We start from the raw sequence: 144,179 nt of genomic DNA, 5'->3' as shown, positions 1-144,179 counted from the left end.
AAAGCAGGACATGTACTTTTTAGTTCTACATGTCCAAACCGTGCGACGCATCTCCGACCTAGGTGCTCACATCCATTGTCAATGGTAGCTCGACGATGGACTCAGCATTGCAGCCTCACAGCTTCTCGGAACTTCCACATCACCTTAGCTGTGTGCGCCATCCTCCACACCCAGACTTGGCATTGCAATCCCCATAAACAAGATCCCTACCAACGTCGCATAGAACCTCGCACTGCAGCCTCGCCATACCTTGGAACCAATGCATCGCTTGGACTGTACAACGCTTATTACTTCGGATCCATGCAACACTCCACAACCAAGATTTAAGGTACTTTGTTCAGCGGTCCTAATCTGGTCCCTGTAGCCAGTCTGCGCTCCATTGTGGTCAGCCTGAACGTGTTACTTTGCGACTGTCTGGTGTGACCAGATATTCCTTGCTGCCCTTTGTGCTGTTTGGCACTATTTTGCATTACATTTTGAAATTCAGTATCTCTGGTTTCCCTTTTTTTTTGTAGTTTTGGTCTTGTTTTATTTATTTACATATCTACTAGATTTCTAAACCCGGTGTGGGATCTTTTTGTGTTGAGTTTGCACTGTTTCTACTGTTTGAAATGGTGCACAAAAACTTTACACATTGCCTTCAAGTTAACCCTAATTTCTCTATGCCAAGCTACCAGAGGGTGAGCACAGGTTAATATGGTGTTTGCTTGTGCCTTACCCCTGACTAGGACTGTGGTGGCTGCTTGACTAAAGCATCCACCCCAGCACCAGCAACCCAATTTCTAGCAGTAACAGTTGTGCTTTATAGAACAATTTCATCATCATAAAGGAGACCTATTTTCTTTGTCAAAAAGTCACTATTTCATGAATACACTTATTGCAATGTTTAATAATATGTATTGTCACTAATGATGATAAATAAACCTGCTTTAAACAACCCTAAACAAGTCTTTGAGTCTTGCTTTAACAACATGTAGTCATAGAGTCAAACACAAGAAGTGCTGCACTCCAACAGAAGAGTGCACAGTTCCAGCTCAGAGTGCTTTAAGAATAATGGTAAACTCTCCTGAAGTCATGAGTTCAATGACTCCAAGACTTACAGAGTTTTTTTTTTTAAATAATGGTGGGCGACTGCTGCACTTCCTACAGCCCTCAACAACATAAACAAAATGCTTGATGGTGCCCTTCTATGTGCACCACCAAGAACAAAAAATATAATAAAAATCCTGCACAGGGAGTCATGGGCTCTCTCTGCCTGGAGCAGTGAAAAATAAATGAGTGTCTCCCACTGCTTATTTATAAAAAAATGTGTTTGTTCTCTATTTGGTGTCCCGTTCTCACGCAGGACACCCACACTTTTTATTACATTTTGGGGCACAGGGGGTGCATAATGGGTGCTGGCAGACAAGGATATTATATTGCCATGGGTATCCAGGTGCCCACCTGTTTGGTAAATCTTCATAAACTTTCCCACAAAATGGTCATCCACCTCAGCTCCTTTCTGGAACATTTAGGGGTGGTTTGTCAAGTGGGGGCCTTAAAAAACTGAAGGGTACCAATACAACTTTTTCCTGTGCAATTTCCATTGGTAAAATGTGACACTGATACAGAAATAAATTACTGAACAGAATTGCATCACACTTGGTAGAAAACTACAAATTTTCTCATAAAGCATGCTTTTTGTGATCTGGTGTAAATCTGTTCAGATGTTTTTGAGAAATTCAGCAGGGTGTCATGCTTCTTCATAGGGTTTGCTCCTCATCGGGCCGGTACTGCAATGCCCAACGGGCGCCCTTTCAGGGGCTCTTTATCAGACCTTTTGTTCCCAAGCCATAATGTGAAGTGCAAGTGTAGGGCAGTGGTGTATAGATAGGTGTATAGGGTGTTTAGAGTGTACACGAGAAAATGTAAAAGAAGACTTAGGTTTGGAAGACTTCCTAACAGCATTTGCCCTGTCCGAATCGAATCGGGAACGTGTGTTTCCGACCAAATCAGAAAGGTTTGTGACTGACCGATTACAATGCAAGTTAGACATTAGAATTATCCTAACCCAAACCCAACAGCATTTGCAATGACCAAGCCGTACAGAGCAGACTCATACGTCTGTATGTGCCGCTTTTCCGAACAACAAATTACAATGCTGGATTCAGACAGCATTTCCAGATTCTGCTGTCTGACTCGAATGAGCAGACGGAATCAGACTTTGAGGGCCTGTAGAGGGCCCCTCTGCACCCAGAGCCTTCTCAATCGGGCCCTTGTGAGTACCCATGGGTCCCCCCTTACCAGCAATGCACAGTGTGGCAGGCACCATGGGGTGCACACCACAGGATGCCCGATTTTCCCCAGCCACCCTTTCCTTCAATGGAAGCCTATTCATTTGGTCTAAACATAGGGTCCTATTGAAGTCAATGGTAGTCCAACCGAATCGTATCTGAAGGTATACGGATCCATCGTAATCAGTCGGACGGACTCTCCCGAGTCGGTCGGAAATCATTCTCAAACCGATTCGGTCAGAATGAATTCCAAACCGCATCGTAATCGGGCCCTAAGTAGTACTCTAAAGAAGTATTAATCGGTGAGTCTATTTGTCTAGTTAAAACCAGAATTAGCAAACCACTGACATAATGTTTCAGTGGATGCCATCATGCTATGATGAAGCATGACACCCTGCTGGGTGTGTGAGGGCCCTACTTCCAAAAGGAGGAGACTCCTTCTCCCCCTTTGAATATATATATCAACCAAGCCACTAAATCTCTCTCTGTATCCTTAGAAACTGCATTCCTTATTGACACAATTTATAACTGTTAGTAAGGAGCAAGGTGGGGGTACCGTGACCTGCCTGACCCTTATGGAGCCTGGTGCCTAAATAATTGTTTCATTAATTTGGCACGTTGGCCCTGCAGGACTCTCACAGGTGATTTTGACAGCTCCCACAAAGACACCTACAGGGCCCATATTGCCCCCTCTGTATGATCCCATGAGACTCTGTCTGAAGCTAACTGCTGTGTTCTCATAGGAGTCAATTGGTACTGAAAAAAATAAAGAATGTGGGATGGGGTGATGGATGTTTGCCCACTAATGGGGTTCATGGCAGGCTTGGACATATGCCAGGCCCTGTGGCTAATATCCCCATCAGAAATGGCCTTCGGCCATTTGAGGAGGGTGTTTGGCTGCAGGCATATCATAAGAACAAATTACTTTACATTAATAAAACTGAAATTCACAGAAAAATAAAGGGTAAAGTGGAGCTATACATAAGTAAGGTAGTAAGGTAGTAAGATTTTAACTTGTCAAACTGAGAATTTCTGACACTTCATTGACATGCCCCAATAAGGGTGAAACTGGTCTGTGATGGCTTGTGTTCCCTTGTCAAGGGGCCCTAGTTTGACAGATCTAGAATGGTGGGTTCCCATGAACAGCTTGGTAAGAACTGATTAGTAATTTAGGTGTTGAAAAGGACTATCTGTAGTGTGGTGTACCCCCAGATATTTGCCTTAATGGTTTCTGCTATATGTAAAACCCTGTGCTCTTACCACTGCTAAAAGGTGGTAAAGTGCTTGAAACTATAGACATGATGAAGTTAGTACACCCCTAGTTGGCATATTTTACTTACATCTAAATTCCTAGTGTGTAGCACAAAGTGCAAACTGGGCCCCTAATTTAAATGTTGTCAGTGGGCAATACCCACTGTACTGACAATCCAAGCATGATTGTAAGCCTACCCTTTATATCATGGTTGGACAGTTTTAGAACCTTTTTAATATGCCTAAACCTTCCTTATAAAATATTATTCATTCACACGAGAATCGACGGTCACCCAGTAGCTGAATAGCTCCCTTGATGAGGAGTAGCCTTACTCACATAGCTAAGACAAAGGCCTTGGGTGTCAGGAGGTGTTCTGTTGCTCTGATAGTATGACCATATGGGCTGTGCCCAGGAACTTAATTACCTTCAAAAAGGCCTACCCTGTCACAGGTAGATGTAAATGACACCTTTGTCCCTCTAATCAGCCAGGCACTGATGCTAGTGGGGGAGAAACTACCCTCAGAAATGGTTTTGAGTGACCAAACTTAGCCTTCTCATTTACCTGGCCACCTCAATGGTAGACACAAGAGTGAGGCACAGGGAGAGAAAGGTTCTGTCATTATGATGTTAGGTAGAGAGGGTCGCTGTGGGATTGTTTGCAGTAGGGCACACAGGAACTGCTGTTAGTGTATAGGAGGACTCCTGGAGACTTTTGCCTCATTGGTTAGGGAGTGGCCAAGTGTTTCCTTTACCCAAAGACTGGTGCCAGGCATAAAAGTGGTTCCCACAGTACCCTCTTCATAACACGTTCTGGCCCTGTGGAACAACAGAAGAGGATTGGATCTATTGTCTGTGACTTGAGGAGAGCCCTGAATACTGGACCTGCTCTCTTTTTTGTACCCAGGACAAAAAACGGGGCATCCATGGGACTTAAGGTTGAAATCCTGTCAAGCTACAGGGAAACATAACTATAAGTTAGTTTTGTGCAACTGCCCACCTAACCAGTTCCGAATGGACGTCATCTGTATCCTGCTGTAAGTTGAGTCTTGACCCCAGGTGCAGTCCCCAAAGTCCTGGACCCTTGGCTGGTGTCAAAGTATAGTCCAGAAACATGGGACTTAGAAACTGTTTGGCTTCAAGGATCTCTTGAGGACCAGGACCAATCTGCTGTGTGGCTCAGACAAAGGTGTGTTCCCCTGGGCTAAAGATTGATATTGTTACCACTCAGAACTTTTCTGAATCAGTAAATTGCATTCAGCAAGACCTGATGGAGAAGGTATCTCCCCTTGTGTAGTCCTACATCCAGGCCCAACTGGACAATCTGAGGTCCAAGAGTATCTAAGCCTGAACGTCCAGCATGAAAAGTATTTAGTCTATGAGACACCTTCCCTTGGTGCACAATTCAAATATCCCCAACTCTGAGAGCATCAATGGCTTCACTGAGAGGTTGTCCAGATTGAATACAACAACGTGTAGATCTCTTTGGCCACAGCCTAGCCCATTTGAGTATTTTTAACTTCTATATAAGAAACTAAGTCAAAACGTAAACCTTCCTACCAGGTTAAAAAAATCATAACTCCAGTTTCGCTTAGTAGATTTTTGTCATCTGGGTTACATTTGCTAAAATGTATTCTTTTTGTCTAGATTTGTTTGACTTTTGCTAAGACATTATTATTGTTTTGGAACTGCATTAATACTTCACATATTGCCTCTAAGTTAAGCCTGTCTGATCTGTTATCAGGGAGATGTACTCAGGCAAATTTACTAACTTTAAGGTTTTTCATGACTAAGGTTGTAGTTATTACGTGGGGTTGAACTCACTCCCCTCATTTGATAATTTGTTACAGTGGGCCATTGTCTAGAATTGCACCATGCAACCATGCAACCCAGTGGAATTGCGAGTGTTTTATACTATTTGTGAGAATTCCTGCCATGCATTTCTGTGTTTTATGTAGGACCCTAAGTGAACAAGCATATGCCTGGTGGTGGGCTCTTTGCTCTCCAAGCCACAGGATAAAAGCTGTTCCTCATTGAGGAGTCCTAGTAAGACTAAAGTGACAATGCACATTTTGGTGGCATAGATACTCCCAAGTGATGGAGTATCTATTCCACTAAGATAATGGTCTGCCTACCAAATTTAGATGAGGACTGGCCTTAAGTTTAATCATGGCGGAGTCTACCCCAGCGTCACAGTGACTAAGCTCCTTTGACAGCCCTGTACAGTAAGGGCTGTCAGAGGCAGACCTCTAATTCCACCCATCTAAATTACATGGGTGCAATTAGAGATCATTTTTCACTGCCATACACTGCTAGGAAAACTCAGGCAGTAAGTGGCAGTAAAAACTGGTAAGTTATCACCTTAGCAAGGGGGAGGACTCCCATGATGAGGGAAGCATTTTCTTTTCTATTTTCAAAATGAAACTTCTGCTTAAGGACTTTCTTTTTAAAGTAAACAAGAACGCTGTTGGTGCAGGGCACTGTCATGTTGTCGCAGCCATACACCACAATTACTACAACATTGACAGGTACTGGCTTGGTGCTGATTCCTGCCACCTCTTTAGAAATAACACCCATCATAATGGTTGTTGGACTTTGCACTCTCTGCAGGGTCCCTCCCAATCCTTTTGCTTTCTCGCCTCCTGTTTTGTTGAGTTTGTTTTTGTTGGCCTTGGGACTGCTGACCAGTGCTAAAGTGCTTGTGCTAACTCCCAGAAATCATAGAACTTTTGATGTACATCAGCTTGGCACATGTAACTTACTTATAGTCCCTCCTAAATGAGTCTACCGTATAGAAAGGACTTGTAAACTAAATGTTACTAGGGAGCCTGAGGCACTGATTGTGCCAGCCACCCATTTAACTAGCTCCTAAAACATGTCCAGGTCTGCCATTACAGCCTATGTTCAGTTTGAAACTGTCTAATTGACTTGGCAAATGGAACCCCTTTGCTAGTCCTCAAACTCTCTTTCTATTACATGTAAGTCACCCCTAAAAGCGGCCCTAAACAGCCCATAAGGTAAGGCTGAATTGTACGTGATAGGTTGGACACGTGTTTTAAGGTTTTACATGTAATGGTAGTGAAAAACTCCTAAATTTGTTGTTCAGTACTATGAGACATACCTCTCTCATACGATGACATTGGGTTACATTATTACATTTAATAAGTGACAACCTTTGTTTCGGAGCAGGTGGTTATATCATGTTTGGTGTACAGGGAATTGCCATTTAAAATTCTCTTTAATTGTAAAGTCTGATTTTAAGTCACAATTCCGGAAATGGCAGTTTTAGAAAATTGAAATGTTCTTGTCCTAACCAGTTGGTGTCTGCAACCTGTTTCCTGGGTCGCATGTCTATGTGTTGTTGGCAATTGGCCTTTGTGTATTCCTTTCAGGCATCCATATTACAGAGCGACTTAGTTTTGGAAAGATGGGCCATCCAAGGAAAGATGTGGGGGGTGGAGCTGTGAGCATCCCTACTTGCACTTCACATCATACACATTGTGCCTGTAGACAGACTGAGACCTGGGCAGGGAGGCAGGGACATCCCAGACAGTGGTGGGGGGGAGGAAACTCCAGAAGTTTCTTCTTCTTCAAAGCTAGCATCAGTTATAAAAATAGGATCATCAGACCTACTCTTGAGTTCACTTTACGACCTGCGAAAAGACTCTCAGAGGAGTGCCCTGCTATACGTGGCTTTCTGTGTACTAAATAGGACTGCCCTACTGTGGTCGGCCATACCTTTTTACTTTGCCCTGGCCTTGCGTAACTAGATGTCTGAGGTTGGCGCTCTGATCTTTTAGGTACTATTTTACAATTTAAACTGTATAAATTCATATTTACAGTTCTACTGATTGGATGTTTGTAATTTTGGTTTGAAATAATTAATTAAAATGTACTCTATTTTTCTAAGTTGGTGTGGGATTTTTCTTGCGTTGTCTTTTTCTCTTTATTACTTTGTGTGCTGCATGAATACTTTACACGTTGCCTCTAATTTAACCCTGACTGCCATTGTGTGAAGCTTCCAAAGGGTTAAGCGCAAGTGAATTTAGTGGGTCATCATAGCTAGGCTCACAACCCCTTCAACTAACAATCAATTTTCTGATAGTGGTAATTTCCAAATTTGGAGGGTGGATTAGTCTCAGCCTCGCGGATGTTAAGTCCTATACCAGTCAAACAGACATTACTCCATCCGCCAAAGTATAAATCAAGCTGTAAAACCAATTTGCTGTTGCTTATGCTCCTTTTTGGAGAAGCTACATCTGGCAGTTTTGAATGAACTCAACCCACGAAGAGGAAGGTGATTACTGCATAAGACGTGCTTCTCTCTAGTGACACGTTGGGTAAAAAAAACATTTGCTTGGAGTGCATAGTGATTAATAGTATTTTAAAGCATTGAAAGCATTTTCTCATGACCTTTTGTAAGCTACACTGAATAGAATGTTGTGGATTCTGGGAATTCTTATTAGCCAAGAAAATAAAGGAAGTATTCTTTAAACAAGTCAGGCACAAAAGAGCAGATTGACATGTAGTGTAGAATGATTGTGAGACAGCCTGTGAATTTGGATTACAATGTAGAATGGAGGAATACATTGTACACTACCAAATACAGCAGGGCGTTTGAGGAGTATTAGTATATGCAATTCATTATGGTGAAAATATGTGATAAATTCTGAAACTTTACAGTATGCAGTTTCAGTAGAACGTAGGCTTTCAACCAGATGGAATGCCATTACAAAATATAGCTGTAGTGGAAAATTACATTAGCCGATTTAAGACTAGATTTTAGAAAAGCAAACGAGTTGTGAGAAAGGCGATAGTACATAAAATGAGATGTAGGATTCTAGGGTTTCTTTAATGAATGTGGGATGAAGGCATCGAGGACATCGTAAATCAGAAGCCGCTCTGTTTTTATTCTGCTTTGTTTTACTCTCTTGCACTGAATTGTTTTTAAAAGTTGCATCTGCATATTTACTTACTCTCTGTTCCACTGCGGCCAATACCGTTCGAGTTGAGAGAGTTCATAAACACCTACTTCCTGTTGATATTCCTTCCTAGGGCGGTTAGCAGTCTAGTGGCTGGACTTAGCCCTCTACTTAAGAGGAAAGTGGTGCCGATGCACAGCAGACGCGCGCAGTGAGCGAGCCAAAGGCAAGCCCGTCTGCACCCGTCCATGCTCCAAAGATTGCAAGAGATAGGAATCCGTGGCACAGCATTAAAATGGTTCAAGGATTTTCTAACTGGTAGCACCGAGATGATTAATTTGGACCCTTATAAATCACAAACTTTACAATTAGACAAGGGGGTGCCGCAGGGCTTTTGTTTGGTGTGCCACTCTCTTTAACACTTATGCGGCTCCCCTTGCCAAAATTGGAAGAGCTTTTGGCTTTGAACCTATATCGTATACTGACGACACGCAGTTAATGTTCACACTTAGTAAAGAGTTAATCAATGCAAAAGTGAGCTTTTCTGCTGGTATGGCAGCCATTCCCACTTGGATGAGAGAAAACTGTTTTCAGCTGAATGCCAGTGAGACCAAGATGATTCTCTTTTGTACGGCCCCACAGCTCTGGGCACCAAACTGGTGTCCCTCAGATTTGGGTGCTGCACCCAATCCAAAATTAGTTGTAAAAAAATCTGAGAGTCTGTTTTGATCAAGCATTCACTATGAAAGAGCAGGGCGGCCGCACCATAGTGACTTGTTTTCACATGTTGCAGAGAGGTTTCACTCTTCTTCCATAGCATGTGTGGAAGACCTAAATGCAAGCATCGATTATCAGCCGCTAAGATTATGGTAATGCCTTATTAGCTTCCATCAGTTAAACATTGATAAGTAAACTGAAGGTGTTGCCTATCTTCCACCCAGGTCAGCTTCTTCTCCCCTTTTGTTCTCCCTTTATTGGACAAAATAGTTTTTTTGAGGGAGAAGAATTACTTTGTTGTGTAGTTAATTAAAACCATTACAATTTTAGCATAAAATACATCAAATGTGACAACATTCATATTTGCACATTGAAATTGTGCTTACTTTGCATTGTTGGTCAATATTTAATTGCCGCTGTTGTCGCTTTAGGAGAATATGTACATGTGGCTGTATAAAACCGAGGGATTGAAATACAAAATTACAAGTTTGTTCAGTCTTCTTAAAATAGGGAATTTAACATGTTACATCTAAAAACCAAGTCAACGCATTTGTGTCCGAAATGTGCAAAGTGTCTGCTGAGCTCATTCACAGTGATTGTAGGGAAGCTCTGATCGATTTTGGTCTGCCACTGGCTGGTGCAAAATTTCCCTTTCAGTTTTAGAAGCTTCCCTGCTAACAAATAATTTCATTTCTTAGCACACTTCTTAAAATATGGGATTATACATCTAAAATCAGAAGAAAAACAGACTATGTGCAAGTGAGTGCCTAATGACCGCTATCCTCCATTTCAATTATATGCACACCTGCGCTGCGCACTTTGTGGCTGCAGCGTGATTGAAGTTCATATGCAAAAGTGCAGATTTATGTAACAAACTGAAGATAAAATGGCACAGTCTTAAAATTAGGAATAGAGCCTATTTACATCTAGTACATTAGAATTGGATCTGTGTGCCAAATATGCTAGGTGACCGCTGTCATCTTTTCCAATGTTTAAGTGTTTGCACTTTGCGGTGTAGGGTAGCCACAGGACTAGAGCATATAATCAGCACAGTGGGTTTGATATTTGGAACAGTTTGCTGACTTGTTGCAAAAACTTGACTGTCCGGCATGAAAACTGTAGTGACTTGCTATTTAGTAATGCCATTACGGAGGGTTGACATGATCGAATCTGGAGGGAACGAAGAGCTGCGAGTAGAAAATGCCGTCTACAGATACTAACGGTTCAACAAAGGCGCGAGAAATGTAAAACTGACTCTTCCGGATGTCCGCAGTGTCGGCACAGACTGGTCGGCCATGTTCGTTTCCATGTTGGGACCTGGTCTTTTAAACATAAAGCTCCCAGTCTAATCAAAAGCAGTGAGTGGTGTATTGTATGTGATGTACAAGATACGGCTGCTGCGACCGGACCCCATACGCGGATAAAACTATCCATCCATGTTTCTTCTTTGCAAGGGTTGCTTTGTCCAGTAGCCAGGTTTTGTGCTTAGCAGCTTTGTTTACTATTTTTTCAAATGCACGAAAGCTGTAATTTGTGCTCCATACTTCGTGCATGTTGAGGGTGGTTAACGCTTGCTCAAGTGCTGTAGGCCAGTCTTTCTTGCTTTTTGGCTGATTCTTCAGTTCCATCCAGTTGAGACCTAACAAGGATTCTTCTTGGACTGCTCTCATCTTCCAGCACAGTTTTAGTATTGCTGCTAACCTTTCCTGGAGTTGGTTGAGTAACCCAAATTCCAGGCTAACTTGCGCCTGGTATGTGAATTGCAGAATCGGGAGAAAAAAAATCAAAAGACAGGATTGTTGTAAATTCAAAAAGTTTGCGTCCTTGGCTTTGAATAGTTCAAAGCCATAAGTAAGAGTTGGGAGAAACTTAGCAGGAATTACTTTTAGAAGCTGGGAATTAGATGGACACGTTATTTTCAATCTTAGAGTGTTTAGTGCAAAACATAATTTGGTCACCTGGGCTCGTCTTTTGGTTAGATGGTCTTTAAGTGTGAATTTGGAGTTTACCACCACTACCAGATATTTGCAAGAGCCAATCTGCTCTATACTGTTCCCTGCTGCAAACCATTTATGGTTTTTTTGTTGTTGTTGTGGGTCCTGGTATTTGCAGAGGAACAGATGACCTTTCTTTTGTTGTAGTTTAGCGATAATCCAAGCGCCTCTGTGTTTTCATACAACTTTGTGATCAAGTACTGAAGGCCAGTTGGGTCTGGCTGCAAAGAATGATGTCATCAGCCTATTGCAGGCTTCTGACTTGGTGGTCAGCTAGCTTTGGGGGGTCACTTTGGACTTCTGTCAGCCTTATGTCTAGATCTGCTGTAAAGATGTTAAATAAGCTGGAGCTAACACACACCCTTGTTTTAAACCTCTGTGTGTTGGGATCTTCGCTGTGGTTCTTTCTCCGTTTCCTAGCTTTACCCGTACCGAAGTGGCTGAGTACAAGTTGATTATGGCTCTTAGCAAATTTGGCGTAATGCCCTGTTTTTCCATCTTTTGCCATAAGAGCGCTCTAGATACAATGTTAAATGCTTATTTCAAGTCCACGAAACAAGTATACAATTTGGTGGACTCTTGCTGCGCTTTGTCGGCAAGAAGATTTAATGCCAAGAGATTATAAATTGTGCATGTGCCTGGCCTGAAGCCTGTTTGTGATGTTGAGAGGATCTTGTTGGAGGTGACCCAATCTTCGAGATCGACAAGAAGATTCGAGGCATACACTTTGGCTTCTACATTGAGCACAATTAATCAGTAGTTTGCTGGGTCTGATCTGCTGCCAGCTTTGAATATCGGTTGAAATATACTACATCTCCATGATGCTGGTATACTATTTGATTATAATGCATGATTAAACAGCGGCATGAAGAGATTGGCCCAGAAACGTTGGTCTGACTTGAATAGTGCGAATAGTGCGATTGGCAAGCCATTTGGGAGCAGGGCTCTGCGAGATTGAGTTTGTTTAGCACTTTCTCAACTTAACGTGTTGGAATTCAATTTCCTTCGGACTGATTCTCTGCACACTCACTTTTTTGATAGTTCATTGCTGCATATTTATCAGTGTGGTTCAGGTCTGCTATCCAATCAGCCTTGCATTGTGGTGTCAAAAGGAGCCATTTCCCATGCTGTTTATTTCTTCCCATAATTTCTTGTTGTTATTTGTTTTGCTTGTATGCAGTATCTTGAGCCAGATATTTGTTTGGTGTAACTTCTTTTCTGTCCATACTTCCTGTTTATATTGCCGCTTTAACCGGTTAATTTGAAGATTCACATTTTTGCCGGTTTTAGTACGTTTCTCCGATGTCTTCTTATCTCTCTGTGAAGCATCCTTTTTTTCCGTGTTAGAAAGTTGACGAATTCTGTTATTTATTTCCTGGCTCGGTTTACGTATTGCATTTTGTGTAAAGAGAATTTGGAGATGAGAATCGTTATCATGTTTTCCCAGATTTCCCATGATACCTGTTGGTTTGAGACTTGCTCGGTTGCCATCAACCTTTTTTGCAAGTCATTAATTCAGAGGCGTTTTTGTCGTTCCAGGCTAGCCTTTTTACGTTGTAGGGGCTTAGGACTTCCAGCAGGTCATTACTTGCAGCGGCTCTTGGGGGATAAATAAGAAGGTCAATAAGCTAGGGACTGTGGTCGCTCTCTATTCAAAGGGTGATTTGGTAGCTGGTAGTTATTTGGAATAACTCAGTGTCAACTATTGTGTAGACTAAAACAGAGTTAGTATGCCTTGATATTCTGGTTGGGCAGCTGGTTGGCCTTGTGGCAAACAGCCATTCAGCGTAAGCATCCCTATATTAGATAATAATGAGCCACCCAATTTGCCATGACGGTCGATTCTGCGATGGTTAGTGATTACTGAGGGAATGCTTATCCCATTAGATTTGTGTTGTTATTTTCTTGAAGTAGGCCTGGTTGTAGAAAGAACATGTTGAAATCACATAACAACAAGATGCCTTCTTGCTGCCGAAGCCGTTAATGTTCCAAGCAAACACAAAGAGATGACGGACGGAGCGCGTAAACTTTTCAGACACTCACCCCCAGTCACAGATCTGGGTTGAATCTATCATCATTCTTTAGCTTACTTTACCACCTAAGGTCAGACCCAGCTATATGCAAATCAGTCTTGACCCTATGCCTCATGGGGACAGTCCAGCTCGAATTAACAAGCCAGGTCTTCCCTGAACCAGAAACAAACATCCTGGGACTGGTTTCTGGGTAACACCCTTCATCAGCCAGGTTAGCTTGAATCCAGTGGCAAAGTAAGCAAAGTACCCACGTCTGGGCATACCCTGCCAAATTATGGCGAACAAAGCAAACACAAAGAGATGATGGACGGAGCGATTAAACTTTTCAGACACTCACCCCCAGTCACAGATCTGGTTTGAATCCATCATCATTCGATAGCTCACTTCACCACCTCAGTTCAGACCCAGCTATCTGCGAATCAGTCTTGACCCTGTGCCTCATGGGAACAGTCCAGCCCGAACTGCCAAGCCAGGTCTTCCCTGAACCGGAAAGAAGCGGTTAGATTTTTTACAGTTAAGTAGTTTTAAGGTAATTATTGTGTGTATAATGTGTGTAATAATGTTATTAAGTGTATTATGTGTCTATTTGTGTGGGTGGGAATGTTTGTTTTTATTTACAGGCTTTACGAAAAAGAAGTTTGGAATTACGGAACATTGCGATTTTATTTTTTAAGTAAGTGTGTATTAGTTAAATTAACTAATAATTAGTTAACACTTCCTTACTTTTTCGGATTTCACGGAGTGGTTATTATTTTAAACAATTTTTCGGGTTTTTTATGGTTACCGGATTGTCGACTTATAAATGGAGGATTCTTTTTTGATACAGTTGTATTTTTACATTTTTGGGGGGTTTCTTTTTAATATCTATGGATTATGTACTACCTGGATTACTTTAGAAGATGTGGCATTTTTCGATTACAACTGAGGGAAAGGTAAGTGTTTTAAAACTTTTTAATTGTGGGAGGGAAATGATTTTAATTTAATTGCAGTTGCTGGTTATTTGCTTTAATGTTTAATTCATTTGTCTATATTTATGTAAATATTAATTTATAAAATATATTAGACAAATTAATTAATTTTATGATTAAATAAAATGCACTGTTTTTATTCTAATAATGTTATTGTTCAGAATAGTATATTTACATTTTTTGTATGTTTTAGAGTAGGCTTTTGGCTATCATATTTAAGTATTCTAGTCCTCTTGTCAAAGGGTATAGCTGAACTTGCTGTTGAAGATACTGATACATTTGATTAGTTTGTCCTGAAAGCTTTGGCTTTAGTTGGGTGACAGATTGTTGCATTCTGAGTTCTTGGAAGCTTTGTTCTTTTTGTATGGAAGTAATAGTTTATGTAGGGTAGGAGTACCTCGTCCTGTAGAAGAAAGGAAGGCATTAAGCCAACCTTCAACTGCGTTATTGGTTTTAGCTTCTTGGTTAAGTGTAGTTAACATCCCACCAAGGAATTAGAGATTTGGGTTGTCTCCTATGGCCTGATCTATGTAATCTCCCCACCCAGGTATCCTCAAATTAGTCTAGGAGGGGAGATAATTTCTGTTCATTTTGTTGGTAAAAAGGGCTTTCAATTAAAAGGTTATAATGCTCAGCCACATCTGTTACTGGCACATAGGCCAGGGCAATTAGATTTTTAATTTGGTATGCAAAGGTAATATTTATTGCATATTCTACACTAAGTGAAGATTTTTGTAGATGTCTCCATAAACATTGATTAAAATGGAAGTAACATCATTGTATTGATGTGTGGGGATACAATTTAAGGATATCATAGCTTGCTCAAAGTCTATGATTGTTCTTTGAGAAAAAACATTGTTTCTTGATTTATTTTACTTGATAATTCAGTCTATGATGCATTCTGTTTATTTGATAACAAGGCATAAATAAAGGGGATGCAACTGTTATGATATTGGCCATGGATACTGTAAAGTTGGTAGAATATTTTGGGACATATTGTAAAGGTCCCATCAATCATCCATGTTTGGCATTGTTGAAGTTTAGTCATATTGTTTGCTGTAGCAAACATAATAATTCTTCTATCTTTGTTTTTATTATCGTAGAAAATAAAGGGTTTGTCACTGTGTGTTATAGCAGGCTCTGTGCGAATTATTACGTCTTCAAAAATTTTAAGAGTAGGTATTGTGGTTGTTGTTGCTTTTTTAGTTCTTGCTATGGTTCTTTTCATTGAAGCAATGGATGGTAATTGACCGGTTGCTTCTTTGGGTACTTTAGGCAACATTTCTTTAAGTATAACACTTGTAGGCGTTTGTGAGCCAGTATTTAATTCTTTTATATTATCAAGTGTTGCTCTAACTTCAATTTCCAAAAGATTAGGCGGATGGTTATGTTCTCTAGTATATAAAACAGTTGTTTCCCTGGTAGTAGCAAGACCATAACATTTATTAGAATAATATTTTGAACATTTCCAATTCACTTTAAGGCCAGTTTGCTTCTCTTGGGTGTAGACGTACCCCATGTAACACACTAGGAATTTCCATTTCTGAGATTTTATAAATTGGGCGCCTTCAGTCATAGTGATGTGGAAAATTCTATACAAAATATATATGAATATATATGAAAAAGCATAATATAAATGTTTATGTGGTAAAAAAGTTTTTTTTTTCATATACTTACAAAGTGTGATTTAGTTGTCTTTCATTGGAGATGTTATTTTTTCAATAAATGTTGTTTGGTCGTTTGTTTCTGTGAGAGGAAAATAAAACATATTTTATTTGATGTTTTACAACTGTACATGGGGTGATATTGGGGTATTGGGGGTTTAGATGCATTTTTTTGAGATTTTAGAAAGGTTTTTTAAAGTATACTTACTTTGTTAGTTAGATGTTTTTGCGAGGTAAATTCTTTTTTCTCGTTCTTTGGAGTGATATCTGTAGTGGAAACATAAATAGACAAAATATGTAAGTTAGTAATTTTAGTTAGCAATTTAAAACTTTGTTACATTTTAATTTAACTGTTTATTCGGAAATGGTAATTTACTTACTTTTTGAAAAGTGTAAAAGGCCTGAATTTGATGCAGTCTTTGCTTGTCGTGAAAATCCGGCAGAGTTTCGCCTTCCTTAATTCTTTTGGTTTAAGGTGTAAAATAAGAATAATTTTTCTTTGCTTATATAGTGTATTTTCAATTGTTTGTTTAATTTAATTGGTTTATTTCGATCTTCTGTATTTCTATTAGTTAATTTTTATTGTGTTTCTTGGTTTGGTAATTGTATTTCTTCTATGGAAAAAGCTAATTAAGAGTCATTTTTTTGGGGGGTGAGGAAGGAGAAGTTGAACTACTTATATTTTAAACAAATATATATGAGATGTATTAAAATGTTGTTATATGTTGCAATTATATATTTTAAATTGCGTTTATAAGTGTGTTTATTATGTAATTATTTACTTATGTTGTAATAATTTTGAAAGTTATGTTTTTGGTTTAATTTCATTTGATATGTATGTTTATGCATGTAACTGTATTTATGGTGTTTAAATTTATTGTTTTATTGTATTATTGAGTTGTCGATATATTCTAAAAAACAAAAATATTGATGTATATATTTTTGTAGTCAATATTTCAGACATGTTCTATATTTAATTAGAAATGTCGATATTGTAAATAGTGATATTTATGTGTGCGATATTTGTGTTGTCGATATTGTTACATTACGATATTGTGGTATCGATAGTTGTGTATTTTTTTAATTAAGTATACCACATCGATATTTTTGTGAATGATATTTTTGTGTTGATAAATTTGTAGTTCGATAATGTGTCTTTCGATATTATGTCAGTGATTCGTCCTCCGTAGCATCCCAAACTAGATGTCTGCTCGATTGAATAATACAGGCAAGCCCTGGCTGTGCCTTAATAGAGAATAGGGTGTTGTAATCGTGGAAGGGTCCAGAGATTATTTTGACATTAGGTGACACACTTGCTTCCTTGTGTGTTTCCTGTGGTGGCTCAAACGGACTGAGTAAGTATTCCTGCGTTTCCATTACGTCCTTTGGCAGGTCCCCTGCCACGTCGTCCTCTTCAATAACATATATGTGCTGGCTATCAATGGGCAGGACAGGTGACCGACTTTCGCCTGCTGGGGCCACCAGGATGGATGGGGCGATGACGTTTAACTCCTAATTTGCTGTTGTAGTTGTGCTTGCATTTATTTGGGCTTTCGCAATTACTTGGTTGCTGGTCGCTTTCCAAATATTGGAGTTGCTGAGACTGTCCTCTAGAAAGTTGCTAGTCTGCGCATGCTGCATGTTAGATGAAGATGATGACGAAGGACTTGCAATGGAATCCAGTGTTCAGTAACCTGGAGAGGTTAGAAAGTCCATGATTTGTACCTTCCTACCTGCTGGGTTTTTAATTGTCATTGGAGATGATTCTGTTGATGCTGTTAATAATACTGAATTTCTTTTCAATTGTGTCTCTTCTGTGGTTGAAACTAGGGCTCGCTTGTTGTTCTTCCTCATGCTTGGGCAGGTTTTTTCCTCTGGCTTAATTTCCAATCTAGTGTTGCCGGATCTCATAGTGGCCATGCTGTCTGCAGGCTGCACCCAGGCCTAGCTGGACCGCCCCCACAGGCTGCACAGGGATCACACTTCATGGGGGCCAAACTCACCAAATGCACCCATCGTACTCCCCGTGGAGTGCCCTCAAACTTTAGGCAACCTTTTGTCAGCTGGATTTGTGCTTTGCGCTTATGCCCTGCACTAGCTCTTTACCTGCGTGCCTGGATTGAGAGCCCGCTCGCTGCACCACTCCACACAACTCCTTACCCCCACTCCTCCACAACTTCAGCCCCTGCCTCGGGCCTCGGTTCTCTGGTCTGCCTTGGATACGAGGGGAAGAGGGAGGAATGGGGCAGGGGTCTTTGGGGGGCTTTGGAGTTGTCGAGCTATGGGGCTGTGGGTCTGGAGATACCTGGCCTGGAGGTCAGAGACGCCAGGAGCACGCCGTGAGCACTACTCACTACTCACATACCTCACGCATCATGCCGACTCAGTAGACTCACCCCTGCATGCACGAGAGGCCAGGTTCAGCCAGACAATAGTAATCTAATGGAGAGTCTCATTGCAGCTAGCAGGTGCGGGTGCCCAGTGCCTCCGGATGCTGCTGATGAGGGCGCTGATGAGATGAATAATGCAGGCGGAGTCGGTCCGTATCGGCTTGCTAGCTGCGCCGGCCTAACGCTGCCCGCTTCTGTGAGATCGGGTGGTGCCGTGGCTCTAGCCAGTGAAACTCCACCACCTGCAGTCCGCCGCCATGTTGCACTGTCACCGTCTTTCCAGGCGTAGAGGCGGTGCGGGATCCTTGCATCAAAAAGCGAAGGAGTGCCTGCCTCCCCACAGCACACGGCCATAGACTCCTGCAATCTGCTCCAGACTCCGGACTCCGCACTCGCCAAATGGGTTCAGTCACTTCTCACAAAAGAATTCTTTTTCAAATTTGCTGTCAGTCACTTAAGTCCTTAAGTGGCCAAAGCCTACACTATCTTTCTTAAAAGCTTTTTCCTTATTGGCTAAGTAGACCGTTAGGATCCAGTGGAAAAGCCTTGATTACAGTACCCTGGATAAGAAAGTCTTGCTCAGGTGGAAGGTCCTTTTCCTACTTAGCCCCTTTTTATTGGAATAAGCTCCAACTTCACTTATGTCAATGTACTGATCATTTCAAATGCAGGAGATTTCTTGAGACTGATCTGTTAGAGGCCTAAGGGTCTAGACTACCTGTTAATATTCTGAGCTGCGCCAAGATACACCTTCAGGAGTGATTTGTGTGCATTAAAAATTAAATTAACATAACATAACAACAACATCAGCAAGTATTTAATGTAGGCAATGTCCCTATTATTGTGGGCAGGTATTTAATAAGATTACATAACCTTTCCTGGATTGAATATCCACAGTTAAATATTATTCTTCAAAGTCTTATGCTCCACTAAAAGCATTTATAACAAATGCTAAATTAGTCGATCACTGGAGACTTACCTATCCCACTGATAAAAATGGTACTTTCCTCTCTAATGCCCACTCTACTGATTGGAGTATGACTACTTACTTTCTTCTAGGATTTTAAGCCATATGATTACAGACTCTGCAAATTATCTCCAAAATAAAAAAGACAAAACACAGATACATGTGATACGAAACTCAAGTTGACAGTTACTTTTATTTGCTATACAAATAGCAAAAGAATTTCAAAAATTCTACTCTTTTCTTTACAGCAAACCTCAGGATGCTCAAGATATTGCAATTAATCATTTTGGTTTACTTCACTGCAACTTACTTATATTATCCCAAGTAGATACAAATATTCTTGATTAACTTTTAGCTATAGAAAAGGTTAGTACCGCAATTAAATCCTTAAACTCCACAAAATCACCTATCCTTTATGGTAATGCCAGCATAAGTTTATAAAACTCTTGTCAATCAATTAATGCCCATCCTTTTATCTTAATTTCAACAGTTTCCTATTAGTGCTTCTGTTGAGGGATTCTTTAAAGATGCTACCCTAAGTGTGCCCCCTAAACCAGATAAAGATCATACATTACTATATATCAGTGGCCCTATACAAGCAACACCCATTTTACTAGCTGTTAAATATTTTATGGATCAGGATATATGTATATTTTTATAAGACTGCATTTTTTCCATTGAATGTTTTTGTACAGTGGCACTCAAATTATATGGAACTCATCTGGTCTCAAATATCTTGGAATTTATTTTCCAAGTACAATAAAACATACAGTTCCTCTAAAATGTAAGAGGTTAACATCTAAAATTACAGAGAAAACAGACAAATTACCTTCTTTGACCTCTCATGGTGGGGAAAATTAAAGCAATTAAAATGGTCATAGCTCAATAAATATCATATGTACTATTAATGTTACCTGCATCATTTCCTACAACCTTTTTTAGGAACCGCAATAAGACTCCTAATAAATGTTTTTGGAATAATAAATCTCCAAACTGGAGGCTGAATTTGGTATTCTTGCCTTTAAGAAGTATAATTCCTATTTTCTAACTGCAGAAATTGTTTTGTGGTTTTCAAATCTGGTACAGGATCCTCTTTAACTCTCAAATGGGTTCCAATTGAGAGAAATGTTGCTCTACCTTTTCCTCTACCAGCAATCCTCACTATGGATCCTAAGAAAATTGATTTTTGTTCTCCAATTTAAATACAAAAACTGCTTTAGCTAATTGTGATGCACTACTGAGTTCATATTGTGTCCTGGAAAAGGTATCCTAATGGCATAATTCTATGACTAAGTTGAATACATTCATTTTCTGTTAGGATAAATAGATTGATGCTGGTATATTTTATATCTCTGACATCTGTCAAAGACATATGTACACATCTTTCTTAAATTATACAGTTTAAATTTAATATTCCCTCCTCCGAAGATCACAAGTATGTTATATTATGCAGTACAATTCTTAATGGATTCAACTGTTCTACTCCTCCTCCTCAATGTTCAGTTTACAGCTTTTGTTCAATATTCATAGATTCACGGGTCAAATTCCTTCTAAAACTTATAAAAAGTTGACATCCAATAATTTTTCCACTTAGTTGAAAGCAAGTGAATTTCAGAACCATAGTTTCCATAATAATTATACACTACAACATTTGAAGACTTACTATATAATATTTCTACCTGGTTACCATCTTCTGTTTGTCAATCCAACTCCTTTATAGTAAGCAATAGGGATTTTACTTCTGTTACATTGCATACTGCAAAAAGAAGTGATAAATTAGATTGTTGGTTGTTGCAAAGTTATCCTGTGTGCCCTGTGCTGACTGATACTTGTGGACATGGACTCTGACTGTTCCTGGGCTCTGTCTAACCAGTCCTAGTGCCAGTGCTATGTTGAAAACACACACATTTATTAGGGTACGTATTTATTAGGGCACACTTACAATTGGCATGACCTAACCTATAAGTCCCTAGTAGATAACAGGGCAAGGGGATTAACAATATTTACAAGTCCCTAGTATATAATACAGCATGTCGTTTTACAGGCCAGCAGCCCTTTCTGCACTTGCATGTTTGCACAGCTGAGCACGACGTCATTTTAAAAGCAGCCACGCCGTGCAGCACTGGTTTTAAAAGTCAGTTACCTTCAAACTCAGTGTCAGGGGCTCTCAAAATGTGATACTCTACACAATTGTTACATATTAGCTACTCCCAGGGTCTCCCCTCTGTGTCCCAGGGGTGAGGGGTCATGTAATTATAAGCAGGGTCATTATAAAATATATTTTATATGCCCTGGGGATAGAGAAATTGCACATTCCACTTTCCACACCGTACTAATGTGCATTGCAGAATCAACCATGGTGCTATGAGCACTGTGGAGTGAGGATCTATACTATTTTTGCATATTCAGGACCCCCTAGGTGTCCCTGGGTGGGGGGCATGTCATTATAAGCAGGCCTTTATAAAATATGTTTTATATGCCCTGGTGATTGAGAAATTGCACACTTCTTTTTCCCCCTTGTAGATGCCTAGCCACATAGGATATCATTGCAGTAGCTAATGAATACATAAAAATTGCTAGGAAGAGAATAAATATAATTCAAAGACTTATGAGAATAGTATTGATAAATGAAACAATGTACCATTGCTGAATTTATCCTACATTGTTCAGAAAATAAGTTATAAGACTTTAGTGTCTAAGCCAATATTCAGCCTTCCTGCAGCCTTCCCTTATTGATCAACATGATTAGCCAGACTGCTTTGATGAAGTGATCAGTGGCTCACCAGGTGAGAGGCTATTTGCTGGAAAGGGCTCTGCTACAAAAGAATGCCAGAGCAGGGGGAAGGGGTCGTAAAGTATGAGGCTTTAAAGACAGGATAGGCAGGGAATGCCTGGTCTGCCTACTTCCATCCCCTCTGACCCAGCCAATTTGGATGCTTAAGGAAGGAATCTGTAGATGTTAGGCGGGGAGTGTTATGTAAATGATCCATACTGAGAGTTGGTGTAGTTAGCTCTTTATACTCTGCTGAAATTTCGTCCATGGGAGGAATATCACTTCCTGGGAGAAGATTATGCCACACTTTAGAGGAAGTGGTCATGCTCTGGGGTGTTGCCTTACACCTGCTTGGACATGAGGTTCCGTACGAGACGGGACCGCACTTTTGAGTGGTAACGAATATGGATGAGTTTGGTATCTACGAACCGCAAATGACGAGTATAGTGGGTGTACGCAGTTTCGCTATGCAGCCACGTATGGTTCGTCTCATCTTTGGGTTTGTTCATCCGAACCCTCGGGTTCCATTTTAGATACAGCATCCATTTTGTTTCTTGCCCTCACGTAGCCAGCGAACGGGCTTTTGTCCGCTTCGTGACCCTGGGACTCTCAAGCTTACACGAAGGACACGTGTTTCTTTGAGGTGACTTTTACGATGAGGGAAATGACACGACTAAGGCAGATGGCCCCGCTCGAGGCTCATCTTGCCGCGCCGGTCTATTGTTTCAGCCATGCATACATTAGACACGAGGTCTTTGACCCCTCTATCGAGTTTCCTTTATTGCCCCCAACACTCTTTTCTAACCTGTTGTGCATCCTTGTCCTTTCCTTACATCTGTTTTTCGTCCTTCCTCTTAATGTGTTTATGGTTAGGATGGAATGTGTTTATTGCAGAGGAGATATGTTTTTACAGTTGGGAACCGGCAAGACTGTTGTAATTATGTTCCGGCCTCCTGAAACATGAACGCGACCCTTTTGAAGTTTATTGTGGGAACTGAGTTGTAATCTTTGTTCGCCATACTGCGCTATGGCAAAAACCTGTATAAAAGGACCGACCCACTTCTACGAATTTGAAGCAGTCTCCGAGAACCTACACGTTGTGTACTTCTTGTGACCTCTGTATCCCTGCAGTAAATAAACGCTGATCTCTGACGTCGCTGGAAGTGTCCCGTGTCTCTGTGTTTAGTACGCCAGAACAGGTAACCCACGAAGGTTTCAGGTGTTGTACCCTGGCACCGCTGGGTCTTAAGAATAACCCAGTCCTTCAGTTGGCGCCCAACGTGGGGCGACATCAACGGTACCGGTCCAAAGCCCGACGATCGTGAGGAACTTCGTGTGAAATCTCCGAGGGAAGGTGCACCCCGCTTCATCGATCCAGTTGTCGAAATAAGTGGCCCGACGTCTTTTCCCGCGAAGATCCCCGCCTCCTGACGGCTGCGACGGACCGATGCCCTGACTGTCGACCTGTTTTGGCGCCTGGCGTAGTCCTTTGTACGGCGAGACGATCAACGGGCCTTCCTGGTGACGCATTGTTCCCTCAGTTAAGTATTTGTGGGTCGCTCCCAGTGTTGCTTTGTTGCTTGCATGGTTCCATAGCATTCGTGGTTCTTAGTTGTTGGGTTTTATTTGACGATTGCAATTGCCAAAAACCGAGGGTCTTGCATTTTTTGTGAGGACATCGTAATTCGATAGCCCTTGAAGTTTGTATACTCGGTTAGTGTGCACGATGCCTGGCCGTAGTACTTTGTTTGGGTTTCTCAAATGTTGCAGCATGGATTCCCGGCTGGAGGATTCATGTCCGATACCTCCGGTTGGAACTCCGATTTACGAGCTTTATAGTCGTCATGGCGTGGGTCCTATCATATATAATGAATATTGGGTCCGCTACACTAAAAAGGATGGCGTCCTTAGTTGGCCATCTCATGGTAGTTTCGAAACTGCCGTTTTAGATAATTTGGAAGCTAAATTGTTTAAAAAGAAAGCTAGGCCGGCCATGTTTGATTCCTTCCGGTTATGGCGGAAAGAGGCCAAGCAGAAAGAAATCAAACAGAATAAGAAAAATAAAAGAGAAGGTGTTATTGAGGTGATGCGAAATGCAGCACAGTATCAGTTAGACAAAGATGAGAAGGAGCAGGAAGTTAGTGCTCGGCTTCACCATATGGCAGTGGATAAATGTTATCCAGTTCTACCTTCTAATATCGATAAGACAGGAGAAGAAGCGATGGAAGATTCGCTCTTGTCTTATCTGATGAAATCGCCACCTCCCTATGCTCCCGATGTTATGGGTCCCGTACATCTACCTCTTCCTCAACCCGCTGTTTTGGCGGCTGCTGGTCAGCCCGCCGTTCCTCCCGCTCTCCTGAATCCCCTTGGGCCACAGATCGTACATCCTCTTGTTCCGGCTTCTCTCCCTACTGCGCCTTTCCAAGTCCCTCCTCAGCCTGTCGTTCCCGCTGCTCCTGCTGCTGCGTCTACTTCTACTGTTTCCACCCCTATTGTTGCTGCGCCCGCATCTTCTTCCTCTTCTCCTTCTGTTCGTAGTCGTCTCTTGACTGCTGTTGCTTCTCTTTATTCTCCGCTTTTTGGGCCGATACTTGGCTCCACTCTTTCAGATGTCGCTCAAAGGCGTAGTCAGCTTCCTGATGGTAGGGAACGTGAAGCGTTGGTAAGAACGGCTCGTAGATGGATTCGTAATCCTGTTAAATACACCTCGCGTGTAGTGTTTGAAACGTTCTCCCAGTTTAATGTGCCCACGCAACGATTCGTGTTTGAAGAACTGTGTAAATCGTTGAAGGAGGAGTGGGACGATGATGTGGCAGACAATGTACCGCCAGAGGTTTCTGAGCTACAGCATCGGTTTGCCTCGGGTGTAATTGTAGGCGACAAAGTTCGAGAGGCTCTAGAGCGCTTGTTATCCTTCCGATGTACAGTACAACCTCGTGCGTTGTTTAAGGACGAGACCGCAGAATGGATGGCACAACCTGGGCAATATCCTATGCGGGAAGTTCCCCCGGTATGGATGCCAGGTGATCCTGCTGCTAACCCTCCTGTCCCAGGCCATTTCCAGAGAGTGTGGATACACCTCCCTTGGAAACGATCGGAAGTTTTGCAAGTGAAGCAAACTTTGCCTGATCCTCGTAAGAATCCAGCAGGTTATTATAAGGAGCTGTCTCAATTGGTGGATGCTACTGTTATGAACCTAGCCGATATTGATATGTTGTTTGGCAATGTGGTGCCTCAGCCGATTTGGGCGAAAATTCGTCACGAGAATCACGCAGCCGAGTTAGGCGGTGACTGGGCTGCCCTTACGGCGGCAGATGCCCTGCAGGTCGGTGGGGCTAAACCTGAACAGCTTATTGTGGCTTTGCCTCAGAGGATAATTACTCTCATGAAAACGCTTATGCCAGCGATGCGCGTCAATTGGGACAAATTATCAGCGTGCAAGCAAAAGAGGGATGAGAGCGTTTCTGATTTCTTTACGAGATTCGAGGAAGCGTTTGTTGATCATAGTGGTCAGGACATGGGTTCCGAGGGTGGTCAGCGGCTGTTCGTTGATAAGTTTGTATCGAACTTGTTGCCCGACCTTTGCAACAAGTTGAAGAATTCCGAGAGTTCGTGGGCTGTTTCTACCACTGCTCAAATATTGGCTACGGCCCAATATTACGAAAATAGAGAAAAGGAGGAAAGTGAGCGTGCAGATAAGAAAACAAAGGATCTTAAAACTAAGGTCTTATTGCAGCAAGCCTATCCTCCGCGTTCAAATTTCAGTGATACACAGCAGCTAAACAGATCACAATCACAGTTCTCCAGATCGCAGACGCGAAATGCTTCTCCCGCACCTCGCTTTGTGCTGGGATATAATCAATGCGCATATTGTCGTGGGGAGGGCCATCTGAAGTTCGATTGTCCGGTCCTCCGCGATAGAACCAATGGTGTGTCGGCTCGAGGAGGACGTAGTGGTCCTCAACAGGCTTCCCGTGGTAGAGGTCGCGGAGTTACCCAGAATCAGGCCGAACGCTTTGCCACGTCTTCGGACTCGCAAAATTGTTTCGATAGGCGCGAACCATCGTCCGGTCGGTCTGCTCAGTATCATGTGGATGACTGTTATGTTGAGTGTGATGTTGATACGGATGGTATCTACTAGGACAGCCATAGACAAAGGAAGGGAGAAGTATCAGTTCCGGTTGATCAGAGAGGGCCTTATGTTGCAGTAGCCACTTTGGGCGTCGTTGAGCCTTTTCTGTTGGACACTGGTGCAGCAAAAAGTTCCATCATGCATTCGAAACTCCCTGGCGCGCCTTTGTCTGGCTTAACGAATGTTTCCGTTGGATTTTCTGGCGCCCCCGTTAGCAATCCAGTTTCTAGCCCTTTGCCCCTTACAATTGGGTCTCATGAGCTAGAAGCTCCTTTGATTTTGACTACCGGTTGTGGTGAGAATCTTTTGGGTTTGGATTTGTTGAAAAGGTTACATGCGACTTTGTACTGTTCTCCTACGGGTGTGGAGCTTACGTTGGGTAAACGCGTGATTTCCCCTATGTATTTATCGATCGACAAGCTCCCACCGGAATTGAGATCTCTTCCGGACTCCTTGTGGGCGGCAGGTCCCAATGACGTGGGCCTGTTGGATATACCACCTTATGTTGTTCAACTGAAAGTCGGTGCGCGCTTGCCACGTATACCCCAGTATCGTATTTCCCTTGATGGTGAAAGGGCACTATTAGCGATCATTTACGACTTGATCGGTAAAGATGTTATTGAGGAGACACGGGGTAATGTGTGCAATAGTCCCGTGTTGCCCATTCTGAAACGAACGGATCCCTCCAAGCCTCCTGTGTACCGTCTAATTATCGACTTGCGGGAGGTGAATAAAATTGTTGTTCCGCAGTTTCCTGTGGTGCCAGACATTACAGCTTTACTGACTCTGATTCCAGGCACTGCATCATGGTTCTCGGTGATCGATCTGAAGAATGCGTTCTTTAGTATTCCGATTGCTGAGGAGAGCAGAGACTTGTTCGGTTTCTCATTAGGTGGTCGCAGCTTTAGATTCAAACGCGCACCACAGGGCTACTGTGAAAGTCCATCAATCTACAGCCAAGCTCTTAAGAGTCAACTTGATGCGTTTGTGTTACCGGCTGGTGCAGCCTTGATTCAGTACGTTGACGATCTGTTGGTCGCTGCTGACACTGAACAGCTTTGTAGAGCTGCTACTGTGTCTCTGTTACAGCATCTCTGTGCCTTACATCATAAAGTGTCACCTTCCAAGCTGCAATATTGTTGTCAAGAAGTAACCTATCTAGGTCACTTATTGTCAAAGGCGGGAAGAAGGTTGACCCCTGAAAGAATTGCAGCAATTGCTCGAATGACTGTGCCAACAACTCAGAGAGATGTGCGTGCCTTTTTAGGTATCACGTCATACTGTAGACAGTGGATCCCGAACTTTTCACTGTTAGCGAAGCCATTGGTAGCTCTCACGTGCAAGGATGTTTCGACTCCTTTGCCATGGACGGAGGAATGTCAGAAAAGTTTTTCTGAATTACGCGATGCTCTGTGTTCGGCTCCTGTGTTAGGTACTCCTGATTACAGTAAGCCTTTCACATTGTACGTCCACGAGAGAGACGGTTGTGCGTTGAGTGTTTTAACGCAACAATTTGGTGGTAAACAGCGTCCGTGTGCATATTTTTCCTCGACCTTAGACCCGGTAGCTAGAGCATTGCCGAGTTGCTTGAGGGCGACAGCGGCAGCTGCGGCGTCTATTCGGCAGTCCGCAGGTCTTGTCATGGATAATATGCTCATAGTAATGGTTCCGCATGCAGTTGATACGCTCTTGAATCGGACAAAGACTCAACATCTGACGAGTGCAAGGTTGTCTGGGTACGAGCTGACCCTTTTGGCAAGTCATATACAGATCAAACGTTGTAATGTACTGAATCCGGCGACATTGTTGCCGATTAATATGGAATCAGATGATGTGCTGCCACATGATTGTTATTTACGGACTGAGGAAGAAGCAAAAGGTCGTGTGGACCTGAAAAACACTCCCTTGGCAGATCCCGATGGTACTTTGTATGTGGATGGTTCTTGCTTCAAATTGCCGAATGGCGATGTGACGACTGCGTATGCTGTGGTAACGTTGAGCACGGTTGTGGAAACTGCGAGATTGAACCAGAATTCCGCGCAAGCGGCAGAGTTAATTGCATTGACAAGAGCGTGTGTTTTGTCGAAGGGAAAGCGAGTGAATGTGTTTACTGACAGTCAGTACGCATTTGGTGTTGCGCATAATTTTGGAAGATTGTGGAGAGAAAGAGGATTTATGACATCGCATGGTACGAAGATCCAACACGGGCATCTCGTGAATGATCTTTTGGATGCACTTACGTTGCCTAAACAAGTGGCGATCGTGAAATGTAGTGCACACCGGAAAGTGACGGATGATGTTGGTCGTGGTAATGCGTTTGCGGATGAGATTGCTAAGGAAACGGCTAAGAATCTTGCGACTCGAATGTATGCCACGAGTCCAGTAAGGTGGCCGATGGAGACTGGTATGTGTGAAAATACCGTTGAGAGTGTGAAAGCAATTCAGAACGAAGCTACTGAAGCTGAAAAGACCAAGTGGAAAGAAAGTACAGGAAAGTTGGATATGCATGGATGTTGGGTGGACCTGACTGAATGTCAGAGGTGGATGTTACCAGATGCGTATGTATTAGCTGTTGTGACGATGGCTCATGGGTTGTCACATATTAGCGCGAAAGGAATATGTAAGTTTTTGTCCCCTGTATGGAGGAATGAGGGTATTGCTAAATGTGCCGAGAGAGTGGTTAAGAATTGTATGGTGTGTTTGATGCACAATCCCGGAAAGGGCACCCCCACTCCGCCTGGTCATTTCGCTCCTCCTGCTTGTCCCTTTGAGGTTATCCAGCTGGACTTTATCCATATGGAGAGATGCAATAACCTGAAGTATGTTCTGGTTGTGGTTTGCGCGTTCTCCAGATGGATTGAGGCCTATCCTCTTAAGGACAACACTGCCCTGTCCACAGCAAAAATCCTGCTGAAGGAGTATTTTCCTAGGTACGGAATGCCACGGATTGTGTGGTCGGATAATGGAAGCGAGTTTGTGGGAAGTGTGATGCAAAGTGTGTGTAAGGGCCTTGGAATTCGCCAGAAGTTCCACAGTGCTAATCATCCTCAGGCAGCGGGTTTGGTTGAAGGGTACAATGGTACCCTGAAGCTGAAACTCGCTAAGATCCAAGCTACGACTGGTCTGTCATGGCCTGATGCCTTGCCTCTGGCTCTCCTATCGACCAGAGCGACCGTACACTCTCGAGTAGGGCTTAGCCCATATGAGATTGTGTTCGGTCGCCCTGCGAATATTTGGGGAGTCCCGAGGCCTAGGGCTTTTGATAGTCTTGAGTATCCAATGCTAATTGATTATTTGTATGATTTGACCACTAAACTACGGTTAATCCATCAACAGGTCTTTGAAGCTCTACCGGCGCAGACAGAGGGTCCTGGACACCAGCTCCGGCCAGGAGACTGGGTGGTCACCCGCAATTTTGGTCGAAAACGTAACTTGGAGCCAAGATTCGTTGGACCCTTCCAAGTCTTGTTGACGACGAGGACAGCGGTTCGACTGGAGGGCCGGAAAAATTGGGTCCATGCCAGTCACACAAAGAAGGTACCGATCCCCTTACCAACTGACGGTTGGGTGAGGACTGGGATTTCGGCCACAGAAACTGAGACTCCTTTGCACTTTGTGCCATTTAGCGACGCTCAACTTGTGGAAGATTCGTCACTGCCAAATCCACATGTGGAGTCATCAGTAGCAGAGAACCCAAGGTCTGACTCGTTGTCCACTTCATCGAACACTGTTGCGCCAGCTGAACAATTGTTTGTAGAGCAAACTCGACCTGGAAGAAGTCGATACTTTCTTCGTTCAAGGACTAATAAAAATTAATAGTGCGGTGGTTTTTGACGTTACGAATATTATGGACAAATACATCCTTTCTTTTTGAGTTCTTATGTGCTTTTCCACTGCTAAGAGATTTGTAATAAATTTGAACGTTTCGAGGAAACCTCTCCATCCGGGTTACCGTAGGGCCGTGCGGGTACTCCTTTCTGTTTAGCAGGTTTCTGACGTTAGGTCGGTTACTTTTGTCGATCTCTGGGAACTCCTGGGGATTGATAATCGCTGCTCAGAACGAAGTGCGTCAAGAACGTCACGGACGGTTTGTAGAGGATGGCATTCTCTAAGCTGTTGGAAGAAGAAAGGGTGTCGACACAGAGATTAGAGTTATGGAGGGTTGTACGAACAAAATGTTTCTTGTTTCAGGTGTTTCTACTGTTTCTGACCTTATCTATGCTATTGGTGGGTGGAGTGTACTTTGGAGTACCGTTGTTCTTACCTTCTGTTTCACCTACCTTTTCTCCTAAACTGAGTTCCCTCACCACTGCCTCCCCACATTCCTTTCATCCTTTGCCTCAACATGAGCAGGTTAGACGTGCGGAATTCATGAATAATTCCTTTGTTCAACTTCTACACCAGCATCAGTTGGTGGTGAATACTACCAATTGTTGGGTATGTGGGTTAATGCCACACACTATGGATAGGGGTATTCCGTATTTGGTCCTTCCTTACAGCTCCCAGGGTTCAGCTCGAGCATTCCAAACTATGTTCCGTAGTGCACTAGATTCCTACCCCAGTCGAGAGCCACGGTCTGTCAATCTTGGTCCTGGGCCATATCACAAGCCTTTGGCAGATCTGGATAGAGATGTTTTTGATGCATCACTCATTCCAGATGAAGAAGTGCAGGCCTATAAGGATCTGAGTGAGACTGAGTATAGTACGTCAGTGGGTGATAGACAGCTTAAGAGCTCGTCCCCAGTATGGATTGTACCACACCTTGGTAATTTCTGCTTGAAGGGTTTGGGTCGAAATCCGAGAGCACAACTTGGGAACAGTGCTTGCACTGATACGTATGTTCTACCCATGCTCTCCTCCCCTGTTTTTCTGACTGCTAAGGGCACCTATTTTGTATGTTATGAACGCGCATATACATGGTTACCCCGCGACTTTTCGGGTACCTGTTATATTGCGAATCTTCTACCTCCGACTTTCACAGTTGCTTCAGACTACCACAGAACTAGAGTCGTGAGAGGCGTTATTAGCAAAGAGGATACTGCTGGTCAAGAAGCAGGAGACTTCTTTAAGGGTTTCTTGCCGTTTTGGGGACCTATGGTTAATAGTAGGAACCTAAGACAGTTGACCCGTGTAGTTGAGTCGACTGCTAATATTACTGCAAATGCCCTTGGTAATCTAACAGCTGAACTACAGGCGGATAGACTCATGACGTTGCAGAACCGTATGGTTTTAGACGTTGTTCTTGCAGATAGAGGGGGTGTGTGTAAAATTATCCATTCAAGTTGTTGCATTTTTATTCCTGACAATGCTCCAACTGTTTATCAAGCCATCTCGAAGTTGCACAAGATTTCCGAGTCCATACACGTGGACGAAGGTAATTGGACGCTCCTAGGATGGTTTTGGGGCCTGATGTCAACCTGGGGTTGGAAGATTCTAATGATCGTAGGGGCTGTTGTAACGTTTCTGTTCACGTGTTGTCTTTGTGTGCAGTGTGGTCCTGCTTTATGTGGCCTATGTGCTGCGACGTGTATAAGGCGGCCATCTGTTACCAAGGAGACGTTGATGAATAGAATGATGTTCCAGCAGCAGCTGAACGATCTGATGAATATTGACATAGATTCAGATCTTGACTAGTGCTTGCCTACATGAGGGCAAAAGGAGGGTCTGAGGTTCCGTACGAGACGGGACCGCACTTTTGACGGGTAACGAATATGGATGAGTTTGGTATCTACGAACCGCAAATGACGAGTATAGTGGGTGTACGCAGTTTCGCTATGCAGCCACGTATGGTTCGTCTCATCTTTGGGTTTGTTCATCCGAACCCTCGGGTTCCATTTTAGATACAGCATCCATTTTGTTTCTTGCCCTCACGTAGCCAGCGAACGGGCTTTTGTCCGCTTCGTGACCCTGGGACTCTCAAGCTTACACGAAGGACACGTGTTTCTTTGAGGTGACTTTTACGATGAGGGAAATGACACGACTAAGGCAGATGGCCCCGCTCGAGGCTCATCTTGCCGCGCCGGTCTATTGTTTCAGCCATGCATACATTAGACACGAGGTCTTTGACCCCTCTATCGAGTTTCCTTTATTGCCCCCAACACTCTTTTCTAACCTGTTGTGCATCCTTGTCCTTTCCTTACATCTGTTTTTCGTCCTTCCTCTTAATGTGTTTATGGTTAGGATGGAATGTGTTTATTGCAGAGGAGATATGTTTTTACAGTTGGGAACCGGCAAGACTGTTGTAATTATGTTCCGGCCTCCTGAAACATGAACGCGACCCTTTTGAAGTTTATTGTGGGAACTGAGTTGTAATCTTTGTTCGCCATACTGCGCTATGGCAAAAACCTGTATAAAAGGACCGACCCACTTCTATGAATTTGAAGCAGTCTCCGAGAACCTACACGTTGTGTACTTCTTGTGACCTCTGTATCCCTGCAGTAAATAAACGCTGATCTCTGACGTCGCTGGAAGTGTCCCGTGTCTCTGTGTTTAGTACGCCAGAACAGGTAACCCACGAAGGTTTCAGGTGTTGTACCCTGGCACCGCTGGGTCTTAAGAATAACCCAGTCCTTCAGACAAGATGGTTCTCCTGCTTGACCGCAGAGAACACTCAAATATGTAAGAGGTGCAGAGCCTCTCAGATCTGCTGCTTGAAACTAAGAGAAGAAAAAGGACTGCCATGCTGAAAAGTTGATTTTCACCACCAGGCCCTGCACTCTGACCGACTGCACCAGCTGCAAAATCTGGAACTACAGCCCTGTGGAGCTACCTTGCTTCATAGGGATTAAGGAGTGGGCTCGCTGAAAGCTACAGGTTAACAGGGCACACCTATATCAACTCCCCCCAAGAGTTCCCTGACGAGAGTGCATCCAGTGAACTCTTAAGGATTTTGGCCAGGTGCGGTGTGGGAATTGTGGTCCCAAACTTACAAGGGCCATCTTGGAGTTTCCAGACTATTGGATTGGTATTTTGGACACTTCGGTCTCTCAAGAGCGACTTCAGGAAGAAGTTCGAGAAGTTTGGAGAAATTTGGAACAACTCGGGGAAAAAAGCTCCATAAGGTGACTACGTTCGAGAAAGTGTTTATTCTTTAAAAAACAAATGTGTGCGAGGTGTTTTACTTATTTACTGAATTGGTGTTTTTTAAATTCTTTACATGCTTATCTCCTAAGGCTCCTAATTGCTTGCAGCCAAGCTACCAATGGTTGAGCAGCGGAATATTTATTGAGACCTATACTTGAACCTAGAATGGGTTGGTGGCCTTATTGTCAGTGGTGGGTGCCTACTTACCACTACTAATATGAATTGGAAATCTGCTAACCTTTTGTCCAAGCGTGTATGGTGGGATTGGATTTTATATGTGAGAAATGGAATTAAAAAGTTACTTTAGCACAAATAAGAAGTCTTCTTCAATCAAATCTTTAATATGGAAACCTCTAGATGAATATGTTTCTAATTACCAAATATATACAAGTCTTTATAATATTATGAATGTTTTTTACACAAGTAAACCCATACAAGATTTTATAACTTAAGTTTAGATCAGGTTTTATTTTGTTGATATCCACTGTGTTCCTTATGCTTTCATCACATCTGTATGTTATTATTCTAGCTGCCTATCCCATTTTTGCTAACATTGTTTTTCTTCGTATTTGTTCTTATATCTTATCAAATTCAATAATATATCGAGAAATTGAAATGGTCTCATTTCTGAGTGCAAATATTGCTTTGTGCTGCTGTGCATCACTTGTATCATGGGTCATTATTGAGAAGTCACTTAGAAAGATAAGTGCAACCACCCAATTGCTTTAGGTGGAAAGCCTGATCTACTGACATAGGAAAACCAGATTTTCCATCATTAAATAACACCTACTTGAGGAGGGAGTTACAAAGAGAAAATGCTTGTTTGTCTAAGTAAATGCATGTGCACTGGAAGGGCACAAATACGTGTGTGGGGGGAGGTGTTTTTAATGAACATAACTACAACCTGTTTTCTACCTCTTGCCCAATTCAGCGCAGCACCTTTCGTTGTGGTCTTGTGCAAAAAAATACAAATCTGTGCTGTTGAAATGCACTACAGATAATTAATTAATCATGAATTTATTCATATTTCAAATACCAGGGAAAGCGTTTTTCTACTCTTTCTCCACATAATTATCATTAAAAAAAAAAAACTTTCATCTTACATCTACAATTTTCAAAGACCCATCAACGAGTCTTTTGAAAGCACGGATTTTAATTTCTGATCTGAAACTCATTAAGTCAATCCACTTGGTTTTATTCACCCATGCAGCTACTCGTCCCACATTTCTGCTTTAGGCTCCTGCTGCCTCCCATCGACACTTAGGCTTCTTAGGTCTGGTCTGTAAAACTACACATCCTGCTGTTTCAGCATTCATATTTCAGAAACAAGAGACACACACATATTACATCTCCTGTTGACATGCTCTAGAGTTCCTTAGTCCGTCAAATATTTATACGTATTGTGAAGAAATATGGTGATTTTTTTCTAGCTCTTTCCTTTCACACAAGGTTTGTAAGTAATGTCACAGTGATGAAATAAAAATATTTCCCAGTGCACCTTTTGAAGATGCTCCTCGTGGCTTGGGACCATGAATCTCACAATAGTCTGCTTAACTGAAAGTTCCAGTGGGAAGCCATTGCATTAATCAGTGTATATTTATTTATATTTACATTAAATTAGGTTTATTTATATTTTTAAGTATATTAAATACTTTAATTTAATGTAGTATTTTAAGTGGTTTTGTTTTAAGTCCCTACCTCTATTATTTTCTAGCAGAGTGTGTTGCAGTATAATGGTTGTCCATATATATGGCTGGACTTGCTTTTTCTTTTTGGCATAATTTATACTTTGAGTCTGTGAATATCAAACAGTATTAAACTTAATCAAGAGTGTAAACTTAAGTAAAAGTGTAAGTTATCTTTGTGAATCAGGCCCTCAGGCTCCATGGGACTATTCAAGTGGTGTGTGCATTGTGCTTCTAGGTTTGGAATCTGGGGTTTGATAAGGGGGGATTCTAGAGACAGTTGAAGATAATCCAGTGTGAAGCTGACAGTGCATCATCAGAAGGCATCACTTGCACTCACAAACCCCTGCTATGCATCTTGCATGCTCAAGCAAAATCAAGCATCTCCTGTAAGTGTTGCCAGGACTATGTACACAAGGACCCACAATCCTCTTCCCTGAAGTAAAGCATAGAGACTTAAGGCCTCATTCCGATGTCGGGCGGGATCATTCTGGCTGACACCGTCTCGGATTCGGAACCAACCGTCTCACGGTCAGCGGTCCTGCCTGACGCATTAGGATGCAACTGAACACTGTTCGGTCGGAGTCCTATTGTTTCCTATGGGAGCCAGTGTTCAGACTGACAATCTGCCGTAACATGGGCTCCTATGCGGAAATGGGGTGTGTGCAGAAAACCCTGCACCCTGTTGCAGGCACCCTATTGTGCCTGCCACACAGTGCAAGGTTTTACAGAGGGTCCCTTAGGTACCCCTTTGGCCCCAACCGGAGACCACAGGATGAAGGGGGCCCTTCTAGGGGCCCCCAAATCACTTTCCAAAAGAACTTTTCGTGTCAGACAGGCTGACTCAGAAAAGCTGTTGGAAATCGACATCGTTATAGGTCGGTCGTAAAAGCTGTTCATAGAGGTGCAAGATGTAGTTCCGACCGACATGGATACTCCAAGAGCCAGTTGGAACTGATTTGTAATGGTGCACGGTTTTCTTTGCGACTGACAACATCGTAATTGGTCGGGTGGATTGGAAACCGACCGAGTCGTTCAGAAGGGTTCTGACGCTGTCTAGGAAATTCCGATTGTCGGGCGGAGGCTTTCTGCCTGAAATCGTGATGAGGCCTTTAGTGTGTCATAAAGCACCATAAGGCAAGGCCTGAAGGAACAGAATTGTGGCAACTGCCCAGATACACTATGCTCCTGGAGTGTCAGGTCCTGGACAAAACATCGTAGGCAAAGATACAGAGTTCAACGTCCTGTTTCGATCAATAACAGATCTGAAGCGGACAATATACATGATGTCAAGAATAAAGCAGGATTGCAAGATGAGGGGATGCTTGTTAATTAATTCCTATTTGTGGTAACTGTAGGAAATTAAACAAAAAAGGATGAATAAATAAACTGCTGATTAATTACTACAAGCCAATAACAGTAGTTTAATTATTCCTTAAATGGAACGTTTTGTTTTTTCGCACTCATCAGCCTTATGGTACTTTTTTGGGTCCAAACCAAATAACTATAGATCTGGTTGACCATTAGAGGTTTATGTTTTTCTTATAACTTCATCAATGTTACTCTCGAGGAGAGCATTTTGAGGAAGATTTTCAATGTTGTTATGCACTGCACTGCAGTAACCAACCTATTTTTTTGCTAGCACTGCTCTACATTGGTTGAGATGGCAGGACAGTGCCATATCTATTAGGACACGGCAGTGTCCTGCTTTCTTCCTAGCACACAAACACGCTGCCTAGTGCCAAGCTTTCACCTTTGCATCATAGTGCTAATGTGTCTGGCTGATGTCTACCATAGGTTTTATCCTAGAAGGGAAAAATATCAGTTAAAAACATGTTGCCTAGACAAACTTTCAGAATTTATTTTGGATGTTTACTGTACAGTGCAACATGCACACAAAGTTAGAAATATTTGGAGAAATTAAAACATTTCTGCTATTTATTACTAACCAAAAAGAGGCATTATTTTATGGCACCAAAGCATGTAAATATTAGGAGATATTGCTTTACTTTAGAAACCATTGGTATTTGCAGGGAAATGACCATGATGCTCACACTTGACACAAAGAAGCCTGAGCACTACATTGTGAGACTTTGGAGATACTACCAGTCCTTTTTGAGTTGTAAAGTAAATCGCAAATGAACCATTTGGACAGGTTTGCATAACATTTTCTGATGTGACACCAGTGCAAAATGTTAGCCAATCTGCCCCTTAATATTTACACTTTGTTTATCTCTTTGATCATGTGCAGTAATTGTTTATTGGATTGGATACCGGTGACTATCTGACCTTTTGTTTGCTTGTGATGGCTTTGCTTTAGTGGTTGTTTGTAATGCAAAAAACGTAATCCCACTGCCGCATAACAAGTGCATTATATCCAGTTGCACTTGTTATATGGTGGACGGGATGTCCGTCACGTTTATGACAAAGTAACCCATCTGCTAAACACTTAGGGGCATATGCACAAGCCCCTATCGCTATGGGAACATCACTTTTTGTGACTTTCCCGTGGCGAGAGGGGCCTTTCCTTATGTACAAGGAAGCTTTAAGCCACTTAACGTGGCTTAATGCTGCCTTGTACATAGGCACCCTTTCAAGCTATGGTTAGCGTGAAAGGGGCATGCAGTGGGTGTTGTGGTGGACGTTACACCGCAACACCCACTGTATTTGACGCTGACCCCTATGTACAAGGGTGGCGTACATAGGAGGTGTCTTAAGTTGGTGAAACGAAGAGAAATGCATTATTTCTCCTCGTTTTGGGATTTTCCATGAGTGCTGCCTTGTGCAGCACACATGGTAAGAGCAACATGCCATGGTTTGTTTATGTACAGGAAGGTGTCCCTTTCTGTACATAAACAAACCTTTTTAAAGGTGTCCCTTCCTATACTTAAACAAACCTTTTAAAAAAATGCCATTTTGTAACTTTCATGTGTGCTGCACGAAGCAGCACACATGAACGTTACAAAATGGCATTTTAAGATTGTTTATGTGGAGGAAGATACACCTTCCTACACATAACCAATGCTCCCCTGCACACAGACTCCCTTGCGTTCTGGTGCAAGGGTGCCTGCGTTAAGTTTAACAACTTAGCGCCATGGCAGGGAGAAACGCAAGGCTGCACCACATTCTTATGAATAGGGTGCAGACTTCCGTTTCAGAAGTGGCGGAGCGTGTCGTTAAGCCTAGGAGGCTAACGACACGCTCCACCACTTCTATTGTACATGTTCCCCTAAATCAGGCCCTTGATGTTGTGTTATGTAATGTTTCTTTATGGATTTTTGTTTTGGTGGGAAATGGACGTCGATTTATGAAAATGCCAAGTTAGTAAAGCGAGATGATGCGTTCCTTGATGCCAATGCTTTACAGGGTTCACCACTTGACCCACACTTAGCCCCCCAAAAAGTATCTAAATTGCTGATGATGTGCACGGGGAGAACAAGGAGACAACACAACAGAAAGTATACACGGCTCTCAGCTTATGTGCTTCCTTATTTAAGAACCGGGGTATGAAGGGCAGCTTCTGGTTTGATAACTACCCAGGGGTAGCAGCAGCTACCTCTAGTTACCCTTACCCTCGGTCGAAGCTGTGAAATGCTTAGGCCCGTAATGAGGCCCTTAGTGTGTTATAAAGCACCACAATGCCAGGCCTGAGGGAACAGCATTGTGGCAGGTGCCCAGCTACACTATAGCCCTGGAGTGGCAACTTCCCTGCACAAAACATCACAGGCAAAGGTGCGGAGTCCAACGTCCTGTTTGGATCAATAACATATATCTGAAGCGGGCAATATATATGATATAAAGAATAAAGAAGGATTTCAAGATGAGGGGATGCTTGATAATTCATTCTTATTTGTGGTTAATGTAGGAAATAAAACAAAAAAAGGATGAATAAATAAACCTCTGATTGATTATTATAAGCCTAAACAGTAGTTTATTTATTCTTTTCATCGCAGACATTTTTTTCCCAATCTGCACAGTCTGCCTCCCATCTTCAGTGCCCTCTCTAAAAACGATACGGGCGGTCGGAATCTGCGCTGACACACAGCTCAGACGTACCAGTTCATCTGAAAAAACGAAGACACTGCTGCTTTGCACAGCTTTTTTTCCCTATACGACAGTTTAAGTGGAACCGAATAGGATTTGAAATTCATTGAAAGATTAGGCAGGGTTCAGAAAATACTAAGCCTGTTTCAAATCCTTCCATATCACCGAAGGCACATTCAAAATGTTTCTTTATCCAATAAAAAAAATCCATCCATTTATTTAAGTGTGAAATCTACTGTGACTGCTTAGTATACAGCGCAGGCGGGATGCAGCGCCGCACATGTTAAGTGATTTCAATGCGAGGCTGAGGGAGATAACGCTTTTTGTGGGCTTCCAACTCGTGCTCTTTAGATACATTTTAAACCAACTCGCCTTTCCTACTGTGCATTACCGTACAGCAAGGCCGCTCGGGTCTCGGATAGTTTACATGCAAATCAAAATTCTAGAAGCAAACGTGGTCTGTAAACGCGTGAGTAAATGTATATATGTTTATGACTGTTCTCAACTACAGAACCTCAAACCATATGCTTTAAGCCTTGAATCAATGACAATCTGACAACAATCCTATAGGTTATGCAACATGAATTCATAACGTACACATTGTGCCATGAGTCTGCCTCGCGGCGCTCACAGAGCCGGGATCTTTCTGACCGGGTTTCAGGGATTCCCTCGGAGACTAAAGTCTGCTTTGTATGCGTCACCAGCTGCAGCATCAATATATCAGCGCTTCTCCTATTTATATTTGGAGTGTGCTATGGTTGATAATTCGATAAGTTATAGTCTGCTGTGCGCTTGTCAAGATGTTTAGGTGTTGTCTAAGATATTTGTGGGTCACACTGCAGGTAATATTTGCATGTGAGGGGATTCACTAAAGAGCGTAGATCGGTGGTGTTGTTTGGTTGGTCATGAAATCCAGCGCCTAGACTACCTGGAGTGAGTTAAATTGATAATATATTACAGTTTAACACTTTCTGTTGTTGAGCAGCTTAGAATGTGATGTGCTGTGTGCTATTGTGATACTGGCAATACCTTCATTTTGACTATTTGATTAGCTACCAGCATGGCTGCTAAATATCAAGGCAGCAGTGTGCAGTATTTACTGGGCTGCTAGCCCCCTTTCAGCTCCAGTATTCTTAAAGGAGTGCTAAGCTTTATTACTGAAATTTGCATATTTCATCCCATGTGTACAATTTTCCTACAATCACATTTTCACAGGCTTTTTTCTGGTGAGATATAAGTGGAGAACTCATAATTAGTTCACAATTTAAAATTCCAATCCGGGCACAGACACCCATTTGTGCCCAAATCAGGTTTACCATAGCACTTAGAATGAAGACCTACATTATGCCTCTCTAATTGGTTCAGTTTCCTGTTGAGGTCTGCTGAAGATTTCAGGTGGTGTATCTATGAGGTGTTGATTTTGAGCAATGTCTTTCTGCATAACCTATTGAGTTAGATATCTGTATGCTACTTAGTGGCAAGTGCTATTATGAGCATTGTGAGCACACATATCTAACAATATGGGAAGTCTGTACTATGTTAGTTGTTTGGGTAATGTTTGCTCTCAAAAAGGAAGCAAGCTGCTTCGTGATATGTTCAGGGCAGGAGCCAACGGGGGACCCAGAGGGCCTTATTTCAGAGAAGTGACGAATCGCTGCAAGAAAACAGCGATGCGTCACTTCTCAGTGTGCCCTCCTTGCGACATGAGGGCTGCGTCATATTTACTGTGTGACACATCATGTTGCAAGGAATGACAGATACATCTCTGTCAGAGTATCTGTCAGTGCATCTGTCAGCGCAAAACTGACACATTGCTGGAGTTGTCTGGAAGGCGTGTTGCAACTCCAGCAATCCAGAGGGGACGGCTATGATTAAAGCACTGCGTCAATCTTATGCCTGCTGAGAGGCAGACATAAGATATTGACACAATGTCATCCTAGAAGTGGTGAACTGAAAACTCATAGATTTCAATGTGCCACTTCTACGAGGCCTTTTGTGGGGAACACCCACCCTGCATACCTTATACCTGACGCAGGTATAATGTGGCGCAGGGCTTTAAAAAGTGATGCATCTGCATAGATGGGTCGCTTTGTAAATAGGGCGCAATGTGGTGCATATTTTACACTGCTGGTGCGTCACAAAAAAGAGACGCACCGGCTGCACGAAAGAGATGCAGGGGCTTATAAATAAGCCCCAGAGTGTTTAGTGCTATCAACAGCCAGTGGAACTCCCAAGATCGAAAGCTTTCTAAAGAAGAATCTGAAAGCTTGGAATGTTTTCTTCATACACTCACAAGGTCTAGATGCGACTGGCTTGAGACCTTGAGATGGAGGAGACTGGGAGTAGTGGGGCACTGAGGGATTTGAAATTTTGTGAAACTAGAGTACCCTTGGTGATGAAGCTAACTATAGCATAATCTTTATGCCTTAAAGTTTCTTCGAGAGGGAGAGAACTGTGGTAGGAAAAAACAAAGAAAAAGGGCATAAAACAGTGAGTGAACATGCATAGCAGCTGGGACCCTAATACCAAATTTAACTTGCAAGACATCTATTTCATCTTACTTTTCTACTTAGACTGCCCCACAAGCAATAACCAAACCACCAGTTGGTAGTTTTTTGTGTCCAACCACCGAGGTATCTATGTATCTGTGTCTTGGAAGTCCAACTGTGTTTTTGGTACCCCAGCCACCAGAGAACACTCTTCTATACCTTTCAAACGACCTTTGTCTGTCTGTGCTGTCTTCAGGGATGTGGTCATGTCTTTCTTCAGTTCTGCCAGACAAATCTTGTATCCTCTATTCTTTACTTATTTTTGTCCCGAATCTGACAGCACCCCTCCGCTATAATATTCCCCTCCCCAAAGCCCCTTGGGCTGTTTCATTGCAAAACAGGACTGAAAATCCTTCACTAATCGGTATGCATGCACAAAGGGGAAGAGTTCCAAAGACCTGACAGATACATTGTACGTCATTCAATTAAATACTGACGGGGTAGTACCTGATATAGTTGCCTCTATTTCAAAAACTGGATACATCTTTAAAGAAAGTGGGTTAATAATTGAGCTTGATGGGAGCCCACGACAAGGAACGAGGCCAAAAACTTGTTTAGCTAACACAGTTTCAATAATTTAAACCATGGCTCAATCCCTTGGCAGCAATGCAGACAGGTGAAACTTTGGAAAATGCGTAAAATATTTAGCAGTAACAAAACAGTTAAAATGTCAAAACACATCAGAATGAAAAACCTACAACTAATTAGAAGAATGAAGAAACAATTTAATGGGAAAAATGATTAAAAAACAGGATGAAATTCTAATATGGAGAACCAGAGATATGAATTTTTAAAGATTTGAGGTGAAAGTCACATTTCATGGTTGAAGGAACAATTTGTCATTTTAGGCCCACCATGATGGAAGGTGGGTCAGAGACACTAAGTGGGTTTATCATGGCCAAAGATTTTACCTTCTGACTTAGCCTCTGAAATGGAAGTCAAAATCCTTCAGTGTGGCAAGTTTGCCGGCTGTATCCATTGAAGTTCTCGCAAAGTCCGATATGCTCTGGACGACGTCGGCTGAAGCTGTTTTGCCGGGAAATGATCAGAGCAGGTGAAAATCACATTTTGCAGCCAACAAAGTCCTCACATTCGGTGGATACTTTTGGAATCTTCACCCAATCAAGATTTCTATTAGGCATAGACGAACAACTTTGAAAATTTTACACAAAATTCCTGAAATTACCTCATTATGCTACTTTGCCTAACTGCATGTAATTTGTGTAAACATTTACAGCTAACTCAGCATTCCTGGCAAAAATATGCGAATGCACTAGAAAAACAGATGTCGATGGTGCTTTCTTTTTTTTTTTTTTTTGCACTATTTTCAGCACTGTCCTTGGGTCACAAATTGATGAAACGATGCATTTTGCTCTGAAATATAGCACTAAGTGACAGATTTGCCTTTCATGTAATTATGTATAATCTTTCAAAATATTGCCAAAATTACTGAAAAGCAAATTAAGTGAATTTCACCCACTCCCAAATTTCTGTCTTCATACTTAATCTTTTTTATGTCACTCAAAGTCCTTCAAATGGGTAAGCCAGATTCTGTATATGAGAAAGTTGCTTTAAAATAGGACAATTTTGCAGTGAGATTTCACTGATTCTCTGAAGGTACAAAAACATTCTACACCCAACCTTTCAGTGTTTCTGGAGCTGCTACTCTTGGTCACTTCTAAGGCTCACAGGACCTCAGGGACAGCACACTCAGGGGCCATGATTGACTCCAGCAGTGACCACCAGCTGGGTCCAATCCAGTTCCAGTTGCTATTGGTCATCTTTACGTTTCTAGAAAGAGGACACCTGCAGTTGCTTATGTCCCTGTAGGCACAAAGGAGGTCCGTCAACTGACCCTTGGAGTTAACATCTTTGTCCTGTATGCAAGTGGGAGCATGTCCAGCAATTCAGATGTCCACACAGGTCTCAAAAGAAGGTCAAGTCCTCTTCTATTTTTCCATACATCCAGAGAGTGTTCAGATGTGCAGTGGGTGAGGTGCTAGCTTTGTAGGTTTCGCTAACCAATGGGTGGAGGTAACTCCAGGGCACTCTCTAACCAATGAGAAAAGTTTCCCAGGGGCAATCTTTCCCACTTTTGCAGCACATACTGTTTGTATTACTGCAAACTATACCTAAGTGCACTATTCTGAGTCAAATCCAACATGGAGTAACGTTCTGGTCCTGAAGGAGCTTAATTAGGGGTTTAATTAGGGAAATGAGCAGTACACTGAACTAGTTCTGGGACCAACTTCCCCTCCTACTCGGCTGGTGCCAAAATGGCTAACAATGGACTACAAAACAAAAGGCTTCTCTTCCACGGGTAACATTTCACACTTAACTATGAATAAGCAGGCCCCACGCCATTCCGTTTTAAGTTAATGAACTTCCCAGACCTTCACAAGGTGCTCTTCCTGAGCTGATATCTGTAACAAACCTCACATCCAGATCTTCCTGTAAAAAGTCTAGGCCATTGTTCCTTCTCTGGAAGCTATTTTCACACCTCATTAATAGGAAGCACTAGTAGAGCCATCTGCCAGCACGCTAATGCTAATTAGCACACTTGACCTTCAGACAGGTAAATTGTAACTTTTTAAAAGTCACTTTACCTAAATTATTATTGAAAATCAAACTTCACTAATGAACTGACTGTTTAATAAACATTAAAAAGTGTGTGATGAATTCCAGTAGCTTGTCCTAAAGTGGGGACAGCAGGTTTAGGATTTTAATGGGAACTCTCAAAAGACAGCTTCAGCCCTTCACAGTGAAAATAGCTTTTGGGGATAGTCACTGTCATGCCAGTTTCAATGTTTTCATGTGCCACTTTTAAATACTAGGCATCCTACATTATGGGCTACAAAGTGTAGTTAGGGGTGGCTTATTTAAAAAATAAAATAAAATAGTTTCCTGTCAACATTTTTTTTTTTAAATGCATTCCTGCAGGTTTAAAGCTGCAAGAGTCAGGCTATACAATAAGGACGTAAGCTATGTTTTCCTTGTCACTCCAATGGATGGCACAATAGGTGCTCTAGCCTACAGGTGACATTTAACTTTTTGTCATTGGTATATTTTCCTTTAGCATATGCTATGGCCTTACTGTAATGTTAAATATGTTATTTGGGAATTAACCAACTTTTCCATGTTTTATCGGTCAGAGAACATACACTTGGGCCTGGCATCAGAGCCCCAGTATGCAGAGTTCAATTAACAGCAATATCAGTCACCACAAAATTGGGTTGACCACCCACAAGAGGCAATTTCTCACATTCCTGTGTTGGTATGATGGGTGTGGTCTAGGACAGACCACACAATCAGCTAGTTTTTGCTAGGGGTGGGTGAAGTTTGCGTAGTCGATTTACGCAAAGTTTCGCGAAATGGTAAAAAGTCTCAGCGAGCTACGCAGAATTCCGCCAGCACACGGAATTGCTTTTTCCTGCCATTTACAATGCGTTTTACCTGTTCGGGGATGCTGTTTGCGTGCTCGGGGGGAAATATCTTGCGAACTTGCCCAAGCAGTCGCCAATTGGTAAAGCCATCTTGTTTCACTTGTCCCGCCCGCTCTCAATGAGTGTTTCCTTTTCGCAAACGCGTATCTCCGATGGCGCATCCAAATGACGTGTTCGAGATCGCACACTCTCGCAGGATCTCCTGGCGCACACGAACGGATAGGAAAACTCACGGTGAACGCAGGGATACCGGTAAGTCGCTCCCGCGCGTGCATACATGCATTTTGAAAGCTCGACCAAGGAAAAAATTCTACTATGCCGCAGATCGTGGAATTTCCGGCAATTCTGCGCTCTCTGCAGAACGCAGAATTGCCAAAATTCCACGAGCAGAGCGGAATTTTGCGTCTAGGTCTAGTTTTAGCCTGGCTGCATTAAAGATTGAATAGGACTTTTGCAGGAAATTGGGTTACTGGTTGTAGGGGTGAATACCTACTCAAGCAGCAACCACAATTCTCGTTGGGATGAAACTTAGAGGCAATGTACAAAGTATAGTATTCATGCAGCACTTCAAATAGTTATAATTATTTTAAACCAAAACCACAAAAATCCAATCAGTAGAACCAGAGATATGCAATTTCAAAGATTTCAGGTAAGTAAAGCACCTGAAAGCACAAAGCATAACTCACGGCTATCTGATTGTGTGAGAACGGCTGAAAGTCAGAAGTTCAGACTAACCACGAGGGAGTGCATATGGATACAGGGACCAGGTTAGTCCTGCTGGAAGAGTTACCTTCAAATGTCCTGTGCAATGGAAGGGAAAGCGAGGAGAAGGGAGAGCACTGCTGATGGTCATCGCTATAGTGCGAAGTGCAGGTTGGGCGTCTTAGATGGCCTTTGCTGTAGTATGAAGAACCTGTTGAGTGTCTCAGACAGTCACTGCTGAGATTTGCATAGGTGGTCATCAGTGACTGTCAATGTAGTAGCAAGAAGTGCAGCTCTAACATTGCTGGGCGTTGCTGCTGGTTGCTCTGATGCAAAGAGTTGGGATCTTCATGGAGCTTTGTGTTGGCAGGCTGTGTGAGCTGCAAAGTCTTGGCGTAAACAGGCCTGTTCACACTTTTGAAGAGCCCAAATCTTCAGGAGTTCTCCTTTTCTTGAGGAGAGATCTCCACCGATGCCACACCAAGGGCCCAGGAATTGGGCGGCACCTCTTGGGACCCAAGAACTCACACCAGCAGAGGACAGGAAGGATCAGGCAGGTTCAGTAGTAGGTCCAGGCAGCAGGTCAGCTGGGCAGATGCAGGGAGGCCACTGGAACTTGTGTTATCTCTGTGGCTCAGAACAGGTGGTCAGTCATCTGACCCTTGGAGTCCCTTCAGCCTGGGATGAAGAGTGCAGCTCCAGTCATCCTTCTCAGCAAGCAGGGCAGCAGGCAGCAGCGCATCTGAGTAACAGGGCAGCAGTCCTTTTGGCATCCGCACAGCAGTCCTTCTGTAGTAGCCAAAGATCCAGAAGTGTACTGAAGAGTTAGATCTGAGGGACTAATATTTAAATTTAGTTCCAGCTTCAAAGTATGAAAAGCTTCTAGAGGTTTCCATCCTCAGAGGTGACTAGGATTTCCTGACCCCAGCTTGTCTGAGGACACAAAAGACTAATGTCGAAACTCTGTGCTGATGCAAATTCTTTGTGATGTGCAAATATGGTAAGTGACAGCTCCGCTCCCTATCAAGATAGAGATGGCTCATCCTGCCACCACCTCTTTACCCTTTGTCTCACTGTCCGGGAGAAATACAAAAAGACCAAATACCAGCTACACCTAATCATGTGACCCAGGATACAGGATGCAGGCACCAAATGGTTAGGGCAACAAAAATCCAACTTTGTACTAGTTGCATTTTCCGGATTGTGACTTAAAATCCTACTTTACTATTAAGGAGTGTTTTAATTTGCCAATTTGTTTGACACCAAACTCAACTTTCCTATCTGCTCTCAGTTGAAAGTTATCACTTAATAAATGTATTATGGTAACCCAATGTAATCCTGTGGGAGAAGTAGGCCTCACAGTAGTGAAAACAAATGTAAGAGTTTTCTCCTACCGGTACATGTAAAACTTAAAGGTACATGTCTAACTTTTAGGACCTACTGTAGAGGTGAATTATATTTATTAAAAAGGAAGGTTTAGGCCGGGCAAAAGGTTTATTTTGCCAGGTCAAACTAGCAGTTTAAATGGCACACACATGGCCTGATAATGAGTAGCTTGTTATTTGTCCCGTACGTAAACCCCTGTTTACGCACAAGTCGGAATTAGAAATTAGAAGGTATTTAATGCATCCAATAATTATCGAATGACTTAAATACCACGATTTTTATTACATTTAGGCAGGTCAAACCTACTAAAATTTAGCTAGGGAAATGTGGTCGGTATTTACCATATCATGGAGATTTTGTTGTGTTAAACACCACAATATACATATTATTCCCCATATACTTATAATAGGTGTTGCAATCGATAAATAACGAACCCATGGTATCGTTATTTATCAGGAGACATAAATAACGCCTCAACTCATAATCAGGCTTAAGACCTGTTTAAAAGGACTACTTAAATGGTTGGCACAATAGAACTGTAGGTCCACTAGTAGCATTTAATTTACAGGTCCTGGGTACATGTGTACCACTTTACTAGGGACGTACAGGTATATTAAATATGTCAATTGGTTGTTCACTAATTTTACCATGCATGAAGGACTTTATCACTGGTTAGGGGTGGTGAAGTGTGCAGAGTCCTTAAAGTCAACAAAAACGAGATCACCATTCACAGGATGGTGAAGGCACAAAGTCTGGAGATGACCAGGGGTGGGTGGAGCTCGCGGAGTTGCACTACGTGGAATTCCACAGAGTTGCAGAAAAAACTCTGTTTAATTCCGTGTAGTTCCACGAGCTGACAAAGTGCACACAAACACTGTTAAAGTAAGTAAACGCACAAAAAGTTACGTCTTGTCAATCACACCAAAGTAAGTGTGTGTGTCCATGGCAGAGTTGATGGCGTAGCGTGCAGTCGTCAGATGCACACACCCCTGCACTAATGCACCAACACATGAAGACTCTGCCTGCATGTGAGGGTGTGCAGAGAGCTGGCTGTAGGGTTCCCTGGCGGCATTCCCCACACCAACAACACCCTTCCATCCCATCGATGAATAATACAAATAATAATAAGTCATTTATAAAGCACCTGGCTGCACCAACTGGTGTGTCCCCGCACTATAGAAGCAGTAACATGCGAGAGTCAGACAAGGCATTGAGGCTTATAACTGGTAAAGCCAGGTTTTTAGGCCTCTACGGAAGACATTCTCAGATTTTTCTGCGCGCAGCAAAGGTGGAAGAGTGTTCCAATTGTGGGCTGTCAAATAGCCAAATGAGCGCGCACCTATCCTTGCCCTTTTGATTTTTGGGACTTTGAGTAGATGGGCTCCTGTTGATCTCAACTAAATAAGGGGTCAGGGGATCTGCAGGTTCCCCCTGTAGACTTCGGTGACAGAAACATAAGGTTTTGAAAAGAGTTCTCTTACTAACCGGCAGCCAGTGAAGGGTGTGAAGGGCTTTTGTTGCTGAAGCTTGCGTAGGTAGATTGAGGACTAGGTGTGAATGAAGTTGGAACCTGCTTTCCGGTGATCCAACTGGCTGTGGACCCCCCGTGCAGTAACAAGTGAGGTCGCCATTTGCTCACACAGGACCCACTGCTGCAGGTCAGTGGGGTCGGGGCTCCTAGGTCCACGTTGTGTAATGCTCATGCCATTTTCTGCAAGAGCTGGATCCAGCCAGTGGAGCTTAGGTCACAGTGAGGTCTCAGAGGGAGAAGAAGTGGTGAGGCTAAGCACTTCCTGGGACAGCAGCAGTATCGATCAATGCTTCCGCCTTCCAGACAGGAAGTGCCAACCCACTGCGCAGAACACCCCCCCCTCCCCACCAGCAGCTGCACAGAGGACGGCAGATCACAGACAGGCAAATGCAACCCCTCACACGACAGAGAAATGTACCTCAGTCCAGTGCAACAGCTCCCCTTTGATTAATTCCACCACTGGTGATCGCAGCGCTTCCACTATTTCACCTTACACTTGTGTTATTTCTTTACTGCACAAATGCTTTGCGGCAATAGAAAAGTTACCGTCAAACATACATTTTGCCCGACATCTTTGCCCTGTAGGTCCAGCCTTTCTGCCATCTTGTAGGCAGGCGCTGGCCCCTCACAGGCGCTGGCACAGACTTTCATTATTACGGTGCTGAGGACCACTCCAAGCATCAGGCCTCAAATAAACATCTCAGCTGATGAACCTTAATCCTGCTCTTTCATTTGAGACCCCACTGCTACAAAGATGCACATAGATGATCCTCGTCACCCCACGTCCATGCACCCTCTTACCTTCATCCAGCTCATTCTCGCGCTGCTTCAGCCTTAAGCCTCTCACGCTGAGCAGGATGCGTAGGGCCACCAAGTGTGAGTGCTGCTCTGTGCAGTGGGTGACCAGCAGCTCCACCATGTCACAGGGCAAAGTGGCCTCCGCCAGCTTGGCGACTGATGAGTTTGCCGGTGCCAGCGGGTAGCAGAGCTTTGAAGAACTACTCGCTCCAAGCGGCGTGCGGACTTTGCATTCCTCCGACTGTGTCGGCGGAGCGGAGTTCACCACCCCCCCTTAGAGATGACCCTGCAGAAAGGGCAAAGTCCAACACCTTCCAAGCCTCTGGCAGTAAACTGTATAGCAGGTGATGCTTCTAGCCTTGACATGGTGAATGACCCACAATTCGAGGTGAAAAATGTGCCATATTCATAAAATAATCAACACTGAAACAAAACACTGTATAGCAATGCAAACTGGCTATTTCTACCTCAATTCCATAGATATTACAGTTTAGAGGTGACCGATTGTTTTGATGGGTTGTAAAAGTCCTATTTGTTTCTTTTGGATAGTTCTACTTTGCATACGTCACACACTCCTTAACAAATCACAGTACTGTCATAGTGGCCCCCAAAAGGTTTTCAACACCCAAACTTGTGTTTTTATTTCAACTGCATGCCCTGCACAGAGCACATCATGGCACCACTGGATGATCCTTGCATGTAAAACTGAAGTCGTGATGTTCAGTTTCTTAGAATGAAACAAAAGTCCTTGGACCTTCTCCGGATCTTCTTGCAGTATTTGGGTGGAGTTCACTTTTCATTATTCCACTATTATGTGTTTCAAAATTACCCCAACTGTAGCCAACTGTTTCCTTGGGACTGTGGTTGGGGGCTAGAATCATTGATGGTGATTCTAGTGAAATCTGTTCTGTCCCTTTCTCTTGTTGTGTATAAAGCATTGGCATTCCCATGGCAAACCAGGAGCATATATGAGAAGTTTGAAGTAAAATCTGTGAAGAAGAATGGCCTTCTAGCTTGTCTCCAAAAAAATGAAAAACCACAATAGAGTGAATTATTTTTCAATCGGGTGATGGGTAAGGAATTTAAAAAACATAAAACGTCCTGAATGAATTATTTAGAACGTCTTCTCACTATACCAAATCACTATACCAATTCATGAATTTAATTTTGGTTAAGAAAATCAATTAAATTAGGCATTGCTTGGAGTGAAATGAAAGGTGTACTCAATGATGTGATTATGGTTGAAAAAGTATATTTCAACAAGTGTAATTTTTTTCAATATTATTAACTTACGTATTTTTACAGTAAACAGTATTGTTGTGTCTCATTTTTTTCAATAATGTTTTGGATGGAGGATCTTAGAATTTTACCCGAGGGACTGCACAGGTGCAAACATGTATTTGCTAAGAATTGACGTCCCAGATCAAGAAATATTTAGGTAGAATAGGTGTAACTCTATATATAATAAAAAAAAGATTGAGCTTGGACAGGAATGTACCTTATCTACAAGTTATACAACACATTCCTGTTCTTTTACCCCGCTCCAGCGCACAAACAGCAGACGTGCGCCAATGCAGGCACCCTTGAATCATGTTGCAAGGGTGCCTGCATTGTGAGGATGATTGTTTTTTCGCAGGAAGGGACACCTTCCTACACAAAAACAATCATTGATGGCATTTCCTTCTTTCTGTGCATGCTGTAGAATGCAGCATGCATAGAAAGAGGAGAAAAATGAGGAGAAATACAAATATTTCTACTCATTGCACCACTCCTACGCCTCTCCTGAGGAGGCCAAGCATTCTGACTCATTCCCAGCCTTACAAAACGTTGTAAATCTGGGAATGTAAATCTGGGTATGCATCAGATTCCATGGGTTTTGCATGGGGACACCCGCAGCAACGCCATCATATTGATGCGTGAAAGGGACCCATATTTACAAGGCCATGAAAAGTCAAGCAGTGTGACTATAATTGGCTTTATAAATATGGGCAAGCCCATTGCGCTGCCATGAGTAAAAAAAAGTGATGCAACTGAAGCACAATGGGCTTGTAAATGAGGACCTTACTTTAGATTCTGAATATGTCAATCTTTAGTGCAACCACAGTCGTAATAGTTATTATGCATCTAAAGCACCTATGAATCTGTTTTAAAGTTGAGATGAAATGAAATGAAAACATTTATGAAGCTATTAATTAAAATGATTGCAATATTCCAATTAGTACAATCACAATGCAAAAAGATAAAATGAAGTGCAGAACAACATATTGAAGCGATATCATACATTTTATAATCACAAAGTAAAAAGATAAGATAACTGGAGTACAAAACAACATATCATAAAAATGTACAATCAATCCTGTTGCCCTGGTATGCAGGGGTGGCTCCCCTGTAATGGTGGAGTAGCATTGGCCACAGCCTGTGCCAGCAGACAATAAACAAAATTATGATAACGCAAAGGTATTATCATTCTATTTATGCTGTCTGAGCCCCAGAATACAAATGTATAGGGCAGTGTGGGCATGTCAAGGAGGAGTAAAGTGCACTCATAAATGCGTCTGTGTGTTTGGCCAGCCGTCCGAGGTCAGCCAAACACACATGCGCACTTATGTCTCTCCAACCTGGCTGTGTTGCACTGGCTGGAGAAACAGCACAGACTCCAATGCTCCGTCTGAGCGGCAAACGAGGCCACTCAGACTAATCCTGTTGCTGCTCTCTTGTGAGAGCAGGGCCTGGATTGGGTGCCTTGAGGGCCCATCCCCTCCCGGCCGCTGAGTGGAACAGCGATGCAGGCGTCAGAGGGAGTGAAGCAGAGTAAGTCATTTTCGTCTTATCTTTCATCCCCCCTCCCCAACCCACCGCCCTCTCCACCGTGGCCCCCCTACCACTGTAAGTAGGCGGTACCTGCCACTGGTGTTTCGAGTAGGAGGTTAAGGGGGAGGCATTTAGCGCTAGTCTTTCCTGCAATTTATTCCTTTTTAAAGAGCTTGGTTATAATTGGCCCGTGGCCTTTTGTGCAAAGTTTTTGTAAACGTGCGTAAGATCTTGACTTATGGTGCCAGCCCTCTCTCCTGACACTGGCTGCTGTGCGTGGGGCAACTAAAACTGTATTTGTCACAGGACACCGGCATTTTAAAATCACGTTGTGTCCAACAAACATTATAGAAGATTGGCAAGTGAATATTTTAAAAAATAGGTATCCGTATGTCCATTCTTCTCACAGTTTACCTCTTTGAGTCTTTGCTCTCTCCTACAGTGCTTGATCAGATTGCTTTGATGATTAGATTATTAAATCTAAGAGCAATGTCTTCAGAGTGCAAAGATGCAAGCTTGATGATGGCGAAAATCAAACTCACAATGTATAAAGGTCAGACACAAAAGTATATGAATCAAAATGTCCCTATTTTCATTGCTAACAAATCTTAAAACGAAGGGAGAAAACAAGAATTGCTGCCCCCCTTCCTAATGAATGAATATTGTATACCATCCGCTATTGCCCCTTTTGCATAGTCCCCCTTTCTTTATGTATGGCTGCCCCGTTGCATTGTGGATCAGGATTTGCTATGCATAGCTGGAGGTCTGTTATCATTCTCAGGTCTCTATTTCTATATTCACAACCATACAAAGGCGCTTGCAAATGTTGGTTCCTAAATATCAGCAAGGCTGTGACTCTTCTAAACTGATTGATGCTCCACGCACAGCGAAAGCACTTAGCCGAGTGGGAAGTTGCCACTGTGCATGCGCATTGCTGCAATGCAAACCAGCCATGAATATTTCAGACCCTGTGTCCCATGCCAGTGTGAAGGATGGCGGTATCTCTACTCTCTAGTGACGCAACTGCTTCATATTTTCGAGTTTATAAGCATTGTAATATAAATGTAGTTCATGGAGATGCATTGGGCATGTTTGTGAAATCGTTATTCACTTAGCAGATGGCATAATTTGAGAGATTACGAAATAACTACACATACATAACAGTTTTTTGATTCTAACTTTGTTGCCTCAGATAGCAGCTGAAACTGTAATTTACTTGCAGGTTGAACACCTTTCTCTAACAGGTACATTAAGTCACTGACTGACCTTTCTCGCCAATATCTGGTTTCAGTGAAAAGTACTCAGCAGAAAAGATTGCAAACCACATACCATGTATTCTTTGAAGAGAACACCATTTAATGCTGTGGTCTCTGTAGCAACCAAACCTACAGAACATGACAGAACACAGCTAAAGAAAATCAGTTTCAGTCCTGATACGAGGACATTGCATCTTAACCCGCAATAAAAATCTGTGCTGGGAAAATGATGGTAGAGGGAAGCGGTCTGCCAATCAGTTTGCTTTATTTGGTCGAGTTTGAGATATAACCTTATCTGCCCCAACAAGACCCAGCTTCAGAAAAGTCTGTAAAATTGATTTTAATGTGGTAGATTGGATTTTTTTTTATTTTTTAGAAGAAGCCAAGTTTTCCATGATAACAAAACTAGGTTTAATGTTTTCAATGCCGAAAGAAATAGAACTGTAGCCGATAATGTAAAACTCTTATTCCTTCAGATGAATATTTTATGAATACAGCGAGATCTGCCTTAAGGGCGTGTTTCATATCTTCTGATCAATAAACATGCATTATATACTCAGCATGCAATGATGTTATTTCGACCTCTGTGTATACATCCAAATGTTTGCTATATGCATTTCTATATGCTAAATATATCTATGTACATCACAGAATACTATGTAGGTATATCAGCTAACAGCATATATTTTCTGTGTATAATATATGCTCAACAGTAAACAGTGTCAACATATCATGTATGCATTTACTATAGGGTGTAGAGACTTTTGAGACTCACATAATGACCCTGTTACTTATTGATAGTAAACACAAATATATCAGCTGAAAAAAATTGCAAACATGATATTAAAAATCGACCACAGAGCTTAACCCTGAAGCTTAATTTCATCTCCCACCCTGCCCCCACCAAATCTGATGTTAACATCATTCTAAAATATTTCAGCACATTCCTGGATAACAATGTGAACTAAAACACACGTGCATTAAATACTCAACGGACTTCACCAGCAACAAACACTCCATGTCCATAAAGACAGAAAATAGAAGAAAAACAGAACCCGACAACCTCACACTGCTGAAGTCCATCGATGCAACTCGTCACATCAGCAAATTACTATACCTATACTATCAATGAAACTCTCAACAGAAGAATAAACTTTTTTGAAAGAATCAAGCACTGCATCAACCCACTGCCTACCTCTCCTGTCCCACACTCCTCTGAAAAGTACAATGCTATCAACCTACTCTTTAGTTACACAATACAGAAGACCCAATATCACATCAAAACCACCATGCCTCCTTCTTTTTTGACACCCAGCCCCGAATGATCTGCATTCCATAATGCTTACTCTGACAAACTAGCCTGAACTTCCTCAAATCTGTTTTCAATGTCTTACCCTCATCCTTCATTAAATTCTACAATGGATAAGTCCTCAGCTCTCTCACCATTAATCACCATGGTCTACATTTCCCTCATGCAAGACATCTTCCTAGAAGCACTCATGACAGCCACTATCCTTCTACTCATGATGAAGACCGCATAGTTACTAATCACCTTGCCAACCAGTGGCCCACATTTCACCCACCCATGATCCGTAAGTCGACTGAAAAAACAGTCTTCATGCAAATCCAATATCAACTGTCTCCAACATGACCACAAATCTGGCATCAGCTCATGCTTCAGCATGAATACAACTACATTAGAATATAGAGAATGCCCTACTGAACTCAGATAAAGATGACCCTGCACCCGATAACACTGGGCCACTGAGCTATCTTCCACACGGTTGATCATAGCACCTTCATTCAAATACTTAACTCTTGAATGGGATTCAGTGGGAACGTCCTTCACTGATTCTCCTAGAAACCATCCTATGAACACCAGCTCATTCATGTGTACAGCTGGGTATCTTCTGATCCCTATGACAGTCAGAGTCCCCAATCTTGTGTTCCATCCTATTCTTCCTCTACTTGGAACCCCCTTAACACTTTAATCTTCTATAAAGGTATCAAAATTCACCTTCACCAATAGCCTGAAAAGACCCATCTGTTTTTCAAAGTGTATTAAACCAAGACATCCAATGTGTCAAATGTGGTCTGCATCTCATCTAGACCTCATCCAGACCTCAATAACCACAGCTTAAAGTATAATCCACCAACAGAGAATTTCTTTACATTTGCCAAGAACAATAATTAACAACTAGTCCACACCTGGTCAATGACAAGAACTTGGGCAGATATGAAACCCATGCCAACCAAATGCTCGGATTCACCCTGAACACCAACTTTAAGGAACTTCAAGAATCTCTACGAATGAAAGTTAAGCAATTCTTTCAGAAAGCAACTTGAGTTCTGCTACTAAAGCTTCATGCTCATGTATCTAAATGATGGCAATGCCTTTCTCAACAGGTTACCAAAATTTGCTTTTCCCTCTCCCTCCCATTAAGGACACTCTGCACATCTCAGTGTAACTCATCAAAGGCCAAAAGAACTATGACCACATCACCCCAACCTTCTTGGACCTTCACTGGCTCCTGCTGCCAGCCCATTCTATCTTCAAAACTATCTGCATCACCTACAAGGTTAGCTTGCAGCAGCGTTTTCTTCATTGGAACGGGGGGAGGGGGTCGCCCCCTTGTTTGTTTTTGTTGCTCCTACTGTAAATTAGTTGTTATTCCATTTCTATTTATTAGCTGCGGTCTGCTGCATGTTGTGGGCGAAGTTTGCTTTTTTTAGATGAGATTGACTTAGAGAGGTTAAACCTGGGGAGGGAACTTGGATAATTGACAGGCAAGCTGCCGGGCCTACTTGGGAGGAAGTGTGCATGTTTTTGTTGGACGGGTGCCTTGCTCTGCCCAGCCTGTCATGAACTCTTGAACCCTTGCCTACGTTTTTAACACGGCATCACCAGAACAAGCCCTCGCTTGGCTTACTGTTCCTGACTGGTTTCCATGCCCCTTTTATTTGGATCCTTGCTTAGCCTGTTTCCTGCCGGGCACAAGACTATTGCTACCCTGTTTCCTGACTGCTGCAAGACTATTGTTACTTTGTATTCCAAGAGCTGGACGCAAATTTATTGCTACATTGTTTCCCGCCGGATGCGAGAAAACTTGTTACTTTGTTTCCCGCCCACTGTCGCAGGACTGTTGCTGCAATGTTTCAAGCGGACGGACGTTCAATACTGAATCTCTGAAACACAAGCTTTTTCCCTAGCCGTGTGTGTTTGTTTTTGGCAGACACTATTCAGTCCTTTGGTTGTCTGCTGCCCATTCTGACTGCAGTCAGTCCTCAATACCCCAGGAGCCTCAAAAAGGTCTCTTCTCTATACACACGCTCCTGATTCCTTTTTTTTTTAGTAGTTCTTATTGGAGTTTTGGTTCCCTCCCTAAGCCCCCTCGTTCTGTAGTGTCCCCTAGGCTGCTCATTCATGCTGACGAGTTGCTTATTTCGTTACAACTGTAGAAAGGCCTACTCCTATACTACGCCTCATCGAACATTTATTATGAACACTGCCACGTGTTGGTAAAGAATTATTTACCAGCCCCTTGATCTAGAGTGCTGTCAACTCTACGAAATCTCTGCAACGCCCAGGGAGATATATAATTGGTAAGTGGAACATCTGTTCATACAAGACCTGCACTATAACTGTTCTTAGTGCCCCTGCTAGACTGAATTATCAGGCCCTGATTTATGGCTAGAGCGGTTAATGTCGAAGCTGGGAAACCGGATTCGAGTCTCAGCAATGACGCTCAACATCCTGTGATTCTGGGCAAATCACTTAATCTCCCCGTGCCTAACAAAAATGAATTTGTTCTCATGTAACCAAACTGATGCTATGTAAAGCACTCTGATTCCCGATATCTTTTGGTCTAGTTCACGCTATATAATACAAAAAAAGACCTGTTTTAACCACTGGGTGAGAGTGGAGTGGTTGGTTATTATTTATCTTCCCCTAATCTCCTCCTGGGCAGTGATCTTGATTGAGAATTGTTCGTATCTCATTGAGGAACTGTTTTTGAGGATTGTGGGGACATTCTCTTCGTTCCCGTCGAAGAAAATCTGATTCAGGTTAGTATGGTTCTTGTGCATTACAGAAAGCCAAGCCCAAAAAATAATATTCCATCTGAGCGAAGATGAATACCGAGAGGACATGTTCTCCCATGAATGTCACCTTGCAGTCTTCACTACAAAGCCCTTCATTAGAGGAGCTTGCTGCAGCATTTGTAGATTTACAGACTGAAGTACGAAGGTTAAAGACCGAGAATCAACGCCTCCATGCAGAGCCGGTTCATGTTAAGACTCAAGCCTCTTCAGACGCCAGAGCAATAGGACCCATTCGTAAGAACAAGAAGAGCTACATACAGCCTGCACATTTTACGGTCCCTTCCACTACTGTTAGTTCTATGCCAAGAGGGGAAGGAAACCTTCCCCCTGTTCACTTCACAGTCCATATCCCTAGCCTAGTTCCTGTAGCCATGCCCGAAATATTTAATGGAGACAGTGCAAAATTCAGTACATTCATGAATCAATGTCAGTTACAGTTTCTATGTAAAGCTGCCTTATTTCCTGATGACGCCACTAAGGTTGCTTTTGTTATTTCATATTTAATAGGCAATGCGGCCAATTGGGCTGTGCCATTGGTGGAAAACAATGACCTGTTGTAATATGATTTTACCCTTTTTCAGGAGATGCGTAGTCTTTTTGCAAGACATACATTGATGCAGGCTAGTGACAATGTGTTATTAAATCTTAAACAGGGATCCAAGGATCTACTCACATACATTACCTGTTTCAACAGATTTGTCACTGAGACACTTTGGCCAGAGGAGAAAAGGACCTCTTTATTTTACAGAGGGCTTTTTGACGAATTGAAAGATCTCCTTTCTCAGATAGATTTCTCCGCTTTTATCGAACTAGTGGTAAATCTAGATCATAGATTGAGTGAAAAAAGAGGGGAGAAATCACGGAATAAACTATCTCGATTCCTGGAAGAAAGAAGTGACAGAAAAGAGAGTAAGGACACCAAAGATAACTGTGAACCCATGCAAATTGGGGGTGTGAGAGGTCCCTTGCCTGTCAAGGAGAAAGAGAAAAGAAGAACGCTCAATTTATGTTTATATTGTGGTAAAAGTGGGCACTATGTGCTGGAGTGTCCTGTAAAACCTTGTATTCCTCCTAAATCTGTAGTGGGTACCGACTACTGTAGGTCATCCTCGGAAAACTGACTAACTTGAAGACACATGAGACCGGTTCTTCAAGATGTTTAATTCTGCAGGTCTCTCAATATTTCGCTAACACAGAAGCTACCGTGCCTAAACACTTCACCTTGTCAGTAACCTTAGTAATCTCTTTGCAAATTAGATAGAACTTATCTATTCTGTTGGATTCTGGGGACAAAGGGAACTTTTTAGATATCAAATTGGCCAATGAGTTGAGAATCCATTTTTTACCTAAATCTGGTCCCGAACCAATGAGAGCGGTGGATGGAACAGAGTTATTCTCAGGGCTGATTACATATCACACCCCTGACATAAACATGGTATGTGGCAATGGTCGCTCAGAATTCCTACAATTTGATCTGATTGATACGCCTAGTTTCGGGGCATCCCTTGGTGTTCCCTTGCTGCAAATCCACAACCCCCTTATTGACTGGACTTCAAGAAAATGTACTTTGAAATCACTGCACTGTATGTTACACTGCTACAAAGTCTGTCTTAAGTCTGTCCTCATTTTGTCTTACGTTTGTCTTAAGTCTGTCTTAAGTCTGTCCTAAGTTTGTCTTCAGTCTGTCTTAAGTCTGTCATAAGTCAAACTTAAGATAAAATTCTAACTTTACTACTACTAAATGCCTTCTGTGAATACCAAAAGTAGTAGGACAGACTTAAGACAGACTTAAGACAAACTTAAGACAGACTTAAGACAATGTTAGGACAGATTTAAGACAGACTTAAGACAAACTTAGGACAGACTTAAGACAAAATCCTAACTTTACTACTACTAAGTGCCTTCTGTGAATACCAAAAGTAGTAAGTTTAGGATTTTGTCTTAAATTAATTCTGTGAATCGGGCCCATTGCCTAGAGGTTCAGTCACAATGAGTGGTGTTGTGGGATATGGACCCGGATGGCACAGTAAGTTACTTGTTGTGGAAGTTTGAGGTGTGCCTCCTTTAATAACATTGGGACCATTGCTGTCAAGCAGTCCTTTTTGGTTCCTTTTCTGCATTCCCTCAAGAAGTATTGGCTTGCAGATCCAGAAAGGGAAGATGGTGGAGGGGTAATGGGGATTTGGCATTCCTGAGAACATTTTTATTTTAATGAATGACGCCCCTTAATTGATGAGGCTCCAGTTATTTTTTATGAAAATATGACAGTGTTTGAACTTCTATTTGGATTCATTTTGGGACTTTCATGTCTAAGCCATGTTTACTGTGCTGTAAATTTTGCCAGTGCCTTCTGTACTGGTCCTGGACATTACGTATCAATTGGTGTGCGAGGGGGCTGGGCCACACTGGTATCTTCTTGGGTATATATACATAAAATTAGCAGCAATCTGTGGTATTTTTTTCAATGTAGTAGGGATATTGCTTTCAGGTGAATGTGCCGGAGTATGGAGAGATTGGAGCCTACTCTGGGGATCAGTGGGGGTGGTGGTGCATTAGCTGCATGGTGCAAGTGAGAATGCAGCTCAGAGATGCGGGCCCAGTCCCAGTCTAACTTGGAGTCTGACTGTGTGATAATAGTAGCACACTGAGGACCGGGTTGGTGCCCTGGCCCTCACGTCATAATGGTAGAGTTAAAGTAGATAGTTATCGTTCACACCTAGCGTTTCGAAGTTGATGACTATAAAGACTCTTGCGTGCTACACTGGTATGTATAAGAATGAACAAAGGTCTTTATTGCTTGAGTAACAAAAATCATTGCAATGAAAACATCTTAACAATCGGGCAATATATAAAAACATTAACACATGGAGTAACAGGCCTATATTAAAATTGATTGTGAGCAGCTTTTTAAAACAGTGACACAAATATTCTTGACAAAATTATAAATACATTCATATTTATGCAATAAAACCAGTTAACTTTATCAATCATCATACAAATAAATTATAGACTCTATCAGAGATGGGCTAGATCATTATATATTAAAGCGCAGACGTGCAGTAAACAGTAGTTCCATTGTGCAAACAGGTTATGAAAGTGCATCAAAAATTAATATAACAGAGTAACTTCATTATTTACAATTCTAATTATTACCCTAGCAGCATAAATACTAAATTTTACAAGAGGCTGTACAGTGCAAATAAGCAGAAAATAAATACATTTAAGATGTCTCTTGAAGCCAAGGGATTTAATTAGGATACATCTTGAACAGTCAATACCAAACATATTTCGGCAGCATCTAAAAATTTTATCAATTGGCATAGCAGCGGAATCGACTCACCCGATGAACAAATAATTAGGGTCTGGTGAGCTGATCTGACCCAAATCTTCAAAAATAGGGGTTTTAAGAGAATACGCCAAATTTTAATCAATTTGGGACACAAGCATACTATATGCAATAAAGATTCACGTGGCCATCCACAGAGTCTAAAATTAGTATCAGGCCACTGCTGAATCCAGGACGGCGTGCCCTCATTTGTTGGGTCTATTCCCAATCGTATGTTTAAAAATATGGATTTTTTTTGTCCTCATACGCCATTAGATGTTCCCAGAGCCATAGTAGTTTAAACTCCGCAGCCCCCCTTCTGATTGATTGGCACCAGCAAGAGGGCTCTGATCTGCATGGTTGCGCTTTACACAGAACCTCCGTTCAATTCTTCTTTCTGACCAGCCCCTTGAACTGACTCGAGTGGTACAGTGAGTCTGTGGAAAGGCATAATCATTGGACAGATGGATCTCAAGTATTACAGGCTGTCAAGCCACCTCATACATGGCAACCAGAAATCTTTTTTCCTCTTCCGGGTATCTCTATCTAATTTCATAATATACTTAATTGAGTTTACCCAGTCTGGAAAGATCGGGGGACTGCTCTTGATCCAGCTTTTACAAATTTCTCTCCTAACGAGGAGGATTGAGTAAAGAGATAGCTTACTTATATCTAGGGATAATAACTCATAATTTGGGAAAATACCATAAAATACCAAAATTGTGCTCACCTGGATTTTGAAACCAAACATAGCTTCCATACCTTCAAAAACAGCTCCCCAGAACTGTTGTAGAACTGGGCAGTTTAAAAACATATGAGCATCATCTGCTTTTTCCTGCTGACACTTCTGGCAGCAGGGGATAGATCCCCTCGCAAATTTAGAAAGTCTGAGAGGAGACCAATATACCCTATGGAGAGAGAAGAGATGGTTTCTCTTTAAATGTGCAGTATGTACTGTGGAGTATAGTAAATCATAAGATATTTGCCAGATTTCTTCTGTACTGGAACCAAGCAAGCACTCTCCCCACATCTGTGATGGTAGAATGAAATCGCCATCAGCAAGGTCGGTAAAAATCCAATACCGGTTGGCCGTCTCCTTCTTGTTCCGCTTCCTCATGTTCAGAGCTGTCTCAAATTTGTTTGAGGCACCCACTTCTATTCCAATTACCTGAGTCCAACTTTTTATTTGTAGATATTTAAATTTTGATAGGCCAGTTTCTGTCAAATTGCTAATTTCTTCCCATGGTAGTAGGGAGCCCTCAGGGCTAAATTGGGCCCAGCACTGTATCCCGGCGAATTTTAACAGAGGTGCCACCAGATTTTTAGTCCACTCTGGAGAGCCTGGGGAGTCCAAATAGGCGCCATAGCACTGTAGCAATTTATTTTTACAAGTTTTCTGAATTTAAACTAGTTTGTGGCCATATCTTTTAGAGACTTCAAATGTACCTTCTTAAAAAATGTGGCTCTCCAAATTTATATATGACATTTTTCTCTCCTTTAATCTCCCGGAGCATCTCTTTAAACATTTTCCCTATAACTGAGTCGTCTGGTGAGCTCATAAGCATTTTCCCTGATCTCATTAAAAACATCCATGCATAGTAATTTAGATCAGGCGCACATAAACCTCCCTTATTTTTCCTTCTTTGTAATTTTCCCTGGAGATTCTTATACCTTTGGAGGCCCATACAAAAGTATTTATTTTTGCCTTGGTTTTCCTTAACTCATCCTCCTTGAAACGTAATGGAATATTTTGGAATAGAAAAATGAGTTTCGGTAAGAGTATCATTTTCACTATGTTGACTCTTCCTATTAATGTCAATGGCAAATAAACCCACCCTTTTAGAGAGATAGACACTTCCTTGTCAATTCTATGTAGGTTTGTGTCAGTTATATCTTCAATGTTTTGAGTAATTCTAATGCCCAAATACCTTATCTCCTTTTTTATTATGGGGAGGCTATCATTCAAGTTCCAAACCATGCCTTCAGTTTTTGACTCATTTTTCTCATATCCTGAGATTAAGCCAAATTGTTGTGCTAGGGTATATATTATTGGGACCGACTTGACTAGATCAGCCGTGTATATCATCATGTCATCGGCATATAAAGATAGCTTTTTTCCCAGTTTTATATTTAAAAGGAGATATATCATCATGTTTTCTAATCCTTTCCGCGAGAGGCTCAATATAAAGGTTAAAAAGCAGTGGTGACATCCCTGCCTTGCCCCACTTTTTATAGCCACGAAATCCGACAGGCTTCCATTTACCAAAATTCTGGCTGTTGGCATGTGATAAATTGATTAAACTGCCCTACAAACCTTTTCACCCAAGTTGCACCTTTTAAGTACTTGGGCTAAGTAGGTCCAGTTGACCCGATCAAACGCCTTTGTGGCATCAACTGTGACAATGGTCATTGGTAATTTATATAATGTAGCTATATCAATAGCTCCGATCAGATTACATGTCAATTCTTGAATGCCCCTACCTCTAACAAAACCTTTTTGATCTTCATGTACTAGACCTCCTATAACCCCATTTAATCTATCTGCTAAAATCTTAGCAAAGAACGTATAATCTAGATTTAGCAGAGAGATTAGTCTATATGAATCGCACTGCTTAGGTGACTTTTACGGTTTTTAAATCAATACAACAGTGGCTTCGTTCCAAGAGGGGGGCATATTCCCACCTTTTTCAAATATGTGAGAAAATAACGTATCCATCACAGTGGCAAGCACCTCCACCAGAGATCTCTACAACTCAGCCGGTAGGCCATCTGGTCCCGGTGCCTTGCCCTTTTTCCCTGACTGAATTGCCCTTTTCATTTCATTTAAGCTTATCGAGCTATTGAGATTGTTAGAAGCTGCTTCGTCAATTTTTTGGGGAGGAAATTCATCAAGCCAAGCCTCTTTTTTTCTTCTAGGATAAGATCTTCTCTATAAACCTTTTCAAAATGGTTTTGAAAAGCTGTTTTAATGTCTGTGGGGCTTTCAAGTAGCTTTCTGGTGGTATCACAGAGTATTTGTCTTATACTACATTTTAATAATTCCTGTTTGGTTTTCCAGGCTTGAAGCTTCCCACTGTTTTCCCCATATTCAAAATGGGCCAGCTTACTAGCCTCCCACCTTTCCTCAATCTTGTATCCAGCAGCGCCATTAGATCTATTTTGCAGGATAAAGAATTCTCCTCCAGCGTTATGTTTTCCTGAATAGTAAGCTCTTGCTCCAATTTCTTAATTTTGGTCTCAATGTGTTTTTTATTTTTGCAGAGAAATGAGCAGTAAGGTATGGCTGGATGAGTAAAGACTGGTCTGAATTAATTACATACCATGCATGATTTTTTGCAGTTAAAACATTTTTATCCTTCCTAAGGGCTTCAGCTATAATGTGTTTTTTTTAAGATTAATTGATAATTGGGCATTTTCAATTCATGAGGCCCAATTTGCAGGCCAATATCCTATAAGTAAGTTGAAATATGGGATCACCAAATAGTAGCATAAGCAGATTTTGTTATTTCTAGCCAGCAGTTGTTCGCTAGGGTAGCAGGGGGAAGAAAACATAGAGTACACACATTTCGAAAAAAGCTTCTTGTGACACCAAACACTGTCTTTGTTTAAACTTCTGTTTTGCTGGACCAAATTTTATAATTTTAGTTTTTTTAACATTCAGTTCAAGGCCATTTGTTTGTATATAATCATCAAAAGCATTTATGAGTCTTTGTTGGCCAATAGGGGTTTGGCTCAGAAGTAAAGTATAATCAGCATATTGAAGATAACTAATTTGCCCCTCACCCAATCTTGGGGAATGGGACTTAACAAAGTCCAGATGCTGCAAGAGATCTGAGAATAATAAGTTAAATGCATGAAGCAAGAACACAACCTTGCTTTAAGGCATTACGTGTTCTAATTTTCTTTGATAAAGAGCTACCATCACCCAGCCTGACCTGAACCCAGGTATCCATATACAAAAGAACTGTTTACATGTGGAATATCCCAGCCAATCATTTTTTTCCATAGTAAATTTCATGGCACTGAATCCAAAGCTGCCTTTAAGTTTATAAAGGCAATATATAAATGTTGTTTTTAAAAAACAGCCTGCTCTGCAAGTAAAGTAAGTGCCAATAGGTTGGTAGTCGTAGAATGGCCCTTCCAAAAACCAGTTTGATTGAGCGTAATTATACCATGCTGCATTGCCATTTTTCCAATTCTCTCAACAAACATGAGGAAAAGACTTTAGCATCAACATCAGTTAACAAAATGAACTGATAGGTTGCAGGGTTATCAACCGGACCGCTTTTATAAATAAGCTGCAGTATACTAACTTGCGATGATGCCGGCGCAGTTTCCAATGTCAATACCTAATTACACAATTTGGTTAAAATGTCAGCCCACATGTCTATATTGGCATGAAACAAGGCATTAGGCAACATGTTAGGGCCGGGAGCACCATTTGTACGAAGGCCACATAAAAGAATAGTTATTTCATTACAACTTATACATTCTAGGTTAATCCTCAAATCAAAACTATACTAAATTTCATAATACATCATTCATGCCCAGGCACATACCACTCTCCATATCAGTGTTTGGTGTACTATTTCTTCCATGACTGAAACACTTCTGGTTGTTTTACTGCTTGATCCACTGTGCCATATGGATTAGTAATAAAATATACCCATTCAGGTTCCGATATGGTTACACAAAATGCCCTGCTGCCTCCCCTTTCGAGTTCGTTGATTACTGCCCAAATCCTTTTTGCATTGTTTTGTTTGGAAGCAAATAATAAGCTGTTCTAAAGACCCGTTTTAAAGTTAAATTTAGCCTTTTAAACTTCTTGTTTATAAACTTTTCTTAGTGCCTTCATATTATCCATAGAGACAGAATGCGATTGTTGGAATCTATGGGAATAAGCACCGCGTACAGCTCTATTAAGTGATTACTTTAGCTTGTTCAGTGATCTTAATAGACTATTTGATTTTGTATGATGTTGAACTGAAAATGTTCCCACCAGGGATGATGTTATATAGTTCCATTTATTAATCATGTTGACAGCCCCCAACTCGCACTGATCACCATCCTTTATTAGTGTTTTAGCAGCTCATATTATTCCTTCTTGTTTATCCATAGCCAAACTAACCTCTTCAGGTTGTATGATGAGTGGGCCATGTTGGGAAGCTGGTTAAATCTAGGTTTGCACTTCACTGAAGAATTTAATATATCTATCTGAGGATTGTGATCACTTTCAAGCCGAGGGGTTACTGTATATTCAGACAATTTTGATCTTAAGTTATCTGAAATAAACATATAGTCAATGATTGACCTGTGTTTGAATATTTATACGATGGAATGAGCCTAGATTTTTCTTTTAGCAAATTAAATCCAAGCTGGTGCATTATGTCACAACACTGTTTTGCAATCCTGTCACTATTTCCATCTACGGGATGTAAGGAAATCAAATGTAGATTAAAATTACCAAAGACTATAAAACTGGCTTCTGACTGCCGGATTATTAATGTACTTAGCATATCCTGCAAGGCATACAAATGCGCAGCCTTAGTTTTCCTGGCACTTAGAAATACATTAAGTATAATTTGACTAAAATCTTTGTTCTGTAAAACAAGGCCTTGTAATCAAGGTCAACCACTTCTACTACTGAGTTTAGGTCAGCCGCAATGTAGCAAGAGAGCAGAAACTTTGCATGGCCTGATTTATTAGTGTGCGCTGCCGGAAGATTATACTCATTAAACCCAAGCAGCTGTGTCGCTTGTTCTCTCAATGTTTCTTGGAATAGTAAAATTGTGAAAGACAAAAAATAAAATTGCATCTGGGTCAGACAGTAAGTAGGTCAGCCCATGCATATTCCATGAACATAGTCTCAATCGCACATCTTTATCGTTTGAAGCTATAAACATTCAATTCTCTTCTACTCAAGGCACATTTGCAAGGGTAGCTGGAAACCAAGACCATTCCTTCACTTGCATATTATTTTTCGGTAGCCATTCGCAGAAACACCCTCCTGTTTGAGTATTTGTAATCAGCAGGCCTTGTATTGCAAGATGGTTTATCTGTTGGACCTGTTGCACCACTAAGTTCTGGATGTAGCTTATTACATTCCACCTTTTTTCTTTCTTTTTCCACGGTAGGGGGCAATATCTCCAAGATTGGGGTGTATTTTAAAGGAATCCAATTCTCAACCCTAATACCACATTCCATAAGTTGCGCACTTGAATCTAAGATTTTAGTCACAATTTCATTACTGATCCAAGTTGTTATAGTGGACTCATGAAGTGAGCTAGGTTGTATTTGTTTGAACTGCACAGACAAAAGATCAGTGGTGTTAATAAATGATAAATCTGGAATGGTTGAGATTAAATTCAGGATTAAACTCCTATCAAGACTGTCATGAGTTCCCCGAGATTTACATAGGGGATGCAGTACTAATTTCCCCCTGTTATGGACATTTTTATCCTGTATAGCGCGTAGAGATCTTATTGGGCCTGGTTTACTATTTTAGCTAGACAGTTATTTTTGTATTCTTTAATGGGTGTTAGACTCTGGATGACACAGGACTTTATCCTATGGCTGGACTGAACTTGTGCTGTGTTTGGAGTACTTGGTTTTAGGATGGGAGCATAATCCCTTTATATACTTGCAATTTAATCACAGGTTGAGGATGACAAATTATTTATCTACCTGTGTATCCCAGGTTCTTCTTACTCTCACTCAAAATCTTGGGCTTACAGTTTACCTAAACACATCTCTATTATTAATTCCAACTGTATCAGGAATCGTCATACCGGTGGCAGCGAGAACTTCTTTTTTACTACCATTTACAGATGGCTGAACCTCACTCCTCAATTCGGGGTTCTACTGGAACGACTGACTTCTTGGCCTTATTACACGCCTTCTGCAACCTTTTCCTAGCCCTTTTAGGTAGTGGGGAAACATCACTAAAGCTATCTTCTGAGGTTGAACATATGGAATTAATGATTTCCCAACTGTTTTTTTTTAACCTCATCAACATATGACCCTACTATTGTCGGGAGGTCGGATGCTTTATCTAAAATGTGTGAACATGTGCATCTGATAAATTGATTGTTGACCTCAGTCTGAGCCTTAACCACCTAATTTGTCAGATTTTGCATAAATGCCAGCTACTTAGACTGTGTTATAAATGTTCCCGGTCTTAGGCCACCGAGATATAAAAGAGCTTAGATTAGCTTGAAGTTCACCCAAGCAGAAAACAGAGAGCTTATTACACTCGGATATATCCCAAAGAGTATCTTCCGCTTCGATGCACAGTTCATTCGGGGCAGCAACATAGTTTGGGTAGACAGCATGTTTACCTGACTGGCTTTAGGAACATAATGGACTTGAGCTTTAGCTACTACTACATGAGTGTTTCCCCCCATATTTATTGCCGCAGGTGCATTTGAGGTCAAAGCAGTAAAAGCAGCAAATGGTTCCCACTTTCTCTCATTACGTCACCGTGGGATAGGGCTTCATCAGAAATGGTCTGGACTATTGATGACACATGTTTTTAAGTACAGGCGTAGACAAAGGCGTATTGGATTCGCATTGGGCTTCACATTGGGATTTGTCTGTCTGTTTAAAATATTCCATTAAGCTGGGCTGAGAGAAATGGGTCCCACCACCCCCCCCCCCAGCGGAAGTTTGATTGTGTATTTGAGCCAAGACATTTAAAGCACACCCCATACTTGATGATGGCCTACTTATGGCCAACTGTTCCTCAAGATCCATATCATTAGCCTGCGATGAATCCTTTTGGAAACTGGTTGAATTTTGCTTGCAGCTTTATGCCTTTTTTGAAGTTGGTCTTGGAAACAAAGTTACATTGGTGCCCTTGTGCGACCGTACCTCACGATATGGGGTAACTTACTCCAAGAATGGCAACTGGGAGGCAAATATCACAGCAACAAGCTCTTATTGTGTAACGACAGAGATTGAAGCACAGGTCAGCTCAAGACCTCATTGATAACGCAGGCAACAAGGGACAGTCCCCCTCCTTTTACATGTTCCCTCGTTCCCCACCTAGCACACACTGCCAGAAAAGGAATGTAAATATGCCATAGGAAAACCCCCGTACACAGTGACCTAGCTGCTTCCAAAGGCAGGGGGCAAAGGGCAGAGGCTGGCCTTACAATTCACTTTCTTTTCAATCGCCTGCCCTTGCTCTTTTCACCCCTCATACTGTCCTGTGTCTCCATTAAACAGGGGCAGGGGGGAAAGAGGCAAGGGAATAACCAATGACTGGAGAACAGTTGCTACAGTTGCTACTCGCTGTATGTAATTTAAATTAATTAATAATTTCCCTTGGTTTACCATCTATGTCCTTTGATCCTGAGCCCCTTTTGGAGGGTGCTGTGCAGAGTGCTGAGCGTAAGGTGCTCCATGAATAAGTCACCTGCAAGTGGGCCACACTGTGCAGTCTGCAAGCTGCACCCAGTCCTGTCCAGGCCGCCTCCGCAGGCTACACGAGGCCTGCTATTTTTGGGAGCCAAGTACGGCCCCCGCACTTGCAGCACCGGCAACAATGGCACTCACAGCAAAAGCAAAAGGATTACCAAAGTTCCAGCTTCTCCACCTCCCCCAGCTTGTTTTCTGTTCTATTTGCGCCTGGCAGCCTGCAGGGTCGTGGTCGAGAATACATGAAGTTGCGGCGAAGTTGTGGAAATATAGCTGGCCTCTGACCAGGAAGACCACTGAGGTCAATGTGGGTCTCCTACTGGGCTTTCCTTTACTCCGCTTTGGTTTTCTTTGGGCCCCTTTGCTTGCTTTTTCTTTTTTTTCCCAAGACAATATGGTTCCCGCAGGCTCCTGCAAGCTGGCTGGTTGGCTGCCTGATTGACTAGTTGGTCAGTCCGCTGCTGCAGGTTGTTTGCAGGTTGCTGGTTGTTTTGACGACTGGGGAACCGGACATGACCGCAAGCTGCACCCGAACCTAGTCTGGCTGCCTCTGCGGGCTACATGTAACTCACGCTCTGCGACTGCCAACTATGAGTGGTCGCACTCGTCCGCGCCCCTGCACCGCTAAAGAAATTGGTGTTGGGATATTGAGTGGGCCGTGGTAACGCGGTTTCCCAGTTTGGTCCGTTGCCCTGGGTTTAGGCTGCAAAAGAAATTAAATATGATATGAGGAGACGGAGAAACGGAGAAATGTGCTGACCCAGCTCGCTCGGCTCTTCCACAAGCTCCTCCCCTCACGATGCACGTTACACGTTATTTCTCCAGTGACAAACAAATGTTTGTCACTGTGCTATTAACTCCAGTGGTATGTATGTGTCTGTCAGAGCTAAGAACTAATTGTTTCCTAGACCCAGTGAGCACAGCTTAAAGAATATATCACAAATAATACACAACCTACTAATAGTTTTACAAGTCATGTATTTGTTTTAACACTTATTTGAGTTCTTCAAGCAATCTTTGCTAATGCAGAGATCACTCCAAAGTGCCTTAAACACAATTTACATTAACAAACATAAATGTTTAAATAACACATTTTGGCTTGATATAATGCTCTTGAAAAGGAGAATAATTGCCCAATGCATTTCGGGACAGACTCCCTTCCTCAGGGACTGAATTGACTGTGAAAACAAAAGAAATGCAACAAGTTGGATTTGAACCCAGCAGCAACCATATCATGGATATTGCTACATGTTATTAAGAACTGTGTACCAAGGTGTAATTTGGTGTGTGTAGTTAAAGAAAGGATTATTTTATGCGACCATATATCAAGAGTGTGCTAGGGTTGAAATGTCTGAAAAAGTGGATAGACCCAAAACACCTCTTACCTCAACGTTTTAAACTGTAACTACAACTATGACCTCCAAGGTGTTCAATCAAAAACAGTAGTGCCCTGAAATTCCTTAAAAATATATCTGAAACATTGAGTGAATTACCAAGTTCTCATCCCTCACACCACAATGCCATCCCTAAGTGAGTGCAAGAGCCTGTAGACGCATTAGTGGCATTACCACCCACAGTACTGGACCTTACATAACGTATAAGACAGGAAATAGGAACAGCACTGGGAAAGAACTCCTAAAATAATGTATCCTTTATGGGCTTCCTAAAGCCAATGCGTTTGGTAACACATCCTAGAGTATCCGGAATCGTGTTACATACTTGTACTGTACCATAGAGAAGATATCTCCCCAGCCTCCTTTTGCGTGCTTCTTTGAGGAAGTACTAGGTTTTATTAGATGGTCTCTGGATCGTATACCTACTCCTGCTTTTGTCTCCTGAGACCCTGGGCGCTATAGAGATGTTTCACTTTTTGGTGGACTGATGGGGAGGGCCTCATCGTGGAGAGGCCAGACAGGAGAACACGCTTTTCTTCAGCAGGGGCAGAAGGGATCAGATGATATCAGGTGAAAGGGCGGCATGTCTCATCAGTGGAAGAGGGAACTGGCCTACACTTGCAGAGGGCAGCAGGGTCGCACTGGTCTATAGCGCAATTTGGCCATGCCAAAAGGGCTGGTCTGATAGGTGAGTGTGTGGGCTGTTTGTAGGCCTGTGTTATGGTCTAGTGGACTGGTCTGTTGATTTGTTTGATATTACCACAAAACCTGACTGGACTAAGCATAAAAACGCTGTCTGCCATACCCTACCAAACACCTACACATGTTGTCTTTACAATTTAAAAAATGTCCCTGGTTTGCAAATGTTAGCCACTTTTTCAGCTGGATGTTTTAGTGGTGTACCCAGGATGTCAAGGGCCCTAATGAAAGAAAAAAAATTATCCTCTGCCCCCACCCCCATGGTTAGTATTAGAATACAGAAATAATTTATGTGCAGAGGCCCCTCATGCATCTGGACCTCAAGTGTCACTGGACCTATTGCACTAAGATGAGTTATCTGCTGGTACTCCGAACGTGGGGGTCTATTAGCAAGAAGTTGCGATATCTATCGCAAAACGTGCTTACCGCGTTCATATGTATCGCTGCCTATCGCTGGATATTTTAGCGGCGAAAACATGCTATTATCAACGTTTTTCTCCATGGTGCTAAAATATCCAGCGATAGCGGCGAAATGCGTGAATATTGCTGGAAATCCAGCGATATTCACGCATTAACGCCAATGGGGACTTAACCTGAAGATCCATTGGATAAACAGGTAAGTCATGTTTTCAGCAGGCGTTAGATTATAGCGATAATCGCGCTTAGCGTGATTTTTTTTATCGCTACGCCTGCCTTGCTAATAGGCGATAGCTGTGTTAGCGACTGCTTTCAGTCGCTAACAGTTTGGGTATGCCCACTTTGCATGTCGTTAGCGATAAATATCGCTGACATGCAAAGCGGACCCCAACCCGGTCGCTATCGCCTAAAAGCTGTCGCTAACTACTGCTGTTAGCGACAGCTTGCTAATAGGGCGATAGAGATATCGCCGCTTTAGCGGCGATATTGCCCTTGCTAAAATGCCCCGTAGTTTGTGAGAATCCTGGGATATTTGCAGAACATTTTTTCTTGATTTTTTTGCAATGCAGCTGAATTCAAGTCTAATAGTCTGTTTATCAACACTTGTTACTGGATTATTAACCCTAAGTGTAGCATATCGACTGTGGGGGTTTACATAGCTGTCATAATTACTTCAGGTTAAATGGATTTTAGGAAAACAATATGCTGATCAAACATTTAATGTAATATAAACTAGGAAATAACATTATGCCCCTAATTTATGCCCCCAAACCTTCCTCATGACAGTCAGGCTCGCTCGCTTGCCACAGGGCATTCATCCCGAACGTTTAAGCCCTACCACTTTCAAAAGTCACCAGTCCCCACTGCTAGCATGACGTGCACCCGCCCCCCCCCCCATATGGATGACACGTTCACCACTTCTGGTGTCTCTCGGCATTCCAAGAGCCAGCACACCATAATGATTTTACTGCATTAGGCTCAAATTGGCCATGCTCCACTTATGGAAATAACAGATGATGGAACTCTTTAAAAACACTATATTAAAATAAACTAAAAGTCCAATCCAATTCTCAGAAGCCAGCTTCTCCTCTAGTCCTTCATGGGCTGCATGGACTGTATCTTTTGTTTGATTCTGTACACCATTTTGCTGCCTTTTCCTAGGTTGTATTCTAGAAACCCCACATACATACATATATGCATACATACATACATACATATTTTACACTCAATAAAAGAAGGTAACAAAATACACGATACATTATTATCATTTATAAAACATTGAAACTTTCTGACTACGTGCTATAGGTATGAAGGAACGGGATGATGTCAGTGAGACTGGACTGGGGCTGTGCAATGTCACAGAGTATTTTCATGTGTGTGCTATCCAGACGCTTTAAAAAGAAGTACAGTAATTAAGGATGAAATATGAGAACTGCACTATCATGTCAGGCTCTGAAAAGAATATATCTATAAGAAAAAAGTAAGATAGAAATCCTGTCAGGTCCAACAAACAAGTTCAATATATAAACCTGGGCTCACCCTTGGGTCGTTATGAGACAGAGGAGACAGTCTTCACTGAGGAAAATTATTTAGTAGTACCAAAAACAATGAATAAGTGAAAATAAAACAAATACAATCCCACAACCAATTTCTAAAGACAGAGAAACATTTAATAAGACAAATGACTCCAACATGACTGAAATCCAATGGACCCAGAGACGTCCTCTCGTAGTCAGGTCGCTGTTGGATGAAGTCGCACTGAAGCAGTTGATTTTAGTAGTAAGAGCTCAGAGTGGGAAAATTGCAATTTGAACCAGTTGAAGGCTTTTCATTGCTCCGATACCTTTTACACTTTCTCCCAGTAACATTTTCTACCCTCAGACTTGGAGCCCAATTCAGATCTCAAAGGCAAAAAAGAACCCGAACAAACCCTTGGTCCACCCACATCATTCAGGAAGGGGCATACCTTATCTTTTCTATCTATGGAGCCCCACTTTAAGAGTTTGTTTCTGAAAACCGAAACCTTTGTAAAAACCTTCAGCGGTTGTCCGTAAAAGTGCACTGCCATGTGACAGTGGTTACTTTCGATGTACAGAGATGACTGATGGGCTGGCAGTCACCTCTAAATTTGACAGATGGCACTTCATCGGAATACCGTTTTGGAATGTCCTCCGCCACACTGGCGGGTGCAGTACAGTCTGTCAACCTTGTAGTCACGCCTTCACTCTCTGTTTTGGAGTGCAAAATCCTTCATTGGGGCAAATCTAAAAGATTTGTCTCGAAGTTGAATACCTTTCCTGTATGATCCTGCTGATGACAGGAGGTCATGAAAGTCCATAAATATTCAATGCTCAACTTTTCAGATTTTTTTAGAGCAGTTTCTTTTGGCTCCCTCAACCTCAAGGGACTGCACTCAGGGACAAGGATTTACTGCAGCACAGGCCACCGATAGGGTCCAGTCCATGACCAGTTGTTAATGGTCAGCTGGAAACTCTAGAAAAAAAGTCTACTTGCAGCTTGTTGTAAGTCTGCAACCACACAAGTGGTCAGCCAAATGACACTTGATGTCTCCTTCTCAGTCCTGGGTCCTCAATGGGACAGCAGGTCCAGTCCACTTCTGTTAAGTTACAGGCCAATATGTGTTCTGATGAGCTGAGTGTGATGTGCCACATTTATAGCATTCACTAGCCAATGGGTTGGGATGACTCCTGGACAATGAGAAAAAAGTCCCAAGGGCAACCTTTCCCACTTTTGCAGCATATCCTATTAACCTTATCGCAAACTATTCCACAATGCACTATTCTGAGTGAATCCAACATAGAAGCACTCTATTGTCCATGGAGGTGACTGGCATCCCTGCCAGGTGTGTCTAGGAGAATTATCTGTCCCATCCTCCTCATCCACACCAATCCAGTTCTGGCTCCAGTTCACCTGCCTACTGGGCTGGTGCCAACCTAGCTACAGCTGGTCCTTTAAACTTAGCTATAAATAGACAAGCTAAACAATGGTCCCTTTCAAGTTAATGATGTTCCTATCGTACCATTCTAAAAGCAATTTTTCCTAAATATCAAATTCCTTAATGTGCCCAATAGATAGCACAATATGTACTGCAGTCCAGAGGTCACATTTAGCTTTCCATACCATTGCTGCATTTTCCAGGATCATATAATGAGTCATTGCTAGAAATTTAGATATTCTAATTGTAGATCAGCCAATTGTACCATATCTTAAAAGTTAGAGAGCATGAACACTATGGCCAGGAAAGCAGTGTCTCATGAACAATACCAGTCAGAAAAAATAATGGGGCTGGGCATGCAAAAAAGAGGCACTTTCTCAAAGGTTCAAGGTATTATCTTAAGTATATGAAAGCTGGACACAATATAAAAAGGAAGAAATGTTAAACTAAATGACATGAAACGGTGACAATCAGATTAGGAGAGATAAAGGTATAGGTTTTTAATATTTTAAGAAAACACAAAGTCCCAACACAAGTCAATGTGGGAAAAATCAGTGATCTGAAGCAATCAAAGGTGATTTGTTTTTTGGTAGCCTTAGATGTTTGCCCATGTCCTCCAGAGGGTGAAACACTGACTTCGTTGTTCTCACTTTAGGGGCTGCACAATCTATTCCTGGACTCTCATAAAACTTGCAGGCTTTTGTGGAAGGCTCCTTGGTGTCTTTCTAAGCAGGATATTTTGATTAAATCAAGTTTCAAAGTTACTCCCCAATCTAGGTACTGTTTAGTATAATGCTGTGAGGTTTTGAACCATGGTTAGGGTGAGGACCCAAGTAGAAGTGTCCTTGCTGAGCTCTTGGCTTCAAGAAGCATCCCCCAATTATTAAAGATTAATTTTGAAGTTTGGAATGATGCAGAACAACTGGTAAGCTCTAAGAAACATCTGGTACAAATGTGGTAGGCAGCCAGAATAAAGAAGACGTTTGCCACTAATACAGTGAGAAGCAAAGTAGCAGACGCCTCACATGTGCACAGCAAGATGGTGCTTGAACAGTTCCAGCAGAGTTGTTACCATGAAGGGTTACTCTATTGTTTAAAGTACAGAACAAGAGTGGAGTTGAGGGGGTTCTCCTTAGCATGATGCCACACTTGTTGGTGTAAATGGAGCCACTAAACCATAGTAGTTCCAAATAAAGGCCAATTAAAGCTAGAGGAGGCCAGCTTGGCATCCATTCTAGGCTGAGGTGGATCTTGGGTACGGACTGAGAGACTGAGGTGTGGGTCAAGGAGGACCTAGACAGATAGGCAAATACCTCTGGGGCCTAAGTGGCAGCAGTGATCTCGAGTGCCTTTAATTGCAGTGCATGAAAGTTTGCATGACATGGTGAAGTATGACAGTGCCCTCTTGCTCTGTGATTGTATAAGAGCCATGCTTTTTCGTAATGGTGACAGTGAAACCTAAATCACAGAAGACTGCCAATACCAGGGAAATGCACCATGAGTAGAAGCAAACAGGGAAGATACCTAATGCTGAAGACAGTGAGGGGAGAAGTGAGGACAACTGACTAAGTCAAGGAAGACAAAATGGAAAATCCTACTACAAAATAAAATATTTGTGAACTCATTTTAGAGTTCAAAATAGAAATGGGCTCCCTGAGACAGACCAAGATCACTCACTTCAGAACGATGAGAAAATATTTGAACAATAGGAGGTTGCTACTGCATAAGAAGCCCAAGGCATGATGAATTGTACATCAGAATTGGAGCAGTTCAGAAAAGACTGTATATGTTGCTAGACATCTCAATGATGATGAAAATAGATATTGCCACAGCAATCTATGATTAGCAGGATTCCTAAAATGTTAGCAGATAATGACCTGGAGGAGTATGTACAGTGACTCCTTCGTTCTTAACTGAGCAACTCAGTGGAAACATCCATTGAGCTTGATAGGGAAACACAATCAGGGATATTCACATATGTAACTTTTACTTGTAAGTAAAATGTGTAAGTTTACCCATAAACATTTGAGCAATATTACTGCTTTCCATTCCTCTCCATTCCCATGTATAAATGTATTCCAAAGTGTAGATGTGAGAAGTTGGCCTGGTATATGCTGTCCACTAGTTCTAGTGGGCACCCTGTACCAGTCCAAACAACCCCTTATTGATGATAGGTTAAAGACAACCTTTATTAAAAGCTATCCTAGCGGTAGCTATGGAGAGCAGCCTTCAGGCTAAGTCTTGAAGGAATGTAAACAGCCTGTTCTACCAGTCTATAATCTCTTGAATGGCTAAATGAATGACAACCACACCAGGTATATATATATATGTTATGTATTTATTTCTAAACACACCCTCCTAGCCTCTTTATGTGACTAGAGGTCAAACACATAAGTTACTCTTCAAATATAACAGTAATAAGCACAAATTCACGTCAGACCCCAGGGTCAAGCCAAACCATATACTAAAATAGTGGTATAAGAACCATGACTTAACTAGACACAAGGCTTAGAGCCTGTAGAATCGCTGGGACTCCAAGGAACCACCCAAGGTAGTGACACAGGGGACCCACGGGAAGACAGGGCACACCTGGAGCAACCAGGGAAGCCTAGGGAAAATCAAAGTTGCCTTCACAGGGACCCACCAGTCAACGGACCAGGGAGCGCGAAGGAGCCTCAAGAGGAATCACAAAATGGCGGCCCATGGGTCACTCGGGGTGACTAGGCCAACAATCTTCAGTGGATTCTCTGATCGAGGTAGGGGCTACAAGTAACTCCAAGCACGACTTCAAGAGATGTCAAGAAGTCAATGCACTTGCAAAAGTGCACGGTGACTAGTAGTTCCGGTTCCACGCTACTCACAAGGACTGTGGGTCTCCTCTTTGCTGGGGACTCGGGTCAGCCTCTGAGATGTCTGGAAATCCTCTTCTTTGGCTGCAAATACTTTGGAGTCCGGCGGGAGCTTCGTAGATGCAGACTAGCAAAATGCTTCATTGGTGCCTGCCAAGCAGGGGAGTCACTCCTTGACCCCAAGGGAGATTTCTTCAGTCCTCTAGTCTTTTGTAGAGCGTCGAAGTTCCAGGATTCAGCTTCAGAGTTTTGTCCAGGGATATCTAAAGTTCTGGTTACAGAGGTTCCTTACGTATACCTAAGGAAGAGGTTGGACTAACTATGGGGACCCACCTATGGGAGGATTTGGAAAGAGGGGTGGCTACACCCATTTCCTTTGTCCAGCTTTGCACCAGAGGAGGGGCTGGAAAACCCTGAACCGGTTTGAGCTGGCCTATGCACAGGGACACCAAATGTTCCACCAGTGCAGGACTTCAAAGCACTCTGAGAGTGCTCCCACCCAGTCCCAATACACATAAGCCTGTCTGGGAGGTGGTTACACCTCCCTGTGACAGGAAACCTATTGTCCAGGCTTCCCCTGCTAGAGTTTCGGTCAGCAGCAGGAGGCAAGACCCGTGTCTGTGGCTGCAGGATCCACTTTGTGATGCCAGGGTTTACCAGTACTGTCATGTCTCTCCCTCTGGAAGGGTGGATCATACTCTCACATCAGGAATTGATGTGGGGGTATGATTCAAAGGTGTTTGACACCAAACACGACAAAGTTTCCGTGCAGCCAGTCCAAAGTTAGCATTAACAATTTAGATATAATGCACTTAAGAGTATATGGTCAGGCTGCACCACTGACAACCCCGGAGAAGAGATTCTGAAGGCTGCAGAGGGGTTCAGCTCATGCCTGGGCACCCTCTCACATATAACCAAGCACCCTGCCTTCAGGATTGATAAGGCCTGCCATGGGGTGAGTGATTGGTTACTATGTGCAGTGATAGATGAGGTATAGTGAACCTATACCTCAGTAAGGGGTGCATGAACCACCTTACCCGGGCTGCAGTAGCAGACCGGGGTGTCATTTTGAAGGGCTTTCCAGGGGTGGCACAATACATGCTTCAGCCCTTGGTAGGCCTCTGGGGTACCTATGCACTCGGTATATAGTATACCATATACTAGGTACTCACAAGGGTACCCCAGAATCCAATCTGGAGTGTACCTAAAGTACATGAAATCAATTTATAAGCGAAAGAAGATAGGCTGGGGGCCTGAATAGCAGGTCCACAGCCAAACTAAGTCAAAAACCATCAAAACACCACAGAAAAAGTGGGGGCAACCATGTAGTCAGATTCCACCTTCCTAAAGTAGACTTACATGTTTTCACTCCCCGAAGCAGCGGGTGGAGCCACATTTTCAAGGATAAGTTACAACCACCAAAACAGCTGAACTAAGTCCACCCACCAAAGGCAATCCGCTGATACTGCAAACTCCCCTCCTTAGAATATAATGGAATTAGGGACTTACATTTTATATATATTAAAAAAATGAATTTAATGTTTAAAAAAACTAAACATCATTAAAAACCTACAAGGGTTCCTATTGCAAATGGCACCCAAAGCTAGCAAAGAACTCCGGAATGTGTAATAGCAACATCAAGAAAAGATACAAGGCTGTGGAAGATCTTGCACAGGTGGTTCTCCTATGCTCTCTGTTACATACAATGTCCACGGTCTAGAATAGCATGAAAATATATGAACTGATTGAAACCCACGCTGTAGACTATCCATTTGGTACCAAATTGTGGGCCCAGAAAGATTTTGGGCCGGAGTTAGTATCAACCACCCTCTGGGGTATTCGATTGGTAGAGTTGATCATGCGTCTCACAGGGGTGGGTGATTGGTTATCATATCAAGGAATTCCTTTAAATGTACCTTGCAGCCAATTAGCTCTGATTCATATGACACATGCGAGATTGCGTAATTTAGACTCAAAGTGAATAACAAGTCCTGCTCTCAGGACTTCTTGTGTATCATTCCCCTTGTTCCTGTACTCAGTATATTCTGTTGTGGGATCATTGCTTTGAACCGTTCATTTCAAGCCTCAATTTTACCATACTCAAAGACTTTAACTTCCACTTAGAATATATTAGGGATGTAAAGATGCCATCACATTTTCAGAACTGATGAATAACTTTAGGTTTCCAAAATTGGTCAAATCGTCCACCAACAAGGCTGGCCATACTGTTGATGGAAGTGTTTCTAAATATTCGGTCTTGGAAATGGTTGATATTCTTCCAATCAGCTGGTCAGACCACCACGCAGTTACTTTTTTATTCAAACCGCAGATGGGAGAAGTGAGGACACAGTTTAAGCCTGAATCCTATAGAAGTTGTCTCAGAGCTGGAAGTAGCCCAGTGAAAAAGAACAGCTAATAGGACCCTAGGCCAGAGAATTTTGATTCATGAGTAATGGCCACTATTTAACAAGTCACCCCACTCAATTATACGATGGAACAAGAACCAAGCATCTACGCCTTGGTTTTCTGATGAGTTAAAAGATCTCTGATGACAATGTAGAAGGCAAGAATGTAGGTGGAGAGCTGTTCCAATTTTAGAGCAGAAAATGAAACACAGAGAGTTAATTCTGACATACAAACATGCCATTTTGAGTGCCAAATCATCCTTTCACACTAGCAAAATATGCTTTGTTCATAAGAACACTAATTAGCTTTTTAAGGTTGTGAAAGAGCTCGACAGTCCCCCGGTTCAGCAATCCCTAAAAAACTTGCAGAGCTTCTGCATCAATGTTGCAACCTATTTAAGAAAGAAAATCCTGAAAATATTCTCTGATTTTAACGTAAATGAGGATAGGTCTCCTCTCATGTGGGAGGCAGAGGCTCCCATGGCCCAGACCCTGTCGCAATTTTGTCCGCCTTTTCCCCCATATCTTGGATCAAATTCAAAATTTGCTCATGCATTTAAATTCAGAATCTCCGAAGGACCCTGTCCCCCCAGAGTCCTACAACTTCTTTCTGATTTAATAACTACTTTCATATAACTACTGTCATATGCAGATGACACCAGATTATCGATTCCAAAGACCCGTTATCGGTGACAGAAAAATGTGAATGCTGCATGATGGATATTGGTATCTGGATGAAGGATAACTGCATGAAATTGGATGCAGAAAAGGCACATATCCTGGTCTTTGGGGCTCAGCCCTCAGTGTGGTCCAAGCTGTGAAGGTCAGAGACATGTGGCCTCCTATATATTCCAGTTGTCGCCGCTAAAATCGTAGAAGTCATTTTTGACAACACACTTCCCTTTGATACTCAGGTCAATAAGACCATAAGTACATGTTTCTGCATCATCAATATCTTGAAAAAGATATTTCCTCTCACTTCAGTAGAACTTAAAACTGCGGTAGTTACTGCACTGATTACATTTTGCCTTTAATACTGCAACACACTATATCTACGTAAATTATCTTTCAACAAACTCCTGTTTAAATGTATTCCAAAGTGTAGACTTACATGTTTTCACTCCCCGAAGCAGCGGGTAGAGCCAAATATTCAAAGATAAGTTACAACCACCAAAACAGAGCTGTAGTAAGTCCTAACCACACAATGCCACCCGCTGATACTGCAAATTCCCCCCCAAAGAATATAATGGAATTAGGGACTTACATTTTTTATATATTAAAAAAATGAATTTAATGTTTAAATAAACTAAACATCATTAAAAACCTACAAGGGGTTCCTTTGCAAATGGGACCCAAAGCTAGCAAGGAACTCCGGAATGTCTAATTGCAACATCAAGAAAAGATACAAGGCTGTGGAAGATCTTGCACAGGTGGATCTCCTATGCTCTCTGTTACATACAATGTCCACGGTCTAGAATAGCATGGAAATATATGAATTGATTGAAACCCACGCTATAGACTACCCATTTGTTACCAAATTGTGGGCCCAGAAAGATTTTGGGCCTGAGTTAGTATCAACCACCCTCTGGGGTATTCGATTGGTAGAGTTGAGCATGCATCTCACAGGGGTGGGGGATTGGTTATCATCTCAAGGAATTCCTTTAAATGTACCCTGCAACCAATTAGCTCTGATTCATATGATACATGTCAGATTACGCAATTTAGACTCAAAGTGAATAACAAGTCCTGCTCTCAGGACTTCTTGTGTATCATTTCCCTGGTTCCTGTACTCAGTATATTCTGTTGTGGGATCAATGCTTTGAATCCTTCATTTCAAGCCTCAATTTTACCATACTCAAAGACTTTAACTTTCACTTAGAATATATAAGCGATTTAAAGATACCATCACATTTTCAGAACTGATGAATAACTTTAGGTTTTCACAATTGGTCAAATCTTCCACCAACAACGTTGGCCATACTGTTGATGGAATGTTTTCTAAATATTCGATCTTGGAAATGGGTGATATTCTTTCAATCAGCTGGTCAGACCACCAAGCAGTTACTTTTTTATTCAAACCACAGATGGGAGATGTGATTACACAGTTTAAACCTGTATCCTATAGAAGTTGGCTCAGAGCTGGAAGTTGCCCAGTGAAAAAGAACAGCTTATAGGACCCTAGGCCAGGGAATTTTAATTCATGAGTAATGGCTACTATTTAACAAGTCACCCCACTCAATTATAAGATGGCACAAGAACCAAGCATCTACGCCTTGGTTCTCTGATGAGTTAAAAGATCTCAGATGACAATGTCGAAGGCAAGAATGTAGGTGGAGAGCTGTTCCAATGTTAGAGGAGAAAACGAAACACAGAGATTTAATCGTGACATACAAATTTGCCATTTTGAGTGTCAAATCATCCTTTTACACTAGCAAAATATGCTTTGCTCGTAATAACACTAATTCGCTTTTTAAGGTTGTGAAAGAGCTTGACAGTCCCCCGGTTCCACAATCCCTAAAAAACTTGCAGAGCTTCTGCAACAATGTTGCAGCCTATTTAAGAAAGAAAATCCTGAAAATATTCTCTGATTTTAATGTAAATGAGAATAGGTCTCCTCTCACGTGGGAGGCAGAGGCTCCCATGGCCCAGACCCTGTCGCAACTTTGTCCACCTTTTACCCCATATCTTGCATCAAAATAAAAAATTGCTCATCATTTGACTTCAGAATCTCCGAAGGACCCTGTCCCCCAGATTACTACAACTTCTTTCTGATTTAATAACTACTTGCATATAACTACTGTCATATGCAGATGACCCCAGATTATCGATTCCAAAGACCCGTTATCGGTGACAGAAAAATTTGAATGCTGAGATGATGGATATTGGTATCTGGATGAAGGATAACTGTATGAAATTGGATGCAGAAAAGGCACATATCCTGGTCTTTGGGGCTCAGCCCTTAGTGTGGTCCAAGCTGTGGATGTCAGATACATGTGGCATCCTATATATTCCAGTTGTCGCCGCTAAAATCGTAGAAGTCATTTTTGACAACACACTTACCTTTGATACTCAGGTCAATAAGACCATAAGTACATGTTTCTGCATCATCAATATCTTGAAAAAAATATTTCCTCTCATTCCAGTAGAACTTAAAACTGCGGTAGTTACTGCGCTGATTACATTTTGCCTTTAATACTGCAACACACTATATCTACGTATCAATAAATTATCTCTCAACAAACTCCTGGTCATTTAAAGTGCGGCAGCCCACTTTTTTCTGACTATACTGAAATGCCTTTCAGTGAGAGAAGACTTGCGCTCTTAGCATTGGCTGCCTGCGAAGAAGCGGGTGACCTTCAAAGCTCTATGTATGGTCCATCAAGCACTGCACCTTCAGGGGTCGCTACACCTGAGGTCAGTATTTCACTGGTACTCTCCTAAGTGACAGCTGAGGTTCTCTTCTGTGAGGAAAGTGAGCATTCCTAGACTACGGAAGGATAGATGGGGCAGCCATACCTTTTCAGTACCGGCTGCAAAATTGTGGTACACACTGCCGATCCACATTGCCAGTTTAGTCTCTTACATGGCCTTCGGCAAGCAAATGAAGACATGGCTATTCTCCCTTTTAAGTGTCTCTTAAGTCCAGCTTTCTTTCTGTTGGCAGCGCTTTGACATCTATAGACATACTACGCTTTATAAATTTAAATACAAATGCAAAATATAAATATTATTTTCTGATAAAATATTCTAATACCTTTCTAAATATGAAAATAAATGTAACTTAAAAATATATTTTAAAATAATTCTATACATAACATGTTTTTATATAAACAACTAACTAGGTGGAATTATTTTTTAATCTATAATCAGATGGCGTTTTCCCTTTAGTAAAGCATATGGAGATGTAAAAAAGCTTAAAATAACAAAATAAAATTTAGGATACATTTTAATGTAAACACAGTTTAAATATTTATTTTAAATGTACAGTACAACATAATAAAAAATGCTACAATTAACTCAATTATTATTTAAAATGCAACCATCTCAAAGATATTATATTAAATCAAAATTAGTTTTTTTGAAGTTTCAATTACAAGAATCCCACCTAAAATAAACAAATATATACTTTTATTATGCTAAAAGTGGTTTATAGAAATAATGGAAAATAATGTAATTGTAAAATGTATATCAGTGACAATTAATGTTATACTAAATTTGTAATTTTAAATATTATGAAAAAGAAATATCAAAATAAAGATACCATTTTGTTTTTGTACAATTTTCAAAATTAAACTAAATGTATATATATTTTTAACTGGTTTACATAACTTGATTTAATTTAACATTATTTCCTATGAGTTTTTATTTTAAGTCCAAATGTCCCTTTTTTTCAATGGTGGGATGTTGCAGTACCAGTGGTTGACCATGTCTGGTGCTGTAAGTACTCTAGCCCTAGGCTGGAGTACACTTACTATTGTTTTCGATCATTTTTGGCTATAGTAACTTTAGAAGTTCAGTTTGTGCATATCAATGGGTTTACTATTTTGTGAGTGGATTCATCTCCTTGTGTAAACTCCTCCCAAAACCCTCCTTCAACCTCTTCGTATGCCTACCTTCACTTCTGCCATTTAGTAATAAGCATGCCTCTTTTCTACAGCCACTTCCTTGTCCCTCTCATATATACTACTTAGGAACTGATTCTGAGTCTCTCTGAATGAAGGTACAGTTTATATCACATCGTGAGAAATTGGGTGTTTGATTGTAGTGGGTGAAGACCCTTCTCAAGGGACAACCACAAATCCTGTCAGAACAAAAAAAAGTAACTACAATAAATTCTGCCCCGCAGTGACTCAATATAGGACTGGAGTATTTGACACTATCACCCAGATAACTGACTCTCATTCCCAAAGATCCCCTTTGGAGGCCCTTCTGGGCTACATTAAGGATGACTCATCTGGGTTCTGGTGTCTGACCGCAATGCTGCTATGTCTGGCTAGCACAGAGTGACTATGCACTGGGGCCAACAACTTGAGGCGTACTGGAGCTTGCCCCAGAGCAACTACAGCATAAGAATATGTGGCTTCCATAGCTATTTCCTAGCATTGCAGGCAGCGCCAGTAGTTGGCAGAGATGTCTTCAGCCACTGAGGATTATTATGTATATGCAATACTTGTGCTGTCTTCTGATGCTACTGGTGAACTGTAACCTCACAGACTCTAGATTCTGTATTCTCACCTATTTTAAATTACCTGTTAAGCTGACTATCCTTTCATATGATAATGCTGTGGCGCTATTGACTCCATGTGCTTGAACTGTGTAACTATTCCGTTCCCCTGTTGTGCTGTTCTCTACTGCATTGTTAAAATGTGCTAATAAACTTTGATTAAAAAACGTGGGCTTAACCCTCCAGTAGTTTGGCACAAAAGCAGTCAGGCTTATCTTAGAGGCAATGTGTAAATTATTTTTGCAGTAAACAAACAGCAACAAAGTGAAAACACAACACATCAAAAATTCAACACCAATTTAGAACAATAGAGTAAATGTAATAACTAAAATTAGACCAAAACAACAAAAATCCAAACAGTAGAACCAGATTGATGCAATTTCAAAGATTTAGGTACGTTTAGTGGCTAAAAGCACAAATTGGCATTAGCCATTATCTAGTCATGCTAGACCGGGGGAAATTCACAAGTTCAGGACCACCACAATGGAGCACAGGCCGGATACAGGGATCAGTTTAGTCCTGATGAAAAGTTGCCTTCTCAAAGTCCAGTGCAAAGAGTCCAGTTCATGGTGTAGGAGCCTACTCGAAGCAGAGATGCGAAGAGCAGGCCTGGAATCGCAAACAGTCGTCACTGTAACATGACGATCCTGTTGGGTATCACAGACGGTCATTGCTGGAGCTTTGCATTGGCAGTCACCTCTGGCTGTCGGAGTCCTCAATTAAAGTGTAGATCTCGTGTTGCTGGTGGTCCTTGTAGCACAAAGAGTTGTCCACCGGAGCGTTGCATTAGGATTGTTGATCTAGGCCCATCAGGAAAAAAGTCAAAAACTTCAGGATTTCTCCTTTCCTTCACAGAACATGCTCAACTGATATTATACAAGGGTTCATGTCCTGAGGATGTACCTCTTGGGGATCAGGAACTCACTCCAGCAGAAGCCAGCAGGCTTCAGGCAGGTCCAGCTGCAGGGAAGTCTCTGGAGCTTGTTGTGATCATGTAGCTCAGCACACAAGGTCAGCCACCTCACTGTTGGAATCCCTCTGCCTGGGATGAAGGGAGTAGGTCCAATCTTCCATATCAGAGACAAGCACAGGCCTGAAGCAGTAGAGCAATTCTCTGGCAGCAGGACAGTCCTTCTGTAATTTAATAGGTCTAGGAGTTTACTGAAGAGTTGGTCTGAGGGTCCTACCTTTATATCTGGTGCTAGCTTTGAAGTAGAAGAAACTTCTGGAGTTTTCCCTCCCCCAGATGGCTCTGAAATATCATTCCTCCGTGCCCTGGTCCTGGGATGTCCGGGGTGACAAAAGGCTGGTGTGACGTTCTTTATGCATGTGGAAAGGCAGCTCCTGTAAAATATAAGTGGGACAGGGAAAGGCTCTGCCATTCCCATCCTGGAAGAATTGCCCCTCCTGCTAGTCCCTCTTTGTGTTACTGTCTGGGAAGAATACACAAAAGCTGAATGCCAATTACACCTCGTCATGTGACCCAGGATACAGGCTGAAGGCACCAAATGGTTAGGTCAAGAACATTTCAACTTTCTATTGTCATTTTCAGAATTGCGACTTCAAATCCAACTTTACCATTAAAGAGGATTTTAAATCACAATTCTCCAGGATTGAAACATGATATCTCTACCTGATCCCAAACAAAAGAGAAAAAAATATTTGAACACATTTTTCTCAATTTTTGCAAAATTGCCAATTTGCTGAGGCAAGGAGGTCAATGCAACACTATGCCCCCTCTCCAGTCAATTTGCCCGTTTGCTTCTTCATGAGATGCAGCCCTGTGTTCCCAAAGTGACAAAGCATGTAGTGAGTCCTTATACCATAAACACATGCATTGCCACAACATAGTGAATATGCACCCTTGTGTCTAAATGGTGAATGTTCCACAATGCCCACATTTAGCATACTGGAGGGCTAATGTGATGTTCAACTATGAGCAGAAGAGATAGCCTACATAAGTACAGTGTAAGGATTCTGCATATCAGGAATGTGTTCTATAAAAACTATCTACGTGTCTCGTCTGTGTGCCTTGCTCACAGAATAATACAGTCCATATCAAGGTGCATGTCAAGTGAAGCATGACACTGAGCAAGAATAACAATGTAGAACAAATACATATCAAACTGCTACATGTCATTTTACCCAATACATCAAAATGCACTCACCCACATCAAAGTCTCCATATGTGCCATACAGATAACAGTAGTCTACAGTAATCACAGTCCTGGTGCTGAGATGGCCATTACACATTGACGTGCATGGAACCCAGTCCTTGGGGAAAGTCAACAGTGGCAGTGAACAAATACGCAGTCATGTCTGTAAACATCGTTACACAAACAAAGGCATACAATCACCATGAGCAGAACAGCATCTATAATCCATATGTCTATCAGAGGGGAACATTCCCAAACACACATCCCCATGCCATTCTCACTTGATGTGACAGTGGGGTTGTGATAGGGTCTTACTACCACCAAGTTGCCAGTGTAAATCCACAGACATGTAATCTAGGACCACTTACACACTTCACGTGGCACGAAAGGTGAGGGTAATGCGTGTGGTTTTGGCTGTCCACCCTGCAACACCCATAGAAATACACGTTGCCCTATACCCACATTGGTGAACCCAATACGAGGCCAGTAAGCAATGTATGCAAGGAAAACCATAGCCCTTAACATGCAACAATGAAGCTAATCTTCAATTGCCAATGCTTTTGCTGTTGACATGTGTACTGTATTATACAGCACAAATAGAAACAGCAATTTGTCAATCATTGCTAATGTGCCTGAAGGAGTCCCTCCTTCAACATAAACATACTAACCCTGAACACTGACACACTTGCACTACCCTGTTAAGGTGCCTGTTTGTGTGCCACACTGAGAAGTCAAGTGCCAGTGCATGATGAAACGCATGCCTGCAACATAAACTTGTAAACATGGTGCAGGCCTCTGTCACTGAAGTGGATGAGTGCGGAGTCAACCCTGTACGGAGAAGGTCTCACTATGTCACTTCATCGTATCCATACACCCCCTGATGTAAGAAAAATGTCTGCGGTCCAAAAATATACAAGTGTCCCAACCTTGACCAAGAGCCATATTTCCTCCAACTTGCAAGATCTCACTATTGTCACTGGGTGAAAGGAAGAAGGGGCAGTAAAACAGAAGCAGTACCATACCTGTGTATTAACATGTATCCACGAGAATGTCATTTGACAATGTGATTTGGAAACATTAAAATAGATCTACATTGTGTGGATAATGGAAAATCAAGCATATCTACCTGCCCATATCATGTAACACATCACATCAACCCTGATCTTGTCGTACTTTAATCTCTGGAACCGCGTAGGGGACAGGGCCCTACCCCTGTCTATCCTGGTATTAGCAAACCGCAAATGGTTAATGCGGTATGTACGAGTGCTTTATATATCGTTCTAGCTATGAATGCACTGTGTACACGTTATTCTGCTTCACTACGCGGGTTCCATTTTGGAAGCAGTGGCCATCTTGTCATTGCCCTCACATAGGCTATAATGGAGCAAATACGGGCCTCACAGTACATGGGCTTCTCCTCTGACTTCTCTGTGACCTGGGCAGCTGGCTCTGCTGCCCCGGGTCAAACTGGTCTCACGAGCTCCCCTTCCTCCGTCCACCTGTGATTAGCATCAGGGCTTGACCCGTCATAAAACCCTTTCATTCTACACGAGCCTCCGGCTAATCTCTTTCACACCTGACTGTTCCTGCTTTATGACTTGTTTCCCAAAACAGGAGATGCTCATGTTTATTGGGGGGTCTATTGATATCCGATGTGGGATCTGAACCTTGCTGTGTAAATCATTGTGGGCTGGCCGAACTGGAATGTGGGATGGTCATCATGACTCTGCTTTTTCGTTTGTAATGTATACTTGTATATTGCCGTATCATAAAACCTAGGAATGTATGCCTGAGGCAGGGAAAACTGTATTTAAGATGAAGTCCGTTTCTATGATTTTCAGCAGTCTCCTGAGAACATACACGCTGTTGTACTTCTAGGATACCTGTAATTGGTCTGCAGCCAATAAACGATTCTTTGACTTCACCCAGAAGACTCTGTGTTTCTGTAGGTCTGGAACAGGGTGAACCCAGAAGTCATAGGGTGTGTGCCCCTGCACCGCTGGGTCTAAAATACCCAGTACTTCAGTTTGGCGCCCAACTCGGGACGATTTCAGCGGTACCAGTCCAAGCCAGAGGTTCGTGAGGAGCTTCGTGTGGAAATTCCGGAGGAAGGCCGCCACTTCATCGACCCCTGCATGTCGACGTGGTCCGAAAGTCTTTTCTGCGAGGTTCTCCGCGTCCCGACGGCTACGAAGGACTGCTGCCCTGATTAATCGACCTGTTTTGGACCCTTGACGAGTTTGAGAGAGCGAAACAATCGAGAGAGTCTTCTGGTGACGCCATCGATCAGCAATATTCAGTTAAGTATAAGTGGAGCGTCTCCCATTTGTTTTGGTATCCCTCGGGATCGTTTGATTTGGTAATTTGGGATTTGGAGTTTGCAAACGCCAAAGCCAGAGGACTCGTGTATTCACGAGACTATCGTAGTCGATAATCCTTTGACGTTTGGATCTAGACTAGTGAGCAAAGATGCCTGGTTCTGGAATATTTGGTAGATTATTTTGTTTGGGTTGTGGAAAAGATTTCCAGCTGGAAGAATCATGCCCGGTTCCTCCGGTTGGAACTCCAACTTATGAGCTCTATGTAAAACATGGCGTAGGCCCCATTGCATATAACGAAGTATGGATCCACTACACCAGGAAAGACGGTGTTTTGAAATGGCCCCAAAATGGTAGTTTCGATACCGATATTTTAGATAATGTGGAAATTAAATTGTTTAAGAAGAAAGCCCGGCCAGCGATGTTTGACTCTTTCCGCTTATGGCGAAAGGAAGCCAAACAGAAGGAAATTAAGCTAGCGAAAAAGAATAAAAGAGAGAAAGGTATGACAGTAATGCAAGCAGCTGTACAATTTAAAGACAATGAGGAGGAGCAGATGAATGAGCAATTGCACAGGCAGCGTAAGTTAGGGATTGACAAATGTTACCCAGCCTTACCACATTCTAAGCAGAATGAGTTAGAAGAAAAGGAGAAAGATCCCCTGATGTCGCATTTGTTGAGTTCGCCACCCCCGTATGCTCAAAATGCCACGGCACCTCCCCAGCTTGTGAATATGCCACCTCCAGTTAATATACTGCAAGCCTTGCCGCTACCCCCAGCTGCTGCGCAGCCGGCTCTTATCCATATAGCGCAGCCCTCTCAAGGGCCACCAGTTGTGTTTCCAACTACCCCAGCGCTTCCTGCGACTTTGCCTAATTCAGCAGCTGCCTCCTCTGACACTCTTCCTTGCACCACTCCAGTACCTGTTTCTGCATCCTCTTTTCTCCCCTCTGTTTTTCCCCCTGTTTCCGCCTCAACTTCTCCTTCAGCGCGACAGCGTTTAGCTAATGTGGTTACTACGTTAATGTCGCCTCTCTTTGAGTCATCTAGTGCGACTCCTGGTTTACAGCGTAAGCAATTGCGCAGTCAACTGCCTAACCCTGATGAGAAAAAGGTAATAGACAGCATGGCGCGCAGATGGATTGTTTTCCCTTCATTGTATGATGTGGAATCAGTTGTCAACGTTTTCCATCAATGGGATGCCCCAAAACAGAGATATGTGTTTGAGAAAATGTGCGAAATTCTCTGTGAAGAATTGGAGGATAGTGGTAAAAATCCGAGCCCGCAGGAGTTGTGTAGAGTGAGGTTTGATTTTGGAACTGGTATAATTGTGGATCGCGAAGTAGATAAAGCAGTTGCGATTGTATTGTCCTTCAGGAATGATGATTGTCAACAGTCGTTGTTTGAACCTGATGTAACTGTGGGAAAAAGGGTAAAGGCACGCCAATATCCGATGCGAGAGGTTCCCCCAGTTTGGAGACCCGCTGATGCAAATGCTAATCCACCTGTCGTAGCACATTTCCAGCGTATTTGGGTGCATGTTCCATGGAAGCGTTCTGAGGTGTTAGCGCTTAAGCAGACATTGCCTGATCCCCGTAAAAACCCTACCGGTTATTATTAGGAGTTGTCACAAACTGCAGAATCCTGTGTAATGAACCTGGCTGACATAGATATGCTGTTTGGGAATGTGGTTCCACAGCCTTTGTGGGGATCCATTCGTAATGTAGACCATGCTGCAGAACTAGGGGACACATGGGCTAACATTATTGCTGCTGATGCTAGACAAACGGGTGGCGCGAAACCTGAGCCTTTAGTAGCTGAACTGCCTGGTAGAATCATCACATATATGAAGACAATAATGCCTGCGATGCGCGTAAATTGGGACAAGTTATCTGCATGTAAGCAGAAGAAAGATGAGACAGTGTCAGACTTCTTTACTAGGTTTGAAGAAACGTTTGTTGACCACAGTGGGCAAGATATGAGTACTGAGGGTGGCCAACGGTTATTTGTGGACAAGTTTGTGCAGAATCTACTTCCTGACCTGTGTAAAAAGTTAAAAGACTCAGAAAGTTCTTGGGCTGTTTCCTCTTCAGCGCAAATACTGGCTACTGCACAGTATTATGAAAATAGAGATAAAGACGAGAAAGATAGAACAGAGAAGAAAACGAAGGAATTAAAGACAAAGGTCCTTTTACAGCAGGCTTATCCGCCACGTGGAGGTCAGAATAATTATAGGCAACCCCAAGGTGTCTATCACCAACCCCAACAGTTTCAGAACAATCAGCAAATGAATGGGTATTATCAACCACGTGTCCCTGTAGGTCCCAACCAATGTTCATACTGCAAAGAGGAAGGTCATTATAAATATAGTTGCCCTAAATTAATGCAGCGGAACGGTAATGCGTATGGCGCAAGAGGTAGGGGTGGTCAGCAAGCTCCTAGAGGCAGAGGGCGTGGAAGTGTTCCCCAGAACGCGCGTCCTCTTCCACCTCAAAGCGCCATTAATAGCTTTGATCAGCAAGCTAAAGCGACTAGTAATACAGCTCAGTATTACAGTAATGATTATTATGCAGAGGACGGCGAGGCAGAAAATAATGATTACTAGGACAGCCGTAGACAGAGAGAGGGAGTTGTTTCAGTGCCAGTGGATCAGAGTGGACCGTATGTTGAGGTGACTACAGCAAATGTAACGGAGCCTTTTCTGCTAGACACTGGTGCTGCAAAGAGTTCAATCATGCATTCAAAACTCCCTGGCGCACCTTTGTCTGGCGATATAAATGTTTCAGTAGGTTTTTCTGGCGCCCCAGTTAAGAACCCGATTTCTAGTCCCATGTCACTTTCTATTGGGCCTTGCGAGCTGAAAGCACCCCTGATTCTGACAACAGGTTGTGGTGAGAATTTGCTGGGATTAGATTTGTTGAAAAGATTGCACGCTACACTGTATTGTTCTCCTTCAGGAGTACAACTTACATTAGGCAAGAAAGTGATTTCCCCGATGTACTTGTCTAAAAATACAATGCCACCTGAATTGTCATCCCTTCCGGATGCCCTTTGGGCTACTGGTCCCAATGATGTGGGCCTCTTGGAGATACCGCCATACGTGGTGACTTTAAAGGCTAATGTCAGACTGCCGCGTATTCCCCAGTACAAAATCTCTAATGAAGGCCAGAAAGCATTGTTAGACATTGTCAGCGACTTGATTAATAAGGGTGTGATTGAAGAAACAAGAGGCAACGTTTGCAATAGTCCGATTTTACCTGTCTTAAAACGAACGGACCCTTCACATCCACCTGTTTACAGATTTGTGATTGATCTTAGAGAGGTTAATAAGATTGTTGTGCCACAGTTTCCAGTTGTCCCTGATATAACTGCCTTGTTAACGATGATTCCAGCCTCTGCCGCATGGTTTTCAGTGATCGATTTAAAGAATGCTTTCTTTAGCATCCCAATTACAAAGGAGAGCAGAGACATTTTTGGCTTTAGTCTGGGAGGCCGAAGCTTCCGCTTCAAACGCGCTCCCCAGGGCTACTGTGAGAGTCCATCCATATACAGTCAAGCTTTGAAAGCGCAGCTTGATGCACTTGTTTTACCTAGTGGCGCTATTCTGATTCAATACGTGGATGATTTACTAATTGCCGCGGATACTGAAAAGATCTGCAAAGAAGCCACATTGTCATTGTTGCGCCATTTATCCGCTTTCCATCACAAAGTGTCTCTCTCTAAGCTGCAATATTGTCGACAAGAAGTGACCTACTTAGGTCATCTCTTATCGAAGGAGGGAAGGAAACTGACCCCAGAAAGAATTCAAGCCATTGCACAGTTGAGAGTGCCAAGAACGCAGAGAGAAGTGCGTGCTTTCTTGGGCATCACTTCATACTGTAGGCATTGGATACCAAGTTTTTCTTTGTTGGCAAAACCTTTGTTAGCATTAACATGCAAAGACACACCGAATCCTATTCCATGGTCTGAAGAGTGCCAGAAAAGTTTTGTGGAATTGCGTAATGCATTGTGTTCAGCACCTGTGTTGGGCACTCCTGACTACAGCAAACCTTTTACATTGTATGTTCACGAGAAAGATGGATGTGCGTTGTCAGTGTTAACACAGCCTTTTGGCGACAGACCGCGCCCATGCGCATATTTTTCATCAACCTTGGACCCTGTAGCGAGGGCATTGCCAAGCTGTCTGAGAGCGACAGCTGCTGCAGCAATGTCTATCCGACAATCTGCTGGTCTGGTAATGGACAACACATTGATCGTTATGGTTCCACATGCTGTAGACACATTATTAAATAGGACCAAGACACAACACTTGACTAGTGCGCGATTATCAGGCTATGAGCTTACACTGTTAGCAAATCACATACACATAAAGAGATGCAATACGCTGAATCCAGCTACGTTATTGCCAATTCCAGCAGACTCAAATGAGATTGAGCAACATGACTGTCTGTTCCGAACAGAAGAAGAGACGAAAGGGAGAGTAGATTTAAAAGATACTCCCCCGACTGAGTGTGATGGTACTTTATGGGTGGATGGTTCGTGTTTTAAGCTCCCTAATGGTGACACGACTGCTGCATATGCTATCACGACTTTACACACGGTCGTGGAAACTGCACGAGTGCCACATAATTCGGCCCAAGCAGCAGAATTAATCGCCCTCATGAGAGCATGCGTGTTGTCTGAAGGAATGAGAGTAAATATATACACAGATAGCCAGTACGCCTTTGGCGTGGCTCATAATTTTGGGCGACTGTGGAAAGAGCGTGGGTTCCTGACGTCGCATGGAGCTAAAATTCAGAATGGCAAGTTGGTGAATGATCTCCTTGAGTCACTGACCCTACCGTTGCAAGTTGCGATCATGAAATGCAGTGCGCACAGGAAAGTCACAGATGATGTTGGACGTGGGAATGCGTTTGCTGATGAGACCGCGAAAGAAACAGCACAGAATGTGAAGACTAGAATGTATGTTGCAGGCCCCGCAAGATGGGTTGATGATGTTGGGATGTGTGAGAACACAATAGAGAGTGTGAAGTCGCTTCAAGCTGAAGCCACAGAGAAAGAGTTAAGCAAGTGGAAAGAAAGTATGGGTAAGTTGGATGAGAATGGTTGTTGGATTGATCTGACAGAACATAGACGATGGTTGTTGCCTGACGCATATGTGCTTCCAGTGGTTACTATGGCACATGGAATGGCACATATCAGTACGAAAGGAATTTGTAAGTTGTTGGCTCCAGTATGGCAGAATGCTGGGATTCCCAAATGTGCAGAGAATGTGGTCAAGAATTGCATGGTATGCTTGAAGTACAACCCTGGTAGGGGAACCCCAACTCCAGCTGGTCATTTTGCACCCCCATCATGTCCGTTCGAAGTTTTGCAGCTGGACTTTATTCACATGGAAAGATGCAACAACCTGAAATATGTACTGGTGGTTGTTTGTGCTTTCTCAACATGGATAGAGGCTTATCCTCTGAAAGATAACACTGCCCTATCCACAGCCAAAGCCCTTGTGAAAGAATTCTTCCCTAGGTTTGGAATGCCAAGAATGGTGTGGTGTGATAATGGAAGTGAGTTTGTGGGTAAAGTGATGAAGAATGTGTGTGAGGGGCTAGGCATAAGGCAGAAGTTCCACGCTGCAAATCACCCCCAATCAGCTGGATTAGTAGAACGCTACAACGGCGCTCTAAAACTTAAATTGGCCAAAATCCAGGCGAGCACCGGTCTTAAATGGCCTGACGCTCTGCCTTTAGCACTCCTGTCCACCAGAATGACCGTACACTCACGAGTGGGACTTAGTCCTTACGAAGTGGTTTTTGGCCGCCCGGCCAACGTATGGGGTGTACCGAGGCCTACGAAGTTTAGTGAGATAGAGCATCCAGTACTACTCGATTACCTGTATGATTTGACTGTTAAACTGCGTGTTTTGCACCAACAGGTACATGATACTCTTCCCCAAGCTTCTGAACCTCCTGGACACCCTATCAACCCTGGCTCGTGGGTCCTGATCCGAAATTTCCAGCGCAAGAGCAACGACGAGCCTCGCTGGATCGGCCCTCACCTTGTGCTTCTATCGACAAGATCAGCGGTGCGAGTAAAAGGGAAGAAGCACTGGATCCATGGTACCCACTGCAAAGTAGTCCCCTTGCCTCTGCCATATGACCGGTGGGTCCAGGAGGGTATTGCCGACTCTGAAGCAGACACTGTACCTCGTTTTGTACCATTCAGTGACGCACGCATAAGAGGCACAGTTTCAGACCAAGAGAGTGACAATATTCTGCAGGAAGCTGTGCCACCATCAACTCGACTGGACACCACAGAGCCTGAACTTTTGTTCCAAGACCAAACAGCACCTGGCCGTCTCCGCTATAATTTGAGACCAAGGCCCATGGACTAATAAAGATTTCCTCACTATTTCCTTTTTGACATTTTTTGCTCTCCCATCTGAAGGACTTTCTTGATTTTTGTTTTTCGAACCACCATCCGGGTTCTGCCGCAGGGTCGCGGTGCCAAGACTTTGGGGTACAGGCCGAAGACGTTAGGTCAATGGTTCTGGTTGGTCTAGGGCGTTTCCCTGGACTGACAGGCGTACCCCTTAGCAGAAGAAACTCATCCGCCGCGAGCGGCCCGATTAGAGGATGGAGTTTTTTAAGATGGAGAGACCGATTGAGGAAATGAACTTTAAAGCAAGGATGTGTAGAATTGTAAAAAGTAAATGTTTCGTATTTTTGTGCCTATTTACACTGTGTAGTATAATAATGTTCATCGTAGGATTTGTGTTTTTCTCCGCTCAAAAGCCCATTGCACCCACTGAACAGCCTATACCTCTTTCTACCGCCTCCTCTCACTCTTTTCACCCTTTGCCTGAGCACGAACAGACCAGACGATCGGAGTTTGTAAATAACTTGTTTATCCAGCTCTTGCACCAGAACCAACTAGTAATGAATACGACCAATTGCTGGGTGTGTGGGTTGATGCCACATACCATTAACAAGGGTATTCCTTATCTGGTGCTGCCATTTAGTTATAATGGATCGTCATGGGCATTCCAGACCATGTTCCTCTATGCTCTAGATGCTTACTCCCCGCGACAACCGCGTTCCATCAGACCTGGTACAAATAATAAAGCCTTAGTGAGAGGAATTGCCGATATGAGTAGGGATATTGATGCATACTCATCCATTCCCAAAGAAGAGCTGAGACCTTATGTAGGATGGAACGCGACGGGGTATAGTATTAGTCTGGGTGAAAGACAGCGAAAAATCTCATCTCCAATCTGGGTCGTACCCCACATGGGTCGGTTCTGCTTACAGGGTAATGGTCAGAATCCTAGAGCTCAACTGGGAAGAAGTGACTGTACTGAAACGTACACTTTCCCGTCACAGTTTTCCCCTGCGTTTTTGACTGCCAAGGGTACATATTTTATCTGCAATGACCGAGCATATACATGGCTGCCCCCTGATTTCTCGGGCACATGTTATATTGCAAACCTGCTACCGCCTACATTCACTGCCGCCTCCGACTATCACAAGACCAGAGTTGTGAGAGGCGTGATAAGTAAGGATGATACTGCCGGTCAAGAAGCGGGAGACTTCTTTTTGGGTTTCCTGCCGTTTTGGGGACCTATGGTCAATAGTAGGAACCTGAGACAACTGACGCGTGTGGTTGAATCCACTGTTAATGTAACGGCTGGTGCCCTTGGTAATCTGACAGCCGAGCTCCAAGCGGATCGCCTTATGACTTTGCAGAACCGCATGGTTCTAGACGTTATTCTTGCAGACCGCGGTGGGGTATGTAAGGTCATCCAATCCAGTTGTTGCATTTTCATACCAGACAACGCTCCAACAGTATATCAAGCCATCTCCAAACTCCATAGAATATCTGAATCCATACACGTGGATAAGGGAGATTGGTCACTGGTGGGGTGGTTCTGGGAACTGATATCTGCCTGGGGTTGGAAAGTTCTGATGGTCATTGGAATGATCTTAGCCATTCTTTTCCTGTTCTGGCTGTGCATACAGTGTGCTCCTGCGATATGTGGTCTCTGTGCTACCTTATGTATAAGGAAACCTGTATCGAGGGACGAGCTAAGTAATAGGATGATGCTACAGCAACATCTCCATGACTTTGTGAACATTGACCTAGACTCGGATTAAGATGAGTATAGTGATTGCCTATGTAAGGGCAAAAGGAGGGTCTGTCGTACTTTAATCTCTGGAACCGCGTAGGGGACAGGGCCCTACCCCTGTCTATCCTGGTATTAGCAAACCGCAAATGGTTAATGCGGTATGTACGAGTGCTTTATATATCGTTCTAGCTATGAATGCACTGTGTACACGTTATTCTGCTTCACTACGCGGGTTCCATTTTGGAAGCAGTGGCCATCTTGTCATTGCCCTCACATAGGCTATAATGGAGCAAATACGGGCCTCACAGTACATGGGCTTCTCCTCTGACTTCTCTGTGACCTGGGCAGCTGGCTCTGCTGCCCCGGGTCAAACTGGTCTCACGAGCTCCCCTTCCTCCGTCCACCTGTGATTAGCATCAGGGCTTGACCCGTCATAAAACCCTTTCATTCTACACGAGCCTCCGGCTAATCTCTTTCACACCTGACTGTTCCTGCTTTATGACTTGTTTCCCAAAACAGGAGATGCTCATGTTTATTGGGGGGTCTATTGATATCCGATGTGGGATCTGAACCTTGCTGTGTAAATCATTGTGGGCTGGCCGAACTGGAATGTGGGATGGTCATCATGACTCTGCTTTTTCGTTTGTAATGTATACTTGTATATTGCCGTATCATAAAACCTAGGAATGTATGCCTGAGGCAGGGAAAACTGTATTTAAGATGAAGTCCGTTTCTATGATTTTCAGCAGTCTCCTGAGAACATACACACTGTTGTACTTCTAGGATACCTGTAATTGGTCTGCAGCCAATAAACGATTCTTTGACTTCACCCAGAAGACTCTGTGTTTCTGTAGGTCTGGAACAGGGTGAACCCAGAAGTAATAGGGTGTGTGCCCCTGCACCGCTGGGTCTAAAATACCCAGTACTTCAGTTTCAACACCATGTTAGCCCTACTCATGCCACAATACCAAACATGTGGCATTGCCAACAGCAAGGGGATGGTAGCATGCAATAAACACCTCCAAAACTTAACAATCTTAAAAATGTTTCCAGTATAATGAGTAGGGGTGACTCTACCACAATCCAGTGTACAGACACATAAATCGAAACCAATCTGCATTGACAACAATGTGGTACAACCTGCACTACTGTCCCTACTGAACAGAGGACATGGCTGGTGCAGCATGTGTGTAGAAATTGGCCACTCACACCTGGCATACGTGTAAACTATAAGAAAATAATTGACAACTCTAATGTCACATCAGTGATGTGGTGCAATGATTCACTAATCTGCATGTAATAGGTATCTCCTCTAAAACATTTTGAATGGACATTGGCATGCAGTAAAATGTATGAGCATACTTGAGACACACATACAACAGAATCTAACCTTTACATTGCAGAGGGAAAACATCAACTCCTGTACAGCAGCCTGTTACACTCTTCAATAATGAAGAGTAAGACATCTCAACCATCGACCAGGACACCCTCCAAGAGCGGCTCAAGTCCATTGGCAGTCCATCTCGGGAGCAGGGACATCCAGCAGCATCGTAATAGCTCCACCCCTGCACAAAACACCCGGCAGCAAGCACCTACCACCACATCTGTCTCCCCGGATCTTGATGACCCACTTATAACATTTCAACAGTGTGCAGTAGAGGTCCAGCAGGAGATGGCTGGTCAGGTGCGGGTAGGGTTTGGCAACCTGGCGGCCAAACTAGATCTGGTCCGTGGGAGTCTCAGTCCTATTAGGGACCACCTAGAGTCCATCACAGGCACCCACAGTCTGCTCCATGTTCTCCAGAATTCCATGGCTGACATCACTGGAGTACTGACTCAGAGACAAGAACAATTGTCCAGTCAAAGTGGCTCCAGATATGTCACCAAGGAGTTGCGTAAAATGAGAATAATCATGGAGAACATGTAGCGGATGCAGGCCTCACACTTTGCGACCATGGCTGCATACCACAAAGACGTTGCTGGAGTCTTGCAAGCCTTGCAGCTAATCATCACTGTAGTGCTGCTTCAATATTTGGCACAGATGAATTCTGCTGCACCTTCAACATCCACATCTCATTCAGGGGAATTATAAGCCTGCTGCTCAACCGTGAGGGTCTCAAGGCACTAGAAGGGGGATGCAGCTCTGATCAGTTGAATAGCCAGGTCCTGAGGGTCTTCCTGAAGATGTGCAGGGTGGAGGCCTGCCTGATGTTGAACAGTAACTTGTTCCAGATTTTGGCCGTGATATGGGAGAATATTCTTCTGCCCGTTCTTGCTATGCAGATGCACAGGGATTCAGCGAGGGCGAGGTCGGCAGATCAGAGGTTCCTCATGGGTGTGTGGAAGCAGATTCTGCCATTGAGGTATTGATGTCTGGTGTTATGGAGGGAATTGTAGGTGTGGGTGAGTACTCTTTTCTCAACGGGGAGCCAATGGAGGTTGTTCAGGTGCTGGGTGATGTGTTTGTGTTGAGGGATGATGAGGACGAGCCTGGCTGCAGTTTTCTATATGGTCTGGAGTTTGCGGAGTAGAGACTTGTTGTTCACGGTGTAGAGGGTGTTTCCATAGTCCAGTCGGCTGGTTATCAGTGAGTGTTGACGGTCTCCCTTGATTCGGGGGGATCAATTTGAAGGTCTTTCGGAGGGTGTCAAAGCAGGTGGAGGCAATGGCATTAACCTGTCGGGTCATGCATAGGGAGGAGTCAAGTATGACGCTGATGTTTTGGGTGTGGTCTGTGGGGGCAGGGGGCTGCCGAGTGCAGTGGGACACCAGGATTTTCCCAGGCAGAGGAGGAGGGTCCAAAGACAAGGACCTCTTTCTTCTCCGAGTTGAGCTTCAGGGAGCTGTTGTTCACCCATGATGCAACATCTTTCATTCCTTTCTGGAAGTGGAGTCTGGTGATGGCGGTGTCCTTGGTGAGGGAGAGGATGACCTGGATGTCATCGGTGTAGGATACTATGGTGAGTCCGTGCTGTCTGACGATGGGGGCGAAGGGGCCATGTAGATGTTGAAAAGCGTAGGGCTGCGCGACGATCCATGGGGTACTCCGCAGTTGATTTCCGTGGGTTCGGGGAGGAAAGGAGGAAGTCTGATTCTTTGGGTTCTTCCGGCTAGGAAGGAGCGGAGCCATTTGAGGGCGGTTCCGTGAATGCCGGCTTCGTGGAGTCTGGCAGGGAGTGTGTGGTAGCAGATGGTGTTGAAGGCTGCAGGGAGGTCTAGTAGGATCAGGGCTGCGGTGTGTCCTTGGGCGAGGAGGGTGCAGATGTCTTCTGTGATGGCAAGTAGAGCAGTTTCTGTGCTGTGGTAGCTGCAGAATCCGGATTGGGAGGGGTCGAGGATGGAGTTTTCTTCAATGAATTTCATTATCTGTATGTTGACGGTCTTCTCTGTGACTTTGGCCATGAAAGACAGGAGAAAGATGGGTTGGTAGTTCTTGAAGTCTGTGTGGTCTTCTGAAGGCTTCTTGAGTAGGGGTCTGACTTCTGCTCATTTCCAGTTGTCAGGAAAGATGCCGGTTTCGAAGGCGGTGTTCATAGTGCATTGTAGTTCTGAAGTGATGGCGGCGGCTGTGGCTCTTTGGGAGATTTGTGGGGGGCAGAGGTCCGTGGTGGCTCCTGAGTTTATGCCTTTCATGGTTGTTGTGGTGTCTTCGGTGGTGATTGGGGTCTAGGATGAGATGGTGGGTTGGCTGGCGTTGCTGGAGGATGGAGTGGTTTCGGAGTCAGGTGTCTGGCCGTTGAAGTTGTCCTAGAGGCCCTTGATCTTCAGGTGGAAGAAGGAGCTGAGTTTGTTGCAGAGGTCCTGGGAGGGGGTGATGTCCATGGTTTCACTGGGAGGTTTGGTGAATTCCAGGATGATGCCTAATAGTTCCTTTAATTTGCTGGAGTTAGCAAGGATCTTGGTCTGGATGAAGGTCCTTTTGGTGGATCTGATGCGTTGGTGGTATTCTGTCATGGCATTTTTGTAGGTGGTGCAGTCTTCTGAGGATTTGCTATTTCTCCAGTTCATCTTGAGGCGCCTGCAGGCCCGCCTGGATTCTTGGAGGTCGACAGTGAACCAGGTGGCCTTCCTGGGGCGCTGCCTGTCCAGGTTATGTAGGGGTGCAAGCTCATCTGCTCAGTTGGAGATCAATATGTGGAGCTCTTTGGCTGCGAGGTTGGCGTCAGTGAATGTGGCCGGGACATTGCGGTTGTGGGTGGAGTTGAGCTGCTCCTTGGTGATCTTGCTCCTGTTTCTTTGTGGAGGGCGGGGTGTAGACTTGGGTGCCTTTGGTGTCTCGACGTGGAACTGCACGCAGTGGTGGTCCATCCATGGAGGTTGTGTGCTGTGGCTGAAATAGATGTTGGTACCACCGCCAAGATGGGGTCAAGGGTGTGTCCTGCTTTGTGGGTGGGGGTGGTGACAAGTTGTGTCAGTTTGAGGTTGTCCAGGTTGTCCAGGAGGGTGGCGGAAATGGTGTCGCTGAGGATGTCGAGGTGGAAGTTGAGGTCTCTGATGAGTATGTCATCCATGGAGACGATGGCGTGGGGTGCAATGAGGTTGGCAATGGAGGCGGCGAACGCAGTTTAAGGTCCAGGAGGACTGTAGGCGAGGGTGCCTCTCAGGGTCATTCTGGGGCTGGTCTGGATCTGGAAGTGAAGGTGTTCTGTGGTGGGCAGGCTGTTGCTCAAGCTAGAAGTCATGAGTTGGAGGGAGCTCTTGTGTGCGATGGCAAGGCCCCCTCCTGGGCGGTTGGGGCAGGCCTTCCTCTGGATCTTGTATCAGTCAGTCAGTCAAATTACTTTATTCGATAACTTAATATCATAAAAGACATTTGTACAATCATGAGCAAAAACAGTTAATTACATAGTTAAAAATCTTGATATATAAAAAGTTCATACTATACTTATTGTGAGCTATTTGACCCATTATAACACATACATAAAGAAAAAAAAAAAACTTTTAAAAAAGAGACTACCATAAAATTATGCTTTCCCAGTGCAGGAACATTTTAAAATGCAAAAGATATGCTATTCAGGGCCACTTAGGGCCGGCAGTGAGGTATTTGTCTTTTTCCTGATACGGATAGCAGCAACCAGGAAGCTAGCAACATGAAACATTATTCGTGGTGTATTAAGTTGCTGTAGATACACAAGGGCTGGCCTAACCTGTGTGAATCCCGCCTCCCTCAAAATTGGGAACAAAAACTTCCTTCTACAATCATTATAACGGTCACAAAACATAAAGATGTGAAGGGTATCCTGTGTTGAAAAGTTGTCACAATTACAGGGGTCAGCACGTTCCGGAGTACACCATGTTCGGAAAAAACCCAAAGAAAAATGTATCAGGTTAAGCCAAAATCAAATTAAAAGGTACCGATGATATGGGATGTTCACTATAGTCAGATATGGCTCAGGGCCTGGGCAGCTAACCAGGGCATAGTTAGCTCTTGCTACTGGTTTCATCAGTTCAGTCTCCTCTCGCTCTAATGATAACATGACCAGTAGGGCATTTCTTGTCAGTGCAATGTCCCTTTTTGTTATAGTTTCTGGTGAGGAGAAAAGGACCACGCGCCCTATTTTTTGGAAACCAGATTTTATATAAGCCAGCCATGGAATTTTGTTAGCATTATCCAATGTTAAGCAATTTTTCAATATAGTATGGTTTAGGGAGATTTCTTCATTCAACCAGATCTTTAGCCAATATATCAAAGGAGCAATTTTGATTTGATCAGAAACAAATCCAACCCCTACTTCAGTATGAGTGGAAAAGGTGGGGATGGACTGGGGAACAGAGAGGACTCCTCTCAGAAATTTGTTCTCTATTAACTGAATTTTGTCATGGTTGGTGTAACCCCATATTTGACAACCATACATTGCAACGGCCAGGCATTTGGCTTTGTATACCTTTAGAAGAGCTTCTACTGGTCTAGCCCCCAACTTTTTAGTGAACCCCATAAGTCCTGAGACGGTCCTTGCAAATGCCACACTACGACTGTTGTTTTGTGGGCGCCAAGTTCCTTTTTCGTCAAAGACGACCCCCAGATAAGGGAATGTGGGTACCCTGCAGACCACTTCCCCACTACAGATAAAAGTCTTAACTTTGGTTTTCAACTTTACCCTCCCTGCGATCAGAACCTGGGATTTTTTTGGATTTATTTTTAAGTCCAGGTTCTCCATGAAATTTCCAAAGGCATCCAACAGCTTTTGTAGGCCTACCCCAGTGCGTGCCAGGAGGACGGCATCATCCGCGTAGAGGAGGACCGGTATAACCAGTTCCCCTGTACGTGGCGTGTCCAAGGAATCCTCCCCCAATTGTGACTCAAGGGCATTTATATATAGTGTGATTAGCAGGGGCACCAGAGTACACCCCTATCTGACCCCCCTTTCTGACCTAAAGTGTCTGGTGCTTCGCCCCTCAGTATTGACTCTGATTTTAGCCAAAAGGTGCAAGTCTGCTAAAAAGTGTACGAGTGGTGCATCAATTCCCATATCTAAAAGTATATTCCAAAGCTTTGACCTATTTACGAGGTCAAAAGCAGAGGAGAGGTCCATAAACCCCATGTATAATGACCCCTCCTTGGCCACCGTATACTTACTAATTAAAAGATGCAGGTTTAGACACTGGTCAATGGTACTCCGTTTTGATCTAAAACCATATTGGGCGTTAGACAATACCCCTCTCTCATCCAACCACTCACTATGCAGGACCACTCTACCTAGTATTTGTACTGAAGAATCAATTGAAGAAATAGGTCTATAACAAGAAGGATCCTGCCTAGCACCTTTTTTGAACACTGGGATAATGATTGATGTGGCCCATGATGCTGGAAGACTATTTGGCCCGATCGTGTTGAAAACATTAGTTAAGATCTTTGACCAGATATTTGGGGCAGCTCTGAACAGATCCGCGGGGACCCCATCGGGTCCGGGAGCCTTGTTTTTTGACATTTCCCCTATAGCCCTTTCAACTTCAGAAACCTCAAATGTCAAAGGGAGCAGGACGTTATCGGGCAAATTGGGTAAAGCACATTGGCCCTTTGCAGGGAGGCTGTATATCTTTTCAAAGTGGGCTATCCAGACCTCATCCGCGATGTTACAGTCCAAAGGGGAATTATCATAGTTTGTAAACAGTGGCTGATTTACAGTTGCCCAGAATTTCCCACTGTCTTTCAGTACTTCAGTAGACAAGAGTTTTATCCAAGCTTCATCCCGCAGTTCCCATTTTCTTTCAGTTAGTGCTTGTTTGTAAGCTCGTCTACGAGTGGCTATAAGCCCCCTATCCGTGGGAATGGCCTTCAAGGCCTTCAGAAGGGCAGCATGGGACTGTGAACATCTTTTGTTAAACCATCTTTTACCGGTCTGGGATTTCTGTTTCCCTTTAATAAGTAGACTTTGATTTACTTGTACACAGACACTATTAAAAGCATTAATAATGTCAGGGCCTTGAGCCTCAGCATCTAAACAGGTATTAATCTCTACCTCTACTGTGGATAAGATCTCTGATAAAAAGGTCTCTGGGACCACTTTTGCCCATTTCAATTTTCTCCCCTGATCCGTAAGGGAGACCTCTCTCACCACCTTTTGTGATGTGGGCCTAAAGAATAATGGGTCCCCCGGAATCAGTTCGAGTATCACCGGGTTGTGGTTGTTAAAAGTAGAAACCTCTGTTAAATATCTTAAAACTTGAGATAGCATAAATGAGGTTAAAAATACATAATCAATGATTGTACCTTTGTCTTTCCCCTTAAATGTCGGGATTCTATTTTCAGCCTCCCCACAACCCGACTCATAGAGGTTCCAGTTTGCCCAAAAAAGTTCCAGTTCCTCCCCCTGTTTCGAATGTTCAAAATGAGATGGTGCAGAGAACGGTGGGCCCTCATAGGCCTTACCCCCACACAGATTGTCACAGGGATGAATATTTAGGTCCCCCATCAGAAGAATATCAAAAGAATTTGACCTCAGACTATAAGTTAAGAGAAACTGTTCTAGCAAATCTAGATTGTTGTCTGATTCCATAGAGTTATAAAAATTAATAAATAATACTTTACTTGTGTCGAACACTGAAAGTTCCACTACTAGACAGTTATGGCATCCTGCTTCGAGCTGCATGAGAGAGCCCTTTATCTCTAAGGAGAACAAACTAATCAGCCCTCCCTTCGCTCTCCCTGCAGCGCTTTGTCTAGCTGGAATATAGAAATGACAATAACCATCCAGAGAAAAGCAGTTTTGAGCATCCCATGTCTCTTGAAGGGATATTATGTCAAATGTTTTTAAAAACCCCTTCCATATTATATCACCCGTTTTAGCCCTTATACCGGCTACATTCCAGCTCATAATTCTGCAGGATGAGGCTGGGGTCCCTTCTACAGGTGCCTGATCCTGAGGGTTACTTAGTCAATCGTTCCCGTCCATTCCTGAGAGTACAGAGAAGCGATTGGCCAGTGTACACCCCAGGACATTAGAGATCTCCATGTTTGTGCTTACATCCCTGAGTGGGTTCCCACCCTCTATTGTGGGCTGAGAGCCTCTATGTGCATGTATTAGGGATACTGGTGCTCTGTCCGGTGGTCGTACCACTAGGGCAGAGGGGTACCATACCCTATTTTGACAGGGTGGATAAAAGTAGCCCAGGGCAAGGGGCCTAATGCCCGAGTTTAACAAATCAGAACCGTCCCAAAAGAGGCGTTGTGCCATGTGACAATATTTAAAATTAATCACCACACAATCCCCCTCACGCATTTTTCTTCTGGGACCAACCCATCCTACTCTTCTGACCATATTTATGTTGGTGACTATGTCCATGTCCCCGCTACAGTAGTTTTTGCACCAGGTTTTGGTTCTCTCCATTAAGTCTTGGGTACTTTCACTCCCATTATGTTTCAGTGGGGGGACCCCTGTGTACATTAAAGTGGCATGGCAGCTCAACTGGGTCTTTAGTAAAATGTTGTGAGCCTGCCAGGGTGGAACTCCGCGAATTTTCTGCTATACTACCACTAGAGAGGGGAGACCTAGTAACCCCCTCAGGAACCGGCCCGACTACCACACTGTTTACTACAGGTACATGTGCAATCTGATGTTGTTCCCTTAGAGTGGCATTATTTTTATTCACACCTTGCAATTGATTCCCTGAGTCTAGGGTCGGTGGAGATGGTGTTCTGTTTAAGAGCTCATGGTATTCTTGGACAATGGTGTCTAGGGCATTGCATCTCTTTAACAGGCCTGCTACACACGTGTTTAAAACATCAACAATGTCCTTGGCAATTCTAGTCAGTGCCGGATCGAGATGCAGGTTAATGAGCCCTTCAATTTTGTTACTAAGTCTATTAACCAGTTCATCTTCCATAGCCTCCAGTGTTTTATCAATGTGCTTAGTCTTTTTATTGCACTTCTTCGTTTGCTTATCCCCCTTACCCAGTTCGGGTGGTGGGGTCTGTATATTCTCATGAGATGATGGGGAAGGCTGACTGCCTTCGGTTGAGCCTGCTATATCCAGCAATACATTGCTTGGATCCGGGTGGGGTTCAGATTGTGTAACGAGTTGAGCGACTACAGACTCTTGTGTGACCCCCTCCTGGTAGTGGCCAGCCTCCTCGGTTTCTATCAAAGTTATTCCAAGTTCTTTTTCTGCGTTTGCGATTTCATTTGTAATCACTCCCACAGCAGATGTCAGATATGATAATATAGTATCTGCCTTCCGTGGTATCTTTGCCTTCTTGTTCCCTTGGCCCCCATTACAAAGGTGTTTCCGCTTACCCATAGTTGATTTTTAGGGGGGTGGCACGTCCCGACCCCTGTTGTCCCTGGACGGCCACAGACGGCCCGCCCTTTGCCCGGCGTCGCCCGCGCGCGTCCGCGACGCGGAGGGAGCAGCCGCTGTATAAGCGCCTCCGGGCGCGCAGTGAGCAGGAAGTGGGCGGTGCTGGCAGGTGTCGCTAAGCTGTCTGGGAGCTGTAGTTCCCCCCCACAGCGGCCGTGCAGTTCGAAAAGCTACGGTGGCGGAGGGAACACACAGCGTCGGGCCCCAGTAGCAAATGTTTTCCCAGGTGGTGGCGGTGAGTCGGCCTCGACCCTCGCAGCGTTAGCTTTGTCCCCCGCTCCTCAGTGGGAGCAGCCGCTGTATAAGCGCCTCCGGGTGCGCAGTGAGCAGGAAGTGGGCGGTGCTGGCAGGTGTCGCTAAGCTGTCTGGGAGCTGTAGTTCCCCCCCACAGCGGCCGTGCAGTTTGAAAAGCTACGGCGGCGGAGGGAACACACAGCGTCGGGCCCCAGTAGCAAATGCTCTCCCAGGTGGTGACGGTGAGTCGGCCTCAACCCTCGCAGCGTTAGCTTTGTCTCCCAATGTCTGGGAGGGAGGTGGAGTAGGTCCAGGTTTCTGTGAAGAAGGAAACATCTGGTGCAAGGGTGTCGAGGAGGTCCCAGATCTCAATGGCGTGTCTGTGCGTGGTGCACACGTTGAGGAGGATGCATCCCAGGGCTCCAGAGATGTTGGCATTTGGTGTTTGGGCGGTGGTCATGGGGGTGTGGACGGTAGTGAAGGTCTGGTGGCAGTGGCGGCAAGAGAACTGACTGTGGGTGGTGCTCGGTGTAGACAGCTGGCAGTTGTTGTTCCCTCCTGGGTTGAGTGCGAGGAGGGTTGCTGGGTCATAGTGGCGGAAGGTCAGAGCTCCAGGGTGTCTAGGACTGGTTGCGGTCGGGTCAGGGATGGGCCCAGTCTCGCGCTCCCGCTGCATTCAGCTGCCAGTAAAAAGGGAAGGGGAGGGGGGCGCAGCTGGGAGGTGGCAATCGGCAGGGAGGAGGGTCTGGGGAGGCAGTAGCAGCAGGAAGGGAGCGGGAACGGGCATAGAGACTGAGGTTGAAAACAATAACAAGACAAGCACCAAATAAAGGGCAACAGTTACACAGGCACAACAAATAAAGGGCAAAAGTAACACTGGCAACAAAAACGGGCACAAGACAGGCACAAAATAAATAAGGGCAACAGTGACAAAGGCAAAGAAAATGGGAAGACACAGCAAGGCACAACATGGTGGCTCGAACCCCTACACCGGGCACTACTAAGGGCAGCGGTACAGCAGCGGAGCTGCAGAGGGAGAGGTTAGCTCTCCGACCAGGAGCTCAGAGGTTAACCCCCCCTAAAGTGTCACAGCCTCACAGTGCTCCAGCCAACCTTTCATCATGCACACGGGATACACATGACACATCAGAGGATAAAGATGTGGATGAATCAACAATCCTGCGAAAAAAAGTCAGCGATAGCATTCATCTCTGTCAAATGGACTGTTTCTGCTGGGAACTGTGCCTACCATAAAGCCCTGGAACATAAGCGTCCACTGTCCCATGAATGACTATTATTGACCGCTATGTCGGACACTCCCTCACAGAATTCTTTTGTTAAAGTCCTTTTAATCCATCGTACATTAGGCTTAGCATATTTATAGTTGATATAAAGTACAGTGGTTCTGTCGGGTATGTTCAAGCAATTGCTTTGTTTTACGATTGGATCAAAAGAAGCTAAATGCATCAATCAACAAAAAGGAAAGATTAATCATGAAGAAGATTGTATTTAAGAGGACCACATGAAACAATAAGCAATGACAATGTACAAATCACGATGAAATCAGATTTGTTGGGTGGCAGAGTATTCTTTATATATAAATTGCATCATTTATATTGACACCCATATCATTCTTTTTAGCGAGGCAAGGCTGCCAAAGTTGTAAACATTAAAGTGAATTCGTGAATCAGTGACATAGTGACATAAGTGACACAGTTAGTGCATAATATATACAAAGTGAATACAAAAGTTTTATATACAAAATAAAAACGGGCCAGTGTTAGAGAAAGGCACAATGACACAGTTTCCACGGATAAGACAAGTTCTATATGAAACCGGGTCTTGAACTGGTCCTAGGTACTGTCGACGTTTCAACCCTATATATGCGATCTTAAATCGTCATGCGGGTCTTCATCAGGACTTAGAATTGACAATGGCAACCCGCAGGAGCAAGTAAAGTGCGTGTCAAAAGATGGTCCTTAATACTGAAATTCATGTGGTCCTAATACTACAAAAATGTGGTAATGGAGATGGCCATAACTCACCTAGCAGATCAGTCTAGGATGGCCTAATATTCACACATTGTAGAGCCGAATCACTCATCCAATGGGGTTTCTGAAATTTAAATAAATTGGATCTCAGGTGATGGCATTAGATATAGTTTAATCATCCACCCAACATTATTAATACGGAAGAGCTCCACCAACATTTCAGGGAACTACAAGACACGGATGACCCCTTATAAAATTGATTCGCAAACGTGATATGCAATTTGCTCAAGGGAAAACACACATTTTAGACTAACTTCAGCACTCATCGTAATAAAGAATGCGGGTAATGCATATAGACTCAGTTTTTAACAACGCAAATACCCTGGTTAAAACATGTCACTAATCGGGGGCTAATTGAATGACCCCTTATAAAATTGATTCGCAAACGTGATATGCAATTTGCTCAAGGGAAAACACACATTTTAGACTAACTTCAGCTCTCATCGTAGTAAAGAGAGCGGGTAATGCATATAGACTCAGTTTTTAACAACGCAATTACCCTGGTTAAAACATGTCACTAATCTCGGGCTGATTGTGGCAGAATCAGTATTAAATTCGATGTTTGGGAAGAATGACCGTGAGGGATACTACTTAAGAATTACATAAATGAGGACCTGGTCATGGCTCACCTCCAAAATCGACTTGTGGGCTACGAGGATTAGTTGGTTGAGTAGTAGCCGTCAAATCCAATTTGGAGCAGAAGTCGTTAGAAAAATCTAACAGCGTCTATAACATAAACGACAGACGCATGCTTAGTTACATACTCTTAGCAAAGCGAACATAAGAGAAACGCTTCACCATATTACTCACAGACTCACTTTCAGTAACAGCAACAAATTGCTTCAGAGCGGTTTTGAATCCCGCTATTGGGCCACCTTTCGTTAATGTGGGGAAACCGCGTTCGAAACGCAATTGACAAACCGGCTGCTATATGTAAATGACCTGGTCCCTCCCTGTATGACGTGAGACGTAGGACGCGCCGTATTGGTTGCCAAGCAACTCAGGTCGCGTCAAAAAACCCCAGGGGCAGCTGATGGAACGCCGTAACCGTACGTCAGTTCTCCACTGACGTCAGACGTCTAGTCTTCAATGAAAATCAACAAAGAGCATGCCATGATGGTTACTAGGCAACGGGGATTACGGCCGAGGGCCGTAAAAAAACAGAAAACATCCATGTAAACATCCTAATGCTGCTATTGCGCATAGTGATTTTTCCACATCAAGCAAAAATGAACAAAATTTGAACGCATGCTTTACAAAGACATTAACATGCTATAATTTGTAAACCGGTCATATGCGCAAAACAAATCTGTTTCAATAAAATTATGAAAGATCTCTCAGCAAGTGAGGCACAATGGGCATTTTCAATTACATGTGAAAAACGTTTGTTTCAATAAAATTTCAAAGCACATTGGTGACATGTCATATACAGCTCTGCATAACACATAAATGTAAGAAAACAAACAGGGTTTAGACCAGTGTTCACATCAATAGCCTAACCTAATCCAGAAGGAAAATATCAATGGCTGGCAATGTTTAAGTGATATCTGTACATTTGAGAATATATCAAGGTGACAAAAACGAGTAGATTATAATTGACCCATCTGTCTAGATGTTTCCTCAAGCTCATTCAAACCGTGTTGGACAGTATTAAGGGAATGTATCCATCTACATTCTTTTCTCTTTAGATTAAGTGTAATCGAACCCCCTCTCGGTGCTAAACTTACTTTTTCCAGCACCCACCATTTGATGTTTTCAGGCTGATGGTTCTGCGCAAGGAAATGATCCACCATAGGGGCCCCTTGTGTTCTACATCTGATACGACTCATGTGTTGGAGTATCCTGACTTTTATCTTTTGCGTGGTTTGACCCACATATAATAAGTCACAGGGACAGCTTATTGGATAGATTAGATTGGTACTGTTGCAATTTGTGAAACTCAATGATTTTTATGTTCTGTTGTGATAGGTAAAAGAGGATCCCTCCACTGTCAACAGACAGGCTTTACAGTGGCCGCATTTGTGGTGGCCCATGAGGGGAGGTAAGCCCAGTTGGTCTCTGAGTCCAAGGGGTTTTGGTGGTTCAAGATATGCCTTGACAACATTGTCTTTCACACTCCTGCCCCATTTAAAGGCAAATAATGGTTCCTCAGTAGTTGGAAGTTCACTAGCAACAAGGTTCCAGTATTTTTTTATGATCTTTTTCATGTCATTACTTTTAGTATTGAATGTCGTCACACATACAATACTCACCTTTTTGGGTGTTCTCTCTTTCACTTGTAGGAGTTGGTCTCTCGGGCAATACCAGGCACGTTTCCGTGCGCGTTTCAAAAGGCCATTTGGGTACACTCTCTCCTTCAGACGAGTAGTGAGGATCTCAGTTTCTTTGAAGAAATCAGCTCGTCGTGTACAATTCCTTCTTAATCTAAGGTATTGACCATATGGGAGGTTGTCCCTCAGGCTGCGTGGGTGGTGAGAGTCATATTTGAGGAGGGTGTTTCTCTCTGTAGGTTTGCGATACAGATCACAAATTAACTGTCCTTCATCAACTTCAAATGTTAGATCTAGGAAGTCAATTGTTTTGTTGTCATTCATCATGGTGAATTGAATATCAACCGATCTTGTATTCAACCAGTCGTAGAATCGCTTAAGTTCCTCCCAAGTGCCTGACCAAATCATTATCACGTCGTCTATGTAACGTTTCCAAACCATAATATGGTTGATGAATGGGTTTTGATGGCTATAAAGGTGTTCCTCCTCATATGCATCCATAAAGATATTGGCCAGGCTCGGTGCATAGGTAGCCCCCATTGCAACGCCTTTGCATTGGTAGTAAAATTGCTTCATGAAAAAAAAGTAGTTATGTTTCATTGCAATTTCCAAGAGACCAATTAGGAAATCCGTTGGTATACAATGAGGTCTCATTCTCCTGTCAAGAGTGGCTCTAATCACCTCGAGGGCCCCAGCCTGGGGAATAGAGGTGTAGAGCGATGATACATCCAGTGTGACGAGTAATTGGGTTTGAGTGTCAAATGGTTGTCCTTCCAAAAGCTGAATAATGTGCATTGTATCGCGCACATATGATTTAGTTTCAGGTATCCAAGGTTGTAAGAAATGATCTATAAACTGGTTAAGTGGTTCCAAAACCGATCCACAACCAGAGACAATTGGTCTCCCTGGCGGCTTCTCTAGGCGCTTGTGTATTTTGGGAAGGGTATAGAGGTAGGAATCCTGCCTTCCCTTTTGTTTAAAAAGTCACATTCAGGTTGACTTAGGAAACCCTTTGCCACTCCATCCATAGTTATCTTTTCAATCAGTAATTTGACCTCCGTCGTGGGATCCCTTGATATAGGGCAGTAACTGTCTCTGATTCCCAATTGGAGCTCCATTTCAGCAACATAGTCTTGTGTATTCTGCAGCATATTTATAGGGCACACCCAAAGACAATATAATTCCAAGAGCTACGTCATCTGTACCATTATGGACATTGGAATACGTCCAATTAGAGAAGAAGAAAAACCCTGGGTGTCCAGAAATCGGCCCCTCATAATCCACTGCCGCATACCTGGAGTTCATTAAGAGAGTACTTCAATCCATTTTATTCACTAAGGGGATCGTATTTTTGTACAATATTATTGGTGAGCAATTTATATACAATGAAGTATCGATGCTATTCACCATGGGGCAACAAGCAGGATAATAACCAGCCTCTCAGGGGACTACCCATTCCTCATAATGCCTACCCACCGATGTTCCATTCTGTTTTTCCACATAAAAATTGTCGTAACATGTATTGTTATCACAACCTCAATAAGCCAACCCCATTGGCATTCTATAGACATGGCCTAGGATAACCGAAACCAAACACTCCTTTCACTTCTGTAAACCGAGGTGGTTGAGTAAGTATAATTGACGAACGACAGTGGATATGCAGTCCATAAACTAGTGACATATTGGGTGGGGTAACAAGCTGTCCCCTCACCGAAGAACCTCTTCTTTGTTTCTAAAAATACATTACTCTGGGCTATTCTTGTATTCCGTCTAGGGGGAATAACCTTACTCTTACTGCTCAAAGGCATGCTTTGATCATTTTCCAAAACACTTGACACCCCACACAGTATTATCATCAGCAGAATCAAAAGAACAACACATATTATTTTGCTTTTCTTAACCACATCAAAAATATGCTGTGTAACAAGAACCATTGGATGCTCCTCCTCTATAACCTTTCTACCAAAAGGGTGCATAGTGAATTCAAAGAAGAAACATGCAAGAAAATATAAAGTTCCCAGTGTCCGTCAGAGCCTCACTGGTGCATGCTCCTATTGTCCATCAATAAGTTGGCGCTCTTGAGTACCGGCGGTGGAGCTCGCTCTATCCTAAGCTCTTCTAATCTATCCCACGCCGATACAGGTGGTATACCTTCAAATAATACTTTTGTTTTCCCTAACTAATGTTCAAACAACAAAGGCAAAGTAAGCACCGAATTTCCACTCATTTCAATTTTTTTGTTGGTACTGTTACGCAGCACTACCTGTCTTGTTCAGTCCATCCCTAATCTTTCTTCTCCTTGGACTCAGTAGCCCCCATCCGAGAACACAAATTGTACATGGGAGCCCCAGGCACTGTGAGATTAATGAACAAAGGCTCCTGGATAGCTCGTATTGCAGGTGGGACAGCCTTGTTTTAAACAGTGTTGTTCTCCTTATCTGTCTGTGTCCAGGTCAACTTGGCATCACCAGAGGGAACAAACCTGGGCACTTGCTCACATTCCACATCGCCGACAACCTCTTTGACCCACTGGTTGTAAGGTAACGGTAAAGGAATCCTCTCGCAGTGGGTAGCATTCACCCAGTTCTTTTGAACCAGAAACCTTTACTGCCGTCCATGTCACCAACAGAACCTGCTCAGGACTTTTCCAGTGCAGCTCCAGACTTTTTCCTCTGGAAATTCCACACCAGGATGTAGTCCCCAGGCTGAATGTCATGGCCAGGCCCTTCGGTAGAGAAGCAAGGAACTCCTGCACCTGTTGGTGAATAGATCTTAAACTTTCTATTAACTGCCAGAGATAATCAAGGAACACAGGATATTCAATCTCAGAATATTTATGAGGACGTGGAAGCCCCATACATATGATGGCTTCCTCATAAGGTGGCAATCCTGTTCTAGAATGGGTTGTAGGTCTTGTTGACAGAAGAGCTAACGGTAGAGCATCTGGCCATTTCAACCCTGTCGTCTCCTGAATCTTTGCCAGTTTTAGTTTCAGAGTACGATTGCACTTCTCAACCAAATCCGCTGACTGAGGATGATTGGCAGCATGAAATCTCCGTTTAATATGTAAACCTTCACAAATCAGTTTAATCACTTTACCATTAAAATGAATACTGTTGTCACTACTGATAGTTCGGGAAAAGCCAAATCGAGGAAAATACTCTTTAAGGAGTACTTTCTCAGTTGTAATGGCCATATTAACCTTAGTTGGGTAAGCCTCAACCCATTTGCATATGACCACTAAAACATACTTAAGATTATTGTATCTCTCTAATTCAATGTAGTCCATTTGAAGGAGTTCAAAAGGAAAAGTAGGTGGTGCAAAATTACCAGGTGGTGTAGGGGTACCCTTCCCTGGATTATGTATCATACAGACCATGCAATGTTTCACCAAATGTGCAGCTGTCTTGGAGATGTTATCGTTATGTCATACGGGGGCTAACAATTTACAAATGCCTTTCTCACTGATATGAGCTAGACCATGGGCCATATTAACGACAGGAAGTACATGCATCGGGCGACATCCATTTCTTTTGTCCAGATTTATCAATCCAACACCCTTCCTCATTTAACTGCTCTGTACTTTCCTGCCATTTCGCTAATGTCTCTATTGTGGCTTCACTTTATATCTCCTTCACACTTTCAACAGTGTTTCCAAACATAATGACTTCAGGAACCCACCTAGCTGGACCTGAGACAAACATGTGTTTCATTTTACTTCGGGCCATCTCCTTAGCTACCTGATCTGCAAAGGCATTTCCCCTACCCACATTATCAGTAGCCTTCTTATGAGCCTTGCACTTAATTATTGCTAGTCTCTTGGGAGCGTTAAAGCAGACAAAAGCCGCAATATAAGGTGCCCATGTTGGATCTTGGTACCATGAGAGGTAAGAAACCCTCTCTCTGAACAGAGTCTCCTGAAATTATGAACGACCCCGAATGCGTACTGGCTATCTGTATAAATATTGACAACCAGCCCTTCACTCAATTTGTGAGCTCAAATAAGGGCAGCAAGTTCAGTAGCTTGAGTCGACTGATAGGGGACCCGTGATGTCTCTACCACCGTATGCAATGTAGTGATAGCATAAACTGCAGTGGTGGTGCCATCTGGTAATTTAAAACAGAAGCCATCAACATATAGTTCCACTTGAGGGTCAGATAAGGCACCATCAGTCAGGTCTAACCGTCCTTTCGTCTCTTCTTCTTTCCGAAAAATACAGTCATGTTTGTCAACAGCATCGTTCTCCGAAGGGAGGGGTATTAATGTGGCTGGATTCAGAGTGGCACATCTTTTTATCGTAAGATGCTTCGCAAACAATGTCTTTGTTTTATTCATGAGCATTTCCAGAGCATGAGGTACCATAACTGTGAGATCTTAATCAAGTATGAGTCCAGCCGATTGTCTGATTGAAGTTGCCACAACCGCGACCGCTCTCAGACAGCTCGGGAGGGCCCTTGCGACAGGGTCAAGCACAGCAGAAAAATAAGTGAAAGGCCTCTGTTTGTCCCCAAACGTTTTTTGTTAAGACACAAAGTGTGCAACCAGCCATCTTATGAACATTGAGGACAAACGGTTTTCTATAAATAGGTGTGCCAAGTACCGGAACCGAACAAATCGCAGTTTCTAATTGCTCAAAAGACTGCTGACATTCGGGCATCCAAGGCAAAGGCTCATGCACTGCTTTCATTGTTAATGCAAGCAAAGGTTTGATTAGTAATGAATAACTCGGGATCTACTGGGGACAGTAGGAAGTAATACCTATGAAAGCGCAAGTATCTTTTTGAGTTTGTGGAATGGACTTTTTAATAATGGTACTAATGCGCTAAGGGGTCAACATTCTACCCTCCTTCACCAGTAGATGACTTAAATTGGTGACCTCTTGTCGACAATATTTACATTTGAAAGAGAGACCGTATGTCCATGGTATGTCAAATGCAACAGCAATTTGACTGTACTGTCTTTGCAACCCTGTTCTGTATCAGAAGCAATTAACAAATCATCGACATACTGCATCAATACATTACCTGGAGAAAGTGAGAGTGAATCCAACTGACTCTTTAATGTCTGACTATAGATACTAGCACTCTCGTTAAAGCCTTGAGGAGCGCAACAGATTCTAAAACTTCTGCCAGCCAGAGTAAACCCAAACAAATACCTACTGTCCGGGTGTATAAGATTACTGAAGAATGCATTTTTCAGATCAATAATGTTGGACAGGCCACATGAAGGGCTTGCTCCCTCCCAGCATGACAGGGCCCGAGCCCCAGCCCTCCAGGTGTTACCCACAGAAGCAACCCGCACCCCGTCTCAAGACGGGACTCCTGCCCCCGGACATCTCTGTATCATGGGGCCGAACCACTACCGGCTCCCTCGCCCGGCCCGGCCGCCATCTTGGACACTGCACCACGAGGCCGCGTGGCCTCAGCCCGACCCTAACCCTGGGCCTGGCCAAGCCCCGACATCCCGGCACCACCATCCACCCAGGAGGTGAACGGACCACTTGGCAGGTCAATGGGAGAAAGAGGTGTCGATGGCTCTCCCCCGCCAGGTGCCGATCGCCCCCCAGCTTCCCCGGGCGCTGGCTCCACCCCCCTGCAGGGTGTCTGGACTCCCTCATCCCGGACCTCCCGACCTCCAAGTGCGAGGGTCCGGACATCAAAGGGCGCCAGACCTATAACTGGGGCAGCTCCAGAGCAGGAAGTTAGTTGTATCCTGGAGTCGAGAGACACCGTGAAGAACTCATCCTTGACGGACTACCGGCGCTGCCGTAGCCCTGCCTTGTGAACTATCATCCTGCCTGCTGGCGCTGCCGCGGCCTTCTGCATCATTCATCCTCGTCGGGACCTGCTGGCGCTGCCGCGGACCGTTGTAACTACCATCCTCGTCGGGACCTGCTGGCGCTGCCGCGGACCGTTGTAACTACTATCCTCGTCGGGACCTGCTGGCGCTGCCGCGGACCGTTGTAACTACCATCCTCATCGGGACCTGCTGGCGCTGCCGCGGACCGTGTAACTATCACCTTCACCGGGACCTGCTGGCGCTGCCGCGGTCCGTCCATCTAGAACGCCGAGCTCGAGGATTGTGAGCTATCCATCATATCATCGCATCTACCTGATTGGTAACAAGACTGTCCCGCTACCCCCTTTCCCAACCAAGAGACTAGAATCGAGGGGACCCCTGAGTCCTGACCTCCTTGTACCATTCTATCGTACCTAAAGATTGCTTATAAAGAACGTTGAACCTTATCATTGTGTGGTGTACATCAGTGGGGGGGAAGTTATTCGCCTGTACGATCGCTGGAGACGGCTCTCCCCGGAGACCTCTCCCCTTATCCTCGGCCGACCCTCCCGGTCCGTCTAACATTGGTGGCAGCGGTGGGATCCGAATCAACGCGTAATCGTACAGAGAGTAGCTCACCCCACGACGAAACCACAATGACAACCAAAGAGAGCGGATCCACCGAGAAATTCCAAATGGAGAAATTGGAAGAGTACAGCCATCGTGAGTTGAAACAATTCTGCATGGAACTAGGCATTGCTACCACCGGTCTGAGTACTAAAGACGATTTCAAGCACGCCATTGAGTCGTGGGCAGAAACCGGGACCGCCAGACCCCCGGACCAAAACATGGCAGCATCAGAGAGGAACACCACGACTCCCGAGGAGCAAAGAACGGGCCTCTCGCAGGAAGAGATCCAAGAGAGAGAAAAGAACAGACTACATGAGTTAGAAATGGCACGGCTCAAAATGGACGGTGAACTAAAATTAGCCGAACAAAAACTGAACCTAGAACATCTGCGGCTCCGAGAAGAACGGGAAGAAAAACAGAGGCAGACAGAGCTCGAAGAAAAGAGATTAGCGTACGAACACGAGCGCAAACTGGCAGAAATAGACCTACGGAAGCAGAACAAAGAACTGGAGGTGCCCGAGCAACCGCGCACCCCAGGAGCGACAGAAAAGAAAGTCCACATCCCCAAGGATGTCGTTCGAGAGTATTTCCGAGAGGACGACATACAACAGTGGTTCAAGGCCTACGAGATCGCCATGACCTCCCACCGGATCGATCGAAGTGACTGGGGAGCCGGTCTATGGGGGAGGTTCGTCAATGAAGGCCGCGATGCACTGTTACAGCTCCCAGACCATCTGATGTCGTCCTATGACCACATGAAGGCTGCCCTCCTCACCCGATATGGGCTCACCCCCGAAAAGTACCGCCAGAGGTTCCAAGACTGCACCCGGATCCCGGGTACAACGTGGGTGGAATACGTCAACTATTTCAGCCGAGCCTTCGAGGGTTGGATCAAGGGAAGCCACGTAACGACCTACGAGCAACTTTTTAATCTCATGGTGTGGGAGCACCTCTCTAACAACTGCTTCGTCGAGCTCAGGCAGCACCTCCTCGACAGTAAATTGACTGACCCACGGCAACTCGCCGCCGAAGCTGACAGGTCGGAAAGCACCCGAGTAGGCCGGAGAGGGCCGCACGAACAGAACCGGAACAACCAAGGTCAGCACCGTCCCCGAGGAGGAGGAGGAGGCCAGGGACGAGGAAGAGACACCGTCCAGGCCGCTCCCGCTGCCAGCACCCCGCCCCCGGCCAGCCGGGGCAACCCCCCGATGCGCCCGGGGTTCCGAGCCAATGTCACGTGCCACCGATGCCAGCGAGTCGGCCACTACGCCAGCGACCCGAACTGTCCACAGAACCAAACCCCGAGACCCCGCCAGGTAGCTGCCGCCGCCCTGGGGGGAGAACAAACCTCCGAAGGACAGGATGAATACGAATAGGAACAACAAGAGTGGGAACCGGCCGCCATGGTTCTAGCGTGCCTAGGGGGGAGAGACATGGTCCCGCGGGCTCCCCTACCCGCCAACACCAGAAAATATAGTCAGTGGGTGAACATTAATGGACGCTGGGCCGAAGCACTACGTGACACGGGGGCCAGTGTGACGGCCGTCCGCTGTCACCTGGTAAAACCAGAGCAGATCCTGCCGAACATTCTCTGCCCCGTCCGTTCAGCCGACAATTCGGAGAGTCTATGTCGGATGGCCTGCGTCCCCTTCGAATGGGGAGGAGTCTCCGGCATGTTGAAGGTGACGGTCCGAGATGATGCCCCCGTGGACTGTCTCCTGGGGAATGATCTTGAGAGTTCCCCGTGGGCCGCCGTAGAAAGAAGAGAGCACCTGGGGATGTTGGGCCTCCCGGACTGGGCATGCGTAAACACCCGGTCCATGGCCGCCCAAGCCATCCCCCGACCAGAAGAACCAGAATGGCCAGCACCTCCTCCCCCGATCGCGCCAGTAGAGGACACCGACCATACCGACCCCCCAGAGCAAACCCCCGAAGGGCTCGCTCAAACCCAGGACCTTCCCGACCTGGCTCAGTGGCGTCAAGAAGGGGGGCCCACCCAGGAACAGTTCCGTCAAGAACAGCAGACCTGTCCCTCCCTCGAGGGACTCCGCCAGCAAGCCCTCGCCCAGAGCGCAGGGGACACCACCGGAGCCCATTGGATCTATTGGGACAACGACCTATTGTACAGTGAACAGAGAATCGCGGAGTTAGGGGCCAGTCGAGTGCTGGTGGTACCCCTCCGTTTTAGAGACTTCCTGTTAAATTTGGCCCACGATGTCCCTCTGGCTGGACACCTGGGCCAGGACAAAACCAACAGTCGCCTGGTGACACACTTTTTCTGGCCAAAGATGAGAAACGACGTCCTCAACCACTGCCGGTCCTGCCCCACGTGCCAGGCCAGCGGGAAGAGCGGCCGCAAACTCAAAGCACCTCTGCAACCCTTCCCAGTTGTCACCACCCCGTTCGAGAGGGTGGGAATAGATATTGTGGGGCCCCTGGACCCCCGTACAGCACAAGGACATCGGTTCATCCTGGTACTGGTGGACCACGCCACCCGCTACCCCGAGGCTGTACCCCTGCGAACTGTAACAGCCCCGGTGGTCGGCCGGGCCTTAATGGGGTTCTTCTCCCGGGTGGGCTTCCCCCGAGAAGTCGTCAGCGACAGAGGCACAAACTTTATTTCGAAATATATGAGGTCCCTCTGGCAACAGTGCGGGGTCACCTACCGATTCACGACCCCCTACCACCCTCAAGGAAACGGACTAGTCGAGCGGTTCAACCGCACGCTCAAGGGAATGATTGGGGGGTTGGAAGAGCCCCTCCGTCGCCAGTGGGATGTGCTACTTCCGTGCCTCCTCTTCGCATATCGAGAAGTCCCCCAGAAGTCCCTCGGCTTTAGCCCTTTCGAACTCTTGTACGGGCACCCTGTGCGAGGGCCCCTCAGCCTGGTCAAAGAAGATTGGGAGATGGCCCCCCTAAAGACCCCTCCAGACGTCTTCAAGTACCTCCTGACCCTACGCAATCAGACCAGGCGATTCAGAGAGATGGCGAAAGCGAACCTTGAGGCCAGTCAGGAGGACATGAAAAAATGGTACGATCAAAATGCCTCCTCCATCGAATTCGAACCTGGCCAGCAAGTGTGGGTGATGTCCCCCACCGAACCATGTGCCTTGCAGGACAAGTGGGCGGGGCCCTTCAAAGTGGTCGAGCGCAAGAGCCCCGTCACCTATCTCATCGATATGGAATCCCCACGGAACCCCCTCCGGGTCCTCCACACCAACAGACTCAAACCCCACTTTGTGCGCTCGGAGCTCAGCCTCCTGATGGCTACAGACAGTGGAGCAGAAGAGGACTCCGAGCCTCTCCCTGATCTCCTAAAGATTCGCGAGACAGATGGTTCCGTGGACGGGGTCCGACTCTCAGATGCCCTCACCCCGGAACAGCGCCAAGGCTGCCGGGACCTCCTGCTGCAGTTTGCGACCCTGTTTTCCCTCACCCCAGGGGTCACCCCCTGGTGCTTGCACGACGTGGACACTGGGGACAGTCCCCCTATCAGACACCGGGCGTACCGCGTGCCAGATCGGGTACGGGCCTGCATCCAAGCGGAGGTAGCAAAGATGCTCACGCTCGGGGTCATCGAGCCCTCGGACAGCCCCTGGGCCAGCCCGGTCGTGCTGGTCCCCAAAGCTGCTGCCCCCGGCACCACTCCTGAGCTCCGAGTCTGCGTCGACTATCGGGGCTTGAATGCTGTCACCAGAACCGACGCTCATCCCATCCCCCGAGCGGATGAACTGATCGACCGCATGGGGGCGGCCCGCTACCTTAGCATCTTCGACCTGACAGCGGGCTACTGGCAGATCGGCCTCACCCCCCGGGCCCAAGAACGATCCGCCTTTTCTACCCCCGATGGCCACTACCACTTCAAAGTCATGCCATTCGGCATGAAGAATGCCCCAGCTACTTTTCAGCGACTGGTGAACCAGGTCTTGGCGGGACTAGAGGAGTTTAGCGCCGCCTACCTGGACGATATCGCTGTGTACAGCCGCCACTGGTCCGACCACCTCCACCACCTCCGAGAGGTCCTGCAGGCCCTCCAACGGGCCGGCCTCACAATCAAGGCCAGCAAGTGCCAAATTGGTCAGGGGTCCGTGACCTATCTCGGACACCAGGTGGGAAGCGGCCTGGTGGCCCCTCTACAACTCAAGATCGCTGCCATCCAGTCCTGGCAACCTCCAGTCACGCAGACCGAGGTCCGAGCATTCTTGGGGCTCACCGGCTACTACCGGCGGTTCGTGAGGGACTATGGCAGCATTGTGGGGCTCCTCATGGGACTCACATCCAAAAACCACCCGAAGAAGGTCAACTGGACCCCAGACTGTCAAGCGGCCTTCGAGAAGCTGAAAGCCGCCATGTGCACTGCCCCCTGTGCTCCAGGCCCCCGACTACAGTCGGGAATTCATCGTACAAACAGATGCCTCCGACCATGGCATCGGGGCGGTCCTCTCCCAGTTGAACTCCGAGGGACTTGACCAACCGGTGGCCTTCATCAGCAGACGCCTCCTGGCCCGAGAACGGCGCTGGAGCACTATCGAGAGGGAGGCCTTCGCAGTGGTGTGGGCCCTCAAAAAGCTCCGGCCCTATCTCTTCGGTACCCACTTCCGGGTGCAAACAGATCATCGGCCCCTGCAGTGGCTAATGCAGATGCGGGGGGAAAACCCCAAACTATTGCGTTGGTCCATCTCCCTGCAGGGGATGGACTTCACTGTGGAACATCGACCGGGCCAAAACCACGCCAACGCGGATGGCCTGTCACGCTTTTTCCGCCTCGACGAGGAGAGTCCCCAAGAGGATGGGTGACTCTCCCCGCCTTCAGCTGGGGGGGACGCATGTTGGACAGGCCACATGAAGGGCTTGCTCCCTCCCCGCATGACAGGGCCCGAGCCCCAGCCCTCCAGGTGTTACCCACAGAAGCAACCCGCACCCCGTCTCAAGACGGGACTCCTGCCCCCGGACATCTCTGTATCATGGGGCCGAACCACTACCGGCTCCCTCGCCCGGCCCGGCCGCCATCTTGGACACTGCACCACGAGGCCGCGTGGCCTCAGCCCGACCCTAACCCTGGGCCTGGCCAAGCCCCGACATCCCGGCACCACCATCCACCCAGGAGGTGAACGGACCACTTGGCAGGTCAATGGGAGAAAGAGGTGTCGATGGCTCTCCCCCGCCAGGTGCCGATCGCCCCCCAGCTTCCCCGGGCGCTGGCTCCACCCCCCTGCTGGGTGTCTGGACTCCCTCATCCCGGACCTCCCGACCTCCAAGTGCGAGGGTCCGGACATCAAAGGGCGCCAGACCTATAACTGGGGCAGCTCCAGAGCAGGAAGTTAGTTGTATCCTGGAGTCGAGAGACACCGTGAAGAACTCATCCTTGACGGACTACCGGCGCTGCCGTAGCCCTGCCTTGTGAACTATCATCCTGCCTGCTGGCGCTGCCGCGGCCTTCTGCATCATTTATCCTCGTCGGGACCTGCTGGCGCTGCCGCGGACCGTTGTAACTACCATCCTCGTCGGGACCTGCTGGCGCTGCCGCGGACCGTTGTAACTACCATCCTCGTCGGGACCTGCTGGCGCTGCTGCGGACCGTTGTAACTACCATCCTCATCGGGACCTGCTGGCGCTGCCGCGGACCGTGTAACTATCACCTTCACCGGGACCTGCTGGCGCTGCCACGGTCCGTCCATCTAGAACGCCGAGCTCGAGGATTGTGAGCTATCCATCATATCATCGCATCTACCTGATTGGTAACAAGACTGTCCCGCTACCCCCTTTCCCAACCAAGAGACTAGAATCGAGGGGACCCCTGAGTCCTGACCTCCTTGTACCATTCTATCGTACCTAAAGATTGCTTATAAAGAACGTTGAACCTTATCATTGTGTGGTGTACATCAGTGGGGGGGAAGTTATTCGCCTGTACGATCGCTGGAGACGGCTCTCCCCGGAGACCCCTCCCCTTATCCTCGGCCGACCCTCCCGGTCCGTCTAACAAATAACAGAAAAGAACTCAGCAGTTGATGGGACCATAGTTAAAACTGCAGTAATATCAGGAACCACCAGAAATTGCGAAAAACATCATCAAGGGCCTCATAGGAACTGAGGATGCCCTCTTAAAGACCAGAAGAATAGGACTATTGCAAATGTTAGCAGATGTTTCTTCAACCACTTCCTTTTGTGTCAAATCCTGATACTCTGAAGAAGGGCCCATTCTGCTGTCTGCAGTATTTTATATTGGGGAATACGGGGCAGAATAGCATTATCTTTAACTTGGTTAGAAACATGTGATATATGCAACAAACCCACATCTGTATCACCTGAGGCCCATAGTGTTGGTATTACCTCTGCTAATTCAGCTGGGAGGGGCTCATCCTGAGACAAACGCTGTCTAATACTCACATCTGGATCCATAGTAATATAAACACCAGCAGGGGAGTAATAAAATGCAGCATGTAACTTCTTCAATAAGTCCAAACCCATCAGATTTTCACCAGAATTTGATGTTAACAAGAATGGAGATTCCACAATGAAAGGACCAACAGTTAGTGCAAGGGGGCGTGGAATCGGGCCGTCAACCGGTACACCTGAAAAACCTACTGAAACATTATTTTGTCCATGGAGGGCTGCCCCAGGGACCATATGATGAAAAACAGAACTCTTAGTCGCACCTGTGCCCAACAAAATGTCCTAAGTTGAACCCTGCAAATCCGCTTTGACATAAGGACCACGCTGATCAACAGGTATCTGAACTGGTCCCTCACCCTGCCCTGGCTGTCCAAGCTGTAAGACATGCCTGTCACATCATCAATCTCATAATAATCATTATAATACTGTCCATCTCCGGGGTCATCGAAATAGTTATTATGAGAGTGGCCCCCAGGAGCTGTGGCATTCTGATTTCGATCAGTGCCACAGCATCTACCATGAGAACCCCGTCCTCTAGGGGATGTGATCTTCTGTAGAGGCACAGGGACCTGGCTGTACCAATGTCCTTCCTCCTTACAACATGCACACTGATTCTGCCCCAGTGGTGTCATGGTAGGCTGCCTAGTTCGGGGGAGTTGTCGAGAAAGACCTCCCCGTCCTGTACATGATGGACATTGGAATAAGGTCCAATTAGATAAGTAGAAAAACCCAGGATGTGCATAAATTGGCCCCTTCATAATCCATTGCCACATACCTGGAGTTCATTCTGAGAGTACTTGAATCTATTTTATTCACTAAGTGGATCGTATCTTGTGCAACACTATTCCTACGCAATTTATATACAATGAAGTATCAATGTTATTCACGATGGGGCAACAAGCAGGATAATAACTGGCCTCTCAGGGGACTACCAATTCCTTAGAATGCCAACTCACCAATGTAGCATTTCGTTTTTCCATATAAAATTTGTCGCAATATGTATTTTTATCACACCCTGAATAACCCACCCCCAGTGGCTTTCTATTAGTAATAACATGGCCCCGGTGTAGTGTAGTTCCTATATTCCTGATAGGCCCTGCGCATTGGAATAATATACACTATAGTTTTGACATAGGACTGAGGTCAGTATGTCTCTATCGAGTACATTAAACTTAATTACTTGTGTGTGCCAGTTATCTCAGAGGTCACTAGAAACTTCTCGAATAAACAAGAAGGAATTAGTTTCTGACAACTGCATAAACATGACAACTTTGTTTCCCTTAGTATCAGAACAATCTCAGAATCGTGGAAACAAAAGATAACATTTTCACTCAGTCAATCGTGCATGCTTCGTTTCTACAGAGTTACACAGAAATAGATAGAAGGGTGTTTCAAGACAAAGGGTATATTGAACAGTCTTATTTCTCGTGCAACAGATATGAACTGTTACACTCGTAAGACAGAATGCAAAGTAAAATATGTACAGCGTTAGCAGTAAGATAAAATAATACTGCAATAGCATGGTTTATAGCTATGACAGATATTCCTAAAAAGAAATACATAAATAACATAGGCTAAAATGTTAATACTAATCTGATGCTTCTAGCTAGTTCTACCCCAGTGTACCTAACCTAAGTGTAGTATGAGGTAACAAGTAGGTGCTGTTTTGTCTATAGTCTAGTTTAGCTATAGTTGCCAAGATTTGCCAAAAGTCCCTCTAGGTTCTAGTCCGCTCCATACCTTAGAATGAGTGAGGTTGGAATCTCTTTCTGAGTCTCGATCTCTTAACACCCCGCAAGGGGAGTCAGAAACACTGGAGCTGGATTCTCTGACAGGAGGATGACAGCACCTGGTCAGTGCGTCAGGCGGGGACTTGACTTCCTTCCAAACTTGCCGTGGCGAGCTGCCTCGTGCAAGTAGGCAGCCGAACCGTGGTTTGCCATGGCAAGTGAAGGTATATTTATACCTTGAAGGTGTTTAGGAATGCCAGTGTTGATGTAAAAGTCGGGCAGAAGAACTCTTGGAGTTCTTGGGGAAATCAACATCCAAGCAAGGGGAAGTCCTAAAGGCTTAAGAGTCTGGTTTTCCAAGAACTCGTTGTGACGTAGATGAACGGATGTAGGTAGCCATGCCTGTATTTGGTTAGCATGGAAAATGCCTAAATAAGGGTAGGATTTATATGCCTAAATATGGGCAATGCAAATTGTGCCTATATAAGGACATAAATCGGGAAACCTATATACGGTATCTAAATCGACACACACCACACACTCCACTTTCAAATGAACGACATTACTAAATCCTAAATATGCTAAACATATCTAAAACATAGCTACATATGGATGGCTAAGGACATGTCTAAAAATACACTGGTGCTGTACATATCAAAGCAATGTTTCATTCCAAGCATATAAGTGCTGAATCAAAAGTCAGTGTAGGAGGGTGGAGAAAACATGAAATAATCTAATCCTGTAGACAAAAAGTCGTCTACCGTTGAGGGTGAAAGTTAGATTACCTCGTTTAGAAGACTAACCGCACATAGATGAGAAGCATCGCCTTCAGCATTGGTCGCATCAGCAATGTTCATATCGGATATTAGCTGCGTTCCTGTTATTTCCTCTCGTACCTCAGCAGTAGCAATTTGCATCTGTGAGATCTCAATGAATGCCGTCATCAGGATTGGTAGCCGCTGGGGACAACACACAGCATGGGCCGTTACTGGGTCCAGCAGAGTATCGATATCCGTAGGCATGACTGATGGGAGTGTTAGACAGATGTCTAGCACGCATTCTTCACCGCAAAGCAGGCAGCGTAGAACAGGTAAGATGCAATCTTGCCAGATTGGTCTCAATGACCGAAACCATGTGGTATTTAATTCTCGTAGACGAGGTGAACCCAAAATTTGGACGATGCGCTCACGACACCTTATCTCCAATAGAGCTCTCTCTATGCTACTCGGAGTGACGTCAATGATTTAGCTTGCTATATCGGAGCAGTAGGAGCGAAAATAGGATCCCTGCAACAGGTCCAAAAAGTAGTGGCAGTCTGCCAAAAACAGAGTGCACAAAGTTGGGAATTATTCCGAGGACTGCTTGAAAAGGTACTAACAGTCCTGAACACACGGTCTTAAAAACATGTACAATACCGGTCGTGTCAGACATGTTTAAGATACATTCCAACTTTTCTGAGAAATGTATAGGGCAGCTTGTATTCAAAAGGGCATGTATCTCGGCAGTCCTTGCGACTTGTAGATCATAGGTTTCTTTGTTCGAGGTCAGTGGCACAGTTTGTTGTAAAAGAATGGCTTTCATTCTGCTTAGAGTATCAATTCATATAGAAGAGATGTTCAGTGAAGGCCATAGAGGCAACTCCCTGACTGCCTGTATTTGTGGAAACAAGACTTGCATACAGCAAGTGACCCTGGATTTAACCGTTACTAGATTTGGGATACCTGGCAACATGCCACAGCAGCTGTGATCATTCAACATGAGGTAACTTCCATTTGAAAGTAGTACAAAAATTGGATTAACCACCGCAGCTGGTGAGCCTTGCAGGTGACAGGATAAGTTTGTAGTGGAACCATCGCAGGCCCCGTGTAAATTAATACCCTGACAAAGGAGAGAACCGCTTAGTACATTTTCACAGTTTGCACCACTAAAAAACACTTTACGCCCCCCATTCCAACATCTATGTGTGTAAGGTAAATCCCAAGATGTCTTGATGTATTCTTTACCCAACCTTTCATATTTGCATACTGGTATATGTTTTAGGCAATATTGAAAATGGAAAGTTGTAACAGGCAGAGTAATTTTACCATGTATGATCCACTCAGTAGCTGGTTTTTCTGCCACCGTGAAGGGTAATTTCTCCAGTTTTTCAATGCTCAGCACCAGATAGTCTGCTCCCCTTTGTGCCAGCTTGATCTGTTTATCAATCAATCAATCAATCAATCAGTTAATTTGTAAAGCGCACTACATACCCGCAAGGGTTTCAAGGCGCTGAGGGGGGTGGGTGCTGCTGCTACTGGTCGAAAAACCAGGTCTTGAGTTGTCTCCTGAAGGTCAGCAGGTCTTCGGTTTGTCGTAGGTTGAGGGGGAGGGTGTTCCAGGTCTTGGTGGCTCGGTGGGAGAAAGACCTGCCTCCGAAGGAGGTTCTGCGGATGCGCGGGACCGTGGCCAGGGCGAGGTCAGCAGAGCGGAGTTTCCTGTTGGGTACGTAGAAGGAGAGTCGACTGTTGAGGTAGGCTGGGCTGGTTTTGTGGAGTGCCTTGTGTGCGTGGATCAGGAGTTTGTAGGAGATTCTTTTGTCGACGGGGAGCCAGTGCAGGTTCTTCAGGTGGGGGGTGATGTGGTCACAGAACGGGACATCGAGGATCAGGCGTGCAGAGGCGTTCTGGATTCTTTGCAGTCTGTTGATGAGCTTGGTCGGGGCTCCGGCGTAGAGGGCGTTTCCGTAGTCGAGTCTGCTGCTGACTAGAGCCTGTGTGACTGTTTTCCTCGTGTCTGTCGGGATCCATCTGTAGATCTTGCAGAGCATGCGGAGGATATTGAAGAAGGTAGAGGAGACTGCGTTGACTTGTTTGGTCATGGTGAGTTTCGAGTTGAGGATGACTCCCAGGTTGCGTGCGTGGTTGGTAGGAGCCGGGGGTGTCCCCAGTGATGCGGGCCACCAGGAGTCATCCCATGCTGAGGGGTTGGACCCAAGGATGAGGATCTCCGTCTTGGCGACAGCCTTCATTCCCTGGTGGAAGTTGGATTTGGCGGTGAGGGGGTCCTTGGTGAGGGAGAGGATCAGTTGCGTGTCGTCGGCGTAGGAGACTATGTTGAGGTCGTGCTGTCGGGCGATGCGTGCGAGTGGTGCCATGTAGACGTTGAACAGCGTCGGGCTGAGGGAGGATCCCTGAGGGACGCTGCAGATGATCTCGGAGGCCTCGGACCGGAACGGGGGGAGGCGGACTCTCTGAGTTCTGTCGGAGAGGAAGGAGGTGGTCCAGTCCAGGGCCTTGTCTCGGATCCCTGCGTCATGGAGGCGCGTGCGTAGTGTGCAGTGGCGGACGGTGTCGAAAGCGGCGGAGAGTTCCAGGAGGATGAGGGCCGCCGTCTCGCCGTTGTCAAGTAGGATCCTGATGTCGCCTGTGGCGACGATGAGGGCGGTTTCGGTGCAGTGGTTGCTGTGGAATCCTGATTGGGAGGGGTCCGGGATGCTGTTGTCTTCGAGGTGATGGGTGAGCTGGATGTTGGCTATCTTCTCGATGACCTTTGCTGGGAACGGAAGCAGGGAGATGGGCCAGAAGTTCTTGAGGTCGCTCGGATCCGCCTTGGGTTTCTTCAGTAGTGCGTTGATCTCGGCGTGCTTCCAGCTCTCAGGGAAGGTAGCGGTCTCGAAGGAGAGGTTGATGACGTTGCGCAGGTGGGGTGCGATGGAGCTGCCGGCTTTGTCGAAGATGTGGTGTGGAAGAGGGTCAGACGGGGAGCCGGAGAGGATAGTGCCCATGGTCTTGATTGTTTCCTCGATGCTCACATTGGCCCAGGTGGTCAGGGAGTCGTGGTCGATGGGGTGCGGGGGATCGGGCATGGCTTGGCCTGTGGGGGTCGTCCGGGGGTTGAATCTGTCATGGATGTCGGTGATCTTGCGGTGAAAGAAGGAGGTGAGGAAGTCGCACAGGGCTTGCGATGGTGGAATGTCGTTGGTGCTGGAGCTGGGGTTGGAGAGTTCCTTCACGATGTTGAAGAGCTCCTTGCTGTTGTGTGTGTTGTTGTTGAGACGGTCTTTGAAGGCGGTCCTTTTGGCGGTCCTGATGAGGTGGTCGTGGTTGCGGATGGCGTCTTTATGGGTCGCACGGTTGTCCGGAGGCTTTTCGCTGTGCCAATTGTTCTCCAATTTCCGGCAGGTGCGTTTTGATGCTAGGAGTTCCAGGGTGAACCAGCTGGCTCTCTTGCTGGTGTCTCTGTTGGTTGGCTTTTTCAGCGGGGCTAAGGTGTTGGCGCAGTCGTCCATCCAGCGTCTGAGGATGCGTGCACCATCGTCGGGGTTGGTGGGTTTGGTCGGTGGGTTGAGTGCGAGGTTTGTCTGTAGTTGTTCTTCAGTGACTTTGCCCCAGCAGCGGCGGGGGACCTGTAGGGTGCGGTGGTGTGTGAGGGGTTTTCGGAAGGTGAAGTGGATGCAGTGGCGGTTTGTCCAGGTGAGTTCGGAGGCATGGCTGAAGGCGACATGGGGGCTTGAGGAGAAGATGGCATCAAGCGTGTGACCTGCGATGTGGGTCGGCGTCGTGACAAGCTGTTTTAGTCTGAGGTTGGCAATCAGGGTGGAGGAGTTGCTGTCGTTGTTGTTCTCCAGGTTATAGTTTAGGTCTCCGAGTAGGATGTAGTCGGTGGAGGTCAGCGCGTGCGTGCTGATGAAGTCGGCGATGGAGTCGCAGAAATGTGGTCGGGGTCCAGGCGGTCTGTAGACGAGGGTGGCTCTTAGGGTGGTCTTGGGGTCCGTGTGGATCTGCAAGTGCATGTGTTCGGCGGTATTGAGAGTGTCGTTGGTGTTTGTTGAGACCCTGATGGTCTTTCTGTGGACGATGGCATTTCCTCCTCCAGCTCCGTTGGTGCTGTCTCTGCGGGTGATCTTGTACCCTTCGGGGATGGCTATGGCGATGTCTGGGGAGGAGGCTTCGTTCATCCAGGTCTCGGTCAGGAAGGCGACGTCCGAGGATGCGGTGACGAGTAGGTCCCAGAGCTCGACGGCGTGTTTGCGTGCGGAGCGGGTGTTGATCAGGATGGATCTAAGCTGGTTGGGTTCTGTAGTGGCGGGTGTCTCGGCGCCTTCGAGGAAGGGACCATGGGTGCGCTTCGGGGTGGCTTTGCAGCATGTGTGGGGCCTTCCTGGGTTGAGAGCGACGAGGGTGCTGGCGTCGTAGCGGAGTCAGTCTTCATGGCTGGTGCGGGGGCCAGGGGGTCTGGCGCTGGGCGCGGTCCAGGTGCGGATGGGCGCAGACGGGCTTGCCTTAGGCGCGCCTTTGGCGTGCCAGTGGTGCGCCCGCTGCGCGGCCGCGCAGCGACTGCCATTTAAGGGGAGGAGGGAGGGAGGAGCAGCTGGGAGGCGGGAGGGCGGTGGCAGGGGTTAGCGAATGGGCGCGGGGGCGGAGCTGCAGGGGCAACAGCGGCGGGAAAATGCGAGCGTGGATGGTACAGAAAAGAAAAGGGAACTGCGAGCGAGAGGGCACAGAGGGAAAAAAGGCAAAAATGGCCACACAGTGGAACAATCTAAATGGGCAGGCACACAGGAAACAGAAGCAAAAGGCAAAAATGGGCACATAGTGGAACAATCTAAATGGGCAAGCACACAGGAGACAGAAGCAAAAGGCAAAAATGGGCACACAGTGGAACAATCTAAATGAGCAGGCACACAGGAAACAAAAGCAAAAGCTGGGCACAGCGGACACTGGGCACGGGGGGCACACGAGTGCTGGTGGAGCTGCAGCGTGGGGGGAACGACCTACCTGGCAAGGTCAAGGGTCGCAGTGAGATTGAATTCTGAAAACAGTGACGTAGTGTTGATTGAACGCCAAGGCACATAGCCTGAACGCAAGTTTTGGAGAGTCCAGCCTAATCGCATTATAGAACGTAATTGAGACTGACCATGTTGCAACATGACCAAGTCTTGTTCCATGATGTCTATGGCAGAAGACACAATGCTGTCTGCTACATTGTCGGAGTCCACTTGGCCTACTGCTTTGTAGTATCCTGGACGACTGAGTTGTTAACCCATTGTCTACTACAGAGAGAGATTTCTTTAAATTAATACGATCAATTTCTCATATTCGTTCTGCAGTCTCTGCTTGGGTAATCTTCCATATTTCATTATAAGCAGCGTAGATACCGGCATATATGAAACGTTTTTGACGCAGTTTTCTTGGTCCTAGCAAGGATTCCCTAAGGTCTGCGCCTTCTTTTAAGTAAAGATAAGTGTTGTTTTACATCCTGCAGTGTAGTTTTCTGTAGCCAACCAAGGCAGAGTTTCCCTACACTGTATGTTGTTACTACCCCTGGATGCTGTCTTTGAACATAGCGTGGGTCTGGCCTATTGATAGTGAAACCCTGTGTTTTGTTCAGGAATCGATTTTGACAGTTGTTTGTGTCTGTGGGCCAGAGCAACCATTTTTCCAATCTGGATCTGATCTGTTGTGATGCAAAATATTATGTATAACGACCTCCCCCGGTGTAGTGCTTTTGCTTGCAGGTATAGGTATGGTCGGTGTGTTCATGTCTTTGATCTTAGCTAACCCAAGGCAAGACATTTGTTGGACACTGTCATTCAAAAACATAATTTGCTCAGGGATGATACAGGCTCTAAACAAAGTTTCTACCCACTGCACTTGCCAATCTTTTGTACCCCAGACAGATTTTGTCTCAATGTTGTCTTGCCAAAAGTCGAAACCCTGTCTAGACAGTTGGGCAATAAAGGCTGCAGAATAAATCTGTTTCATATTTGTTAACATTTTTTTCGTTCCTGTCTTATTTACATTCTTAAAATAAAACATTTCTGGATTTGATAAGCTGAACCATGAAAAATATGTAAATTTCATTGCAAAAGTTTTCGAGCTACCCCTTGGAGGTTTAGGACAATGTTCCCATTGGTTATACATAAATACATTCTAGGTGATGCAGTTTTATGCAAGAAATGATGACCATAGTGGTTATAACAATACATTTGTTCATAGTCTGATGAACCCTCTAAATATTCATGATTTGTGAATACTGCAGACATCTCTAGATCAGACATCATGTTATTAATAGTCTCGAAGTCCCAATCATCAGAAATGTACTAGAGGCACTAAAGTCAATCTTCAAATGTTACGACGGGCCAAAAATGTCATATTCAGTTCTGTCTCAAACTATACCATCAGGTATAGGAACGGCTGTGATATTCACTGCTGACGACTCTCTTGCTTTACGATGAGATGATTTGTGTGGTTGGAGAAGTAAGTTCACTCTTTTACTTGCTGTGTTCATTTGAATATATCTTCCATTTATCAGAATACCCAGAGTTATTACCAGAGCTAACCAAAGTAGAAAGAAGAATATTCCCAAAACAATCCATAGTTCAATTCACGGTGAAACCAGATAAGTCTTTTTCAGGAGATGAAAAAGTCTGTTGCTTGTTCATTGAAAGTTCTTTGTGCTGGCGTCGTTTCAGGTTCGCTGGGATCCTCAGAAAACATATCAAAGTTCATGAAATAGCCAGAGGCAGTTCTGTCAATGGTTGGAATTGCAGCAGGATTCGTTGCAATTGCTGGAACCAGTTGATCACTTGTTACTTCGTTGTAGACATGTGTATCAGGACGAACTGTCATTTGGGTCTCAAGAGGGATGAGTTCCATAGCTTTGTTGCTTAGTCCATTATTTCTCACTGTAGAATCTTCAAAGGAGATGAGTCTCTCCTTTTGAACCTCTTGGATTGCAGCCAACGGAGTGCGTCTGCTACATTGTCGGAGTCCACTTGGCCTACTGCTTTGTATCGGCCACATAGTGTGGTTTGATCAGGTCGATGGACACAAATCTTTTCTCCTTTTTACCAGCAAGGGGCGGCAATAGTACTGTTCTTGATCCGTGGATTGCTAGGACAGGTACTGGTTGTCTGTAAGAAGGCCCAAATTCCTTCTTGTCCGCGATCTTTTCTCTAACTAGATCACCAACCTTTGGGATCCAGACAGGCCTTGCTGGGACGGTTGTGTTTTTACCAGTGGTGGTTGGCTTCAGGAGCACGTTGCTCTGTTTCAATCTTAGTTCATTTAAGTCCTGTAAAACAGCCAAACGATCTTTGATATCAAACTTTTTATTTTCTACCACTGTACCTTTCATGTCAAGGTCCAGAATCAACATTCTAGTTCCAAATAGGACTTCATATGGAGTGACACCCCCTAGAGAACTTCTTGGCAAATTGTTTAATGAGCATTGGACCCCATAAAGATGTTTGACCCACCCATCACCCGAACCTAATACCCTAGCTGTTATAGACTGCTTTTTGTCCGGGTTTTTTCTTTCCACAACAGAATTTCCCTCAGGATGGAATGGAGAAGAATACCGCAATGCTATGCCCAAACAGGCCATGGCTTCTTTGTAAGCTCGAGAGATAAATGCAGGACCCTGGTCAGAATGTAGTGTGCCAATTGCGTATGTGCCGATAAAGACTCGCAAATCTTCGAACGTCAGCCGAGCACTGAAGCCACATCCAAAGGAACCTTGAACAAGAATCCACTGCAACCATGATATATTTATAGTTACCATCCCTTTGTAAGGGACCGCAGTGGTCCAGGTAAACACATACTAATGCTTTATCTGAAATTAACAGGGGCGTCTGCGCCGGACATTTCACAGTAGAGATTTTCATCTTCTGGCATATTTCACAGTCCAAAATATAAGTCCTGGTCTGTTTCCTAATGCCTAGCCGCCAGTATCTCTGTTTTAATAACAATACTGTGGCGGAAACACCTGCATGGGCAGAGGCGATCCCTTCATGTGCTGCTAGGATTAGTCCTAATCAGGTTCCATGTTTGGTATTACCCTATCCCCCACTCCAGGGATTCGAGAAAACTGAACATTGTTCGCATCAATTATATATGAGTATTTGAGTGGAAACCTTTTAGGTAACGCTACACCGCTGCCTTTGCTTGAAGCATCGACAGCCAGTATTATTTCACTGTCTATTTTTGTTTTTGAATGAGTGATTGCAGCTACGGAAGCCGTTTGCACAGCCCCTTTCGCGGCTTCATCAGCCAATGAATTCCCTTCAACGTGAACGCCATCACATTGATGACTCAGCGTGTGTACTACGTGAGTGTTTTGTAGTCCGTTTCGCAACTGAACTACTTGTTACCAAAGTGTTTTATGCTCGATTGTGCCAACCTTTTGCATCTTTGAAACCATTTTGAAGCCAATTCTGTAAATATTCATTGTATGATTGAACACAGAAAGAATCGCACACTATGAGTGTGGGGAATTCGGGATCCGTATTTTTAAGTGCCATTTTAAATGCTTGTAGTTCAGCTCGCTGAGCTGTACAATCTCCTAGAGATTGCGTTTTTGTGACCATTGGTCTGAATTTGCCATCGAGCATATGACCTTTAACGATCGCGCATGCTGCACTATAAGCTTGCTTACCCCCGTAGTGGGTTGTGCAGATCCATCAGTATAAATTATAAATTTGTACTGGTCAAGAGGGAGAATTTCAGTAGGCAGAGGAATTTCGTGTTTGTATTGCAGGAATGCTTGTGTCTTTAAATAAGGATCAAAAACATATTCAACATCAGTTGCAGCAAGAGAATTAACCCATTGTATCTATCTTGGATGTAAAGCTTTTGCATTTGGAATACTCGCTTTTGTAACTGCCTCTAAGGCCGGAACAGGGGTTACGACCATAATGCGTTTCCCCTGTTCTAGGTCTCTTTCTTTTGCTACAGGGGTTTGAACTGCTGTCAGAAGTTTTTCTGTCGATGTGAATTTCATTTCTGCTTGCGTATACAAATGTGATTTGGATGCAATTGGTACTTTTTCACCTTCGTTAAAAGTTAAGTAGGTGAATCCACATTGACCCGGAATGCTTCGGATCACTAAGTTGCGTATGTTTACGCGTGTTTGTAAGTGTTTTGTTGCTAACATGTCAGCTTGATGTGAACGCAGGATATCTGTGTGTTCCTGTGTCCAATGTGTGATTTTAAAATCAGGTTTGATTAATTCGTACAGAGGGTTAACCCTTTCTGCGTAGTTTAGAATGTATGTTCTTCCAAAATTTAGGAAACCTAGAATCAACTGTAAGTTTTTCATTATTTTTGGAGATTGGAGCAGCGCACACTTTTCTAAAAAGTTGGCTGCCAGGCTTTTGCCTTCACTTGATAGTTCCTAGGAAAAGGATGTTGAGATGAGCAATTCTTTATTTTTTTAAATTGAATTTATAACCTTCAGAGGTGAAGCCCAGTATAATGGTATTCACCCTGTTCAAGTGCCTGTTCAGGTCATCGTCTGTCAGATAGATATCATCGACATATGGCAATACCTTGTCATCATAAATTTTTTATAACTCTGTTACCCTTGCTGAGAATAACCCTAGACTATTCTTGAATCCCTGAGGGAGACGGAAGAATTGACGCTGGGTCCCCATTATTGAGAAAGCTGTCAAATACCTACTTTCAGGTGCTATGTTTTGACAAAAGAAACCGTTAGAAATATCTAATGTGGTTTTATATTTTTTCCGCACAATGTTATTCATTAATGCTGTACTATGTGCATTTTGCACTGCAAATGTTTTACAACAAGCGTTTAAGTGTCTGTAATCCAAAAATAGACGATATTTATTGTCTGGTTTAGAAACAGGAAACAAAGGATTGTTCATTGATGAGGTGCATGTTTCAATCACCCCTGGGTATTCAAGTTGATCTAAGATCTCCCTGGCTGTTTTTTTTGCTTCTTGCTTAATTTGATACTGCCTTTGTGCAGTTAGTTGATTTTTTAACTGGATCTTATGGTGAGGTGAGTCCTCATCCCATCCTACGTGATTTTTGTATAATGCTGGGGTTTTGGCCACTTCCCATTTCCTTATATAAGGGGAAACAACGGTTCCTGTGGACTCATAAAAAATGATTCAAGCAATAGAATGTGCACAATCACAATAAAAAGAGGGTAGAATAATGTCAAAGGGCAAGGAACCACCAACACATTTGTACAATTATGACTTGTTTTATAAACACAACAGATTTATTATATACATTGTTTAAATTTACAATAGAACAGATATTTGTGCACTGTGTCCCAAAGTGAAAAATGGAACCTAATCGTAAGTGACAGGGTGTATATTTATATACAAGGTTTCCATAAATCTTAAAAGGCGACCAACAGCAACTGTATATAATAATACGAGCTGGGCAATGGTTCCCTCTTTCAGCTTGTCGACGGCGTTTCGACCCTCTATCAGTACGGGGTCTCCTCAGGACTAGTGATGCAGGGACATCAATAATGAAATAATAAGAAACTTTGATTTGGCTTGGCCAACCGGCTCTTTACATCAACTTGCTATAGCCATAGTGCATTGTCACTGTTTCCAGAACTTATCAGGGATTAACCATACCGCTATGGCTATAGCGAGTTGATGTAAAGAGCCGGTTGGCCAAACCGTACCCCTGACTGCCAGTCTTTCCTCACACTGAGTTAAGAGTACCTTTTGAATCAAAATGTATCACATATCCTGCCCTGTCTCACCGCTTTCCCTTAACCACACTTTCCTTCTCTCCCATTTCACCCCGGCAGTCCCTGGACGGGTCCTCTTGTGAGTCATACCCTTTCACTTCTCACTTGTGGCACATCACTAGTTCACAAGGCTGAGCATTAAGCAATCCAGGTAATTCACACTCCATGTCTCCCCTTTTTTATTTCTCGCATTTGTGCCGGTACTTGGGCCTTATGCTCTTATTATTTCATTATAGATGTCCCTGCATCACTAGTCCTGAGGAGACCCCGTACTGATAGAGGGTCGAAACGCCGTCGACAAGCTGAAAGAGCGAACCATTGCCCAGCGCGTATTATTATATACAGTTGCTGTTTACAAAGAAATTATACAAGAATGGTCGCCTTTTAAGTTTAAAATTTATGGAAACCTTGTATATAAATATACACCCTGTCACTTACGATTAGGTTCCATTTTTCACTTTGGGACACAGTGCACACATATCTGTTCTATTGTAAATTTAAACAATGTATATAATAAGTCTGTTGTGTTTATAAAACAAGTCATAATTGTACAAATGTGTTGGTGGTTCCTTTCCCATTTTTTATGAGTCCACAGGAACCATTGTTTTCCCTTATATAACCATTACCCTGGTTCTATTAGTGAGTCGGGTTCCCCTGTCCTTTCTCTTCTTACTTCCCATTTCCTGGCATAAGTATATTTTAAATGTACTGGAACATGGTTAGAGAAGGCTGGCATAATGATGTCTTCGCCATGTGGATACTCTCTGACAAAGTCTGGTGGCCAGTCCCGTTCTGCTAGAAGTATGTCAGAACCTCTTGAAAGATGCTCCCAAAAGAGTGCTTTCACTTTTTTTGGTATGTCTCCCTCCATCCTGAGTGTTATTTCATATAACCTATGTGGAGAGCTAACCCTGGTGTCTACAGTCTCAACTTGAATGTCCTCATTCAAGTCCACTGTCTCCAGAAGTCCCTTCAGGTTCTGGCGAGCTATTGTTACTTCTGCTGAGCTGTCCAACATTGTCTGAGCCCATTCTCCGTTCTTGAGTTGTGTTCTCACAATCCTTGGCATGTCTTATCTTCAGACCTGCTACTTTCTTTTTGGAGAATTGACGTTTTTGTTTGTTTTTCTGAACGTGTTGATCATCTTTGGACTTCATGCGTTCTTTTTTTGTGATCTGACCGTCCTCTTCTTTTGGATGTCTGGGAAGATATCTGAAAGGTACAAGAGGAATGTGTATCAGTATCTTGATACCTGTCAGGTTTTCTAAAGTTATCCCTATTCCTGAGGTTATACCTCCTTTCAGTGGGCTCCTTTTGAGGAGACCTACCTCAGGATTGAGAATCTTTCTCTTTTGAATGTTGTTTATTATTTTCCCACTTCTTTTTAGAAGAGGTAGGATTGTTTTTAGTAAAGGCCTTTTCAGGACTTTCAGACAGTTGTGGTTTAACTGTGTAATTCTATTACATTTTGTATCTGATTAAGTAATTCTACATCTGACATTGCTTCAATGTCTGGATGAGGTGTGTAGCCGGCTAAAATCGGCCGTGTTGCTCCTGGTCTACCTAGGGGACCGAGCCTGGTAATGTGATCGTGATGTTTTACGGCGCCTTTAACCAGAGATCATGCTCCTGGTATGTGAGTGGAATTTCAATATCCTCGAAAGGAACATATTCCTCAGGTGGTTCATCTTCTTTGTAGAAGTGACATTTTTGTTACTGACTTTGATTCTGGGAATACTATCCATGACTAGAATACTTCTGTCTGGTGAGATCTATGTGCCTCTATCACAAAACCTGCTCTACCACCTCTTGGTGTAGGCCAAGTTTTATATGTTTTAGAGTGATGGCTCTCCCTAAATTTGGAGTGATGATTCTCGCATTTTCATCGGTTTCATCAAAACCTGTAAAACCAAAAGCTGCTGCGATTTCATCGGATACAGCTCAACCGGTTCCGGTGTTATTATCCTCGTTTTGGGACATTGTTTAATGAAAATTGCAGAGCAAGTTTCAAGGGAACAAAGATAAGGTGCACAATATTTTGGAACACTGTATCCTTCAACGATGAACAAACCAAACCGCTAATACATAGGAATTTTGTCCTACTCAGATATGGCGGATAGTATCCCTACCCACTCCAGACATCTTATGGAGTACTATAAGTAGGGGTCTCTGAGAAAAGCACGATTGAGTTACTTCAGTATCTAGCGTTAAATTAGTGCCTTGCCAAACTGTTGGACGCCATGTAGTGTAGTTCTTATATTCCTGATAGGCCCTGTGCATTTGAATAATATACACTATATTTTTGACATAGGACTGAGGTCAGTATTTCTCTATAAAGTATATTAAACTTAATTACTTGTGTGTGCCAGCTAACTCAGAGGTCACTAGAAACTTCTCGAATAAACAAGAAGGAATTAGTTTCTGACAACCGCATAAACATGACAACTTTGTTTCCCTTAGAATCGGAACAATCTCAGAATCATGGAAACAAAAGATAACATTTTCACTCAGTCAATCGTGCATGCTTCGTTTCTATAGAGTTACACAAAAATAGATAGACGGGCGTTTCAATACAAAGGGTATATTGAACAGTCTTATTTCTCGTGCAAGAGATATGAACTGCTACAATCGTAAGACAGAATGCAAAGTAAAATTTGTACAGCGTTAACAGTAAGATAAAATAATACTGCAATAGCATGGTTTATAGCTATGACAGATATGCATAAAAATACATACATAAATAACACAGGCTAAAATGTTAATACTCATCTGATGCTCCTAGCTAGTTCTACCCCAGTGTACCTAAGCTAAGTGTAGTACGAGGTAAGAAGTAGATGCTGTTTTGTCTATAGTCTAGTTTAGCTATAGTTGCCAAGATTTGTCAAAAGTCCCTCTAGGTTCTAGTCCACTCCATACCTTAGAATGAGTGAGGTTGGAATCTCTTTCTGAGTCTCGATCTCTAACACCCCACAAGGGGAATCAGAAACACTGGAGCTGGATTCTTTGCGAGGAGGATGACAGCGCCTGTTCAGTGCGTCAGGCGGGGACTTGACTTCCTTCCAAACTTGCCGTGGGGAGCCGCGTCGTGCAAGTAGGCAGCCGAACCGTGGTTTGCCTTGGTAGGTGAAGGTATATTTATACCTTGAAGGTGTTTAGGAATGCCAGTATTGACGTAAAAGTCGGGCAGAAGAACGTCATGAATGAACCCTTAAGGAATAGATGATCATGCATAATAAATGAGTTCTTAGAGAAATCAATATCCAAGCAAGGGGAAGTCCTAAAGGCTTAAGAGTCTGGTTTTCCAAGAACTCGTTGTGACGTAGATGAACGGCTGTAGATGGCCATGCCTGTATTTGGTTAGCATGGATAATGACTAAATAAGGGTAGGATTTATATGCCTAAATATGGGCAATGCGAATTGTGCCTATATAAAGACATTAACCGGGAAACCTATAGACCCATAGAACCAAAACCAAATACTCCTTTCACTTCTGTAAAGTGAGGTGGTCGAGTATAAGTATAATTTGCAAGTGACAGTGGATATGTAGTCCACAAACTAGTGACAGTTTGGGTGGGGTAACAAGCTGTCCCCTCACTGAAGAACCTCTTATGTGTTTCCAAAAATACACTATTCGGGGCTGTTCTTTTATTTTGTCTAGGGGAAATAACCTTACCCTTGCTGTGTAAAGGCACACTTTGATCAATTTCCAAAGCACATGACAAGCCACACAGTATTATTATCAGCAGAATCAAAAGAAGAACACATGTTATTTTGCTTTTCCTTGACCACATCATATTATGCAGTGCAACAAGAACCATCACCTACACCTCTTCTATAACCTTTCTGCCAAAAGGGTGCATAGTAAATTCAAAGAAGAAACATGCAAAAAAATATAAAGTTCCCAGTGTCCATCAGAGGCTCACTGGTACAGGCTCCTATTGTACATCAATAAGTTGGTGCTCTTGAGCACCGGCGGTGGAGCTTACTCTGTCCTAAGGTCTTCTAATCTATCCCACACCGATACAGGTGGTATACCTTCAAAGTATACTTCTGTTTTCCCTAACTAATGTTTAAACAACAAAGGCAGAGTAAGCACAGAATTTCCACTCATCTCAATTATTTTGGTGGTACGGTTACTCCGCACTACCTGTCTTTTACAGTCCATCCCAAATCTTTCTTCTTCTTGGACTCAGTAGCCCCCAGCCGAGGGCACAAATTGTACCTGGCAGCCCCAGGAACTGTATGATCAATGAACAAAAGCTCCATCATAGCTCGTATTTCTGGTGGGACAACCTTGTCCAAAACATCGTCATTCTCCTTATCTGTCTGTGTCCAGATCAACTGGGCATCACTAAAGGGAACACACCTGGGTACTTGCACACATTCAACATCGCCGACACCCTCTTTGATCCACTGGTCGTATGGCAATGGTAAAGGAATCCTCCCGCAGTGGGTGGCATGCACCCAGTTCTTTCGGCCAGCAACCTTTACGGCCATCCATGTCACCAACAGAACCTGCTCAACACCTTCCCAGTGCGGCTCAAGACTTTTTTCTCTGGAGATTCCACACCAAGATGTAGTCCCCAGGCTGAATGTCATGGCCAGGCCCTTCCGGTAAAGAAGCTAGGAATTCCTGCACCTGTTGGTGAATAGAACTTAAACTTTCTGTTAACTGCCCGAGATAATCAAGCAACACAGGATATTCAATATCGAAATATTTACGAGGACGTGGAAGCCCCATACATTTGCTGGGCTTCCAAGAATGACCTCATAAGGTGACAATCCTGTTCTGGAATGGGCTGTAGTTCTTGTGGACAGTAGAGCTAACGGTAGAGCATTTGGCCATTTCAACCCTGTCGTCTCCTGAATCTTTGCCAGTTTTAGTCTGAGAGTACAATTTTACTCCTCAACCCAACCCGCTGGCTGACTTAGTTTAATCACATTACCATAAAAATAACTCCTGTTGTCACTCCTGATAATTCAGGAAAATAGAGGAAAATACTCTTTGAGGAGTACTTTCGCAGTTGGAATGGCGGTATTATCCTTAGTGGGGCAAGCTTCAACCCATTTGCAGAACGCACATATGACCACTAAATCATACTTAAGATTATTGTATCTCCCTAATTCAATGTATTCCATTTGAAGGAGTTCAAAAGGAAAAGTAGGTGGTGCAAAATTACCACGTGGTGTAGGGGTACCCTTCCCTGGATTATGTATCATACAGACCATGCAAAGTTTCACCAAATGTGCAGCTGTCTTGGAGATGTTCTCGTTATGTCATACGGGGGCTAACAATTTACAAATGCCTTTCGCACTGATATGACCTTGACCATGGGCCATATTAACGACAGGAAGTACATGCATCGGGCAACATCCATTTCTGTTGTCCAGATGTATCAGTCTCACACCCTTCCTCATTTAACTGTGCTGTACTTTCCCGCCTTTTCGCTAATTCCTCTATCGTAGCTTAAATTTGTGTCTCCTTCACACTCTCAACAGTGTTTTAAAACATAATGACTTCAGGAACTCACCTAGCTGGACCTGCGAAAAACATACCTTTCATTTTACTTCGGGCTGTCTCCTAAGCTACCTCATCTGCGAAGGCATTGCCTCTACCCACATTATCAGTAACCTTCTTATGAGCCTTGCACTTAATTATTGCTAGTCTCTTGGGAGCGTTAAAGCAGACAAAAGCCGCAATATAAGGTGCCCATGTTGGATCTTGGTACCATGAGAGGTAAGAAACCCTCTCTCTGCCCAGAGTCACCCAAAATTATGCATGACCCCGAATGCGTACCGACTGTCTGTATAAATATTGACAATCAACCCTCCACTCAATTTGCAAGCTTAAGTAAGGGCAGCAAGCTCAGTAGCTTGAGCCGAATGATAGGAGACCAGTGATGTCTCTACCACCGTACACAACGTAGTGATAGCATAAGCTGCTGTGGTAGTGCAACCTGGTGATGTAAAATGAGCCATCAACATAAAGTTCCCCTTCAGGGTCAGATAAGGGAACATCAGTTAGGTCTACCCATCGTTT

This window comes from Triturus cristatus, chromosome 3_1, assembly GCF_964204655.1.
Source record: "Triturus cristatus chromosome 3_1, aTriCri1.1, whole genome shotgun sequence".
Classification (NCBI taxonomy): domain Eukaryota; kingdom Metazoa; phylum Chordata; class Amphibia; order Caudata; family Salamandridae; genus Triturus; species Triturus cristatus.
The sequence above is the reverse complement of the archived record's forward strand: the minus strand, read 5'-3'. Positions refer to the sequence as shown.